This window comes from Chamaea fasciata, unplaced genomic scaffold (genome assembly GCF_029207755.1).
Source record: "Chamaea fasciata isolate MVZ Bird 193981 ecotype frontalis unplaced genomic scaffold, bChaFas1.0.hap1 SCAF_4, whole genome shotgun sequence".
Classification (NCBI taxonomy): domain Eukaryota; kingdom Metazoa; phylum Chordata; class Aves; order Passeriformes; family Sylviidae; genus Chamaea; species Chamaea fasciata.
The window spans coordinates 38,245,845-38,390,023 of record NW_027094089.1 but is presented as its reverse complement, the minus strand read 5'-3'; the positions used below and the strand labels follow the sequence as shown (position 1 = coordinate 38,390,023).

General features: G+C 38.9%; 1 protein-coding gene and 1 long non-coding RNA gene across 4 annotated transcripts; one reads left to right on the top strand and one right to left on the bottom strand.

Moving 5' to 3' along the window:
- The first annotated feature begins 47,151 nt into the window (after window positions 1-47,151).
- On the top strand, window positions 47,152-48,971 carry LOC136288877 (uncharacterized). The gene is made up of 3 exons (XR_010720622.1): window positions 47,152-47,198; window positions 48,053-48,185; window positions 48,886-48,971. It is a non-coding gene; the product is annotated as an uncharacterized lncRNA (long non-coding RNA).
- A 29,879-nt stretch (window positions 48,972-78,850) lies between these two features.
- Window positions 78,851-130,224, bottom strand: CEMIP2 (cell migration inducing hyaluronidase 2). 3 transcript variants are annotated; one of them, XM_066181325.1, is made up of 24 exons: window positions 129,982-130,224; window positions 116,270-116,606; window positions 111,744-111,884; window positions 110,637-111,198; window positions 107,285-107,454; window positions 105,830-106,018; window positions 102,944-103,113; window positions 100,233-100,442; window positions 99,622-99,827; window positions 98,984-99,053; window positions 96,182-96,310; window positions 94,487-94,575; window positions 92,511-92,642; window positions 92,011-92,046; window positions 91,138-91,293; window positions 88,361-88,538; window positions 87,689-87,904; window positions 86,790-87,001; window positions 86,084-86,269; window positions 84,711-84,930; window positions 84,036-84,134; window positions 82,780-82,928; window positions 81,971-82,077; window positions 78,851-81,229 (listed from the first exon to the last, which is right to left on the bottom strand). In XM_066181325.1, exons 2-24 carry the CDS (start codon window positions 116,592-116,594, stop codon window positions 81,033-81,035), a joined length of 4,149 nt encoding a protein of 1,382 aa, XP_066037422.1. In that variant the 5' UTR covers window positions 116,595-116,606; window positions 129,982-130,224; the 3' UTR covers window positions 78,851-81,032. The 3 variants fall into 3 exon arrangements, with proteins under 3 accessions (XP_066037422.1, XP_066037421.1, XP_066037423.1); XM_066181324.1 differs by lacking the exon at window positions 129,982-130,224 and adding an exon at window positions 128,956-129,122; XM_066181326.1 differs by lacking the exons at window positions 116,270-116,606; window positions 129,982-130,224 and adding an exon at window positions 113,315-113,399.
- Between the last annotated feature and the right edge of the window lie 13,955 nt (window positions 130,225-144,179).

The following is a 144,179-nucleotide window of genomic DNA, read 5'->3' as shown; positions in this document are numbered from 1 at the left end:
CCCCCAAAACCCCAAAAAAAAAAACCCCCCAAAACCCAAAAAAAAAAACCCCCCAAAACCCAAAAAAAAAAACCCCCCAAAAACCCAAAAAAAACGCAACACCAACAAAAAGCAACACCAACAAAAAGCAACACCAACAAAAAGCAACACCAACAAAAAGCAACACCAACAAAAAGCAACACCAACAAAAAGCAACACCAACAAAAAGCAACACCAACAAAAAGCAACACCAACAAAAAGCAACACCAACAAAAAGCAACACCAACAAAAAGCAACACCAACAAAAAGCAACACCAACAAAAAGCAACACCAACAAAAAGCAACTGTTTCAGCACTGGCAGTCACATTTTTCAAAGAAAGAATTTTGGAAAGTACCCAGATGACTATCCATGCTAGCCAGCAGAAGAAAGATCATTTGGTACTTCAAAGGGCAAGAGTATATGCTCAACAGCTGTTGAGTGACAAGGGGGATTAGATAATAAGACTATGCCACCAAGTCTTAGGAGGTATCAAGAAATATATCCAGGGGAGACAGTAGTTTTGAAATTCTGTATCAATAAACTGTACTATCTAACCATTTATGAAAAGAAAATGGGGTGGGGAATGGAGAGAGGATTTACTTCTTTTAGAGTAAGAACAAAGAAGGGCTGTTGAGTGAGTAAGATGTCTGAAGAATGGAGATGTAGACAGACCAGTGCAGAGACACCTTCCACAATTTCAACGAATTTTGACCCCTTTTGGTTTCAGGGCAGACAACTGAAAGTAGCTGAGGTTTTGTCTGCATTAAACAAGGTCTCAGCAGGTGATCTCTAGCAGGTCTCAAAAGGGCATCTCTAATTATAATAGACATTTCCTTAAACTGGTCCTCCAAAGAGGTGAAAACATGCTTGTGCAAGTGAGCTCTTGAGCCTAAGATGAATCACAGCGTAGATGTTAAAATGACTAATAGCCATACATTTGCTAAAGCATGATTGCACTGTTAACTGTCAACTGGAAACTGATAAGGAATTTTCTAAGTCCCCTCAAGATTGTTACTGGCTGCATGTAAGAACAAATGAGAGTTAAGACTGTATTTCTTTCATGCATCAGCCCTTGTTTTGGGATATCTAGCACAGCTCCATGTATTCAAGGATTCACATGCTCAACACAATGCCAGCATAGGTATTTATGACAAAGGCAAGTTTTTCACAATGTAGACTATAGAGTCACATAGTGTAACTATATTAGGAGATAAAGTACTGCCAAATTCAGAAACGGCAAATAATTTTTGGATTTCTTTCTTCTGAATACCTATGAAATGACCCTACCACTATTTGCTTGACCACTGACAAACCCATCTTTTGCTTCACTTCCAAGTACTATTCTGGCTTATCAAGAACTACTCAACCCACTTGTTGTAACACACTGAGAATGCTGCTAAAGAGGAATCAAAATTCTCCAAGCACCATAGCAGGAAAACTTTGTGGAGATGGCAGCACACTGAAAATAGCCCATGTTATTCAGGGTAAATCAAGAGTAGCTCTAGTCACACACAGAACTTCATGTAATAGATTATTGCCATCTGAGAAAACCTCTATCACAGAAGAAAACACAGCAAAGCTCTGCAGGGTACCTGTAGTACTGTAGAACACTTTACAGCAGGAAAATCAGAAGCAATGATAGACAAGAGACTTTGAAATCACATTCTGCGCATAGGTTCCTTGAAACTCAGAAGACTAATATTTGTTCTCCCACTCTGCTTAGACAGACTATTTCTGCTCTCTTTCTGAGGACCCTGTTCAAGATTCATTTGCAAGTCAGGAGATGTTTTCCAACAAGGCTGCAACAAAATTATGTATTACTAGGGGCTGTAATCTAATCTTGAATATCTCTGTGTGTGAATCAGTTCTCATGTGATGCTGACAAGTGCAATTACATTTCAATGGAAATTTTTATGTGATATACAAAAATGCACTTTACACTGCACAAACAAGTAAGATTCATTCAAACAGAAAAAGCTCTGATTCAGAATTGAATAACCCAAACATTTGACTTGAAGCACTGAGCTCTTTTTTCATTATAAAAATTTTTGTTTCTAATTCCGCTTGCTGCCATAGGTAGACTGAGGCTTGTACAATTTATGCATGTCTTAACCGTGTGTTTTCCTACAACAGTAATGAAAGATCTCAATTTTTTTTTTGTCAGTGTTCTCCAGGAACATCCCACAATTTCTGGCAAATGGATGACTGTGTTCAACAAAAATTTCAGTTCTCTTTGTGGAGAGAAAAGAAAATACCCATGAGACATGCCCTTCAAAAATATTAATTTTTTGTTGTTGTTTCCCTTCACTCCCAAAAGCTATAGTACGTTTTTTGAAAGGACAGACCTAGCTATATGTTAAGAACAGATTAAAATTGGAATTTTTTTCCCTCTGTTGTTGACATCTGCTTACAGGTTCCAAATTCAATAGAGAATTCCATCAAATATTTCTCAGGCTACAAGTCAAAAACTAATAACTGGTATATATCAAGAGTAACTTTTTCTTCAAGCACTTATTAAGTTATAAGTTGTACATACCTCTGTAACAGGCATACACTTTAAAATTACTGACTTTGAAATACACAAAAATCATCGTTGAATTATTATGTTTTAAAATATATTCTAATTATTATTCCCTTTCCTAATCTCATCTTACCCCTGTGGGGGTAAAAATTCAGCAGTTCAATTGTGAGCTCTCATGCAATGAAATAAGGCAAATAATTAGGCCAGAATTTCTGACCTCTCACATTCCTGGTACCATGCTGAAGAAGACAGGGAAAAAGTATATGGTCATCTACACAAAAGTAACGTGAAAATAATGGTGCTTGCCTTGACCTTTAAACAAACTGAAATTAAGACTATAGCCATTATATGTCAGAGCAAGTCTTCAGGAAATCAAAAGAGCAGGCTGTCTACATTACTGCAACTTGGCATGAAAAAATGTATAAAAAAATTAAGAGACTAAATTTTAAAATTAAGAGATTAAAAAAGGAGACTTTTAAAATGTCCTATTTCTTCCATATTACATCAGCTCCCCCGGAGTTTTAGAGTGACCAATAGGATGCATTCCTAATATATCAAGTCGCTGCTAAAATTCGGGAATGAACAAAAGATTCATCCTTCAGTGTGAACTATAGCTGGCTTGGACTGTGACTTTTCCAAGAATATGGCAGCTGCCATGCTGTGCCACATGTTTCATGTGTATGAAAGCCCAGAGCAGCCTAAGTGGATCAGATGTCAAATGTACCACTCACACACAAGCCACTTTTGAAAACATTTGTTTTCTAGCAGATCTACCATGTATGTGTTAGATTTCTTACTTGCATGTGCACCCCAGATGCACTGGATCTCTGGATGGAAAAATAGGTGTGGGATATCAAGATAATACCATAAAAAATCAAAACATTCCATTGAACAAAGACAGGTGGGGGAAGGTGGAGTACTTCCCAGGTAATACCTTTTAGCTATACTTTTCATATCCACTTCATTATGCACTGAATCAGCTGTATTACCAACCCTTAACATGAATTTTAAGTGTTGCATGAATGAATACACAACAATCACACTAACAGTATATTCCAGCAGAATCAACATTTTAACAGCTGATTTACCTCACAAAACTTAATATTTATCATCTCCTCCCTATCTGCCAGCAGAGCATTGACTTCTATTTAAGGGGTGCATCAAGACCCAGAGGCCTGGCAAGTACAGCAGCTGAAGTTCAGCCATAAATAAAACAAATTAGGAAAACACTTAAGGATTTTAATAGAATGAACCTGAGACCATACTCTCAGTGTTTTAGTCTGATTATGATGGTATGGGGCATTTCATCTACTCAGATTACTTGGAACAATGAAAGTTCCTCAACTTTCCTTAAGTGATCCTTCCTTTAGCATCCACTCTGTACTGAGATAAGCACCTGTTAGTTGAACAGCCATCTCAAGAAACAACCTAGCAATTAACCATGATCTCCCTTGCTGCCTGCAGTAAGCATCGTATGCAGCAGGATCATCAGCACAGCTAATCACAATCAGCTATAGCTTTCTAATCCTACATTATTAAGTGAAGCAAAACACTCTTCAATTGCCCTCAAAATCATGACACTAAATAATATTAACGATGAAACTAGTTCTATCAGAGACTATCTTAGTTTCTGCTCAGAAATGAGAACTACTTACTATTCTATTACAATGCCAAATGAGCATTATGCATGGAAATATATATGGAAATGTCCTTATACAAATATGTCATTACATTCTTTTAACCTTTGCCAGCAGTTAAAAAATAAATTAACAAAAGAGGTTGAAAAGCCAGACAGAAGACGTATTTGGATGGGCATCTTTTTTAAGCCTTGCCTCCAGTTTCAACATTAAATGGCCTGTTTTATGTCGTAAGACCCCCAACTAGGCATAGGAGTACCAGATAGTCTCACTAGCCTTTCCAGTTCTGGCAGGTGGAGTCTAAAAAAACTCTGAGCTCCAGTCCACGCCTCAACTTGCCTGACTCAGAAAGAGCCAGGTACCAGTTTGAGCATCATATGAAATATACTGCTGTTTCTAAGAAAATAAGACACAGGAAAAGGCTGTGAGAACAACAACAACAACCACCACATTAGTGGGTGGGAGATATTGAGTCACTTGTGGTAAAGAGACATTGATTCAGGCATCCTGTACTTGTCTACACATAAGAAACCCAATTAAAAAGTGGGAAGGGCCCATCAATGTTTTTCAGTTTAATAACATTTCTGCTTATTCTTCAAAAATAGCACAATATAACTGTCACTCATCTTTCAAAAATACTTTGTATGGATATCCATATACACACAGTCATACACATATATATGAAACTGGAGTGGAAAGAGAAAAATATGCATAGAGATGGTAATCTCAGTGTTGCAGAAAGTCTGAAGGAAAGAACAGGACAGCTAACTCATGCAAAGAGAACAGTCCAGGGAAGGCAAACGCAGATAAACCACTGATTTCCAAGAAAAATCTGGCATTTTTGAAATACAATTAATTCCTTAAAAGGGAGACTGAACTGTGGGTGGTTCAGACAGTCCTGCAAGTGACAAAAACATGAAATGTAGAAAAAGAGTGAGAAAAGAAAACCTCAAGAACATTTTGGTGGAGTGCAAAAAGCAATCTACAGAAGCTGGATGAGCTGCATTTTTTCTTTACCAAATTAACTCATGCATAGGAATCTGATTTCCTCTTTGAAGTAGAAACCTCTTCAAAAGTATGCAGCAGTGAGGACATTGTTTTTTATCCTCATCCCCTTTCCAAAAAAACAGATTAAACAGCTAAGGCAAACTTCTGATTTAACAGGCATTTTATACAAAGTTGCTACTTTGCTACGGCTCTCTCGCTGAGAGAGGCAATGCCAAGGAAAGGGCAATGCTGTACTCAGTAGGTTACAGAGACACAAGTAAGTGTATATAGGACTTTGAGATATACTATGAGTATATCTCATAGTCATTGTTTATTTGGCATGCAGTGATTACCTTGTGTCTGTAAGGAAAAACAAACAAACAAAAAACTGCTAGCATCTCTGTAGCCTAGAAGCATCTTGTTTGTAAAAATGAGAAAAATCCTTGATAAACCAAAATCACATGTGTGGTTTTTTACTGTCTTAAAATTCAACACTCCTTTGAGAATCTACCAGTGGAAGGATATTCATTGGTTAGGCTTTGAATAACATCCTTCTGTGATGTTTTGTAATTTTGCTAGTTGTATCCTCTGTAAAGCACCACAGAAAACTCATGTTATTAACAGCACTGCGTCCCAGCTAACGAAACCATTTTCTTCTGCACCATTAAGACTGTTGTGCATTGCAACCCACCTCTTGTGTTCTGTATATTCCTAATCAATCAGCTTAAATTTTCAGCAACTGTAGGCAGTTAACTGTTTGTAGTCTGAGTAATGTCACCCTAGCTGGAATATGAAATGGCTCCTATACTGTCACACTCCAACACGGATGGAGGAATAAATCATTACTGCTGCATTTGCATCAAGATGTGCCTGATGCAATAGACAGAAACAGGACATCTCAAAAGTCCTCTCAGTACTCCAGAGAAATAACTGCCTTAACTTTTAGTAAGGTTGCCACATCTACAAACAGAACAATCATAACTAAAGAGCCTGCCTTCTTAATAGCTCATTTTATGAGCCCATAAAAGCTTTACGGTATCCCTAGACTTTTACATTTTTTTACTAAAGTTTTATATGCTCAGCATGAGAGCATATCCCACCAACTTCAAACACATTGCATCAAAAATGAGTCTGAGTCTTCTTAGCTCTTGTCCATGTAGGCTGAAAGCTTGAATTCTGATTAAATTGTATTTTCATACAACACAATATCTGTGTTCTTCCATTGTCAGTGTAAGAGATGTGTTTTAATCCTAGCTTTTAAAATAACTCTAATTCCTAAACATTAGTGAAATACTTTCTTGAAACCAAAAAGCACATCTAAAACCAAGAAAGGTTTGCCATCTTCAAAACAGTTATACTGAATGAAATACAGCTCTCTCACAATTTAGATAACTGAATGGGAAAACAAATAAACTCATGCTGTGAGGTGAATCTCACTGCATCCATCTTCACTACTAAGCTCACTAAAGTCTCACTTGCCTGCCTTGTTTTCTCAAAAACTTTGCACTCGTCTCCAAGCTTCATTCACAACTTCTATTCTACAGCCTTAGTAATTTCCTATGACAACTTTTTGAGGCACAGAGCTTCCTACCAGGCCCTTTGAAACCCTAAGTCATCCAGTGACACGCATTTCCTTTTCTTGTATCCAATTCTCTTGAGAGACCACTAATGAAATTACCTAGGAGCACATCTGACTGCTAAAAACTTCTGGTGTCTGGGAAACCATCAACAGCAAAAGTAGGTTTACACTTCAGAACCAGAGAAATCTGAATAAGTAAAGTTACTACAGATTTGGACTCTCCATGGTAACTATCTGCAAAATAAAAGGAAAAAGAACAAATAGTAAAACATATTCTAACTAATCAGCTTTTCTAATGAGAAAGCAATTACAACATTCCAGGTTAGAGTGACCTTAGTTCTACTTTTAAACTACTTAGCTGGATCCCTACAAATCTATGGGGCCTGATGAGATTCAGCTGACAATACTCAAAGAGCTGGCTGATGCCAACACAAAGGCTTCCTTGATGATTGTGGAGAGGTCTTGGGAACCCAGAGGGGTCTGGGACTGGAAACTTTGTTCTGTTTTCCAAAAAGATCAAGTAGGAAGCCTCAGGAAACTACAGGCTGCCAGTATTACTTCAGTGCCTGGTAAAACCATAGAAAAGATTATTCTGAGAAGTATTGAAGAAACACTGGGAGGGCACCACAGGCATCAGTTACAGCCAGCACATATTCGTGAAGGGGGAACTGATTTCCTTCTACAACCCGATTTCCTTCTACAACATGGTAACCCACTGAGCTGATCTAGGAAAACCAGTAGAGGTAATTTTTTTGGACTTTAGCAAAGCCTTGGAAACTGTCTCTCCTAGACAAAATTATCCAGCAGACAGCTGAATGTTACCTGATGAGTGAGCACTTGGCTCACGGGTTGGGCACAAAGGGTTGTGGTGAATGAGGTGACATCATACCGGAGTCTGCTCATTAGTGGGATTCCACAGGGCTCCATCCTCAGCCCATTTCTCCTCAATGTCTTGGACGTGGGATTCAAAGGAGCACTAAGTTTGCCAGTGATGCTAAACTGGAAGGAGGTGTTCATTCCCTTAAAGGCAGAGAGGCCCTGAAGAGAGACCTCCAGAAATCAGTGAGCTGAGCAATCGTCAACTACATGAAGTTTAACAAGTACTGGATTCTGCACCTGGGACAGGGCAACCCTGGATGTATAGACACACTGGACAATGAGAGGTTGGAGACCAGTGCTGCAGAAAGGGACCTGGGGGTCCTGGTCAAGGGAACGCTGAACATGATCCAGCAGTGCCCTCGCAGCCAGGAGGGCCAACCCTGTCCTGGGGGGCATCAGGCCCAGCATCACCAGCCGGGCAAGGGAGGGGAGTGTCCTGCTCTGCTCTGAGCTGGGGCAGCCTCACCTCAGTGCTGGGGAAAGTTCTGGGTGCCACAACAGAAAACAGACATTGAGCTGTTACAGAGTGTCCAAATGAGGGCCATGAGGATGGCAAAGGGTATGGAAGGGAAGCCATGTGAGGAGTGGCTGAGGTGCCTTGGTTTGTTTAGCCTGGAGGAGACTGAGGGGAGATCTCATAGTGGTCCTCAACATCCTCACAAGGGAAATGGAGGGACAGGCACTGATGTCTTCACTCTTGTGACCAGCCAGAGGACTCAAGGAAACAAACTGAAACTGTGTCAGGGAACATTTAGGCTGGACATCAGGAAAAAGTTTTTTACCCAGAGGGCTGTTGAGCACTGGAACAGGCTCCCCAGGGAAGAGGTCACAGCATCAAGCCTGATCTCCAGAAGTCTATGGACAATGCTCTCAGGCACATGGTGTTATTCTTGGAATGTACTGCACAGGGCCAGGAATTGGACTCCATGATCTTGATCAGTCCCTTCCAAGTTAGTATATTCTATGAATCACTCAGGGGAAATATTAAGAAATAAAGAGAGAATAAATAACTGTAATGAATTAACATATTATCATCAGATGCTTTTCCTTATTACAGTGTTTCTAGAGAGCAAGCACTTAAAATCTGGCAATAATAGGCAGAAGGTTTTCACTTGCTTGTTTATTTAGACAAAATAGTCTATATTTTCTCCTTTCACCTCTGCAGTCATTGATTCACAGGGTTTCATAACAGGTCAGGTTTTTTTTCTGCAATTTACAGCAAACTTTAAAAAATTGCAACAGGAGATTACCTGTTTTGAGTACTCTCCACAAAACACTTCCATTATGTCATTAAAGCAATTACGTTATCTAAAAGCAAAAAGAACAGAATACTGGGGAAAAAAATACATGTACCAGTAAATAATAAAACCCTTTGTCTTTCCACATTCATTTTGAAATGTCACAGGATTGTTGAAATGCTGCTTCATCAGAAGAAATCAACTATGTCTGGAAAGAGTTGCTTTCAGGTATAAACACAGAAAACAGGTTATAACAGGACACATCTATTACTGCCCAGACAGTGTTGGACTGAGTTGTGCAAGTTAAAATGCGCTCCTGCTTTCATAACCAATATTACCATCTCCAATAGATTAAGTACTTCTCTGTATTATGTTGTGATGAATAAAACATCTCATAAGCCTCAGATAAATTCCAAAAGCCTACATACATGCTTCACAGTAGCTGCATCCTATGGCAAAAACAAACCCATAGAGAAGGAAAAAAAAGTTGTGAAAAGTAAAATTGTCTCCTGATCAAGACAGAAGTTTTCATGTTCCTTGTCACAGGTCTAGAGCTTGCTCATCTCCTTACACTGTTTTTTGGTGTTTTTTTCCCTGCTCCTAAGTCTTGTCTGCAATAATTTAAAAATATTTCTCTTTTTAATTAACTCCAGTATTTTCAAGAACCTGAACCAGTGTACAGAAAGATAACAGATAAAGCATCCTACAGGAAAGCAAGCCTTCAGAGACTTTGCCTGTTGTGGATTGGTCACGGTCAACAGCACCTCTACATCAGCAGCTCACAGACCCACAAATTTATCCACATCCAGCATACAGCTGCAAGTGCTCAAGATTTAAAAGACGTCTTTTGATTCTGGTTGTTCTGGAAATCAAACTCTTAACCAAAAGGGAGGTCAGCCACCACTTCAAAATCATCAGGCCCCAAAGAAATAAATGAGATAAAACCAGAAATCCCCAATTACAAATAATTTTTAAATTCTACTTATGGAGTTTGACTCCATCATTCTAATAATTAAACCACCACCTTCGTTTGAAATACTTTCATTTCAGATACAAAATGGGCTATACATTAATAATTAATGATTATTAACTGCATAGGAAAGGAATAAAAAGAGCAAAATAACTTCAGCCTTTGGTATTTTTTTACACAATATGCCTTCAATATAATAATCCCTCATGTCTTTTCAGGAGAGACAAGTAGATGAGAATTATGGAAATCAAACTACTGTTTGATTTTGTTATTTTAATGAGCATTCATTTCCTCTCTTCATTTGTTTGTTTTGGTTTTTTTCCCTGTTTTTCTTATCTTTAGTGCTAAAAATCACATTATAGCTCTGCAGTGACTTGCATCACATACGACTGCACATATTACACTATTCTCTACCAGGTACTCTTGAAAGCTAAAGTCATAGAATAAATAAGCATGAAAGGGACTTCTGAGGGCTGTCTTAATAAGCATTTTCCAGAATTTTTAAAATCCAAAATCTGATTTTTTTTCCTTCAGAACAAAATTTAGCTATTTCAAAGTCACTTCATACTAATAATAGAGATTTATGAATGTTTATCCATCATCAGGCAGTACTAGATCCTTGTCTTAGAGAACACTTTCACAAAAATGTTAACAGGCAAACAAAAACATTTTCATTTCTGAAAAAAACCTGATCCCTAAAATCATAATGAATTATTCTCCTTTAAAAAAATCACACTAAACAGGCTAGTCCACACCTGCACCACAGAAGTAATGCACAGAATATAACTTTTTTCCCACCACCACTAAAGAAATAAACACAAGATCAACTATTCAGACAAGTATTTAGGACTGGTCTATCATAAGAAGTTTCTTGACAGGTTTCCTCACTGGAGGCCAGCTGTAGGGAGACACTAGACAATATATGCAGGAAAGATTAAAAAAAAAGGCAACCTCATGTTTAGGTTCAGGAAACCTCATTTTGAGCAAAGCTTAATAGTCATAATTTCTAGTTTTATTACTAAAGCATCCAAATAAGCCGTCAGGAAAAGTGTTGCTCATCCATGGTACACAAAAACAAATGTAGAAAAAACATGAAAACAGTATGCTATATACTATATAATTTTTTAAACCAATTTATAGTTGCAAAAATTAAGAAGAAAGAAGCATCTGCCTAAAATAAAAGCTAGACAAAATGTACAATTTGTTCACGCACAGGATTAGTTAGGGTCCCTTCTACCACCAAGAACTTAAAAAAATTAACAACAACAAAAAAATATTTCCTTCAAAGACAGTAAAACTGAATCAGTAGTAAACTTTTTTACATCACATCTGATGATGCTAGTCCTACAGCAGCACATCTGACCTGCAACCTGCACAATCACCTCTTGTAAGCTTACTTTGCCCAGGCCCTCTTCTCACCTCCCACTCATACCACTGACAGGGATTCCTGCTTTCCAGTCTTGTTGAACCGTTTATTTATGAGCTTTTTGGACAACAAAGCCACCAGCAGAGTACTGTGTTCAAGTATAATGGACACCTGCTTTTAACTACCTCCTGTAAGCTGAATTCTCTAGCAAGAGTAGGCAGCAAGAATCTGGGGCTGGACAGGCAGGCTGCTGCAGATAGGGGTGATCCTACACCCTTGTAGGAGGGAGATAAGCCAGGGAGTGTGATATTTTCCATCTTACAATATTAACAAATTATTTTACTAGTCCCTGCCCTGAGCTAGAACAACCATTTTTGTTTTCTCTGTGAAGTGTGTTTTCAGCTCTGATAACCAATGGAAGCACACTTCTAAGATTTTTAAGCAAAAAAGGTGTAGGCAACAGTTATTAGGTGTGCTAGTGCATATCTTGAAAATTAATTCTCAAAGGACTTTCTGATGTGGACTTACACAATCCCAAGGTAACTCAGGCTGGCAGGGATTTGAGGAGGTTGCTAGTCCCAGCTGGTGCTGAGAGGGACAGATCAGGCTCTCAGGGCTTCACCAGGTTGGAATGTGAAACCCCCAAGGCTGGAAAAAGCTCAGGCCCTGGCTCCACCACTGCTCCTCCCTCACCAGCACATCATCACTCCCAGACTATAACATCAGAGCCCAGCTACAAAAGCCTGGCTAGAGCAAAGGTAGTTGGTGTTCACTGCTCTCCTCTCATCCCAATTACATCACAGAAGGCATGAGGGCTGGATCCAGCACTACTGACCCTTGGCAAATCCTTGCTGACTGTTTCCTGTCATTGTCAACTCCTTCATATGCCCAGATGTGGGTTCCAGGAGATCTCCTTCCTTGGTTTTACCTTAGACTGATAGCCAACTTCTCTCCTCCTTCAGCCAAGTCACTGAGTGCAAAGGCCTGGCAGATGTGGGTGGCGAGGACGCTCCTCATCCATGTCCTCTGTCACTGCAACACCTTCACCTATAGGAATCCTGATAGGAAGATCATTGCACATCAAGGAGGCAGTGATCTACACACCAGGTAATCTGAGTACACCCTGGCCTGTACTGTGCAGGACTGTATATATGACTTGGCCTTTAAGATGCACTGCATCACACAAATTCCCTGGTTGCAGGACAAACTCATTTTAGGACAGGGACCTGCAGAGACCTCCCCCTCACCACCAGCAATTACAGCACCTGCACCACCTTACCTTCATGTGAGACTGCAGCAATGAATTCTTAAAAGAACATTGTTTCTGCTTGCCAGCAGAAAACACAAATATATTTGCACTATTGTATGGAAAAAAAAATCATACAATAGCTAAAATGAGCAAACAAGTCAGCCTTGTATGGACAGGCTCACGGTGTGCTGCTCAAGCACCATTCAGTAACAAAATGTTTTCCTTAACCTCCAGCAATCTCCTGGATGGCTGGTGTTCTGATGTCCATTTCCCAAAGAGGATGGAGGTCTGTGGCTCAGAGCCACCCTCAGTTTGCTCAGAGAAAGTTCCATCTGCTTCTTTACCCTGGTCAGTGATCTATAACACATCCCAGCACACTCAACAAACCCTACTCTGACCCTAACCTACAAGCTCTACACAGACCTGAGCCCTGCACATCTGAGCTGCCCCTTCACATGAAGGCAGCCCTCTTCCCTGCCTGTCTCTCCTGAAGGGCTTGTCTCCCAGCAATGCTGCAGCTCTGGCCACAGGCTGAGCTCTTGCCCCTACTATTCAAATTCCAATCAGTGTGCAGACAGGTACACACCCTGCACCCTATTTTAACATGCCCAAGCTCTGCCTTGTTCCCCCCACACCCTGTTCTTTTGCTTTATGTCCTTGCTCCGCCATTTTATCATACAACTCAGGGCTGCCTGAGTTGTATGTGCCTGCCGAGTCACTGCTAGTTTAACAGTCTCCTCACCAGACCAGCCAGTCTCATGGCAAAGGTGCTTTTGCTACAACAAATGAGAAAGGGAATATGACATCTCATTTCTTAAATTCACAAATATGAAATTCAGAAGTTGAGGTAAATTTTGCTCAATCTGCTCCCATGAAAAATCTGAAATTCAGCTCTTCACTCGGTGGATTACACCTGTACATATAATGCTCCTCACCCACATACACAGAGTTCTGTTCTGCCATAAAGGGAGCTGATTACCTTTCATCAGACATTTGTACTTGGCCCATCTGATTTTCAGCATCCAAGGCAGGACCAAAGACCTGGTTCACAGCTATAATTTCATTGGCATCTCAGCAAAGTAAAGTTTCATTTCAAGTGTCCGTATGTTTCTCACTTGTCATTTTGTATCTTAGCTACTGTAAACATCCTAGGGGAAATTTCACCTCAAAAGCAATTTAATCTTTGAACAAAACAGAAAAAAAAAATCTGCTGTGATCAGAAACTGATCCCAACTGCTGGCAGAGCAGTCAGTTATCTCAATTTTTATTGAACTAGAACACTGTGCGGCACCTGCTTAAAACGGGTTGGAAAACTCACGTAATTCAGAGGCCGTAAGTACAAATGACTCCCAAGATCTTGGCAGAAAATGTCCAAACAATTCCCTTAATGGGCAGAAATTCAGTGTGATCCAAAATATGATCTGCTGGTTTGCATGGCAAAATTTTTATCGGTTTGAATAGAGGGGTTTTACTCCCTTTTCCCTTTCCAGAGTTACACAAGCAGATGATGGAGAGAGGGGAAAAAGCAGAAAAGTCCTAATTTCTATAGCTATAACCACACTTCAGTCCAATCAGTAATGCCTCTATTCAAAATGAAACTAGAGTTATGCTAAACAAAGATCACAGAGATTGTTTGGAATCAGCCACGTGTATATTCTAGGCAGTGCTGGCTCTTGCAAACCTTTTCTATCTCAAATATCTTTCACTTCCTCAGCTCCTGCCAATGTAGCAATTTCTCTATCACTCAAACCCTAATATTAAAATGAGGTAAATAAAATGTAACACCCCTCCATTCTACCCCCATCCCCAGGTCCCTTCCTGACCATTTTGGTAAAGAAGTAAGATTACCAATTATTCTTCAGGATTTAACAAAGCAATGAAACAGCAGCCAACTCTTACGATTATTCAGTAAAAGTGTAACAAGTAATAGGTGTGAAACATCAGTATCAGCAATTTTTAGTGTGTAAAGAAAAGGAAAGCCAGCAAATATAGATTTCAGGGGAAAACAAACAAACAAACAAAAAACACCAGCCAAAAAGTACACGTGCATGGCATCACTTGTACCAAACCCCTGCTTAAGCACTGACCCCTAAAAATCCTCCTCAGACAAGTGACAAACTTTAAAAAGTAAACTGTATGACAGACAAACAGAAGTTACCACAAGAAAAATACAATCCAGGGGACAATGCAGGGGGGATGAAGCCAAAACACTGATGCTAAAAGGACTGAAAACTTGCACTTTAGTTTCTATTTCCCCTGTGAGATAGTGTGGGTGAAAGTGGGAAGGGAAAAAAAAAAAAAGGTGCTAGTGGGAAATGTCTTAAGAATTAGTATGTTATGGCATTGCTTTGGAAAATGGTTCCAAGTGAATTATTCTTAGTGTTGAAATGTGATTTTAGAATACAACTCCCTCATTGAAATAAAAAGAAGAAAACAAACAAATAGTTACCCATTCTCAACAAAAAAAACATTTGCAAAAAAACCTGACAAAAATTGTAAAAAATCCTAACAAATTACCAATCGAAAAAATTCAGAATCTGGCATTTCCATCTGTCCTGCACTTTATTAAGTTTAGTGGGTTTAATGTAATGAAAATCCAGTAACATAAAAAACACCAATACAGTACTACTTTAGAGAAGAAAATAGGAAAAAGTTGCTCATCTTTCCATAAAGGTTCGGGAAAAGCAAAGATTAATACAATGTTTCATTTCTGGTGAAACACTTGCAACCTGAATCTCATTTAGGGTTCTGGCTGGAATAAGAATTCATCTCAGCTGTAAGCCACAAGAACAACAACTTTGTTTAGAACAACAGAAAACTCAACAAGTACCCAAAAAAAACCCCAAAAACCCAGCCCCGCCCCCCCCCCCCCACCCAACCAACACCAACCCGCATATTTCTGATGAGTTCTGGTCGTATAATTCTTACTGGGTTTAAGCCATCTATGGCAAAGAGAAATTAGCGTATTATTTAAAAACCCCACTCCAACACCTCACCCTAAATTATAGTATTTCAATCTACAGCATGGTACAGATGAATGCAATGCTACTCCTGTTCCCCCTCCACCACATAATATTGTTACTTTGTATGATGCTTTCTTGTTGCCATGACATCCCTTATACTGTACATCTCTTTACCCTTACATTATTTTTTCCCTATTGACATTCAACCCGTGGTCATTTTACCCCCAGGTCAAAAACTTATAAATATGTGTTCATTTTCAAAATTATACATTTGATCTGTTGAATAAGGTGTATCACTCCAGACCTCAGACAGTCTGCTTTAGGTAGGAATACACAATGCTGTTTCTAAGCACATGAGGACTGAGATTGTCCTTGGACAGTGAGCAGTCCTTCCAAAATCTGTCTTGGTGTGTGTTTGTTCAGCACTTACCTATAGGATTCTGACCCCAAGGAGACAGACGGTCAAGCACCCTAATAAACGTCACTCCTGTTTGAACGTTCAATTTGTTCTCTCAATTTCCCTTTATGTCTGGCCAAGATGCTCGTTCTCCTAACTCGTAATCTATGCTGCAGCATTCACCTCCATTAAAATGTTTGTCTACCCACCCCGGAGATTCCCGGCACATACAATCGACCTGGCTGAAGGCAGATACACCAACAAGGGGATACCCATCCAAGAGGAAAACCTCTGGTTCCCAAGAACCTGCTTTTTGCCTACATGCCCTTGGGTCTTTCGCTTATGATTGCTACCACTGCTCCCCTCAGCTGCACCTCAGTTCCCCTCAGCGAGCACGACACTCAGGCAGTTACATCCCACCGTGCCAGCTGCGCTCCGGGCCGAGCGCGGCGAGCCGAGCTGCGGCTCCGCAGGGACGAGCGCACGGAGAGAGCCGAACAGCAGACCCGCAACTGTTAACAACTACAAAGTCAGGCTCAGAGAACGAGAAAGCCGACTCCTCTTCCCAAACAGCAACAGGTTGCTCCTCACCACCCCCGCCCAGCCCCGGCCCCAGCCCCCGGAGCGAGCAGGTGCCCGCCCGGAATGGCGCGGCCGCGGTCACTCACCGCCAGCGCGGGCGAGGAGGGTCCGGTGCGCTTGGAGCCGCGCCGGGAGCTCAGCCGCCGCCAGGACTCGGCCAGGCGCCCTCGGCCGCCGCTCGCCGCGACCTCGGCACCGCTGCCCCGCTCAGCTCTGCCGGGGCTCAGCCGCCACTGCTTCATGCCCGCGGCACGGCTGAGCCCCGCAGCCGTCTCGGGGCCGCCTCAGGCGCTTTATCGGAGCTGTCCGGCGCGGCGGAGGGGCGGGCCGGGGCGGGCCCGGGAGGGCGGCACCTCCTGGGCATCGGCCCCGCGGGACTGCCCCGAGGGACTGCGGGGGCTCCCGGAGGGCCGGAGGCGTATCTAGCAGGAAAAGGAAGTTTTTTAGTCTGCAGCGAGAATTAGGAAACAGGCACAGAAAGACAGGTAGGTGTGCTGTGCTCAGACATAACAAGTTATGACGCGTGTTCATCTCCTGTCTAGATCATGCCAAAATCGTGCCAGGAGGCTTCTTGTAAGTACACTACGTTAATAGTTCTAGGAAAATAAATTAGTAGTTTCCCTACAATGAAATATGTTTATTCTTAATGTCTAGCAACAGACACATGTGCACAGCCTCCGCTCTAAGCCAAGCGTTTTCCCCTCCTGTTTACACTTAGGGGATGAAAACACCAAGCCAATAAAAAGATGGCATCGTACCTGTTGTACTATGACGCACCTTTGGGGGGCCTGCTTTTCTTTCTTAAGATCAAGAAGGAGTACCTCTGAAATTAAGTCTCTTTACTAATACTGAAAGGGTTTCCTGCAGTGTTGGTCAGGGTCCTGATTCGTTATAACCCTACCAGGCACTTAAGAGCAAGCACAGGGGTTCATCGTCTGTGCGGGCTGAGCGCAGGACACTGCTGCAGTGCCACAGAGGAAATCTGCCTCATCCCTGCCCTCCGAGCTCACTGCTAATTTTTCTTCCCAAAGGGAGAGGATGCTCAAGTCCCCACAGCTGAAATAACAAGGCAGCTAATCTCTGTTTTCCAGGCATGATTAAAAACACAGTGTGTGTTTTGCAGATATTAAACCATTGATTTGCATTTATGATTTAACCCTTCTTACAAAGATTTCTTAAAAGACCATTTTACTGAGAAAGTCAGACATATCCCTCCTCCTTTCTCAAGTAGCTTAACCTTCTATTGTAAAAATTATTTTATGACATTATAATGAACTATATTATTCTAGTTATAGCTTATGTGATTTATGAAAACATATCTTTTCCTCACAGTGTATCTATTGTCATAATATTAAACAAGAAAGCTGGGTCAGAGTTTCCAAAGAATATGTTAAACTCCTTATTAAATATATGTTGGAAGCAAATGATTAAGAATTTTGTTGTGACTTTAGGTAGTCTAATGCTCTGCAAACCCCTAATCACACTCAAGACTACCTTTAAGTGAAGACAGACAGGGTCTGTTGGGAGGGTCTGTTCTTCCAATACCTGTGACTATAATAGCAAGTTACTTCATTTGGGTGAATTATTCTCATGAGTGCTTTTATCTTTGTTTATTTCCCTCTGAGGCACAAGAACATTTGGTCAGCTTTGCTGATGGTGTTAATTAGCTATATCATTTTAATTATATAAAAAGATTAATAGATTAATAGATTAATGGATTAATCTACAGATTAATTTCTCTGATGTCTCTATCTCTTAGTAGCAACTATCAAATTTCCCAAATCCAGTGTTTTCCTTTAAACATTCTTTAAAGGAATCTAGTGATTTTCAAATCCCACAAAAATTTGTAAGCGAGTTAAAAAGTCAAATTACATAAAACTCAGAAGACATGCTCTTATGGATTCTTTTTGGGAGAATGGGGAACAAGAATCTCAAGAAATCAAAATAATTAAAGAACAGGATTAAACCATATTTATGCTACTGATTTGTCACTAGTCTTGTTAAGCACTTTGCCAGCTGGAATATGAAGTATATTGCCTTCATCTCTTTAGTTACACAGACAGCACTATACTACTTATTCAGCTCACAGTACCATGTAAGATATAAGAAAAGCAAAAAAGTGTTCATATTTAAAACAAATATAGCAAAGTAAAAAATAAAAAGGCTATTTTAAATAAGATGCAAACTTCAAACTAAAATAGAACAAAATTATAGCCAAAAGCAATTGAGCTTCAGTAAGTCTAATATACAGCACAGGCCATTTAAATAACATCAGAAAGTCAAATTTTGTGAAAAGCAATTCACACATCAATAGACAAGAAAATACTGTTTTTCTCTGATGTTAGGATGAAACTTCTAGCACAGAGAACATCTCCCTTCTTACTTCTGTCCATGATTAGACTGAACCTGACAATCTTAAGTGCCACGCAGCTTTTTATAAAAAAAAAGTTTCAACTTATTGCATGATCTGACAACTCTTAGTGCAATGTGTTTGGTTATTGATCCCTTCACAGGATTGTTTTCCGACACTTATACACATATTTATACACATTGTATGTATTATACAAACCACAAGGCTGTTCCACATACGCTTCTAGATGCTGCTGTTGCGGTCTTTATCAGTATACTGTATGCCTGGCAAGAAAGTATTTTCATTTATTAGCAGAGAAGGGCATGACCGCATGTTATGAGTACAGTTGCCTAATATCCTCATTTCAGCCCTTCTCATTCCATCTACAAACTTGTTCTTCACAGACATTCACGGTATGTTAAAGTATTTATCAAGAACTACCTGAAAGCATATCAATAAGTGGTAACAGCATGGTGGCATTTGCCTGATTTATATCTTCTAGCTGAGCAGAGTCCAAGACCCACTGAAGCGTTTGGAACAGTTTGAGCCACTGAGAGGCTTGGGGGCAGTCCCTCAAGGCTGATGAAAAGCTTTCTTTTCACTTTCCATTAGCAAGACAAAAGTTAGAGGATGATTTATGCTGGAAGGAGCCACTAAAGGTCACCTGGTCCAAGCCTCTCCTTAAAGCAGGTTTGTGTAGATCAGTTTGCTCAGGGCTTTGTTCAGCCAGGTCTTGAAACAACCCAGAACTGAAGATTTCATTGCTTCTCTGGACAATGTTTCAGTGCTTAAGCATGGTCTCAGTCAAAAAGCTTTCCATTACACCTAACTGGAATTTCTCATGTTCCCACCTGTGTGTGTTTCCACTTGTTGCTTCACCATGCAATTTCGTGAACAGCCTGCTTCCATCTTCTCTACACCTTCCCATTCAGCACTCAGAGGCAGCAATTCAGACTCTCTGTAGGTTCTATCCTTGAGACTGGACAACTTAATGCTCCCAGTCTCATCAGTCTTATGGATGAGACTCTCTGCAGAGAGCTGGAAGTAACCTCATATTTTTCAGTCCTGGTGCTCATGGCTGAGGTTCAGCCATCTCAATATTTGCTGGAGGCACACTACATCCAGGCCCAAGCAATTCTTCATGAATCTGCTTTAAAAAGTCCCATAGGACATGCACCTGAAGTTAAAAGGGGTCCAGGAGAGTTGTTTGTTACTCAAGGAAAGGATCACCTCCCCCAGGCTCCAGAGTAGTCCCTCCTGATGAGTAAGGAAGTCAAGCAAAAACACCAGGAGGCCTGCACGAAGATTGGGGCAATGAGATCAGGGCAAAACACAAATGTAAAGAGTGTGCAGAAGGTGAGTGCAGTGACATGAATCCTGGGAGGAATACAGAGATCCTAGCATCTCCTGGCACAAAGGGGTGACATTCTTGTAATTCTGGTATAAGAGATAGAAAAGCAATCATAAGCACCATGTAAATATGTGCTATTCCTTGCTGTGTTTCTGAGAGCAGTTTCTGATGTTCTTTTCCTGTTAGTGAAGAGCTTATTTGTATGTATATCTGCTTTAGGTGTACTCCAATTGCTGTCACAGAAGCATGGTGCTGGCAGAGTTGTTACTGAGGGTCTTCTGTGGGACTGTCATCTTTGCAAGGTTGACATTGCTGTGACATTGTAGGGCACAGACGACTGACTTTTGGGCTTTTTGGGCTTGAAAGTACTTCTTCCTCTAACTCATGATATTCCTTTTCAAAGAGTGGGTCATAATATAAAAATACAAGTTTTTCAAAGGCCAAGTACTCTGCCAAGCTTTGTTTTCTTTTTAGTAAACAAAGTCCTCTCAAAATTTCCTACTAGTATAGGAAAAAACCCCCAAGGGCTGATGTAAATGTTTCACTTCCCTTAAAATGGGAAAAATATTGTAGTTTCTTTCATGTATCTACTGCTAGGAGTGGTCGTACACCTCTGCTTTATAACCTTCATTAATCAAAATCTGGCAGGAGTTGTATTCAAAAGTTCTGTACTAAAGTTGCTGCATACTGTTACTATTTTCTAACACAGGTGTTTTTCTTCTTTTTTTATACCTTGCAATTTTGTGGAGAGACAGATAAGTCCTATACTGATATTTTTTGGTGGATACTAAATAAAACTCTTGTTTAGTTCAACCAAATCATGTTCTGAGAGTGCTAGGACTCCAACAAAATACAGCTTTGATTTTGAAGAGTAACCAGCCATAACTTGCTTACTCAATGAATAAAGGTGATCATATGCTTTTCTGCAAGTGAGACAATAAATTCAACCTTGAAAATCGCTTAGAATTCATAGTCTGAATGTGCCATGAAAATATCTCAAATTCCAGACTTTAGATCATAAAGCTGTTTCTATTGAAATTATTGGAGATTACCACAGTAATATTTGTTTTCTAAAACACAAATCAGCAGCAGTCTTGGGTTTCAAAGGCTATAGGTGAAACCCTTTAAATTAAATATTTTTTGTATAATTGGCAGAAAAAGGTTATAAACTTAATAGGAATAGGCTTCTTGTTACAAAACAGACTAAACATTGGATGAAAAGAGTTGGTTTTTTGAATTTATTTTCTTCTGTTCAATGTGAAAGACGTGGAGGTAGAGCTTTATTCACCAGATCACTAGAAAATGAACTTTGTATTTTATGTTTATCTGAGTCATCATTGTAGGATAATGGACTAAATAGAAAAGCACTCTTGCCAATTTATGTCTGGAAAACAAAGTTCAAGTGACCTCAGTGTGTCACAGTAACTTTAAAACTGAATCAGGTATTATTAATGTCTATTTTTTAAATTGTGTCTAATGTCTTAGCCACTTGATCATTCTTGCCTTGCAATGTTTAGGCACCCTTGACACTGGGAGCAGATAGATTGTTTTCTGGGTCACCACTGGAAGAAGCAGTATAAAACATTGGTGATTAATAACTTCTTTTTCCAAACCATGCCTGGTCACCTCATTGAAGCATGAAAGGACAAACAGTGGGAAAATTTTTATGGTTTCTTAGAAGCCTTTAGTATGGTGCTTGTTCAAGCTGAACTCTCTCTACACAGGGTAGTCATTTTGAGCACAGGCTGCAAGATCAAACTTTCAACATTTATGTTTTAATTACATTCAGTTTCTCTTTCTCCCATCTGTTCACATCAAAAGTTCACAGTCTCCACTACAGCATTGTCAGAAACATTTGCAATACCTTAGAAAGTGAGCAGACACCATGAAAGAATACTCCACAGTATTTTTTCTAGTGCTGTTGTTCATTATGCAAAAAAACAGGCAACAAATTCAGAACAAAACAAAGAATTGCTCAGCTTGGATCTTAGCCTATTTTTTACATAAACATTAAATCAAATATTCATTTCAAGATATATTTGGCACTTGGTAGTACAACATTTGATGACACAACATATTTGTGCTTAGACCATGAAACTTGCTTGTAACCCAAGTGAACAATTTTGTTGTGCTATTACAGATGCTCATTCTGCCCTCAGGATAGGCCTCTTGCCTAAGACAAAATGTGTCAAGATACATCCTGGCTTTTTCACAGTATTTGTGTTTTTGTTTAAAATATGCAATTGTCAATTAGTGGAGACAAGTAAAGAAGTCAATACAGCAAGTCATCAAATCACAGAATGATTTGAGTTGGAAGGTACCTTTAAGATCATGCTGATCTGCATCACAGGTTGGGCCATATTATTAGATACAAATGTCAGTAATTTTTCTTCACCAATATAAAACTTCAAGAGAATAAGGAGAGTTATGGCTTTAAAAATGACACTTCCTTTCAGAACTACAGTTTATCCTTAAACTTTAAACTACAGTTTATCTTTATACAGCCATTATAATAAATCATGCTTTCACTAGCCAGCTGAATGATGTTCCTAGCCTTAAACAATTTTGTGCGAATACAAGTCCACAGTATTTAATCCTTCAGTCAAGTAAGCCACAAAGGTGTAGTGAGATTAATCTCAGAATAATTACTTGGCTTTAAAAACCCAGGTCAGTATTTGAAAACTGAGTGGGTTTCCTAAGCATATACATTAGTAACCCCATAATGCTGCCTGAAAACCCCAGGTATATTTTTTTGCTATGTGACCAACATGGGAAAAAAAAATCTGCATCCGTGAGGAGTAGCTTTCATGCCCCTCCTACATTCTATCTTTGAATTAATTCCTCTCAATTATAAAAAAAATATATAGCAAACTCAGACCGTCCTGTGCAAATTTGTCTCTGTTGCTTTTGTACCCCACTCTTGTAATTATATTTTTGTAAATATATGCAAAGCATTGGGACACAGTAGCCTTAATCGAGTGGTAATGCTGGACTTCAACCTGTGATAGTTTTGGATTGCTGAATTAATTGTGACTCAAATTGTGAGTAAGAGATTTTTGATGACTATATAGTTGGCTGTCAGGGATAAAACACTACCAAGGGGAACAGAAGCCGTGCAAGGTGAGTCTATTCAGCACTGGGTCCTTTCTCTGATTTTGCATTTCCATTTCCCTTTTATACTATTAATGCCCGAAATCAAAACTCATTCACTGTTCTGTTCCCTCTGTAGAAATCTGTCATACAAATACTTGAATAGCAGAGCACTACACAACTCAAAAAAAAGATAGGAAGGAAGCAGCAAGTAAGTAAGAAAGTAAAGTTTAGCAAGTAAGAAAGTAAAGTTTCCAGGAAAAGAGAGAGGGACAGTATATTTTGATTAATTTTTCAGATTTTCCTGTACAGTATACAGAAGTTCCATGGCCCCTGCAATGCTCTTTCAATTTTTTTAAGGACAGCATAGAGACATTCAATTCAAAAGTTCTGGAAATCTTGAAGGTAATCCTAAATTATTTTTTCCTCTCTTTTCTTTATGTCTAAAAGAGAATTCCTAGCAAGGGCCACCTTAAGGCCCTTTTCCACAGAAAACCTTCTAGTGCTGAGAGCTCACAAGCTTGAATGAGGTATATATTTTTCTGATAGACAGAACTGGTTTATCTTACCCAGAAAAGTTATTAATTCACCTTTGTAGATAATCACATCATAATCATTATCCATCACTGTAGGTTTGCCTTCATTCTTCTAGACATTCCGCCAGACTTACTGCAAGCTGGAATGGCAGTGACCTCAGAACTGATTCATCTGGCTACCAAGCATCAGTCTTTGCAGAAGATAAGCCCTGAAGAGGATAACTATTGAAATGATCCAGCCACCATTAGCTCTTTAATCTATATAAGAGGAATTTAACAATCCTTTAATGTAGTTCTTACTTCTGACACCTGGCAGATGGGAGTTTAATAGTTCAGTTATTATTCACATACGTAAAGATTTTGACTTTTATTAAGCTAATCATCATAACATTTTCTTTCTAATAAAATTAAGATCTTAGCCCAAAAAAGCACTGGACTTACACTGAACTTCAAAGTCAGCAGTACTGCGAGTGGTTTTTATTGAAACATGAAGCACTACTGAATATGCAAGTACTGCTACATGGAGTACTAATGTGTCATGCCAGCTATCAATGGTTTGATTTTCATATTACCAGAGTTTTAGGTAAGAAAGCTGGTCCTATACATTGCATTCAGAAAAACTGTTATTAGATACAGACCCTGATGATAAGAATTACTTGCTATGCATGACTAAGTTTACCTCTAGAGCTATATGCATGTTTAAGTAGATTACTACTTGAACCTTTGCAAACTTTTGCAAAATAAACCCTCTAACATTACTCTATTGTATTCTTCCTTTGATTATAGTACTTTGGGGTAATTTAAATGACGAGTAGAAGAAAGAAGTATTTTCTTCAAAGCCAAGAAAGAACCTATTGGGGCTGTTTCTAGTTAATGATCTATCTATAAGCCTTAAACCAGTAAATGTTACACTGCAAGAAAAAGTTGTTGGTTTTTCAATGCAGCTAAAAGTAAAAAGGTTTTTTTAGTCTTAAGCATAAAGACTGAAATTTTTTTGTGACTGGGTTAAAAAAATTTTAAAAATTGATTTCTTGGACTTTATTTCATTAGCCTATACAAGGTATCTCTTCCATAATTAGCGACAGATATCTTTTTAACTCCAATTGTAACTATTGTAACTTGTGAATTCTGGAAAAAATAGTTACCATGGTGCTCATGTTCTTTTGGCAGCTTAAGTCTCTCCCATATTTGGGACTTCTGTGTCCTTTAGTATGATCAGGTGCTCAAAAAGACTGATGAGTTATATTAAGAAGAGAATGTTTGCTGTCACTTAGCCTTCTTTTCTACTGAAGTGACAGTCACTGTGATCTTGGAGCAAAGACACATTGTGTTACATTAAAACACAGGTGAATCACATTTTTTTACCTCTCCTTATGGCATAGACTGTACAGTAGAAAGAAAAGGAGCAGTTTCTAGACCTTTTTTTTCCTAAATACTTCGCCATTTTTAACAGAAATATTAAACTTGGTGTGTGAATGCAGTAGGTATGAATGGAAATACCTGCATGTCCCCTTGGACCACACACATCTTGGTGCTTGCAAGTACATGTTGTGTGTGTGTAAAAGAGTAAGTGCATGAAGACCATGAGAGAGCAAGTGTGAACACATAAAACCAGCTTGCTTAAAGATTTCATAAACAGGTATAACATTTTCTGTCCAAAATATTTCATGCTGTGTTATCTTGTACTACCTTTCCTGCAACATATTTGCATAGATACTGGAGATAGTTTGAAAGTGAGAAAACAGAGCTTGGAGTCTTAAATTCCGTGTAGCTACTTGGTGACCTGGGCTGGAAGAAAAAAGAGGAGACACAATCTGTTCCACAGTCCTCCACTTATAAGTCTACAAAGACGGTCATCTTTATTTTTGCTAAAACTTACCTTGCTCAGCCAAGGAATTTTACTGTTTAAAATGAGCAGTCCATATGAATGTAAGGATGTGGTTCAGTGTAGATAAAAGGAAGGTGGAACAAGAGCTTCTAGTAGAGGGTGGAATAAAAGGAGCAATTCATTGTTTTACAGGTATGGAGCTATAAATGTACAGTGTGAAAGTTTTCCTACAGAGAGTGCCAAAATACAAAAAGCAGAATACAAAATCCATTAGTTAGGTTATTCTTAAAAAAAAAAAAAAAAAAAAAAACAGCACCAGTAGCATCTTAGGAGAAGTTATTTTAAACATTCAGATGTTATAAACAGGTACTGATCATTTAAAGGGATTGCACTGAGGCTGACTTCTTTCAGGTCTAACCTTGTATTATATCTACTGAAATAAGAAGGAAGGGGGGGAGGGGGGACGACTGTGTGACAAAATTCAGGGAGACAGTACTATTTTAGCTTAGTTTATTAAGAAAAGAGTGAGCTTGAGGCCATGAGGAGATGAAAGAAAGGAAGACAAACCACAGAAAAAAAGAAGACAAGACAAAAGAATTTTACATGAGGCAAAGAGAAGAATAGTATGCCAGGGAGGAGCTGTCATAAATACATGGTGCAGAGGAGTGAGGAAAACAACGTTTTTCAGACTTCAAGGAGTCTTGCATGCCCCAGAATTCTCATTCTGTAAAAAAAGGGAAGTAAAATGGATATTTGTTCTTTAAGAGATATTTGGTGTTTCTGAAATTATTCATGATCAAAATGATAGTGTACATACTCCGCAACAGATACAAGTGAAAATTAGAGGAACTGATGGTTAACTCTGCATTGTTGGTAGTGTAATTGCTCTACATGTCCAGAGCATGGCCAGTGCACCTCTCCATGGAAATAATGGAGACTGGGGGGGAATAGTGGAATTGATTCCTGCAAACTCCTGCCAAAATACAGAGGAGAGCTTGTGGCTAAACCATGATTAAGCCATGCCAGCTTGCACTGACATTGGAATCCATATAGCAGAAGTTATTTTTGAAAATCTATTAATCAGAGGTGATAAGGCTGCTTTTAAGTTTACTGAATGAGTCTGCTAAATACAGATAAAAATTTACAAATACAGTTATGCTTTTATTTGACATCAGGCAAAAAATTAACACTGATTTGCATAACTCCCTAACACCTTCTACAGTATTTTTTTAATTAGCTACCTGATCTTGTAATGAATAACATCTATTTATGAGTCTGTAGTTGAGCAGTTTTGGGAAGTAATGGTAGTGTGCAAAGCAAATAATTAATGTCTGACCTCTTCTGATCCCCATCAGTCTACATATAAAAAATTACTATATTGATCTGAGAACTTGCTGAGGCCCTCAAAGGTAAAAAACCCACCAAACACACAAAAACCTAAGCTACTTACTTATTATGAACACATTTTTTCTATATTCTTAAGCAAAACAAAGTCATTCAAATACATTTTTTTTTCCATACTGGTTGTGTTGCTGCAACAGATTCATCCTGCAACATCCTCATGCTGCAACATCCAGAAATGTTAAGCTGTTAAAAGCATATGCATAAGTAGCTTCCAGAAATAATAATTTTGAGATAAAATTTAGGCATATTATATTAATAAGTCAACAACTTTTGACATGCTTCTAGACTAAACTTCAGAAGAATTTATCATAGATTTATTTGAAAACTTGCTTCCTAAGTTCTTTGTTAATGTAGAAAGAACTGCATACTTTGTTTACTGTAAAAAATACAGTCTAGTAGTATTTTCTTAACTTACTGGCTCCCACTATATTTTGTAAGGTAAAGAAAAAAAAATCTAAAATTCTTACACCAAAATTCACATTTATGTTGATCATTTTCTGAAGAAGGAAAGTTTTAAAGAGATTTCTCTTAGAAATCTGTGAAGAGGGAGAGGAGAGGAGAGGAGAGGAGAGGAGAGGAGAGGAGAGGAGAGGAGAGGAGAGGAGAGGAGAGGAGAGGAGAGGAGAGGAGAGGAGAGGAGAGGAGAGGAGAGGAGAGGAGAGGAGAGGAGAGGAGAGGAGAGGAGAGGAGAGGAGAGGAGAGGAGAGGAGAGGAGAGGAGAGGAGAGGAGAGGAGAGGAGAGGAGAGGAGAGGAGAGGAGAGGAGAGGAGAGGAGAGGAGAGGAGAGGAGAGGAGAGGAGAGGAGAGGAGAACATTCTGCAAAACTTCTGCCATACTTTTTAGCACTGAAAGAGTAATGCAAAAAACTCTGTACTCAGCATGTTTTTTGGTACTAGTTGAGGGTGACTTAGTAATACAGAACATTTTCAAAATTTCTGTAAATTTGGTTGAAATTGAAAGACATGCAAAAATATAAGAAATTTAAGCCTTCTATAATTAGATGTTACGGGAGGTTTCTCTGTTACTGATAGTACTGGAGAAATTGATACATACCAGGATGCATCTAAGGCCATGTTTGATGTGCAGGCAAAGATATTTCAAAACTGACAAATGTCCAGATGTCATATACAGATGTTCAGTGAGCAGAAGGTATGTGGAGGTGAAACACCTGCCACTCACAGGAGTCTAAAGATTGGATTTAAGAGGTTTTTTAAATAATTTCAAGATGGTTGTATTCTTCCTTCTTCTACAACAAATGCACCCTTTTTATTTTTATTTGTTAATTCAGAAGAAAATTAATTCTGGTGATAAGGCATGAGTCAGTAAACTGTCTTCAGTCCAAAAAGGAAAAAAAAGTAAGATAGACACGCAAAAGGAAAATAGGAAATGGGAGCTCTGATGTCTTGTGCTGTGTTTCTCCTGCTGAGCCTGTTTACTGGTGCAAAATGAGCAATGTAGCTGCTATGATTAAAAGTAAACGTGAAAACTTTCCACAGCTTTCCCAAAAACTCTTTAGAGGTCAAACACCTCAGTAGAGGGCACCATATTGTGGCTTTTAGTCGGAATAACTTACAGATTCTGTTTTCAGTAAGTTCAGTAAATTTAGTATAAGGAATGATCCCTGCAATCTCCTGCCAAAGCAAAGAGAAGGACATTCCCCTCCCCCACCCCCCCCGCCCCAGTTTGTATCTCTGGAAAGTAGGTCATTACATGTATTTTATTGCTTAAAAGCTCTGGGACTTACTGTGAAATGACATAGAACACACTTTCCCCAAGAACAATTATTGAGATTTCTATGCCTCAGCTCTCCTCTTTTCTCATCTTCCTGTGCCTAAAGGAAGTTTCTCTGCTGCAGGATGTTCATTTCTACATCAGGGCTTGGGTGAAGTTAAAGCCTCTAGTGACAGCACAGAGTATGACTGACATCAGCAAGGGGCATTCACCAGGGTGGTGAGAATAGGCCTTAAATGGAGAACTGTTTAGGCCAGGCCTAAATAGCAGTCAATATGGGAATTGTTTTGAACTGACTGAGCTACTCTAATTTAACACACTTCTCATTTGGAATCCTTCAGCAGAGCTCCAGTACTTTTTTGTTAGTTTGTTTAATTCTTTTCTCAAATACTTTTTACACACACAGAGCATAAAATCTCAATTTCGTATTTATATCCCCCACTACTCAGTATACTTAGTGCTGTCTTCTCATAAGATCTCTGCCCTTACTTCCAAGGACTTAAAGAAAAAAAACAAAAGTGAATTAAATAAATCTATCTATTCTTGATTTAAAGAGGAAAGTAATGTGTCATCAGTTACATGTCATCATACCTCTCATCCCAGTTTAGGAGCTGGAGGACAGCAACCCTTCTTGAAAGGAACTAAGAGCTTTTACCCACTGAGTAACACAAAGGCAAAATTCCATCTTAGCCTGACTAAATGTGACTTACAGTGACCAGGAAGCAGTATCACTAAATTTATCTAAGAAACCCCCTTTGCATTCTCAGGAAAATACATTATGAGAGTGCCAGTTGCCACAGTTCACTTTTAAGGACAAATATCCACTCTGTATGCTTTGATACCTCCTGGTTGAGAGAAACACTTCTCACACGGGTTGCAGACTGTTGCCTGCATTCTTTAGGTCACATCCTGTAGGGGAAATTTACACCTGGATCAGCATTCATATGAATGTATCTCTTTCAGGCTGGTCCCTTTCCAAACCAGTGCTTTTAAAGTTTATCTTTCCATATTAAAGACATTGAATATTCAATGACCTTCTGGTAAACTGTTTTCCTCATGTTTGTGCATAAGACTTGACAGCAAGTATGTTTAAAAAAAAAAGGCTGAAAAAGATGTCTCTGAGCAAACTGAGCAGTGGCTTTACTGAGTTTACTAAGATAATTCCCCCTCATCAACGTAAATTTAAAAAAGGATATTGCAAAATATAGGTTCACTTGTCTCATGATATTAAAACTGATTAGAATACTAAGAACCAAGATAATTGAAGTATCTGAGCAAATCCAAACCTGAGAAATGCATTCATCCAAGCAGATGAACTCTGAATTGATATGACCTCTCTTCCCCCGCCCTCCCCAGTTCCTTTTCATTAGTAAGATCTTTATCATAGCAACTGCATACAATCATATTTTCTTGACCTCCAGCACAGAATAATCTCAGGCACAGAGTAAGTCAGGCCTATCTCAAAACTCATGAAAGACTAAAAAGGAAAATTTTGCAGCTGGTCACTGAACCTTAAATGCAAGCCAAACACGACCACTTTAACAACTAGTGTTAGAGCAAAAGGATGTAGCAAACAGTTTAAAAGGTTTTTGTTTTAACAGGGTAAAAAATTGCAGTTGTATGTGAATCATATGCAACAGCTACCTTAAAAGAGCATTAGAAAGGCATGAGAATTAAGTGGCAGTGAAAACAACAGTCTGGTCCATTGTGACATGCATCCACTGCAGGACTGTGATTTCCTTTCACTCAGAACCAGAGAAGAAGGGGAGGATACGGTTAACTGGCCACTATCAGTGATACAGTACATAAAGAAGGGGAGTCATGGCTAGTGACTTGAGGAAAAAGGCACAATTATTATCCTAGTATACTAGTTACTTCAGTGAACAATGAAAACATTACTTGTACGACCATTCAGGTAGTAGAATAGATGGACGCAATATGCCAATATCTTTATAAAGGTCAGTGCTTTTTTTTTTTTTTTTTTTTTTTTTTTTTTAAAGGATTTTAGTGATTCCATATCTTTTAAAGTGATTGCAGCAGTAGAAACCAGAATTTGCTGTGGAAGAAAATCAAGAAAACAGATCCCAGTTTGCATTCTTGGGGCCCATTCTTAGGCTGAATTTCAGCATGTGGTCTCTTATCCATGGTTCAGGAAGCTGGCCTGCCATGAGTGCCTGTATTTTCAGCTACAGGACATGGTAAATGTACATCAATTTGATTCAGCTTAACCCTCTCAATGCAGGCTAAACCCACAAAGAACACATCCTACTGCCTGTTAGCAATGACTGGCTGGCAATTAACATGGCTCAGATGCTTGGTACCAGTTGTGGAAGCACAGATGACAGGATCAGCTCTCTGACTTAAAGCACTGGAGGGTCATGATGTGTGGTGTATGCAGAGAGGTATTTTGAGCACCAGTGGTGTGTCATAGTGTTAGCAGGACAGGTTATTCTAGAGGGGCACACCAACATTTCTGGGCTCGGATAAGCTGTTTATGTTACAGGACTGACTTTCTTTGTCTCTGTGATTCCTAAAGTATGACAATAAATGGAAACCTCTGTCAACCTGAGACCTGCTTTCATAGACATGTGTTGTTCCCTTTTTTCATGCCAGAGGACTCTCTTTCTCTCCTCACCTCTGCTGGAAAAAGTAGAGGGAACTCTGGTAATTCACTATTTTGATGAACAGGTTAAACTCCATGTGGGAAGTTACGAGAAATATTTGATCTAAGAAACACTACAGCATACGTTTCTTCCTAGGACCACAATATTTATTCCTAAGTAAGGAAGACTAAAAAGTTTTTTCCTAAGCAAAGTTGTGTGGGAAATAAACAATGAGTCAGATCATTAAAAAACAAAAAGAACTGTTGCTAGCAAATAGAATAATGATGCAGGAAATATGTATCGGTGGAAATGTAAATATGTCTCCCCGTTACTTCCAATCAGTGGCAAATAGGCAGTATTCAGAAGAAAGAAATGAAGCATAAAAGGAGTTACATTAATGATATATCATCCTAAGACGTCCAGGAGCAGGGAGCCTGCACAACCTAACCCCCAACACCTAAGTATTACAGAAGTAAATAACATGACATATTTGACAAAAGGGTCATTAGCCACTGGACACTTTTTACAACTTGGCCTACATGATCCTGTGATTATAATGAACTTGTTTCATATATATATTTTTAGCAAGAGGTTCCTGAGAATACCCAGAGTTTACAAAAAACACCTTACAATTATTTCATGAACTGTTTGCTCTTCTCCACTTCATCTTCTTGTACAAAGACTGGGCTCTAAAGAGCAAAGAAGGGAGGGAAGAGAAGGACAGACAGAGCCCCCACAGCATTTTGCCTTCTCATTTCCCATTCTGAGTGTATGAAATTGCAGCAAGGCAGAACCAAGCTTCCCTTACTTTTAGGTGCCTCAAAGGTTTGTCTTCCCAAGGGAGAAAATGATAAAGTCAGGTCTATTATCTGATACTGTGAAGAAGCAGAATGATTTTCTGCTCAGCTCTGTTGCCTCCACCAAGGTGAAGAGTGACCAGGTGATACTCTGCTGCTCCATGCTCTTGGCTGGTGGATCACAGAATCATAGAATATTTTGGGTTGGAAGGGGCCTTCAAAATCCTTCTAGTCCAAGGCCTCTCCAATTAGCAGGAACATCTTTAAATAGATCAGGTTGTTCAGAGCCTTGTTAGACCTGACCTTGAGAGTTTCCAGGGATACAGCACTTACCACCTCTCTAGGCAATATATGCCAGCCTATCACCACCCTCATTGTAGAAAACTTATTCCTTCTAATGGTCCAAATTAACTCTCTTTAAGTTAAAAAACTTGTCCCAGTTCAACAGGTCCTGCTGAAACATTTGTTCTCATCTTTCTTAAAGGCCCTCTAAAAATACTGGAAGGCCACAATAAGGTCTCCCCTGCACTCTCCTTTCTGCAATCTGAACAATTCCAATTCCCTCAGCTTTTCCTCACAGGAGAGATGCTTTCAATTATCTTTGTGGCCCTTCTCTGGACCTGCTCCAACAGGATGAGGCAGCTCTCCTTCAAATTGGGGAATGAGCACTTCCAGGCTGGAAACTCCTCCCAATAACAGCATGCAGCTCAGTTAAGAAAGTGCATTTCGACTTAGTTTCTATCTCTGCCTCAATGCTAGCAGTTGGTATTCCTAACCTCCAATAACCATTATCTGGAAATTTTTTTTTTGTAGTACATTAAACCATCTTAGAAATGACATATAGCAATTTTAACAGTTCTTAGGTGATTTCAAAACAATCCATAGCCGTGTTATATTAAATTGGTACTGATTATCATAATAGCTAATGAAACAGATGCCTCTGTATAAACCCCTATCTACACCAAATTCTGTAGATGTATATACCTGTTGATGAATCCACTCTGACCTCCCTCCCAGCCCTGTAGAACTGCTGTTTCTGTGATACTCACATCCTCTCCACTGCTAGAAATCTCTCAGCAAGCCATGTTCATGCACTAACCCTGAACCAATAACCCATGTAAAACACCATGTGCTTTTGGCTGGGGGCTGAAGACCCCGTAGAATTCAGGTGAGAGAAGGGAGAAAGGTGGAAGAGAAGACCTTTCCCTTTAACATATGCTTCTTCTATTTCAAATGTCAAAATTGAGACTAACATCTCCACCTTTTTCTCTCCATTTCTGATGTAAAAGAATCACCTGCTGCTTCCTTCTGCTACTAAGATGTCAAAAAGTGGAAAATTTGACTACTGAAGCATGTTGCAAGACTGTTGGTCTCATCTGAGCTCTCCAAAAGCAGCAGCAACATTGCTGTATTAACCACTATTGGCAAATTTACTGCTCTTTGTTGGAAGAAAAAGAAGAAAAAAAGAGGAGAAAAAAAAACCAAACCCAAAAGCAAAGGTTGCAGGCAACCTTAACGGATAGTATGAAAGATATGGAAATACTTTTGAAGGACACATATGTCTTAAAGCTAAAAGAAACATAACTGCTCAACTACATTCTCTTTGTGGCTCATCAGCAGGAGCGCAGAAAACCTGAAATATATATTACATGCGCAGTGTTAATTTATAAGAAAACTCTTCATCCCCAAATGCTCAGTTTTGAAAATGTCTGAATTTCTGGGCTGGGAAAAAACCAAAACCCAGCCATACTAGAAAAGCTGCAAGTACTTTTTGTTGCATCAACCAACATAAATTGAGCTTATATGCAACTTCTTTTCGCCAGAATTTGTCTGGTAACACAACTTGGAAAACAATCTGCCTGCAAGACCATTCTTCAGCAGGGAGACTGAGCACTTCGACTAAAATTTTAAAAATCTTATCCAAATTTCACAGAAAGTTATATAGAGAGTCTGAATTCTCTCCCTCTTATATTTAAAAGACAAAGTTAAATAAGCCCTCATGTCATTTAATTTAATATGCATTTATGATGATGATGATGATGATGATGATATAGAGTTATGACACCACAGCTGAAATGTCCCACTTTGAATAGTGAGCTCTAATTAAAGCAAAGAGGAGTGGATAATGTGTTGACCCTCCATATGCTCATTTTTCATCTTCTGTTTTGATTACTATATTTTAGCCTGTTCCAAGGCGACACAAGTGTTATTCCAGCATCTGCCCACTTTGTCGGCAAACAGCTATGCTCACATCATTATGCATTAATATCACATCACAATTTTATGGAATTCACTGAATCCTTAACATTAGTAAAGACAATTATCTTTTCCCAAAATTTACAAACTTAAAAAAATTATGATTTTTAGATCTTCATTGTACCTGAAGAGGAAATAGCTTAGTTTTTTAAAAGTTACTCTATTGCATCTGGGATTTATCTAACAGGTTAATGAGTCACAAAAGGCTTAATGCTCCAAAATCCATTTTAGTGTCTAAATCAGAATGTATGCCAGACCCTCTGTGACAAGGATTTTATGAAGCTAAGTGCACTATTGTGACTGACAGGTTATTTAGTTTATTACAGGTAAGGTAAAGATAACTCAGAGCACATGTATTGGAAAGATCCTGTTTTGCTGCATTGAACATGTTCTGCTTGGAGGCAAATTCTATTCCCTGACTCTAAACCAGTTTGTACCCGAATATTAAAGACAACATGAAAGAAGAAGAAAAAAGAAAAAAGGAAAAAAAAAAAGAATTAAAAAAAAAAGAATGTGCACCTCTACAAGGAGGCAGAGAACAGTGGAATTGTGGATAAAGCATAATCCAGGAGAGCACAGGGATATTTACAACAAAACATTCAAGTAGGAAGTAAGTCCACCTGTGGACATCCTACATTCTATAAAGCCAACTCTGCACACTCTGTAAGAAGGTGAAACTTGCCTCCTGCTCAAACCAGTTTCCTGATCATAGCGCAGGGCTCTGCCAGGGGTTACAGGAGGTACTCAAAACATGTTATCTGGGCAGAGTAAATACTCCAAACATTACTGGTGGTGTTGAGCAGATCAACTCCTTCTCTAGTGATCACATTCCTTAAGAAATTTTGCTCAAAAATGGTGTATTTTGGGAAGGCTCTAATCATGCAAGTGTGTGTGAGAACAACTATGAGGAATGAATAAATGAGACCTGCTGGATCCTTGGGCATCCGTAACACAACTCATAGCCTGCTTTGGCACGAAAGTGAACTTGTAGCTATTCAGATCTGAACAGATCAGGAAGCAACTTGACAATGTAGCCAAAACAGTCAGACAAGCAGCTTCACATACCTCTAGATCTATTTATCAACTCTTTGGTGGAATATTCCTCAGTTACAATTTTGTCCATACTTCAAAGTGACAAAAAATAAAAATCTAGTCTCTGCTACTGCTCTTTGGTTTCAAATGGAAAGTATTGGTTTTAAGAGCATAATATTGACATGAAAAGTAAAATTTTTAAAAACAAAAATAAGAAAAGTTTACAGTATTTAAATTAGGCAGAGTGACTGAGTTCTTTGTCAGCTTTTCCTATATAAGAAAAAAATGAATAGACATTTTATCCCAGAACTGTAAATAATCTTCTCAAAATTATCATCCATGTAGTTTTATGTAGGACTGAAGCTATTTCAAACTGGAATACAGCTAAACTGTTTTTATCAACATACTTATAAGAGGCCTAAGTCTTTTCCAGGTTACTCATGTGACTATTTTGAATTACTAAAATTTCAAGTCAGCAAAAGTATCCTGAATTGTACAAAACACTGATAGTACTTCAAAGATGAGGGGTTTTGTACCCTTTATTAGAGGTAGGGTATAAACTGGAAAGCTGCACAAAATAAGAACCACATGAGGGCAAAGAGATTTACACCTATTAGGATATTTAAGAGGCTGACAATGGCTAAAATCAGATGGTCTGAGAAGGCAGATTTGCATTATATGCTGTATAAATTCCAACCCATAATCTACTTACAATTGTTTGGGGTTAAACAACTGAGCTATAAGATGCTTCTCAAGATTTCAGCAAATTTTTTCAATTGCAGGGAACTTTGACAATTCTTTGGATACTTTGGTAAAACATGCAGGATGATGTCTTAAACTACGATGTGGAAATGATCACTAAGCTTAAGTGACTCTACTAGGGAATTTACTCTTCCTGCATCATTTTGTACACTAACCAGCAGAAATGGAAGAAGAACAGGGCTAAAGAATATGGGAAGGGGTATTACACATAGAAGGTTGTAGGCATTTGCAGTAGAGATAATGAACTTGGCTTTCCAAACCAAATCCCAGTTACCTAAGTATTTGTCTGGGTCTTGAAGGTCTCAGTATTGATCTTGATTTTCTCTCCTCCTCACTGTCTCGCCCACACCTACTCAAGTGTTAGTCATAAGCCATTTTCCTCATTCACAATTTTCACCATATTTTAACCCTTGAAACCCTCCAACAGTGCAGGTACCAAAATGTAAACACCCTAATACCAACTTTAAGTTCAAGTCTTTATTTCATCTCTCCTAATTTTCTTCCTACTCTGCCTTCTCATGGTTTTAGATGCTGTACACTAAACATGGAAAGTCTTTCTTATAAGTATCCATGAGTTATTAGTGTTTTAAAAGACACCTACTAAGAAAACTGAAGTGATATCAATGAGTAATTAGAAGCAGCTTATATTTTTACTTGGAAGTGAATTGCATAAAATTAGCTACCAAAGCTAGTGCCCCCAAAGTACAGAGTATGTGTTATTTGTACCAACTAACTTTAGAAATCCAGAATCATTGCCTGCTCTAACAGCCTATATTCATGCAGTTATTAATAATTTTTTATTTCTTTATCCTTTGAAGGAGAAAAATGCCCGTGTAAACAGATGGAATTTTAAGGGAAAGAAGAAGAATCAGAAGTGCATTGCTTATTTCTCTTCAACAAAAGAAAAAGTACATTTTTAAAGTGAGAAGAATTTGAAATTTATTTCTCTTAAAAAGATAAATGCTGTGTTTTGAACAGACTATTTAAAGAAGTCATTCATGCTTTTGTCCAGAAATTTAGTGTAATAAACTGGCAAATTTTAGCATTTTAAAGCATGCAAGTGATTCTTCCCAAATACACAGATGCTGTCCAGTATAGCAACTATGATGATATGGGTTATATCAATGGTAATTATTTATTTCACGGTTTTGCAGGCATAGTTGTGTTAAGAAGGAACCTTATTTACTAAAAGAGAGTGTCAAAATTTTGAATGCTGAAATCAGAACTGATAGCAGTGGATCCTTTACACTGAGATAAAAGAGAAATACTTTTCCTTTTGTGGCTAAACACTAGCAAAATTGAAGATGAGAGCAGCAAAGATCTCATTTGACATGAAAACATTCACAAATATGTATATTTTAGGTTTTAATTTATTTCTTCTTCTACCATGGGCACAAAATACCTCAAGAACCCTGCTGCAATTAAATGGACAGCATCACTTTGGGTACACAGCGTCTTGAAATTTCTGGTGTAAAAACAACTGCTGATCTGTGTGAGGGGAATGCTTCCTAGAGTTTTTTGGCTTTTGGCTTTTTAATAGTACTATGACACCTTTCCCAGGACACCATTTTCTGACCTCAGTTTCAGGATGGTTTCTGGTTGGTTTCAGGTAATGTGATACTGCCGGAATAACAAAATTGTACTGTACTGTCCATTTCCAGCACAGAGCTTTGCAAAGTTTAAATAATTAAAGTCAGGATCCAGAACACAAAAGAGAAAACAAATTTTTGCAAGAAGGGAGGTATATGTGTTCATGTAGATAATAGGAAGGATTATTTTATTGCTCTTTCTTTGAAAGACCATGATACAGGATATGATAAGTGCAATGTCTCCTATAACCAGGCTGTATCAGAATGTCAACATTTCAGAAAAATATGACAAGATACATAATTTCTGCCACGCCCTAGATTTTATTCTGTTCTTCATTCGTAGCCATTTCCACAAAATTATTGCAGTGGAAAAAACTTGCAGTAGCCCAACACTTGCATATCTCTGTAAGTACATTGATTCTCTTTTTACTGGTAATTTCTGCTTATAAATGCTAAAAAAATAGTTTAAAAAAGGGGGGATCTGTTTTGCTTTTTCATTTGACTTGATATAATAACAACTGTTCCAAACTTTTTCCCTGAGACTAAAAAACCTTTTGTTCAGTGAGAAAAATCCATCCTGTCCCTGAAAGACATTAATCTATTTGTTCCTTAATTTAAAGTAGAAAGAAAAGCAGCAAAAACGTTAAATGAAGCTGCATCTAGACATTCAAACTGTGCACCTTTTTTGGATATTGCCCAAGAGAGTTATTCCCCTCAAACTGCAACATTCTTTATTGTACTTGCTGCTTGACACCTGATTTACACTTCAGTTGTATTCTTGGATAAGTATTTTGCATTTTTTTTTCCTTATAGGCTATAAATAATTGGTAGTTTCTTTTCCAAGAGGAAAAGCAGAAGTTTTATTCATGCACATGCAAAACTGCCAGCACATAAAACACCCAGGTTGTAAAAATAAAAAAACCTGTCTCCTGTCAAAAACACCTGCCAGTTAAATGAAAGGCCACTCCTTGAAAGCCCCTTAGAATTACTCAAAGCTTTCTGAAGGCTGGTGAGATGTCCCTTATTAAAGTTCCCAATTCCCCAAATTTCTCTCCATTACCAAGACACAGAACAGAGTTTTCAGGGCATGTCCTCATAATCAGATAAAGAACTGAGCTTCAATAAGACAATACTTATGAAATTTTCAAGTGTATGTATTTGTCATGTCAAAGGATTCATCAGAGCAGTGAGGAACTGCATGTCAGAAAAACTTCTTCGGCATACCTCGATGAAGGAGCACTGAACTTTGCTGCCTCTGACTTCCTTGCCATTCTCTTTGGCATCCACAGTACTGATGTGTGTGAGACCTTTCCTTCTTTTAGTGTACTTTTACATCCATCAGGCATGCCTGCTGTTTCCCTAGTGCTTTTTCAGGGTCTTCGGAGGCTTTATCTCTCTCGAGCTCAGGGAATCTTTCTCGCGGTACCACCAGAGGGCAAAGCCGGATCAGGAACACCCGAGCACATCCCCGCTCTGTCCTGTGGCCCGGAGTGTGACTGGGCGTCAGGACCAGCCAGTCAGCAGCGCTCACAGTTCACACACTACAGGTCACGATTGCAACTAATTGCAATCACCAGCCAAAATACCCCGTCGTCAGAAAGGTCACAGCATCTCCAGGGTATGAAATTAAAGGCCTGGCAGCGTAATTAAACAACAGCTTTTTTACCTTGTGTTAACCTTTTTCAGTCTTTGTGGCAATCCCCAAAATTTTGCCATAAGGAATTAAGGAGAGCAACATGAGAAAAAGGAGTAATTCACATGTTAGATACTTCAGCCCTTAATTTTGAACTCATTTAAAGACACTCTGGTCTATATATTTATTTAGAGAGAAAAGAGCATTGCAACTTCACCTCTAGAAACATTGGCTCTATATTGGAGTGACCCTCAAGCCTCGATGCAGTCTCCATTTCAACAAGACACTGTCATCCTATTCATATTGCACGTTTAAAGTCATGGAAGGGTAGCCAGCTATCACAAGACAACCCACCCTATTTAAAATTATGATTAGGGGATGCCATTTACTTGAAGCTGATGAGAAAAACCTAGCAAATATGCATTTATTCCATAGAAATTATGCGGTCCCTCAAATGTATTTCAAACCATTCATGCACCTGGTCTTTTAAGAGAAGGCCTCACTTAAGGAAAACCAAAACTTACCTGCACCTTACTGTACTTCGGACAAAACACCTATCCAGATGCTTCGCATAAAGGCTGCTTCCCTTGTCTCTTTCTGATCAGTGTCTTCCTAATATTTTACATTTTCCCCTGAAACTCTGTGTTATTCCTACTGAACAAAACTGGTGATCAGACAAAAACAATTCATGATTAGCACAGTCAATGTAATTCTAGGTGTAATTCTGTGAGTACAGTGTTTCTCAGGCAGCAGTGCCATGAGTAACCAGCCATTAACCAGTAACCAGTAAAGTGAGGAGAGGGTGTTTCATGCCAAGAAAACTTCACATCTGCTTCACAAGACAACCAGCAACTCCCACACCACACTCACATACCCATCCCCACAGCTGGTTTTCAGTCACAACAAACTTCTGCTGACCCAGACACTGGCATATCACCCCTCCAGCTGAGAGGGAGTCAGCTTGTTGGTGGAGCATTTATTTTCCACTGACACAATCTCATATGCCCTGAAGATCTATGAAACATACCTCAGCAGCAATTAGCACTCCAAAGGCAGAAAGGCAATCCTTCATCCAGCAGAGCAGAGTGTCAGAAAGTGGAGCAGATTGATGCTTGGACGTGTGGAAAATGCCAATGTTAGCAACCACTGCCAGCAGATAGGTTGCTATGCCCACAGTCTAGAAAATGAACCACCTGGTACTGGTCACGGATGGCCCATCCATTTAAAATCTGTGGATAGAAAGTGTGGTGGTATCTAATTCACACATGCTTTTGGGCCTGACTATACTGAAAATGTGTTCCTTGAGGTACCTTGCTGGGTGATTTTCTGAGGAAGGACCGCCTGTGAGCTGGTGAGTCCTGGTCAGGACCAGAGCTGGAGGACACCAATAGAAACAGACTCCAAGAGACCAAAGCAGCAGAAATCTACTTTAGAGATACATGACACTGAAAACCTGTCCTTTTCTCTTTTGTGCTAGTCACAAAAGCTTTACCAGAGCCATCTTGGGAAACTTGATCCTCCCTGGACAACCTTGACACTTCAACTTCTTGGAGAAGAGATGTCATGCAACAACTGGAGTTTTTAAATGATATGCTCAGCCAATATAGTTACAACCATCAGGAGGACTTTTTCCAAGGTGCTCCCTTAAAACAAAAATAACAGTTTTCTGTATGTTTTAGGGTATATGTGAATAGGGTCACTACTGTTTATGCTAATATTATACAGTACCACTGAAAGCAAAAAATACAGCAATACAGGCAGGGACTACACCTGCTCTTTTGTAATAAAGATATTTAAGATGGGAAGAATGCCATTGCACAGCTGAACTATCATTTTTAATGTCTACAAAGAAAACCTGCAAAAAATGAATCCTTTAATCTCTATTATAAATTATATGTTCCAAATTACATTCCTACCCATTTTAAAATATACTGCTGTCTTTCTGAAATAACTCTTATCCTTCAGAAGACTTTGGGCTATTGGGCAACACTGGGTTTTAATTTTCTTCTTTTTTAATATTATTTTGTACTCAAGTGAGTTTATGTTTATTGTTTTAGCAATACTGTACTCTATGTATGTATTCCCTTCACCACTTGCGACAAAACAGTCACAGGACTGCTGTGGAGAACACAGAGATCAACAGGAATAGGGTGTTAATATACCTTAAATTTGTGCAATTTTTTGCATTAAAAGAAGAAATATAAAAATAAACAAAAAGTGTATCAGACCTCCACAAGACAACTTCTTGTGAAAGTCAGTGACTTTCAAAGGGTATTTGTACATTTATACTTTCATGAAGAGAGTGAAATTAGAAAAAATATTTTTCTATCAATGAATTTTAAAAAATAAGACCTCCAAAATATTTTTTCTATATCATTTTAACATACTGTAGAATTATATTTGGGATCCAGAAACCACAAATCAAAATGCCAGTCCTAACTTCTCCCTGAGCCCTCTTCCCCTTTCAAGTTTAGTTAGCATAGCTAACAACATAAGCAGCATATATTTTTAAGAATCCTTCAGAAACACTGAGATCTTTCGACCATGCTATTCAGTTGCTGGGGAAATACTCCTGGATGTCTTAATCTCTTTTGCTATGCTTTGAAATATGACAGCCTCTGCATCTCTGCCTCTGGGGCTGCACGCAAGCAAGACAGACCTGCATATTTTGCATCTCAAAATATTTCTCTGTTAAACCTGAATAGTAGTGGAAAAGACCCAGAGAATCCATTTTACATTTCATCTGTCCCTTCTCCCAATAATGAGAATGTTATAATTTCCAGCCATATATAGGCAGGTCTTCGTGCTGTCAATAAATCAACTTGAACCTTTACAGCAAGCCACAAACCTAAAATGCAGGTCCCCATTCTTCTGTGCCAGAGGGCTGTGATGGCTGTTTCACATAATGCTTTTTTTATAAACTTGCTCAGACTCTACTCTGTCCAAAAAAGCTCTTTCTGCCCCCACTCATAACACTGCTGTCAGACGTCATCTCTCAGCACTTACCTCACTTAGAATGCCTCTAAACCAAAGTCATAATATGGAAAGTAGAGGAAGCAAGACATTTCACTTCACAGTTAATCTTCTAGGAAGCAGTAGGATCACTTACCATAGTCAGAACACCTTTTCAAATTAGCCTTCTTCAGGAAAATTTCTTTTATTTGTGCAGTTTTAGTCATAAAAGGATATGTTCTGTGTAAAGTACATTTCACAGTGCAAGCAAATTCTATGTTCTTATCACCCAAATAAGATAAAAAGTTTTACTGCACCTAAATATCCTTGTCTCTTTATTCTAATAAACTGTGAGGTCCAAAGCAATAACTATCAAAACCTTTGATGAAAATATCTCACTCATCCAAAACCAATTCCACTTGGTCGAAGTACTCAACAAAATTAAGGATCAGCCCTTGAAGTGTATTTGCATGTTGGTACCAGAGCAGGGTGCAGAAACAAATTCTCATTTAATCAATTTCCTAGTCCATACAATAAATGGTGCTGAAAAAGTAGACAAATTCTATAGGTAGCAAAGACCAAAACAGTGGCACTCTGTGTATACACTCTGTGTGCAAGAATTAAACATCTAGCAATCAGAGCAGAGAAGTCAAGACACTAGTATTCTTTCATAACTTAAAAAAGCAACTTTTATTTATTTTGTCCTTATTATTTGAAAGCTTCATAAATTAATTAATGAACTTATATTACATTAAACTGGGTGGAAATCTTGAACTTCATCTTTTCCCTTCCATGGCAGTGCCAATTTATTTAAGGCATTTGAAACATTTCTGGATCCATTACTTTGTTTGTGCATTCTGGAACAGCAAAGCTATAAACAGCTAATTGCTGTATAATACAAAGTTTTTAATATCCTGATGCTGCATCAGTCAAGAAGAGAGATATTTTCAGGCATTAGTGGTTTTGGAGTCATTCTACTTAAGCCTGCAGCTGATCTCAGAGGATCAGACAGAGCTATTAAAGTAAATTTCCAGAGTTTCCTACCCATGCCACCCTCTAGAGACTTAGGAAAGGGCAATCCCAACATCTGAAATTAACTTTCAAAACAACTCCCTTACTTCTTTTCAACACATTTAAATAGTACAAGAAACTCACCAAATTCACCTGTTTATTCTTCATTTGGTCAGCCAATGCTCTGCTGATGAGGTGCTATGAATCCAACTGCCTTTCCCTCATTCTAGGAGATGAAGGAGATGTGACAGGCTCAAGTCTATCAGCAGAGTGCAAAGCCGGTGCATTTCTACAGCAGGGAGGCGGAAAAAGCAGGGGTGGAGGGAGAAAAATCAGCCCTCACAGCAGTTTAAGAGTTCTGGCATGTTGTTATTGCCACAGGTTGCTGTGACTGGCTTTAGCTATCTCCCCTCCTCTGACATTGCTGCCTGTAGAGCTGGGGAGTGCAAAGAAGGCTAATCCTTGTGCACCTCGAGCTGTCTCCTGCAGTAAGCCCTGGTAGTTTGTCAATATCTGGGGAGGAAAGAAGTTTTGCCACCTGGCACCTGGGATAGAGTGATCAATTTCCTAATTCTAGTACTAATGTCGGATTCAAAGCCAAGCTCTAATTATCCCAGCTGGTTCTTTAAACAACCTCTGAATGACACGGATCGTTAATATTAAAACTGGTGTGAGAGGCATCGTGGCATATGAGTTCATTTGGTTTATTTATGGATTAATTTTCCTGTGTTTACATTCATGTTGAATTCAGGAAGGGATGGTTTTCACCTGTGAGAAGAGACCTTCCTTATTTCCTAGTTAATATCATTACTTGCTAGATGCATAAATTGGCAAACCTTTCATACTAATGGCAAACTACAATAAAACAGTTGGTGGTTACTTAACAATTCTCTTTATTTATTTATGACTGTATAAATAAAGACTTGAATCAGCTTTGCCAGTGCCACAGGGAGACGGAGGAGATGCTGTTTTCTAACAACGTTGAGGGGCACAAGCTACCAGACAAAGCACCCCTGCAGCCTGAGCTCTGCTCTCAGTCATTGCTTATTGCCCTCAAAATCAACAGACTCATAAAATTGTTTCACCTTTTTGTAAGCAGATGAAGGAGCAGTAACAAATTCCAATTCCATGTTAGAGGAAGAACAAAACCATTTGTTCAAGCTGCAATTTGCCTGACAGTGCCTTTGGAAGGTACCAGAATATTGAAGAATGTACCTGTAAAAGCACAAGTACAAAAAGAAAAAAAATTACCCTGAGCAAAAACAGTAATAATAATGAGACCTTTTCCCCATACGTTGTATGTGACTTTATTTAATTTTACTTTATCAAATATGAAAAAGTTCAGTGACTCAGTAAACCCAGACCTATGGTTTTGTTTCTTTTTTTCTGTCACTCTCCAAAATTTCACAAAGTTCCTTTAATGCCTCCATTTTTATTTTAAGTTTCTAGATGCCTTTAAGAACCTTCTAGATACTAGGAAGCTCTAAGAACCTTGGGTGCAGGTTTTGTACTGTTGGTCTGATTGTGACATTCAGCCAGAAGCATTCTGACCTCTGCTTCCATAGCAATGCCCTCTGTTGGATGACAATAACTCATACTGCGTATAGATACCTTTTAGCAAGAACCTCTGTCTGTTCAGAACACACTGTTCAATTGCCCTCACTTAAAATGATCACTGAGTTCTTGTGAAGAGGAAAATATTTCCATCAGTAAGCCGGGTCACCTGTTATATAACAAAACCAAATTCCTTTCCTCTCTCTGCTTCTACATATTTAAAATTTCTCTCCCATCTCACGGGTGTTACCCTAAGCACTTTCCTGCCATGCATGAGTCAAGATTGATGCAGGACTGAGAGAAACCAAGGATAGTGCTTCAGTGCAGCAGTGAGCTCAGGTGTCCTGGAGCAGATGCAGATTCTCACTGCCATATGAAGTCTTATTACTTATGCCACAACATTTGTTTTCCAGTGGCTACCTTAATCACCAGAAATGTTAGGCATCCTGAAAGTAGGGAGCTGAATTTTCTGCTTGCATAACACTTGCTCTTGCAAACTATCCACTTGTCCCAACAGACCCTGAATGTTCCCTCAGCTGGTTCCCACTGGAATGTCCCTGGGTTGCCACAGGCATCTACCTCTGACCTGCACCCCGCAGCAGGCAGTGTGCATTCATACACATTTTGATTTCTATGTGTGCATCTATACAGCACAGAAAGGAGATGAACCAGTGCTTCCTGTTTTTAAGGAAATTCTAGACAATACATACAATTAGACCCAAACACTACTTTCTACATCTGTAAGTTTGTCTGGGGGTTTTGCCTTGGAAAAGCAGAATACCGGGACCAGGTCCATCCAAGAACTTATTCTGGAGCAGGTGTATGCACCTCTCTGCAGTTTTGAGTGTAGCATTTAAAAGGTCTGATGAAGTTGTATTGGCATTTTCTTCCTGACAAACTTTGGGCAGTGCTGTTCTGGGTTAGTTTGTTCTCTTGGTCAGTTTGCTGTTCTGGGTTAGTTTGCTGTTCTGAGTGAACGGACTTTGAACTGGGGTCTAAGGTGTACCATACATAAAGAGTCTTTATGTAAGGTTGGATTTCAGGTAAGAAAAAAATTCTCCCAGATACAGAAGATCTAGACCCTTTCTGCATTTCAGCTACATTTACTCTCTTTTTCCTTTTTTTCCCAAAGATTGAAGAAAGTCAAAGCCTTAATTTTTTGTCTGTTTTTAGACTTACATTTTTTTACAGTAAAAAGTAAAAATTTCTAAATCACATTATTACTGAAGAATATAGAAAGCAGAGAAAGACATTATCTTGATGACATACATGGGTTTTTATCCTTTTCATCTCACTTATACTATTTTCTTCCAATAAAGGTTTTGACTGCTAAGATAACATGTGGCTGAAACAGCAGGCGTGAGTCAAACCTTACTCCAAATTTCATCCTGGAGACACTAACAAGCACAATCTAGTTTATTTTAAAACAAAAGATAGGAGGATTGGTAGGAAAAATTACATAATGACAATTTTTTTATTAATATGTAAAGCTACAGTACAAACTTTAAAATTTTCAGTACAAAAATATACCTCTCCCACCTCAAATATATCTAAAGTCAATCAATGTTAATAATTTGTCCAGACAAAGTGTGTGCTCTTTACAACTGAAAGTTTCTAGCTTGTAGCAATGGGAGGAAATAACAGTATGATTTATGATGTTCTCTTTCAGTTACACAGCAATGTCTGAGTTTCAAACATGTTATGATTTGAGAAATAGTTTTCAATTTTATGTGTACTTACATATTTATAGTGCAGTGAAAAAAATTGAAGCGTTTTAAGGTGTTTAAAAAGTTGTTTTTAAACTTCAATTTTTTGGTGATCTAGCTTCTAAGTTGTTTGGAATATAGGGCACAAGATAATAATGAGAATGGCTTAACTATAGTGTAGCCACTGGAATTTTAATGTGAAAGAAAATGACATGGTAAGCTCCAGAAACAAAGCACAGACTGCCACTAGCTGTTCTCTGGATTTAAATTGCAATAACATAATGCTAAGAATAATTACTCTTGTGTAGAAGTAAAAATTATATTTACTTTTAAATGAGGGTGGTTCTTTTCCCTACAAGCAGCAGAGTAACCCCACCAGAAATTCCCAAACCTTGCTAAAATCTCACTGCTATTGTGAGTGACATACAGTGGCAGCATAACACAGGAGGAGTAACACACGACAAGGAGACGTCATATGACCCACTCCATTACTTTTTTTTAGTTACACAAAAATCAATTCCCTTTTCAGGCAGACTGTGTTCAGGCATGCACTGTATTTATCTCTGAACTTTGCTAGTGTTCCGAGATCTGTTAGGATTACCACTGGCAGCTTGGGCATATAGAAGTAAGTTACAATCTTCTTCTTACCACCATTTTGTAAACCTCCACTTTTCTCGTGTTGTTCAATGTTGTTTTTTTCAAATATGCTTGGCATGTAAATGTGCGCACAGATGTTCAAGTCTGATACAACATTTTTTTAAGACCTTCACTAGTTGAGAAAACTTTTGATCCGCCAGTGTAATTAGTACAAAACCTTGAAATAATCTTATTAAGTACTCAACTACAGTTAGAAGTATTTGCTTTACAATAATGACATTAAGAAAGATTTTTCCCTCCAAGTCATATATTAGATTTGAAACTGAAAATACATCTCTTTCTTAATCCTCATGTGCTCAAAGAAACATTCATTGCAATCATGTAACTAAATACAATGAGTTGGCTTAGAATGAAAAAAACCCTTAAGAATTTATAAAGTTCAGTCTTCCTTGTCATAGCTTGTACAATTATTGTCAGTGAAAAGCAGCTTTGAAAAAGGTTCCTAGAATATGGTTACTGAACACTGAAAATTGCAATGGAATGTTTCACCTGAAATAAGAATTTGAAAGTAAAAGACACTAATTCTTTTTTGATTGCTTATTCATGTATTTGTCTTACTATTTGTTACCAGGTACTCAGCAACTTTATTAGTTCTCTAATTTCGAACTTCTTTTTTTTCTTCCCAGGAGCAAAACTGGCAATGAGGTTAAATGGATTACTATGTTGAACTGAATAGCTTTTACATAGTATTGAGTACTCTTGCTGAGAGACACCTAAGACCAGTTGCTATAGTAATATTTTTCAAGGGAGCCTGTGTTGATGTTGTTCATATGGGGTAGAAATGCAGAGAGGAAATGAACCACTTTGTTTTTCCATGCACAGGAAGGCCAGCCGGCACAACCGTTAACAAATGAGCAAAAAATGTCACAGATTGGTAGACATTTGGAGGTGGGTGGAGTGGGAGATGAGTGGAGAAGAAACAGGCCAGATCCACAGCACCAAGTTGGGGAAAAGTGTAAGTAATGACTATATATACATGTATTCTAATTATTTCATTAGCTGTCAGGGAAGATACTAAGAAGGGCATTAGAGAAATGTGTTTCAGCTCTCCAGTATGAACAACGCCTCTTGCTTGAACATCTCATCTCCTTGAACCAGCTCTGGCAGCACCTGACAACCTGATTCCAAGCCTTCCCTGCCAAACTTCACATCAGAGATTTTTTGCTTGAGACAAGGAACTGGCAAGCAGGACAAGTTTCCTTGATTGTCTTGCTTTCCCCATTTTCCCTCACATACACTTCCCATACTTGTTGCCCTTACTGGCCAATGAGTGGTGCCACTGTCAACTTTCTGATTGTGAAAGAGAATGAAGTGTGCAGTACCACTAAGGGTATCTTATCAGACTGCTATGAAACTCTCTTTGATGCAGTTGGTCCTTAAGTTTGATTCTGTCAGAACACAAACTTTTCATCTTTAACTTCTCCCACACAATGGCATTCATGCAAGCTGTGATGGTGCAGACTCACGCTTATCTTGAAAATCTCCCACTGAGGTGAAGCTTGTGTAAACAGGACAGGTGGAGTTTCAAGAAAAAGTGTTGTCCAAAATAATATTTGGGGTTTTTTTATGTTAGGCAAAGATTGATATATGACTACTAGTCTTACAAGCCTGGAGGTGATAACGCAGTGAGAAATAAAGGTGTTTTCTTCGTACAGAGCTCTTGTTTAATGGTGTGACTGGCTGTCAAAGGAAAAATACTGGAAATTGAGGGGACAAGAAGAGAAACTACAAGAAGAGACTGCATATTGGCAAGAAATCTCCTTGTAGGCTTGGCGGTCCTGTATTCCTTGAGGAACCCATGGCCAAGAGTTGTGGAGAAATTAAGATAAGTAAAATATTTGTGGGGACATAAATGATTTTGCCAAATATTTTCATTTGTTATGAGCTACTAAGCTTATTTATTGTCTGTGTTTCAGCCTAATCACAGCTCATGCATCTTCATGTGTCTGAGGATCTAATCAGTTGCAAGCTTTGGGCCTACAAAAGGAGCACTAGATACAGGGAGTTCCTATGGAATCAGAACTGATCCTGTGGACTTAACTTTTTGGAAATTCATTCCTCTTTGGCTGTAGCTCACAACATGATGTATTAAGGCAGAAGTAGTAAAATGAATGCTGGTCTGCCTTTATACTATGCTGTTAACTTCAGAGGTTTGAGAACAATTTCACAAACAAGTAAGTCTTCTGAGGTACAGGCTGGAGGATTATAAACTTTGTCAACCTTTCCAATGAGACTTTCCTGCTCATGTCTGAGCCAAGAGACACTGAAATCCATCATGTCTCAGCTGCAGGCACAGCCTAGAGCAGTTCAACAGGGAAGAAAGTTGATTGTGGTCATGACAGGCACAGGGAGAGGAGATGGTGCCAAAAGATTGAATGCTGACAGCTAGGGCAGTAGCAGCAGGGGCTCCTAGCACAGGACAGACAAGGATCTGATTTTAGATTTTGCCATCTTGTTCTTGGATGTGTACTAGGAATAATCCCCTAGACTCTGGAGAAGGCAGGAGTTGCTTGCCCCATTCTGGTCTCCAGAGGTGGGTGGGAGAACATTGCTCTGTTATAGTTAGTCAGCTTTGAGTATCCAGCTGCTGGTATTCCTGTACCATACTTACTAGGAATGTGTGGCTGCCCAAGTGATGTTAGTCTGGCTTCTCTGTCGTGGGGCCATTTTCAAGCTCCTCCCTTAGAAAAGAGGCTCTCAAGAAGACCAAGTGCCTATGACCTTGCTACAACAGTTCAGAGGCACCAGTGAGTATTGTTATAAGAGGCAACTCTGAAGTAACCTGCAGTATTCAGAAAGTATAAGCAGAGAAAATAATTTTTTAAAAAGTAAGACAGTTCTGTGGATTATCTTTTATAAATGTTATAAATCAATTGCTTATTTTTGTCCCTAGTTTGATTCACTTCTTCCAGTTACATCACAGTTTAACTAATGTGTATTAAATGAAGCTGCAAACAGCATGACTAGGCAAGTCACTGAGAAGATGGAAATAGATAATGCAAATCAGGGCTCAGGGCTAAAACTGAGATGTATAAGTGAAATTAGCTGCTTGCTCTACTCTCATCAATGAGTGCAACATCATTTTAGCCATACAGATAATTGTAAATGAGAAGTATTTTAAGCCAGTTTTACTGTCTGGTACTTCATTCAGTGCTACTAAGCTCAGTCTGTTTTCACCAGATGATGCCAGTGATAAGTTAAGGAACACAAAGAACATGAAGAATTATGTGCCGACGCTTTCCAGACTTAGTTTCGTAAGAGTTAGCAAGTGATATTGAAATGCAGGTAAACACAATTTTTATGCTAAGTTATGGACTGTCATTTCTTTGGCAAAGAAGCATTGAAGAAAGCATCAGAAACAGACTGCACTTATTCAGGCTACAGAAGAGCAGATCCAGAACTACTTCCTGGCTATCCTTAGTGAATATGCTTGTTAAGTATTTCTAGCTTTGTCTGGAGATAAATTTTAAAGCTCAGCTTTAAAAGCTTTAAAAGCTTTTTTTTTTTTTTTTTTAGCTCAGCTTGTCTGACAGACACCAAGCTCAGTAGAAAATATGTTGTTTTTTCTGCACACTCAAGTAATTTTGCAATGACATGAAGAAAAGGTAACATTCTAGAGGAAGTTGTGGGTTTGATACATACAAAATAAATAAAACACGAGTGGAATTATCTAAACGAAATTTTCTGGCTGTTTAATATTTCTCTGATTCCATGGGATTGTGGAATCACAGAACAGTCAAGATTGATAAGGGCCTCAAAGGAACACCTGATCCAATATTTGTGGGAAAAGAAAGCTATATGATATTACCTAGCACCCTGTCCAAAGGCGTCGTGAAAGCCTCCAAAAATAGGGACTCCACCTCATACCTGGGGAAGTTGTTCTAGTGATGGGTTGTCCTCACTGTGAACATTTCTTTTTTTATGTCAATATGAAATCTCTCCCAGTGCAAACACCATTGCCTCATGCCTTCTCCCTGTGTCTGCTTATGAAGAGAACTTTTTGTATCTACCCTTTAGGGGCTGAAATACCGTCAAGTGGTCTCCATGAGCAGTCTCTTCTCCAGGAAGAAGAGACAAAACTCCTTCAGCTTGTCCTCAGGGAAGGTTCCTCAGCCCTTTGACCACCTTCATAGCCTTCTTTAACTCTCCAGTTTTTCTGCATCTTTCTTGATCTGTGGGGCCCAGAACTGCATGCAATAGTCTAGGTGCAGCCTGACAAGCATTGAGGAGATAGGGATGACCCCTGTCTCTGTCTCTAGCAATGTCCCAGTGGATGCAGCCCAGGATTTGATATGGCTTCATTGCTGCAGTGGTGCACTGTCAGCCAACACCTGGACAGAAATAGGGCAAGGTTTGATGTCAGTACTGACTGTAGAATGGCTCTTGTCAGATACAAAAGTGTACAAGCACACTTCCACTAATATACTGTATGCACATTAACAACCAGTTACAATACAGGAGAAGTTTAAGCAGGCCAAATCCCATGAGTAAACAGTTAATCCAATTCCAAATTTTGTCTCTCACAGGAAAAGAGATATCAGAAAAGCAGGAGCAATTAAATCTATTTGTCCTTGTAAAGAAGGTCTTTCTAGCAGAAAGATTTTTATTGTTACATTTGAATAAAAAACATATGGTATGTAGGTAGAACGTGATCTTCCTGTCTGTTGTGAACTTTCAAGCCTTTCAATAGAGTCTATCCCAATTTCAGACAAGAGTTTGGTTTCTGGTTGTTAATGGAATGACTAAACAATTGCCCTGATTGTTTGGTCTAGGTTTCAGCAAATTTTATGTAATTAGACTGATATTTGCAAGATGAAAAATTCTCTCAGGGGTTGCCAGTGGATTCTGCTGGTTTCAAAACTCTTTTTTAAAGGATTCTTTCAATGCGAAATTATTCAAATTTTTTTATCTTTGACCACTGATAATTTCCCCGCTATTGATAAACTTTCGTACATCTCCAAATCACAGCCTGAAAAACACAAACTGTGAATTTTACTTATAAGCATTCCAGGGATATAAGGGTATGAAATAAGCATTGAAAATCAGACCAAGAAAACATTTGAATATTTCACATCATTATTGATTCCCTAGGAGAATGTAGGTGTCTGGACTGCTGACATGTTTTAAAGAGGTATTAGTATTTCTAAATAATCTGATTTTTCTGTCTGTAGATAAGAAAGTAGTGCAAAGAGACCTGTAATAACAATTAAATTATTTTGTCACAGCTTTTCTGTGACATTTTGCCTCTTTAATTTTTTTTTTTTGCTTTAGTTGTTTGGTTTAGCTAAAAAAATCTCCCTTCAGGTTTCTATGCTTCCCTGAAACAACACAATATCGTGACCATATCTTGAAAATATCTGATCCTCTTGCTTCTTTGTTTATTCAAAACAAAACCAGAAGCAGTTTCATTAAATTTGAAGGATACATGGACCTTGTGATTCTCTTCTTCAGTTGTTTGTCCGGTTTCTTTTAGTTTAACTTAAGTCTATGAATACGAACTGGAGATCTTCTGATGGTAAAAAAACTTTATTTTGTATCATATCTCTTGTTTCTAAACTGCTTTGCAGTCTGTCTGTTTTATTTCTTGTGCCCACACACAAACACAAAGCATCAGCCGTCTCCAGTGGGAGGGTGACAGCCACACAAGCCCACTGGTAGCCAGCCAATGTGCTGCGTGGCAGTGGCAAATGGAAGTATTGGCCAGGGATGCCACATCAAAGCCTCCTCTGCAGAGTATCCCACAAGATTTTTAATACCCATGATGAGCAGGGGTTTTAATTTCTGGTCATTAAAGAAGAAGGCCATGCCAAGAGCATGACTTAGTGGAAGGAGAGGCAAGACCAACTTGTCAAGAGTCTGGGCTAGCAGTCTTCCAGAAGTAAGACAAGACAAAATAATTGGAACATAAAAGCCTTCACTTTGTTCTTGATGAGCAATCTAAGAAGACCAAATCTATGAGGAAGCCATCACCATAAGGTACAGCAGGAGACAAGATTTGCAGCCTACACATAGGTGCTTCAAAAGCCCCAGAATTCAAAAGCTGCCTCAAAAATCTAACTTTGGCCCAGCCGCAGAAAGGACAGCTGTATGCAACCAATGCTAATGCTTCTCAGGATTGGATTTCATGCTTCTGCATGACTGACATTAAGCAGCTGGCCTACAATGTACACTAACATGCTGGGAGTGTTCCCAGCAGAGGGTCCAATCCTCCATGGTAACACTCTTCAGGGAGCTCTGGAGACGCTTTAATTATTAAAATGAATAATTCCTACCAACACATTTAATTGGAAAATATTACATGTTTAAATGGGAACTAATGGAAGGGCTCTGAAAAATCTAACTATATAATAGAGTATGCTGTTTGAAGTGAATTTTAGCAATATCTTTTCAGTGAATAACATCATGCATTATTTATCCACTCTCTTTTTAATCCTATCTGATAGTTCATATGAAGAAGGAATCACTGGAACCTCAGAAATAAAATGCAAATCTGTGAATTGCCCCCTACGAGCTTAACCTGCCACCACTAGCTCATCCTCCTTCCTTGCTTCCTGTCCCCTAGCTTCCAAAGACAGAGTTCAATAAATTTCTTGCTGCAGGGCCAACTAATCCCCCTGTTTCTGCCTCAGTGCTGGTAGGACTGTGCAGGACTGACCAATTACAGGAACACACGTTACCATAGCCTGGCAGAGATGGAACATAATCAAAGGCAAGAGAACACCAATGTGAGTGCAGACCTGTGGGAGTCACAAAGGAAGAGGGCAGAAAAAAGGGTTTCAGGACATAGATTTCAGCCACACAGAGGAAGCAAGGATAGGTGTGAACAGGAATAACCAGAAGAGTCAGCAAATACCTGAAAAGGTTGCTACTGGAAGCTCTCAAGGCAGGGGTTTGGATCTTCAAGGTGCTTTCTAGCCCTGGTCACTCTATGATTTTATGATTATATGAAATACAAAGCTTCACAGCTGGAATTATCTAAACTGTTGAACTTGCATTCTGTCATGAGATAGGGGGACTCAAAGAAGGATTTGTGCCTCCAGACTAAGTTCTACCAAGTCCAGGGCCCACAGTGAGCCTTTAGAAAGGGAAGGACCCACTGGATATACAGCCTTGTAAAGTAATTGTACTGTCAGACTTTGCCTGATCTAATTTAAAAAAAAAAATCTGTCTTCATATTTCTTGGCTTTTTTTTTTTCTTCCTTGGAGTGTAAATATGTTACCCTCTGGATATAAGCATGATAGAAAAATCAGGAAGCCACTTTTACCTGAAAGTTACCTTCTCTCCCTCAAAGTCTAGTAGGAACAAAAAGAGATGCAGGAAAGGGACATTCAAGAGAAGTATTATCAGAAAAATAATTTTCAACAGAAGAGAGGAAGTCAGAGAATGTTTTCTACTAAATAAAACGTTGGTTTGAAAATGGCATCTATTATTTTAACTGACACTGAGCAGGACCTGTAGACACCAGTGCAAATTTGTTTTGTTTGCTTAGTTTCTGAAATAAGCAAACTCAATACTTTCTGAGCTCTTTCTCCTTATCTCAAACTGGACCATTAGTTCACACATGTTTTCTGCTTATCCTGGCACTAAAACAAAATTATGGGTCCTTTCTTATTTGTGGCAAATACAGCACTTGTCAGACCTGTCTTTTTTCTGTCTTTTTTTCTGTATTTTTTCTGTATTTTTCTATCTTTTTTTTGTTGTTCTCTCTGTGCATATTCATTAGGTGCAGGAATGTGCTGAAAGTAATGAGATTTCCTGTATAGCTGTGGAAGAGTTCACAGATTCCAAAAAGATTCTACAGGTATCTTCTCTGCCCAAAAGATCCGACACAGCATAGCACAGCAAGTGTGAGAGGGGGGCCAGCTACACTCTACTGCACTTTGCAGCACTGACTTTGGGCCTGTTTGCGATTACAATATTCACTGATATCACACTGTTGGCAGTAGTTACCAAGCAGCCTTGCTGCAGCTCACAGAGGAAATTCAAGCATTCCCAGAGCTCTGAGTTTTCCACAACCCCACCAGTTCCCTCAGATTTAACTCTGGTCTAGCCCTGTATCTTGTCTGCAGTTTGGCTATTTTTTTCGATAGCTTCCCTTGAATTTGTGTCTTCTGCCTAACTTTGTTTAATATTTAACATGCTGTGGTTCCTTGAGTAAACAACTTGCACATCAGAAGCTCTTGTGATTGCCTCTGCTGAGTCAGACATCAAAATCCAGCTTCTGGTATGGAGTCCCTGACACATGGATAAAGCTGTGTTCAATCCAACATTTGGGTGTGATTTGAAGCTCTGATTGACTCAGATATAACCAATTTCATCAACTCTCAACACATTTGAAAAGAAAAATGAAACAAGGGGAAAAACTAAGGCCAGGATCTTTTCCAGACGAGAAAAATAAAAGAGGGTTCAGTAATGGCCCCAATACGAAAACACCCAAGTTTCTGCAGGTGCTTGAGTGTTTGCAAGCTCCTGGACCATATTAAAGCAGGAGCTGAACACACAGGTACATATGCCACGAGGAGAGTTTCTGCAGAACCTTTGAGCTTGCTGGAAGATAAATGCAAGTGAAAAGAAGCAAATGAAAGCTGTTGCACCCTGTTTGTTCGTACCAAGTTTCCCTGCCCACATGGTGGCTTGTCTTGCCAATTTGAAAAGCCAGTTTTTCCTTCAGACCTCAAGAGATCCAAAAGACACAAACTTTTGTGCCTGTTGCTCTTGGGAAGTTTCAACATATACATTTCATTTTGTCCACCATCCAGCCAGGTTCTGAAGTGTATCAGATATAGCATGTCCCAAAATACCATATATTGCAATCCTGTTAAGAATGAATTTGATCAAAATAATTTTGTTTAGCAAGCCTAAAACTCGGCAGTAATTCCCACATGACAGATACTGTTCTAATACCACTCATGAATGCTAAAAAATGGCACAAAAAAACCCAAATTAACCTAATGCAGCCAAAATTATTTTGATGCTGCATGAATGTATGATTACGCATAGAGGAAAGTTTTAATGTTTGTTGGGAGCAAAGAACTAAACCTGGAGGATTTAGGGAGGAGGAGGGAGAAGTTTACCTCAAAGTGACCTTGCAGCTGGGAATGCCAAAAATGTCAGTACGAAAAAATGTCATTTATTATGCCTAATGTTGTTCATCCTCTACCTGCAGGGAGCCTGTGACCCCAGGGAGCAGGGAGTCTGTGTCCCTAGGAAACAAGAGCCTGTGTCCCCAGGGAACAGGAGCCTGTATCCCAGAGAGCACGGAGCCTGTGTCCCAAGGCAACAAGAGCCTGTGTACCCGTCCAGCATTGTTAGCGAGGTAATGACATAAATCTACTCTCAGCATTTTGGCTGTGATTTGATGTTGCCCTGGGTTACCTGTATGTGTTGGTTCACACAGTGTTATAGGTTAAGCAGAGTACCTTTCATTTAAGACTGTTTTAAATATGGTGTTCTTACAGAGCTGGAAAGCTAAAACAATACTTTCTGTCCAGAAACATCTATTTTCATATCAAATCTCTGTTTCCAGCACACACAGAGAGCTAAAACTCTGCAACCATCATATAGTTCATATCTCTAATGAAAATCAAAAAGCAAAATCCCTGTAACAGGAGATCACATTTAAATAACATGCCAGTGAAGCAGAAATTAATTTAGATGTGATGAATATCCTTCTCTCTTCTTTTATCTTTGTTGTTCTAGGAGCAGGTAGGTCTTGAAGGCAAATACTGGTCAGGCTCTGGGCCAAAAGATTCTATCTTTTGACATTTAAAACTTGACAAGAAAGGTAAATATAAAGTAATCAAGCTGAAATCCATTTTGTTTCCTAAGTTAAACATATTAGAGTATTTCCAGCTGCCTTGCTCAATATAACTATGCAGAGAAAAACAAGGCTGAGTGTTTATATAAGGTACTGTACTTGCCCTCTGGATATGAGGCAAGACTTTAATGCTTGCTATTTTAAAAAGAAAGTGCTGTCTAGGCCGGCTTTTATGTAGAAGAGGCTGACTAGAGAGCTGAGACCTAAAATTGCCATTAGGTCTGAAGAGGTTCCAAATTAAACAGGGACATCCTCATGTTCAGTCTTGAGTGAATAAAATAAAAATAAAAAAGAATAAAATAATAATTTTTAAAAACCCAACGACAACATTTTGGGGGGGTTTTGTTGTTGTACAGTAATACAGTTTTTTTAAAAGCTATAACATACCACACTTCCTAGTGATTGCAAAGGTGGTGGTGATGTTGTTGACAGAAAAATGAGAAGGATTTTTGAAGGTTTTTTACACTTAGATTGTCCCGGCTTGACAGTTTGATTTCTCAAGTTCAAAGAAAATCATATCAATATTGACATATGCCTTTCCCCATGCCTTTATCTTTGGCTTGAGGCTGTCAATCACACAACCCCTGCCTAGCATTCACTCTGCACCAACAGGGAAAAAGCTCTCTAACACACTCAGAACATTTTAAAATGACATGAAGAAGATGCAAAACAGATGAACTGAAAGATCAGGGCTTCATTATGATTTTAAAAACTGGCGTTGCATTCCTGCTGTTCTTACCAGCTCTGAAATCTGGGGAAGGATTTTTGTATCATCAGTAAATCACGCCAATTTCCTTAGCTATCGAAACAAAAAACCCCTGACATTTGTTCTAGCTTGCAAGCTCTCCTTATTCAAAAATACATAAGTATGGCAAAGAGCAATGCATTTTTGAGTCTTTTTCTGACCTCTGTGGGAGAAACCGATAGATCCATTAATGGTAAGTGCTTCTTCCTCACACGGCCTTAAACTACCTTTTTCCCTCAAAGAGCGCTTGCACTTGTATTAGTTTCAGTGAAAACTCCAGGCTGTGATCCTGTCCCTTCCTTTCTTTAAGGTTAGTGAAAATATTCCAGCTGGGATTTATTTTAAAGGTGTGTCCTTTTTCACAAAAAAAATGCAGCAATCTTAGGCAAACAGAAGAACAGCAGGCAAGAGGAATTCTTTAGCTAGCCAATGTTCCATATTTTATTTTCCAACAGAGAATCTTAACAATCACCCATTGTGTTAGAAAGCCACATGATGATAATATAAATTCACTCATGCAACCCAAAGAGCTACAAAGCTTTCTAAATCAACAAAAACATATCCCCAAATCTGCGTGTAGACCAGTTGACAGGCGTTCCCTCTGTTTTCCTAGGAGCCTTGCCCAAGGCTGGTTGTGCTCAGAGTCATGGGTGAGTGTGAAAGATCAGAGCAGAGCTGGGGTTCACTGCAGCAAGGCACCAGCCACCACCCTCCTCAGCCAGAGAGTTTGGCTTCTTCTTTAGCTGATGGCAGCTGAACAATTTCTCCAACGATACATTCATACTGCCATATGGGAACAGAATGCCATCTGTGCATGTTGTTTGTCCCACAGAGGTTGTAGTGACATTTCAGGAACCTCTAGGCCTCTCCTGAGAACATTATTCTGGTCTATGAGTCTCTATTACTGCAGCATAACTAGACCGGAGGCTCAGGGCAGGGTGTGCTGTTGAAGAGCCCAGGGTCTGGGATGCTCAAGTCCCGTCTCCAGGCTGTGACCAACATACTCTTGTATTCTATGGAGAAAATCATTACACACTTCTCTGCTTTCAGTTTTCCATCAATAAAGTGAAGCATAAAAAATTTATAAATTTACAAAGGGAGGATTAAGAATTAGTTGTTTGTATACAAAAGTGTATATAAGATATGCACTAAAGCTTGCTATGTTTGGTCTACTTATAAACTTGCAGAACAGACCACACATACTGAAGAAACAGAGCCACTCAATATACTTCAAATGAACTTCAGGTACTGAAACATTAAAGGGCACCAATTGCACAAACTCCTACCCATAGAAATAAGAGATCTGAACCAATTATTTAAACTACATGCCTTCCTTTGTAATCCGTATCTCAACACCGTAGATGAATTCCATTTCCTTGTCACCAAGTGTTGTCTGGACAGTGGTTGATTCTAATATGATCAGAGTAAACAATCAAAATAATCAAAGTAATAGATTTGTTAATACAATTATCAACATTGTAGTCTTGTGGGTAGTCCATCATATATAACATAATTGAAACATAATTGAACATAAATCTGAAAATGAGATTGAAGGTGTTAGGTGTCTTGAGCTGTTTGAATAGTGAGGAAAGCTGTGTATTTCCCTTTTTACTAGAATTTTATATTTGATTTACTTTAATCTTATCTATAAGGGAAAAAATAACCTTTTTAATAATAAAAAAATATAAATTGCTCAATGCAGTTTTGAATTTCACTTATGCTAGTATTTTTCCTAATGACAGGACCTTTGTAGATTCTCAGTGCTTTCAGGTGGAAAAGATGAGATGCACAAGGACTAGCTACACCACAGACTCTGCCTCTGAGTATTTTGTGACTTCAGGAAAGAATTTTTTTTTCCAGAATTACCATGGAAGTAGTGTTGCTTTATAAATTAATTTAGAATTATTTAAATAAAATGTGTATATTAAAAGGGTGAAAACAAGATGGCATGTGTTACCCAAAGAAGCCTATCTGGGCTCCTCTCTCATTTGACCCAGGAAAATTAAATTCTGTTTTCCCTTCTGTATGGGTCTAGAGCCTTGTATTGGTCAAACACTTCATTTTTCCAACTACATTATGAGTTGGAAATACAGTCCCTTGGATAGGCAATATCAGTCACTCATGATCTTTCACTTTTTCCATTCTTTTAAATTGAGAAATTCATTTGCAAAGTGCGGAGGATTTCGGCGAGGGAAGAATGCAATCAATCAATATGATTGGTAAAGCATTGTTCAACTTTATTGCTCATAACATCCGTTATTATACTTTTGCCTGAAGCGTTCAGCATACTAGTCAAATTATAATTGGTTAGCATACACTACTCATCTATACTTGATTGGCTATATCAAGCGTGAGAAGGTTCCTCCTCTTGGCATGCTGAAAACTTTGTATACGTGCTTACTGCTACGCTCTCTTGACCACAAGTTCTTTTTATCTTTGGCTGGTAACCGTGCTTACTGCTGTCCCAAGGACAGCTTGTCTTAGCAGCACGTAGGCTGCTAGCACTTGGTATCGGGCCATAAGGCCTCTAATGATCTGTGGCCTTGCTCTGCTAACCATTCTTCAACAGCAAAGCTCATCTCATTTTGTTGTAACATGTGTAGAATTTATCCTTTAAACAGAGAAGAGTCTGGACCAAGATTTAAGGAGTGAGCTAGATGGCATGTTGGTTTTTAATGGCACTCACACACAGACTCTTACATCCAGACCTCCAGAAAGACAGCACAGCATTTTCAAACCCAATGGTTTGCTGTTGGGCAGCAAAAGGAGAATAATGCCCATAGCTGAGACAGGAAAAGCACCCACCATCAGTGTTCAGGAAATCTTCAAGAGGGGCTGACATTATTGGGGATGCATCCTTCAAGAAATCCCAGACTGCACATGTCTCTTCGCTCATCTGTTCTTGTAACAATGTTTCCCTATTATAAGTGAGAGGGCAGACAAAATGTTAATAGAGTTTTTCATTTAAGCTTCAAATTAATAGTTGGAGATTGGTGGAACAACTTACTTGATAAGGGATTCATTAAAAAATTAGGCTACTACTCATCCTGCTATTTAGCAAGATCAGAATAACTTTAAAAAAATATTTAATAACATTTCAACATCATTCTGTACACTAATCACAGGTGTTTGCTTAGTTCTGTAGAGAGTCAGTCAATTTTGTATATTTTTAAAAACCTTCCCTACCACTACTTTATGACTGTGGAGGACCTGGAAAAGTCAGTCATTGAGCAGAAGGTATCTGAATCACCTGACATATATGTAATAAAGGTCATGAGATCACACTTTTATTTAGCAGCATGCCAGAATGTGTGGCTTCTGTGAGTTTCATGCTGTATCTCTCCCTTTTTTCCCGCTATTTGTACTTTGCTAGTGTGATAAGAGATCCACTGTGTCATGACCATGCTATACATATAAGTATTTACATAGTTACTTTTGCATTTTTGGGTTCTGCTGATTAAATGATCAAAGAGAAGTGAAGACTGATAACATATTGGAAATGGGTTGGACTTCTCTAGCTTCTAGTCACATGATTGAGAGTGTTTCTGGCATTGTAGGTAATGTAGAATAAATGTATAATGTAGAATAAAACCCCAAAAGAGAAAACTAGATCATACTGTTGAAAATACAGTTAATTTGCATCAAAAATCGGCTGACAGAAGAGGACAAAGAGTTGGATTCACAGTAAGGATCCCCTAACAGAGTATTCTATATAAAATTGCCATCAATCTGGAAATGCTTTAATGCATAAAGGAGTACGTCAGACATTTGTCTTCAGATGTGTCTATTTTATATTTCATTTATTTTCAAAATGCCACCTTTTTTTCCCCACAACTGTAGATCCCTTCTTCTCCCATCCATAAAATTGCTTAAGATGGCTAATGAAACATCCAGACAGAGATAAAAATTTGGAATAAGCATGCCACGTGGAAAAGCCAGAGTAGGAAGTCAGGAAGTCAGATCAAGCCTCTGGAGCTCTGCAGAAAAAAAGCATTGTTAGAGGGTGTGAGCAAAGTGATGGAAGTGACGCAGTGTGAAGTTGTGCATTCTGCATCACAAGGCCTCTCATCCCCTCCCAAGAAGACATGCATCACATGCTTTTCTATTCAAAGAGTACCTCTGGAGGAAATTTCCATCTCCAGGTAACCAAAGATTTCTGGAAAGATGGCAAACACTTTTCACTCTCACCTTGACTCCCAAGGGGGTTGTGTTCCTCATAGTTTATGTTCTCCCTCCCCCAAAACTATTCACCATTCTCCACGAACTTTGCCTCACTCTTGAACCTAGACTATTATGGGTGCTGCATTTCCATTATTTACTTTCTAGTGGTTGATATCTTCAGGAAACCAAAATATTCTTGTGCATAGGGTGCAGCTGTGATTATCAGTGTACTGTGGTAAGATTAGAACAAGACAGTGGATGCTGATCAGTGAAACAGTACATGCAACTTTCCAGATGATGTTAAATTACTTTAAAAGATACAGAAAAATAATCCAAAACAAAGAAAGTTTCTCCATGGAGGAACTGGACTGCCAATATAATTGTGACTTAATGCTAATGCATGAAACATTTAGGCATGGATTTTTCACCACATACTCAAGGTTTGGGTCCAATAAAAATTAGTGGTACCTAAAAACCTCACGGCTTTAATTAGAGTGAAAAGTTCTAACAGCCATATACAAGGTAGCAATTCCTCGTATTTAAAACTACTAGAAAAAAAATTGGGGAAATTTTGATTTATGCTTCCATCTTTGAGGCCATCCATGTTCCTGCTGCCTGATGTTCTTCCTGAGGTAAAGTTTTAAGGCTACTTTCCAGTCAGACCAAATGGAGATTATCATGTGTATGTTACAATTCTGTCTTCACCCAAAGACTCAAATTATATTATTAGTTTTTAATATACATCTCAGGCTGAGCCAGTAGAGTGTGATGAGGTGTACAGTTTAAGCATTCTGCAATGCAAACATGTTCAGGTTATCTAGAATTATAGTTCAATAATTTCTGACAACATGCCAATTTTTCAATGGGTTTCTCTAGCTGCACTGCAAAAATTTTAAGACATATACTTGTACTTGAGGAAAAAAATCTGAAGAGTCAGACATATATGTGTGTTTCTGTGTGTAACTTTTCATTTACATAAAAACAGGTTGCTACACTGCAACAAATTAAGGTTAACCTACCAAAACTTAAACAAAATCACTCTTTTTATTATTGAATAGCAAAAGTTTTCACTAGCACAGATTAAAGTACTAATTATTAAAGCACTCTAATAGATAGGAAGGAACACATGGGAGTGGATAAGATAGCTGTACCTGATAGGACAAGGAGCAGAAGCATTACTACAAAGCAATCTACAAAACTGTTAAATCTAGCTATTGGGGGCAGCAGCCCAGCATGTAATTTAACTAGATAACAAGTCTGAATGTGACAGATTGCCAATGGATGCACCTTATTTCGCTTCAAAAATCTGTATTTCTTTTGCAGGCACAGCAAAAACATGCCATACAAATATAGTATATTTATAATTCTTATAACATTTAAGTAAAACCTCTCACAAAGTGGTCAAGAAAAACTCTTCATAACAATTCACAATAGTGGGAGAAAGTTGCTTTACAAGATGTCTTCAGACAGATTTTCGTGCACTAAAACATGTTGACAGGGTCTGTAGCTGGCAACATTTAATGACTCTAATGGTCAGTTCCTTTCAGAGGAAAATTAGGAAAAATAAGGAGCCAGGGGGGTGCAGGGAGCAAAAGTGCTGTGGTGTCCTCAGAGTAACATCCTCCCAAGTGTGGGTGTCCTTCCTGCCTTATGCAGCAGGTGATTTACCTCAAAGCTTTTTCCCTTACTAGAACAACAGGTTTTCATCAGGGCCTGTTTGAAGTCTCTGCTGGCTGGTGGTGCTTTTGATGTCCAAATGTTCAAAAGATAAATTATGTTTTGGTAGAATCACTTTGTTAAAGTTTAGGGTTTGATATGCTTCAGTGATCTCAGACCTAGATGGGAGTTAACAAAGCTGAAGAAGAAGGATGCATCAATCATATTGGACACAAAGAATGCAGAATTTATGGCCCACAAGGACATTTGGCAGAGCTCTGTTGAGCTTTGCGCTGGTGTGTTACTGTTACTGAGTCTCCAAATGAAAGCTAGAGCAGCAGATGCAGGATAGGGAGATAGAGGACTGAACCTCATCCCACTGGCAACTACTTCCCAGGAGAATCTGCTGTAACAGCACAGGGCTGGCCACGGGGAAGGCCGTCAGACCTACAGCATAGCAACAGCAGTGTGGCCACAATCCAGGTGAAATACTGCATTGAGGGCCCTGGGAAACACTGTCCCCACAGGCTGGGTCAAAGGGTACAGAGCTGTGAGCAGAAAGCAGCAATGGGGCTGTGGGTGTATCATCCAAGGAGCTGAGCAGCAGCATGACTCTCATGTCAGAAGGAAAAGAAGATGGTTATGGAGTCGCTGCCAGTACAACTCACAGGGCTGCCTGACTGTCATCTATGGAAATCTGTGAGGAGCAAAGGGCAGTCAGCATTTAAACCCCTCTGCCCAGAGCCTCATCATTTCCTTTTTCTTATTCAAATATCAGAGCAGTGGCTTCAAATCTTTCTGCAGCTGACAAGTTAGATTACCTGATTAGAAGAATCCTAGTATGTGAGGGCTGCTGATACTGCTCTTTGCAAGGCTTGTCAATTACCAAATACCAGCACAATTTGCAAACCAATAATTCTGTTGGTAGGCTGGATTTTAGATATAGAATGCACTCTTCTGTATAAGTCTATTTTGTACCACTTTTGCAAACAAGGAGAATGGAAGAACAATAGAAAAATAATGGAAAATTGAGAAACAAGAATGAAAAACAAAGGAGGGAAAAAGTAAAAAATATTTCCTCCAGAAGTTCCCCAGAAATAAATCATAAGAAAAATTCAGTTAGTTATGAAATCCAACATAAACAGAGGCAATGGAATAGTGACATGCATGGTTAACTTGACTAGCTTGAACATAGCTGATGAAAAAAAAATCTTGCTTCAAAATATTTTTTCCCCAAAATCTCCATTCAGGATTTATTTACTTGATGCAGAGTGATTTGACAGAAACATTTCTTTTCAGGAAAGGAATCTTCCCATCAACATTATATGTGATACGTGAGGACTGAGCTGAACAGCCTTCTGCACCAACAAGAGACTGAAATTGGAGTTTGGACACAAAACCTTTCATGTAATTGTCTCCCATGTGCAAGAGAGAATTTCATTAATCCAGTGATACTTAAAATAGAGCAAATGAGACCCCAAAAGAGCCACTGTGGTACATGCTGAATGTGAAGACTGAGAAACAAAGTTACCACCAGGATCCTGACAAGTGTTTGCATATTTATATATCTATCTGTCTGCATCCATTTTTACTCTGTGTTATGGACTGTATGTCAGTATCTGAAATGCAGAAAATGTTTTAAAGTATTTGTATTGTAATAGCTACTTTTCTAACAGTTTTCTCCTGGTAAAAGTAGCCATCAAACTCCTGCTGGAACATAGAAACACCAGTTCCAAAGCAAGAGCAACTAACTGAGAAATAAAGCTGTTACAAAGCAGCCCATGTCAAAATGGATGCCTTTTCCACCAAAAGGTTTTTCAAAATGTAATAATTTCATCAGATCTTGATAGTACTAAACAGGGTCACTGGAACAGGCTCCACAGGGTAGTGGTCCCAGCACTAAGCCTAACAGAGTTCAAGGAGTACCTGGATGTTCTGAATTCCCTGAGGACCAGACAGTGGGGTCCCTTCCAATCAGAGATGTCCAGTGATTCCATGATTCTCTGTGAACATGCCTGGAGATCTTCATGCCATCAGCATTGCAGGGTAGCAAAGCTGGGTCTCAAGGTAAACATAGTCTGCTGCTCTTGGCTCTCAGCTGTGTTTGAGAGCGTTTATAGTACAGTGTTGCCTGCTGGGCTAAACATGTGCTTAGGTTGTAAACTGTTGGGTTTGAATGACACACATTTACAGGCAGCTGCTCTTGGGCTGACTCAAGATTTTACTCTCCTTTCCACACCACTCTTTTCAGGTCAAAGTTTCCAAGCCTAAGAACAAAGACAATTCTTCTCTTCAGCCAGTGTCCATCTCAACAAATTTTCATAAAGACTTGATTGCCTTGTAACCAGCTTAGACCGAGGGAAGCAAAAGTCCTCTTGGAGAATCAAGTCGTACTAAATCAACATCCAGGGCCCGACAACATTTACTAGCACCTCAGCATAAAGAAAACAGGAATGTGACTTTCAGCTGCCTCCCTTTTTATGACACAGTGAAATGTGTATGTGGTCATCCTGAGACTTTCTAACTATTAGACTAGGGGTGTACACAGCAGCAGATGTAACAAAAATTTGCAACAAAAAACCAGTGCTGAGTAGGTTAACAAAAAAATCGGCATCAAAGATTGGAAGATGGGAAAGACCAGAATGAAATCAGCAAAAATTGCTGGACTTGTGCACAAATTAAAAAGAGATACCACAGCCAATGTTAAATGTGAGGCAAGAAATCATCTTCGCAGGTATCAGGTTTAAATTAGGTAAAATTGATTATGAAATGGATAATACAATCTAGTAACATGCTTGTATCACTTTTAAATGAAAACCTAATCAAAACCATGCTCAGAGAGTCAGCAGTATTTCTGAAGGGAAGAACATTAAGCTCAGAATGGAGCCATTTAAAGCATTTGCATGGCAAGAATCAAAAAGGCTTGATGGTTCAAGTTAAGTACTTTATCCAGAGTCATCAGTCTAACTAGCGCGAGGGAGAGAGGCTGCCCCTGCAAGGAGGATTATGGAAGGAAATTAAGGAAATGGGCAGAGGAAAGCACCTGATGGGGAACAAACGATGAGCCAGACAGTATTTCTCTTTCCTGACATCCCCACCTTAGTCTCCCTGCCCTCTCTTCTGCCCTGCAGGGTCTCCTTTGTCTGCCAATGGCCAGGGCAGAATTGTGCCACAAGTGTGTGGATGAGGGTGGCTCTCAGAAATCTGCTTAGTCATGGGGCACTCCTGCCCTGGGGATGCCTGGACATCCTTCTCTGGCTCTGAGAGAACCAGTTCCACTGCCCATGGCCACTGTGAGCAATGCTGTTTCCCCCACTCCTGCTTACGGCCCCAAATTGCTCCTGTGGCTGATGGAGCCACACAGACCTGCATGTGTGCTTCCCATGTCTCCAGTACCTGCTCTTCTTATCTTCAATATTGCCCCCTCTCAGGTCAGCTCATCTTCTAAGTCACACCTCCATGAAATGCAACAATTGCAAACTCCTTCTTTTTTTCTGCAGTCTGCTGCAGCCTGACAGGGCTCAGCTGAAATTTCATGGGGGTGATTTGCAGTTTATCCAAAAGAAGTACAAGGGGGATGATCTTACATGACTGAACTGCTATTTAGAGTTCATTAATTGTCAGACTGGAGTCCTAACTCATTTCTGTTGCAATGGATGTGCTACAAATTAGTTAAATTCAATTAATTTTTTTTTCAGGTTTGGGGTTTTTTTTTCAGGTTTGTTTTTTTGGTTTTGTTTTTGTTTGTTTGGGGGTTTTTGTGGGGTTTTTTGTTTGTTTTGTTTTTGTTTTTCAAATCAATAAATGACAACATGGCTACATAAAGTCCATCTCACATGAAGAGAAATGTTTGAGCCAGTCATGCCGTAGTTTATCCTCATCACTCTGGTCATCACCATCACTGTTTCATTTCAAGCCAGTACAAACATGCAGTGCATCTCTTTTCTTCCCTCTTCTCACATAATGTTAAATCATTAAAAAAAAATTCTGAAAAAGTTAAACATTTAACCTTACTTTCCATGCTACCCATTTTATGCAAGCCTGGGGGTGACAAGTAAAAGGCAGTGTGGCAGTCTTTTTGTATTTTATAAGACAAAACAAATGAATAGTAAGTGGCAGCTACATTGTAAATGTCAGTGTAGAAAGGCATGACTGTTTTCTTAGAGACCTGCACTACCTACAGGCTCACAAGAAGACACCAGAGAGAGGCTTTAAAACATGATGGGAATGGCATCATTTAGAATCACAAATGGAGGTAAGTATATATTTTTAAATTGCTTGGTTTGGCTGTGCAGGGCAGAATGACACAGAGGTTATTTCTGTGGGGCAGTGGGGGACAAATGGAGTCACACAGTAAAACCCATCAATCTTCTGAAAGCAACAAGGCAGGTAACCTGTCAGATGAAAAGTGCAAGTGAAAAACACAGGCATTGTTCTCACATTGTCACTGAGGATACAGTTAGTTTCAGTTGTCATGTTTACCCCCAAATCAAACACATAAAAAATTTCAGACAAATTGTACTACTGCAATTCTTCCTGTGGGTGGAATAGGAATAATAATTAGATAGAGGTCACTGTCATTTGATTTTTACTTTTTTCTTTTGAAGAAAAAAATTTGTCTGATTAGAAGGATCCTGCTGACAGCTCTTTGTTAAGGCAACCTGTCAACAAGGTGGTGGGCAAATATGCCATAAACTTTTGTCTAAAAACTGTTGTATTTGTCAAGTGCATTGCATATCCATGGGGCCAGAAAAAATTCTCAGGAGATATGACTGCAGCAGGGCAGGACTCTACCACACAGCCCCCCTTCTGTATTACCTGTTCCCAGTACTGGCATTAGACACCTGTAAACCACAAAGAGCCTCCCAAGGTCTCCTAAGGTCTCTCCCACCCTTACCAAGGTCTTTTTTTTTGTACAAGTCCTGTATAATGGATCACAACCAGCACCAACACGACAACCATATGGAGTGGATCACGTGCCACAGAAAATAATGGGTGTCCAACACCACAGCACCCTGCAGAACCTAGGATTAAAACCTGATGTCTGAAACACAAGGTGCTCATATTTCTGATTTGCAAAAATATCATGTTTAATCCAGAGAGGAAGGGAAGGAAGAGAGTCATTCTTAAAAAACAAGTTGTTTTTCCTCAGACATATGCTACCATAAAAACCAAATGGAGATATCTTGAATAAGATTTCCTATCTGGAGAGCTCAAAGCAACTCTGCCAAGTAATGCATGATTTGTGATAAATGCAAATATCACTTTTGGATAAAACAGCATTAAATAAAACGTAAGATTTGGACAGAAGCGACTCAATGCAGAAAAAATAAAGGATGGATTTACTAGCCTGTATGAGTTTCTTTATGTTATCCTGACCTAATTTTTTCATGCAAATATACAATCCTGAAAGATTTGACTGACTTATCTCTTAGGGAATATTATCAGCTACCTAAACTGCCTTGTATGAAAGATCTCTATTGCTACCCTTTTATTGGCACTTTCTCTGCAGCACCTGAATGAATAGGATCAGTCAAAGTGCAACTGACAGCACCACCTTTGCTTCCTATTCACATAGGAGCTGCTCAGCTCACAGTGCTTGACAGAGCAGGGGCAGCCTGGCAGCTGGAGATGCTGGAGATGCTGGAGGTGCAGTGGCCAGTGACCTTGGGCTACAGCAGGAGCAAACTGATGGCTTTGGTGGTTTTGCCCTTTGTGTTCATATCCTCTGATAGAGTAGCTTTTGTAAATTCTTTGTTAAAATGCTTACATTGTACTGTTAAAATGCCTACTCAGTACATCGTTGTACTGGGGGAAACTATGGTACCCTAGAAGAAAAATGTCCAAGCCTTTACTTAGCGAATTTTTCCCTACAGAAGAGTGAGGTTATTATTTTATTTTAAAATACATTAAGTCAATAAGCAGTTTTTCTCACTTGCTTCCCGTCTTTTAGCTATGATTAAGAGGCAGTGATTAAACTGGTATATAAGAATAAGTAAATCCTATGTGTCTAGGCCAGTGGTCTAAGGACTGAAGAAAAACAGATTATTATTTTTCAATTTTCACATGATTCAATCAATGGCTTGAATTCTAAGTATGGTCATAGTGCCCTCTGCTGAAATAAAAATCCCTGCAAGAAAAAATTAACAATGTTAAAAAGCACAAGCAGGCATAAGAATAACATAATTCTTATTCAAATATGGATGATAAAAATAGTTTTGAAAAGCTATTTGGGATCCTAGGCTTTCCCTTCACAGGAATGTTGCTGGGAAACCTTTTCTTTCCAACTTTGTTGCTCTGTTATGAAAACTGCAGTATAACCCACAACAAAACCTCAGGGACCTTTCCAGCCTGGCCATTCACGAGGCTCTGACAGTCACACTCCCACCAACAGGGACTGTCACTGCTGGGACCCTTCGTGGTGGCCACTCCAGTGACCTGATGGGCCCCCACCTCACTCCTACACATTCTCATGGAATGAGCCCAGGTTTCCTGGTGGTTTCTTGAGCCTTTTTTCTTAATGGTTGAGGGAAAAAAATGATGGCTAAGACTAGGAGACAGAAAAATATCAAACAGATGTTTAAACTCTGTAACAGGCAAGGAAAAAAGGACTAAGATGCCCCTCTTGATATGGTGTGCTGGGCAATGCATGGTGCCTGACTCCCTGCCACAGTTTTAAAGAAGATATGTAGGCAATGGGTTAAGAACAAACAACTCCACAGGCTCAGCAACAAGCATGTTTGGAGCAGGCTGCTGTTGCAATTATTACCTGGCATCAAATATTCCGATGCAGCTGCTGTCCTCTATCTTCATTTGTACCTTGCAATCTGCTACTGAAAGGCAGAAGCTATCTTTATTGCCATGCATATCTGCTCTTCAGAGCCCACACACTAACATTTGGTGAAATCATAGCTTTAAAAGAAAAAAAAAACCAACAAAAAACCCAAGACGAGAAAAACAGTCTCCTACCTCCCAACCAAGTTCAATTTCTCCTTTCTCCAGCACATGTTTTGTTGCCATGTTTTATACAAGAGGCTTCTGAGGGTTTTGTTGTGCTTTTTAATTACAATGTAAAACGGCATGAGAGCTATTACAGAGCTATCTGAGAACATCTCTGCTGGTTGATTGAACCATGATTCTCAGTCATGCTGATAGTCAGCCTCATATTTTACTCAAAAAGCCTGCTCTCAGGTTTGTGTTTGAAGATGGACACATGTTGGAGATTTTCTGTCAGTAACATCTGCACTTTAATGCTCAGGTTGGAGTGGGAGCTAAGAAGCAACAAAAATCTCTTCTTCAAAAACTTGTATTGTCTCTTTTAATTCTTCCTTCATTTCTCTAGTGCTCCCATCCAAGATACTCTTTAATCTGCTCTCATGGCAATGCACGCTTTATGTTTCTTATTTTGGTGCTCAAATGATAGCTCCAGCTAAGTTCACTTGAAGGTTATTCTAATTCTCTCCATCAAGATTTCAATTTAGAGGCTTACATTGAACCATAAATTAAAGTGACCTTTTTTTTTACTACAGCAAATTGATCTTAACTAGTTAATGTGGTGGCAAGACTTTCTTTGTTGTTTTGCTTGCCAGGAAGATCTCTTGAAATTGCAGTATCTGCTGGACAGGTGCCAAGTGGTAAAGCAACCCACAGTCCCTGCCATTTGGCACTGCCTCTTCTGGCTTCAAGCACGCTGCAGCTGCCAATACCCCAGCAAGGGACCCCTCACCATTACAGTCTGTAGCTGAGACACACCAAAAACACCTTTTGCAAACAATCACAAGCCTCCAGTGTCTGAGATACCATTCACTATCTAACACTCCTGAAAGGCTCAAGAAAAGTTGTGTTTCAAAGAAGCCTCACTCCAAGATGTTTCACTCCAGAAATACTTGGCTACAGATTCTTTTGAATTGAATTACTGAGTCGCTCAGCCATATCCTCCAGCCAGGCAGGTGTGACACCTCTACTTCTCTTCTGTGAGTTTGTCTATGGTTTCTCTGAACATGAGACCACAGTGCATGAAGGGTAATTCTCTGTATCTGATGGCAGTGCTTGTAAAGTCAATAGGAGTCAATATTTTAGTTTTACAGATCATAGCACTTCTTGCTTCACAAGCTTTACCTTGCTGGAGGCACAAAAAAGTAAATTCGACTGGTCAAAGTGGTTCATAACTTGATGCCAATCTTTTCTTGAAAAACTTCCTTCAGAAGAAAACTTTCCTTTTTCTGGTAATATTCCTGGGAAAAATACTTTGGTGGCAAATGCATTCATCTGCCCCCATTTGCTTTTCCATACCTGTTACCTTTTGATCTAAATATCTGTTAGGATGAGAGCATACATTACTCTGTCAGAATCAGATGTGATAACTGTGTTGAAAGCTGGAGCATTTGCTTCTCTGTAGTTCTGCCATGAATTATGCATGACAGAGGAAGGAAATCAGTAGCCACTGTACTTGTTTTGCCTGCTCTGATACTGTCTTGCTCTGTGTCACACTCTGTTCCCTGGCCCCTTTTACGGAAGAGTTGTTTCCTGCACAGGAACCTATTTCTGTTTGAGACATGCTTTGTCTGAAAAAGAAAAATCATTACAACATTTACTGACACTTCTTTCCTAAACTAATTCTCTTCCATGATGTATCGACTCTCTTTCTCTATCCTGTGATCCCCCCACTGTCTGGGATAGTTTCTACACACCCAGTAAAAGAAGCTTTGGGGATGAGCTTTGGTGACTTTGCTGGAAATGAAAATATTTCTGTATACAGTTACTGCACTGGATTTTAAAACCAGACCTGAAGATCTGGTTTTTATATGGAAAGTGGATTTTTATATGGATTTCATATTCTTGGTATCAGCGTAATTGTCTTCCTAACTTCCAAAAAGTTATATACAATTGTATTCCTGTAACTTACCTGTCACATGAAAAATAAGCCATACTACAGCAAATGTATCAATGCCAAGGAAGGGCAGAGAAATCTGTGAAAAGTCAGTGGAAATACACACACACAAACCCACACACACCTTGCTACCCACTGTTACATGGAGAAAGGTGGGGTTTGTTTCCTTTTTTTCCCCAAAATCTCACCCATGGGTCCTCTGGATGCAGTTGGGTTCCTTAATTGTTTATGAAGAAGGCTCATAGGTCCAATATAAGAACTTGGTAATGGACTACAAAACGGAAAGAAAAATTAAACACTCACTTTAGGTACAAATGGCAAAATTACTTCTGCAACAACTATGAACAAAACCCCATGCTTGCATTCAAACACTTGTTCCTATGGCCTTAACCTCACATAGCTTGTTCACAAGTTAAGCATTTGTTGAATGACAGCTTAAAATAATTACAGTGATGGTCAGGGTAATTACTGTCTTTAGAGATAAAGGATTTGCCTGTACCTATATTGTTGCATCTCTGCCTAGTGAGACACTTCATCTCACTTTGTACTTTGATTTTGCAGGTATATTCTAGCAAATGACATGTCTCTACAGCTTCATTACTTTTGCATAACATTTCTGAGAATTCTTTTTGTTTACAGTCAAGATACAGAGTGTTTGAGTCTTTTAAACCCACGGAGCAGAATTTGGTTAACTGTAGATGTAGGTTCACATATTGGTTACAGTGTATGTACAGTCACCTGTGAGAGAGAAAAAGGGATTTTTATTTAAATTTACCATACACTGCACTCCTAACAGAACATTTGCTTCCCTGTTAAGCTCTGTATTGAGACTTTGTGCTCTGGGGTGATCCAACTGTGACCTTCCTTAATAACTTCAGTTCTAGGCAATTTGTTATATCATTTACTCTTTCACAGATCAGACTTTCACAGGCAAACAGGGGAAATGTTTCCGCACAAAAATGTATTTGTAATTTTTAGGATCTTCTTTGGAAAATAGAGTAATAGAGTTGTTTACGCACGTATTAAAGACACATAAATCTATTTTTCACATAAATCTAGAAATTATAATTAACTTGTTTTCTACTTGTATAATCAATAACTGTTAAACATATGTGTATTAGTGTGAACTTTATTTGTTAGCTTCATTTTGGAAACTGAGCTTGTATGCCACGAGTAAGTGTAATGTTATTTGTGTAGGACTGCCCAGGGTGGGAGCATGTGAGGGGTAAGGAGTGCACAGTGACTGAAGTGTGAAAGTAAGGAAGCTGAAAAATAAGAAAAAAAAAACCAACCAATTATCCCTACTAATAAGGGATATCAGCATTTTTAAGCCTCATGTTGGCACTCAAATTCCATAACCTGCACCGCAAAGTGTTCAATCTGGCTCATTCAGTGTGATGCCTATGGAAGAATTCAAACCCACCCTGACTGACAGATTACAAAGGGCCTGTTTGATGCACAGAAAGCAACACAGTTGTGTACTGTGTTGAGTGGAAATCAACATTTTTACACAAGTTCTGTCCTATTAATTCCTTCAGTTTGATGCTTAGAGGTTGTGGAGTCTCCTTAATTTGAGATTCTAGAACTGTGTGGATACAGTGCCATGTGCCCCAGAACAACCTGCCTTGAGCAGAGAGGTTGGACCACATAAGCTGCTGTAGTCCCTTCCAAGGGACAGATTCTGTGATTCTGTGACACAGGCAGTGTCCCCACACCTGATGCCTATTCACCAAAGATATGCATCTCTTTGATTTTGAATATGTTGCTACAATGTGAATGACAAGGAGCAGAAAATTTTAATAAATAAGTATATTTTGAGTGATGACTCTCTTAAGAGAGTCATGAATGAGTGCATTAGGTTGCTCAAGGAATCACTGGCAAAGGTACTGGTAAAGCAGGTTTAACATAGAAGTGAAAGCATAAAAAAGTTTGTTGGCAAACTATGATTTACTGGATAGTTAGAGCACACACAAAAATCAGACTAAAATCAGAATCAATCAGTCTAAAAATAAAATTGATTTAAAATTATATACATAGAAAATAGGGATGGGAAAAGGGTAAGGATGGGAAAGGGTAAGGATTTAAAGAAATAAGGGAAATAATTCTCCTTTTGAATCACGAGGTTTAGAGTGGATGCCCTTGCCAAACTGGGCCTTGGACTTGACCAAAGGTTTAGGCCTAAAGGGTTTAACATCACTTAAATCTAACAGCACTCAACAGCACTCAATCAATAGCCTGACTTAAACAATTTAACAGAAGATTCTATAGAATTTACTGCAAGCACAACAGCAACTCACTTATAGGTCTAACTTAAAGATCTGAAGTACCTAAGTATGTAGGAGAGCAACATTCACAGCACAGTTGCTGTAATGCTATAGCATATTTGCACTTGTACGCACACAGAGCCAGAGGAGTATGTACAAGGTATATAACTGTGAAAAACCGTCCCCACAATCAGTGAAGTACTCACATGGGATGCCTTTGTGCCTTCTCAGTAGGTGAAGGGTTGAGCCTTGAGGATGGGGTCAGCATTTACTGCGATCCCTAAGTATTCTTCACTGGCTCCGAGTGGTGCCCACTCCGAGGGAGATTTCTGGCCACACCCCACAGTGGTCCAGGGGAGTTCAAAGGTTCTCTCACTTGGCATCACTGTTTTCAGGGGTGCAAGCGAATTGTCTTTAGCCACAGTAATTTCCCACATCAAGGCCAAGGCCTAATGAGCATGCCTGAAGTCAGTGTAGCTCGAGGAGGCAGCAGGAGAGATGCGCCACCACAAAGAGTCCAATTGCATGCTGAAACTCAAAAAGGGTGGAGAAACAGGGGAGGTCCAACTCACTCTCTAAGAAACCTTGAAAATAGATTTAATGGAAAAAAAGGATTGACAGTTACTCAGATAAATCTGCAGATGGCAAAATGTTGGAAATATCAGAAATGGAAAATTCTGTGGGAATAAGATACTTAACAGAGCGTAAACTTTACCCTCTGCTCACCAGTAGGGGCTAAAGCTAGCTCAGTTATTAGGAGGCTTTGGAGGGAATTAAACCAAGGATGAGATAAAGATCTCAGAAGAGGCCCTTTCCCCAGGATCTTTGTCCCAGCCATTTATTCTTCCAAATTCCAGGGAGGAAAGAGAGAGAACAAGGAAGGGCGAGGCATTATATAGCCCCCTGGTCAGGGAAAAGATAGTTGGACCATAGCCAATGGGGGCAGAGAAGGAAGGAAGGGCCACTCTATGTGGTAAGGAAACTCCAGGGGGTCAGAAGGGAGAAACCATTCCCCTAGAGAATTACAATAACAGAGCAGCATCCCAGCCCTTAAGGACTAAGAGGAAAGTGGTGAGGGTCCCTACAAAGCAAAAAGAGAAAGTGTGAACAGCTAATAGAGAACAGAGACTGCACACAATTTTTTCTTATAACTTCATTTTCTTCCATGTTCAGTTATTAAAGCCTGACAGTGAGTTCATACTGCATGTTTGTCTGCTGGCTAGCAGAATTAACCCAGTGGCAATTGTGCATGCTGCTGTGATTCACGACATTATAGATACAAATATCTTCTAACATTTTGTATTTCACTGTAGTGAAGGACAGAAAAACCTGATAACAGAAGAATGCTAAAAAGAAGAATGTAACCAAAACATATTACATATGGAAATTTTTATTACACTATTAAAAACAATTAAAAAGCAGAAATGTGCAATATATACTAGTGAATGATGCCCATCATAGAAATAATTTTTCGGAAGTAGAAATGAGACCATAGATAACTATACTGTTGTTTGCTGTTACTAAGAACATATACCAGTCATTTGCACCAGAGCTGAATGAAAACTATTAGATCATGGTTCACACCCTACAGATGGAATAAACCATCTTCTGCTCATGAACTTCACAGATATTAAAAACATGATATCATCTGAGATCCATCCCCCAAAGCTACCAATTACACAAAACACACCCTGAACTGACTTTAGGGTATCTACTGAAAATGTCACTGGAAATGCTGCGTGGAAAGAGACAGTTGTGTTTCCAGCTGCTCATAGCAGTTCTAGCAATGAACTTTTCTACTTAGAATAATTGTCACACCAAAATAATCCTGAAATACCACTTAGTTTTTATTTTCCATTTAGAATAAACTATAAATAAAGTCAGGTCTTTGTATGTTCTATGAACAATTCCTCAAAAAATATTATAAATTAGAATATTCACCTGTCAACCTATTCAACTTGGAAAAAGATGAAACAAAGAATTCATTCTCCAAGCAAGGTAGTTAAATTTGCTTTGTACCTAAATTCATAGAATGGCTTGGGTTGGAAGGGGGACCTAATAATTGTCCAGTTCCAACCGCCCTGCCATGGGCAGGGACACCTCCCTCTAGACCAGGTTGCTCACAGCCCCGTCCAGCCTGGCCTTGAACACTGCCAGGGATGAGGCATCATCCAGAGCAACTTGGCAACCTGTTCCAGTGCCTCACCATCTTCACAGTGAAGAATTTCTTTCTAGTATCTGACCTAAAGCCACACTCTTTCAGTTTGAAGCTATTCCCCCATCACCACATGCCCTTATAAAAAGTCCCCCTGCAGCAATCCTGTACCTTCAGGTACTGGGAGGTAATGGTAGTCTCTTCTCTGTTTAAAATTGTTCCTATTATATCCAAAAACTACTTTCCACCCCCTCCCCTGCCCCCCTCCCCCCAAGAATTTCATCATGGAAAAAAAATAGAAGGGGAATCCTATGACTTGCCAGTCCCACCACTCCCAGTCACTCAAGTCAGTGGCCAGAAAAAGCATTTTTTTTATTTAACAAGTTTCAATTGGTAGTATAAATTTAATCCACAAAATTGCAGTAGTCCCCAGCTATATAATTAAAAAGCTCGTAAATTTTCTTAAGCCAGAGGTGGCCTTATGTACTTCAATACTGATTATTATTTTAGAATTTTAACTAGCCCAAGACACAGGGCAAAGAGAAGGCATTCGGAAAGAAAAATAAGTTTGTGAACTCTAGGAAGGGTCAAAACCTTCCCATAAGTGCTAGAACAAGTATGACCAGAAGACAAAGGAAGATAATGACTGGGTAAAGTTCACATTTTGAAGTAGAAAGGTTACTGCTTTTCACAGACATTCTGGCACCCTAAACAAATACAACCATGACAAACGCTAAGACCTTCACTGACCAGTCCAGCTACGCATCCAGATAGCATCAAACCCAGCTGAGCTTTTCAGTCAGAGCTGGATGACTATCCTTAGATCTACATCCTTCCTATATAAGGTGAAAAAGAGTTGAGGGGAAGCAGAGGAAATTATGGAACTTGCCCTGAACAGGAAACTCATGGCCTAGGTCAGAAGTTATCTGGGGCCTCAGTTGTCACTGCTGTCCCAGAACACAGAAAATTAAGTCTTTTGTCTCATGTCCTTGCCATCATCTTGGCTCTTTGGGGATGGGTCTCTCATCCCTCACATACTGGATTTGCAGTGGTGCCTTTGACCAGAGAGAGGGCCTTATTGCTAGTACACTTTTACTGCTACTGGCTCCAAGGAATTTGTTTCTTGGGTTCTTTCCAATTTCTTTACTGCACAACAACATAATTTGAGCAAGGAATGGAAAACAATCTATTTGTATACAAAGCTAAGCATGAAGAAGCAATTACAATGCCTTTTGGAAGGGGTTTGGGGACTCACTGAGTTTCAGACACAAGAAGTGTCTGGCTCAGCCCTTGCAGACTGTGGCAGCTGGTGCCCTTGAAGAGAGAGGCTTAGGTACACCAGTGGCTTTAACTGCCCACAACTACACCATCACCTGGCTGGCAATCACCACTGGAGAGGGCTCACTTTTTTTTTTTGGGACACTTGCTCTCCCAAAGCAGGGTCAGTTAAAGCTGCTCCTCCATTGAAAAACACTCCACAGGTGCTCTAGCAATCAATTCCAGTGCTCGACCACCTACTCAATAAAACCTTTTCTTCTCTTTTTGTGGAATTGCCTGTATTTCAATGTGCCCACAGCCCTTTTTCCCCTGCCACTGGGCACCGCTGAGAACGGCTGGCTTCACGTTCTTCACTCCCCCACTAGGTAGTTAAAGACATGGACAGGATGCCCCCGAGTCAGCAACAATGCTGCTCCTTGCTCCCATGAGCTGACATGACTGTAGATTCAGCAGCTCGGACAGGCTTTGAGATATCTGGCTTTCAAGACAGGCCCATAACTTCAATCACCATCAGTGTCTCCTTTCCAGTGTTCCTACCTTGTCTCTGAATGAAGAGCAGGATATACTCCACAAACTTCACAAGTAAACTGGTGTTGAAATAGGATAGTTTGTATTATTCACATGGCACACATTATAAAATTACTTGATATAGGAACAGAAGACACCCAAAATTTTATTGCCTTGTCAGATGTAAAAATTTATTTATGCTAATTATCAAGTATTTAAATTTACACAAAAGACAAACAGGTCTTTAACTTCAGGTCCAATTGTTCATCAGTAAGCCCTACATCAGACTACCCTTGACACTTCCAAAGACATTTTTTACAAGACGCTTAGAACAGCACAATATCATAAATAATGGCCAACTTCACAAGCTTGAGGGTCACTACCTCATCACTATTTCTCTGCTGAGCATAACCCACAGAATAGAGGAAGCCTTAATGCCATTTTAATCCCCAAACACTATCACTACTGCACTCAGAGCATTCAAATCACACTGCCCTACATTAATAACACCAAATATTACAGTTAGCCTTAAAGTTTTATCACAGCTTCCACTAACAAAATTACCTTTTGTTTAAACATTACAAGAGAACTGTGCATCAGAACAACTGCAAAATACACAATCATCCATTTGGCTTGGTTTCACAATAAAAATAATATCGGTCATCTATTTGTTAACTGCAACTCTTGTGTCATACTGCTTACCCCCTCCCTCCTCACTTAGGAAACTACAGTAGACCAGGCAGTTTAATTGTAGCACTGAGGTAGCATATTTTAATTAAACAAAGTAACCCATTTGATACTGTGCCTCCTCTCCTTTAAAGCACAAAAAAAAATCCCCACAATTTTTCAATATCTTTGGAGAAGACAGGCATATAGCTAATTTCCAACAGCCACTCTATTTTGAATCCAAAGCACAAAGCATCTCTGAATGGTAGATACATTATACCAGCTTGAATGAATGAGAACATATACAAGAAGGAAATATGTCAGTTTTATTAGAAGTAGGTTTACATTTTAGCCTTATGGCACCTTTTATTCCCTATTATGAAATGCATTTTACAGTCCTTGAAATCTAATTTCAAAGACGTGGATCTTGAAGAAGGGCAGCTGTGCACTACTCTAAATGATTTTCACACTATTGGCAGAACCAAATAATTGCAACAAAACCAGATGAAATCAACAGACCTAATATAAAGTCAATAGGAATTAGCAACATGAGTATACTAAAAGAATCAAAGTTAAGGCAGAAGGTAAGACTTAATGAACTGAGAGCACTTTCCATTCACTTAGAAGTTAAAGCTGAGATTAGCCTTAAAAATAATTAAAGAAAAACCAACACCAAAACCAAACAAAAACAACAAACCAAAACCAACCAAACAACAAAACAAACCCCCAAAACAACAACAAACCAAAAAAACCCCAACAAAACAAAAAAACCTACCACTGCAAGTGTGGAAGCCTAATTTCCAAACAAACTGAGAATAACAGTATCTCAGCTTTGCCCTTCTGGCTAAAAGCTTTAAGAGAATAAGCTGAAGTCAAGCTGTACTTAAGATGCAGTCTTTACTTCTAGACTGTTTATTAAAGTAACTCCTACAGACACACCTGTGTATTTAGAGGGAATAATAAACAGTGATCCTAAAGAACAAGAGTAATTTCCTGCTCTGCATGCCATGCTTGTACAAATAGCCTTGTAAAACTCTGCTGGACAGCACACAATCCTCACCCAGCCCCACGCTGGATCTTTGAATTCCTCCCTCCATCTTTCACACAGGAAAGCAATTTTTACTGCAGTTGAAATCCCTTGAAGTCAGCTGTATGCATGGAGGAAACCGGGTTTTAACATATTGGAAAGCAGACTCAGAACGTAACTGAGCTGACTGATAAATAAATTCCCAAGGAAACACGTAAACAGCTGAGGGAAAAATGCTTAAGTTATAATGACCAATTCAAGCTGTTTATGAAGACATTGATGTTGAACTTTCAAGTAACCCAAAATGCACTCCGACACCTGTTACTAGAAAAACTTAAGGCTTTTATGAATACCCTCTTACATACAAAAGGAGTACTAAACAGAAGGAACTTGTTTACAGTAAATACAAACGTCTGAAAAATCTCTGAAACCTGTTTATACAAATACTAATATATTTTTTAATATTTTGTACAACTAGAAGGTGCACAGATTGGCATTCAAGCAGTCAATGCTGGCGAACATCTCTCAGACAATAACATGATTTACTGGGATAACAATATAGTTTAAAATGCCATAAATTAAAAAATAAGTTAGTTCACATTATTTTTCCCCAGATTTTATGTACATCTTAGACTTTAATGAGATTGTGCAGCCTTCTTCAGAAGCTCGAGGTCTTTCCGACGGCTTTTAGTTGCTCTGGCACAGCCATACTCTTCCAGCTGCAGAGGGATATACTTCTCTATCTGAATGAGCCCATGCCTAGCATGACTGGTAAACAGCTTGATCCAGGATGGCTTAATGTTTCCTCTGAAGCCCAGAAAGGCCAAGCTTCCTGTGACAGAAGAAGCTCAGTATTACCAAACCAGTCAAGCTCACTGCAGCACAATACATGACTGGTTAGGTAGGAAAAGGCATGCTCCCCAAAAATTCCTTCCCCCATATTATTCAGGACATTAATCCGCTCTTAGCTTTATATGCACCTCACAAGGAAATAATGATTTGCAACTTCCTTTCTCAATACTTAGTATTAAATACCCTGAAATCTTAACTTGAAAACATAGCTAATTGGACAGTTATAAAACCTGCCTTCCCGACCACAACTTGTGCCATCCCTCTGAACAGACGAGAGTTACCCCATGTAGCCCCTCATCATCCCTCAAAACACCAATAGCTTCTCATTTCTAGCTTCAAGTTACTTAAGAACAGGAAATACTAGGCAGGCACAGGAGATTGCTTAAAGGTAGATTTGCTGGGTGAGGCACAAAATACAGGCTTTACGAAAAAAGCCTGGAACTCTTTTTGTGTGATCCACAGGCACAAAGAACAGCTAGTTACTTTTCTTTTTGCAACAAGCTTCACACAATGGGACAAAGGGGTTTTCTGCCCCATCTGCTGAAGAGCTGCCCACCTTCCCTCTCAACAAGAGCTGACACACAGCAGCCACAGCAGTGCAAACTGGCAACCACCCTCCACCAGCTGCATCCTTCTCACACACCCCATGAGAAACCCACCATGCCAACATAAACACAAAGACCAAGGTGGTGTCAAAGAAATGTGCAACATTTCCACCAACCGTTGCTTTGAAGATAAGGTGGTTTCGCTGTCCCCAGGGACATTAAGGCTTCAGCTAAATTATTAGGAATTGCTACATCACCTCTTGTGCTCAGCAGAACAATAGACCTGCAACAGGAACAGCACAGACACAGCAGCTGTTATAAACACATTTTTTAAATATTCTGCTACACGCCTTTAGAGCTAGGTCCCCTCAGAGTCCAATTCCTTATGAGTACCTCTGATATGGAAATAGTCAACCCTTTCTGAAAGCAGTACTTAGAATTTCTTGGTTTTAAACTGATTTTAACTTCAAAATCATTGTACAGTGTTATTTAAACACAGTTTAGTATTTTGCATCAAAAAAATCAAGTTTAGATATTGGTCCAAAATTAGAAAAGTAAAATGCTGATTATTTTCTGACACTAACTCTTTATCTTTACTTAGTGATAAAGAATTTTCTCCCTATAGGGAGAGAACAGTACGATACCTTTCACATAGTCCTTGCCACTGTCCTTATTAAACAAAAAGTTATTCTTGTTTTAAGCAAAGCAGTGTTATTACATGATGTTGAGTTAAAGAAAATTATTTTTGAGGAAAAAAGCAACACCAGAAAAATTTTCAGTGTTCAAAATCTGCTTAGTTTTCTTAAATAAGGCTACACGGTCCAATAAATGGCTCCTATGTTTCTCCTTTTGCCTGAACTTAGACACATTTTGTTCACTTTCAGTGCTCTTCTATCATTATCTATTCATCACTATTTAAAACCTTGTCAGAGAGCAGAGCTACAGCTTGCAGGACATACTGGAAATTAGTGGTCATTGCACATACCTTTGTGGAATTCCAGATTTTAAATAACCATGTACATGCCTAATGTCTACTCCAGAAAATAATTTGTTTCCCAACACAGTGCCAGTGCAGGCATCTACTACAACAGTAAGTATCCCATTATCCTTGAAGGAAAACATGGCATCATTGACCTGAATGGGAAGAAAAAGAAAAAGAAAAGGAAGTTAAGATGAATCAAACAGCAATTCTACTGCACTCAGTGTTAACCCATTTTACTCTAGTTTAGACACAGTAATTTCCTTACAAATACGTGCTTCTCCCTAGCATCTCTTCAGTTTTCCCTTTGAAAGGACACTGCTTAATGGGACTTCTGAAACTACACGGGAGTCTTAAGTCTGTAGCTTCTATAGGAATATTGCACATTCCGGGTGACTTACTACCTGCCTCAGTCATTGCTCCTGCTTTGGGAAGCTAAAATTCCAATAATGAACCCCCTGGACATCTTGACAGTAATATAGTTAATTGAGCCCTGCAGCAGGCTAGTTCCAGCCCAGTTTTTTTCCTACTGAGTGCTCTTACTGTTCTGGATATGGGACACACATTCCTGGAGAAGTTTGCAGCTGCAAAGGTTAAGCTGCTTTTGTGCCATTTGTCCACCTGGATAACTGAAGGTTCAGCCAGGCCAACAATGACACTGCGGAATGTAAGGCATGTGCAGACTAAGCTCTGTGGTGGGAGAGTGTCTGCATCTTACTTCAGCATCTGACTGGAAAAGTCAAACTAAACCGTTTCTTATACAGTATCACATTACTGGGCTTATATGGGCCACATCAGAACAAAACCAGAAATCTATTGATGCTTTAGCAGTTGCCATTTAGAGGACTTTAGCAAAGCTTAATGGCTTGTGTGACCCATCCTACTAACTTATTAATCTGCTTGCACAAGGACAATTTTGACAAAACGGATTTAACTAAAAAATTGTTAGGTTATGTGTTCTTTTTATTTCCAAAACCAGCCATAAATGTATACCCATGCTGACTTAAACATAAAGCTGAACATTTTAAACTTTAAAGGGAACATTTTTCTCTTCAGCAGCTAGGATTCAAATATAAAATGGAGCTTTGAAGCCTCACTTTCTGATGTTTAAACATAAGCTTTACGACTTTTTTTTAAAATAACGAACCAATCTTTTCATTCAAGTGAAGAAAACTGAGGTCTGCATTATATAGAGCTGTACAATTGTTATAATACAAACTGCTATAGTGATACTTAAGAAGAAACCCATAAAGAATATTTACATATATAAACGCTTGCTGGCCTCTGCTTGACTCTCTTTCATCAGATGAATTAATCTGCACAAGGAGGTAGTTTCTCTGAGGGTCACTGGTGAATACCATCTGGATATCAAACAAAACAGTTAAGTATACATATTAATGTTTCTTCAACACTTTATCATGCCAGTTTACAACAGAGCGCCCATGCTACAAAGCAAATGTATCCCTTTGTCAGTGGCATTATTTATGGGACTAGTAATCCTAATAAATAAAGTGATACATAGTGTAACCTATTTTATCTCCTAATTTCAATATTTTTCTCAGTCTGTATAGCTGAGACAATTTCAAGTTTATGCTAATAAGCAAAGATCCAAACAGAGAGAAGGTTTGCCATGCAGATCTCTGCAGCAAAGCTCTCCATGTAGCACAGACAATACTGCAGTGCAAGACATCCATTCACCTCTTCTGTAGCACTTGAAGCAAGAGTTGCACAAAAGAAGAAAAAAGGCCCTGAAACCTTTGTGCTACAGAAAGGATTCCAAACCTTCAAGAACTCCAAGAAGATTAACAAACTGACCACTGTAATTTGATATGTGGAGTATTCCATGTTGAGAGACTGAAATTTGGACTTAAATTGAGTAGAGAGCATCACCAATTCTACAGTTCATGGAAGTTTTTGTTTATTTTGTTTTATTTTACCTGATTTGTGCCACATTTTGTACATGGTACAGTAGTTTTTTCTGGCATCTTCTTTATGACAGTTGGTACTTGGTAGTACTTTGGGTAAGTTTTTGCCATGCAATTACTTATCCCTTTTGATGAATCTTTGGTCACAATCTTGATCCTTTCACATCCCTGAGATGAGCAATAACTGTGACCATCCCTATCATATTTGGCTTGAAGAAACAGAAACAATAATCTACACAAAAAGGGGAAAAACAATCTAAATTACCTGGTGAAATAGAGGTATTTATATTCAATCTTAATAGCTATATTTCATGATCTTCAGAAGCAAACAAACTACAGTATTCAATTCTGCACCACTATCCAAAGGTTTCAAAGTATTTACAGTTCACTAGAGTTAAAAAATCTCTTAAAAACTTCTCTAAAATTCCCCACAATTAAAGGAGACATCAATATAAATGTAGATGCTTTGCAAAGAAGAATCAGTCTTCAGATCAGTGGCTTGCAGGAAACAAAAACCGAATTGCAGAGCATGAATTTTTTCCCTGCTCATCGATCTCTGCAGAAATATTCAGTTTCACTCACCAGCACTGAACAATATAGATTCACTACTTCAAATGCCTGGAAATGCAATTTAGGGTGTAGTGGTCAATAATGTTCACAGAAGACTGGAAATACCTCTATTACATTTTAGACTGTTATAAGAGCAGCTCTTACACAAAACAACATAACTGTCTGTTCAAAAACTACATTCATTTGTGCATTTATTACAGACAGGCACAGTAGCAGGTAATGGAACAAAACAAATAAGAGAACAACTTATAAATTTAGAATCAACTTTTGCAAAACTCACAACTGATGTACATAGGACTTAATTTATTGGAAGTTGACCATATTTAAAATCTCTCAGAAGGATCTTAGTGGCCTCTGGAGAAGTACTTTTGAAAGAATTTAGGATTTTAAATTCTTTTGAGACAGCTGAAAACAGCTAAGAATTTTCAAAAATAAAATTTTTAAATGTTGGAAGAGAAAGTTTCTTGGAAATTTCTAGAATTTTCAGTTTAACAAGAAAACAGTTAATTTCTCTGAAGACTAAGAAATTAAATCCTAAAAGGCATTGTGCTGCACTACACCAGATACCGTATTTTCCCCAGACCTACGGGGTAGGGAATATCTTTGGCGACTGTGGTGCTCTTGAAAAGTATTTCCATGACAACCATGGCAGTTTGGAGATTTAAAGACGTACACACATTCCAAAGGGTTTTGGGAGTCCTTCTCAACAGCTTTCCTATTATGCAGGTGTCTCAACCAGTTGCTTTTAACACCATCAAACTGCACATTTCAAGGTTAAACAACATCTTTTAGTAGAGCCAAATGCCAAGAGTTACCCAGTACTGTTGTCAAAGTAAAACCTCTTGTCTGATCGACTCTTTTCAAGCTCCATCATTGAAGACACAGGCACGTAGCGCTCCACCTTGCTGGACAGAGCAGATGACCGCCTTTGAAAGGTTTCCAATACTATAAGAAAATCTGTCTTTTGTTGGTAACAAAGACCAACACGAATCCAGTCATTCCTAAAACCAAAACAAAACGTATGAGTCCCCGCAGGAACAGTTTAGGTGTCAATACAGCGCAAACAGATCACTCCAAAACAGGAATACAAAAAGCTCAAAAACCCTCAACCAGATGATCAAATATGAGATTTGATCACAGTCTTTCATTAAACATTTTACTAACTCTGATTCTCTCAGGATGTATTTAGTTAAACTTCAGAGATATTTAATAAGTTTATCTGCCAAAAGTATCAAGTGTGATAAGCTATTCAACTGCAATCCTGCTCAACTTCACTGTTGGCACATTTTCTTCTCCAAAGGTTTTCCCTTAAAGATACTGTACTGGACAAGGGTATAACTTCAGGCACAGGTCTGTTGTTTAATCCCTTACTTTTCATACTTTAGAATTTTTAACTATGAAAAAAACCCCAAATCCAAGCTCTGGTCTTCCAGATGGTTGCAAGCTCATGGTCAGTAATTTTGCAGGACATCACTTCAGTATTGCCTTATGGATCAAAGTCACGATGGAAAGTAAACATACTTGTTGAAGTTAATGAGATACAGATAGGTGACATTTGGAGCTTTTCCATTCCAGTGTATTGTATAGCCCTTTTGGAGCATCACCACTGGCTGGTATTGCTGAAAGGCAGCTGCTCTCTGATTAATACCTCGAAGAATCATGGGATTGGCTGGATACTCATCTCGGACAATAGTCATGGAAAGATTCTGTCCATTCCAGGTTTGGACATAAACCTGTATGATATTTAAGAGGGTGAAAATAGGAATATTTGGCCTCTTTGCAAAAGAAAATGAAATAGCGAAGCACAATCAGTATATGTTACTAACCAAAATGTTGCAATTGGATGTTCTGGGTTATGTAATACACAAATCTTTCCTGAATAAAAGTTCTATTTAAAAAAAAAGTGTTACAGATTTTTCCTATTTTACAGACTAAATTGTAAGGAAGAGAAAAAAAAAATCTGCTATAACACCTGGCCCCAGAGTTAGCAAAGCAGGAGCCAGAATGGGAACCAAACCTGTAAGACTTGTATTCAGAAGGTGGTATTTAACAACTCCAGAAAATAAACCAACAAAACAACCCCTTAAAATCCACTCTGTGAAAAAAAAAGCAGACAGAACTCGTGTGGAAGAAGACATCTTCAATGCAAAAATGTTTTAGCAGATACAGCTGCAATACAGAACTCTTGGCAAACACATTTAGTTTTATTTTAGAGCATCTGATACTATACCCTCAGTCTGCTGAGAGGAAGTATGATATATACACAACTGGCTGAAAAGTGTGACATGAATGAAAGTATTTTTAGAAGTAAAAAAATTTGGAACTCCAAAGACAGGTAATTTTGTAATTCTTACACTACCTGACTCCAAAAGTAGTTCATATTATAGGTATACTCCAAACAGAAAGCCAGAAGTACTAGCCTGTGCATAGTTCCCACTGCAAATTACTCCACTCCATTCTGTGATGTTAATGCATTTCGGGTGTTGAATCAAGTAATTATCCATTCGGCCCACATAGGTATCCCTGTAGTCAGTCACTGAACCATCTAGATCATGAAATATTGAGTTCTTGTCACCATCCAGATCTCCTTCTTCAAACCAGGGACCAGGCTTTCCAAAGAAGGCTTTCAAAGAAACCTGACAACAACAATAACAGGGTTTTTTTTTACTGAGTTAAAACACAGACTAACATTTGCACATGTGCGGAAATACAGGATAAAGCTGATTAAAAACTTTACAGCTTTGATAGCAAACCAGACATCCTGGGTTTTAGTAATAGGCTCAGGCCAGCTCTTGCTTCTGAACAGTATCAATATCTGCTACAGAAAATTTGTTGCTAAGGATATACCAAACCTCACAAAATCTTTAAAAATTTCTTTTCAGTTTTACCATAAGCCATGAATCATTTAGAGTAACACATCCTACGTCTTTGTTGGTATTGGTTTTTTGGCTCAGGAGATGAAGGATACACTCTGTGTGACCTCCAGCCAGGCGATAAACTCTGAAGTAGGTATGCGCAGAAAGGATGACCTACAGATGTTGTCTGCACATGTTAAATTTGCAAGATTTAAAGAAAACTTGTCATTAACTTACATTTGGACCAAACTTCACAAGAGAAATATTATTTTTTGGAGTCATCTGCCATGGATTTTTCATCAAGAATCCAACTGCACTGGTAAATCTGTCTGGAGTTGGCACAAAGTTTTTAAATGTGCATTTGGTAAGGTGAATAGGTCCATCGTAAATCTGAAAGCCTCTGATTGGAAACGTTCTGTTGATGAAAGCAAGTATTTATCCCATCCTGTAACAAAACTCATGATACACTTGAATCTGTGTCAAATACATTTCCTCTCACAGAAATCAATAAAGCAACAATTAAAGAATGACTCACAAGATAGATTTTAGTAAAGGAAATAAGGTTTCTATGCTTGTCTAATGAGCCAAAAAATACCCTACTCCTAAATTTTCCTGTTAGCAGAGCTATCACTGTCCATTTACAAATATGCCCCTTTTTCAATATGAGAAATACAGCAGAAAACTAATACCACCTGCTCTTTGATTGATCATGGCAGCTAGAAGTGACTCCAGACTGGAGGAAAGCAAATATCACTTCTAACTTGGTGAAGGAACACCCAGAGAATGGCTGGTAAGGCTTAATTTGACCCCCAGGAAGATGATGCAGCAGCTAATCCTAGAAACAATTTCCAGGTCCCTGACAGACTGGAAAGTCATCAGGAATAATCAGCATGGATTCACCAAGGAGAAGCTGATAAACTTCTACGACGAAATGACTGGCCAGGTAGAGCAGTGGGAGAGGAGTGGACATGGTCTATCAAAACTGCAGTAAGACACTGTGTCCCATGCGATCCTCATGAAGAATGGGCAAGACAAGAGGACAAATAGCTGGGCCCAGAAAGTGATGGCACAAAGTTTACTTGGAGACCAGTAACTGGCGATGTATCTCAGGGGTCAATACCGAGTCCAGCCTTATTCATTATCTTCATTAGTGATCTGGATGATTAGGCCAAGAATAGTCTATGGCCAAGATTGCAGAGGGCACAACACAGAGGGAAGCAGCTGCTGCAGCAGAGAGTTGTGCCACCACGCAGACAGACCCTGACAGCCTGGAGAAATGGGCAGATGGGAAACTCATGAAGTTTAACATGAGGAAATGCAAGGTCTTGCACATTGGGAGCAACAACCCTTTGTGCAAGTGAGAAGGACCTATGGGTCCTAGTGGAAGCCAAATTAACCATAAGCTAAACAGTGTGCCCTTGTCACAAAGAGGCAAAAGGTATCCAGGGCTGCACTGTGAGAAGTGTTACCAGTAAACGGAGGGAAGTGATACTTCCCATTTTTTCAGCACTGGTGAAACGACACATAGAGTGCTTGTCCCCAGTACAAGACAGATAGGGAGGATACTGGAAAGTGCAGCAAAGGGCCACAAAATTAAGTCCGTGGAGCACCTCTCATGGGATGGAACACTGGGAGACATGTTCAGCCTGGAGCAGAAAAGCCTCAGGCAGAAATCTCAATGTGTACCTCAAGGGAGGGTGCAAAAAAGATGGAGCCAGGCTAATCCCGGTGACAAGACCAGGAGCAATGTGCACAAGATGAAAAATAGGAGGTCCCTGCTAAACAATAGGAGAAAGTTTTTCACTGAGAGAGTGACTGGGCACTGGCACAGGCCGCCCAGGAAAGTTGTGGAGAATCCACCCCTGGAGACATAGTAAAGACACCTGAATGTCGTCCTCGAACATGAGCCTGAGGTGATAGTTCTTGAGCAGGGGAGTTGGACAAGAAGACCTCCAGAGGCCCCTTTCAGCCTCAGTTGTTATGTGGTTCCACTCAACAAGACTGAATACCTCATATTACCACCACATTAACTTCTCCCCTTTAAACAGCAAAAAACTAGGGTAGCCAGGGCCCACTTCATCCTTTGTCATACTTGGCCAAGGATGTGTGGGGACAGAACCTGGAGCCATGTGGGCAAGGCTAAGGAATTGTGCTACTTGATACCATCTTATATCATGACTAGGAGTTGGGGGAAAGGGACTCTCTCTCATTTCCTGAAGGGAGAGTGCTCGTTTTTCAGGGAAGCAGTGGGGTAACACTGGTCCTAATCAGAGGATTTGTCCACCAGGAGAACACTTTGGGGTGCTGATGGACTCTTGGCCATCTTGTTCTTCATCTTGGGGACCACCCAGTGGCAGATTGAGTGGTGGGGATTTTTTTTGTGCAAAAATCACCTTTGTTTTGTATATTTTTGTTATTAATATTGTTTCTATTACTGTTAATATTCTTAATCACATTGTTTCCAGTACACTGTTCTTGTCTCAGCTCAAGACCTCTGTCTTTTGTCTTTCTCACCAGAGGCGGTGGGGAAAGAGGAGTGTCTACATAGGACTCAATTTCCAGTTGGGCTTAAACCAAAACAGTCTTCTTTCCTATTCTGTGGCAAGGGTAGGCCTTGGTACTATGTTAAACAAGCATCAGTGCAAGTCAAAGAGAAAAGAGATGGATCATGGTCACAGATTGTGATTTGTCACAGACAGACTGCAGTCTCTAGTCCCAAACTGACCTTTGAAATTCTTTTACCTGAAAGCTCTCTTCTAGACCAAAATAGCTTTTAAAGTTTAATATAAGTAGGATAAGTTAAATTGCTACAGAATAGTAACCTGTAGCAGCATCAGATGAACTTGCTTCAGCAAAAAGGTGAGTGACACAGCTGCACACATAGCATTAAAAAGAAAAAGAGAGCATCACTTTCAATGGAGTCTTAATCTCTGACAGCTCAACCAAGAAGGGTCTTTACATCTGAAACAGAATTTTCCTTGTATTTCTACTTCTTTCATTCATGACATACTTACCGATTTCTAGGCAGAGTGCGTGTCTTGTTGTCTATTCCTCCAGTTCCCACATATTTATTTTGTCCACCTTGAAACCCATAATTCTTGCTCTCACCTATGAACAGTGACTCTGATACCTCCTGGCTGGCACCTTCATCATTTGGGAAGCTCCCATCACTATCAAAGCACATCAGAGATAAGTCTTTAGCCAAGACTCTCCAGCACATGATTACACCAAGGATACCAAGATTACTTTTACTTCTGTAACAGTCCTCCTCAAGCAAAGCGGTATAGACTTCATGTACAATACACAAAAAGATAGATTTAATTATTAACATTAATAGAGGCTAACTCACTGAAATGTTCAGCAGAGCCAAACATTAAAGTTTCTAACTCCCTTTAGTGCAGCACCTTTTTACTAACAGCTCACTTTTCCAATCCTAGAACCAGTTTGTCATAATCTAAATAGCAGTAATTTTAGCTCACTACCTAAGTTACTGGATATTTTTCATTACAAAGAGATTCTATCCCTGCTAAATGCTCACCCTCTTTCTTTTCCATTAGTCCCTTTTAGCTGTTCAGGAGGAAAATAAAATATTGCCTAAGGAATCATACACTACCAAGAATACCTGCATAAATATAACCTTTCTGGTAAAGAGGCAGCAAGCTGTGGTATAAACCAAGCACAGGCTGAAGCTTTAGTTTCAAACTAAAGTGGAAACTTCGGCAGCAGTGCCAGTTTACAGCCCCTGTAACATCATTTGCACAACTAGAAATACAACCAGGCCTGAAACTGCAGCTTTCTGAAATCATACCTATTAATTTTAATAGATGCATGTAAATTTTCTAAGCTTCTATGCAAGGAAACACAGAAATTATTAACAAAGTACTCACCTAGCAAATGTCAAACCTATTCCATTGTCTGCAAACCTACAAGAAAATCAAAAACATCAACTGTTTTTTACTGAATTATCCTGCAATTGGCTAATTCAAGAGCACTGAAAAAAGCTTGAATTTTTCTACTAATGGAACTTAGAACCACCACACAGTTAACTTTTCTAAAAGTAGTAAAATAATTTTCTACACATTTAATGCAGGACTTGAGAGCTTCAGGGAGACAACAGAAATCCCAGCCTGACTTTACTGTCTCCACCAACTCTTAGGTTTCTTTTTACTACAGTTGGGTTTTCTGCTGTTTAAGGCAGGTTCTCATCTAATCACATATAAACTTGCATGTTTGAATTAGTGGGATGGTATGAAAGCTGGTCATACTGAGGAGTTCCTGAAATTAACCATCAATCCTCTCCTATAACCCTGTTGTAATGCACGTTCATAAACAAAGTTTCAGGGAAAACTTCTTAACAGCACGGCGCTGTTTGCTTCCAAATACCTACCCAGAGTTCTGAATGAGGATATCTCCTCCCCTGACCCAGGCTCCATGATCATTGTTTTTGAAAGAGATTAATCTATCAATCAGGGCAGCAACTCGGGGCTTTTCAGGGTTTGCATCTTGATGAGGTCGAAACCTGGGAGAGATAAACACTCAGTACAAGAAAACTTTAATTTTACATGTGCCATATATGTTGCACTGAGTAAAGCTGAAAGATAAACACTCATCTGAAGGGCAAATTCCTCTCTGCTTCTTGTTTGGAATGAAAGAAGCTAAAAGCAGGTACATCTCTGGCTCTCTAGTACTAGAAAAGTGTCTTTAGGGTATAATGAAGCAGGAATGTGAAATGCCTGTTTCCCACAGGCTTTTCTCACAGGATTTTGCTTAGTCTCCCTAAGCTTCTTTAGCTGCCTTTAGCCACCCTTTATCCCCTTTTTCTTTTTGCCCTCCTCACTTGCAGTGAAGCATTAATGTGAAAGTTTGATGAAGGGAATCATAAGCTCTTTCGAAGGACACACAGGGCTGACATTAGTTATGCAAGAACAGTCTGGAACTTTCCCTAACTGGTCCTTCAAATATTTCAAATTCTTCTGACATACAGCAGTGCTGCTGCTTTGGGCATGCCAGAGATTTTTTTTTATTGTATTGCTACCAAGATGGTCTTGCACAGTAAATTATGACTGGAATCTAGTTTAAATAGTAGGAAGAAACAGTCTGATTAAGAACTGGTGACACTTTCACTTGATTACCCCAGACAAAAAGTAATATATTTTAAAAAATTTCAAACAGGCACTTTGAGCATGTAAAGATACCTATGTCTGTTATCCCAATCACCTAACACTCATTTGTTCACATTTGGATCTGCCCCTTCCTCATCCAAGGGAGAAAGAGGAAGACATGTAAATATTAGCTTTTGATAGCCTCAGTCTTCTCAATTAACATTTAAATCCCTCCAGTCTGGTTCCATGTACAATGATTAGGGACCTCACATCATGCCTCAATGCAGTGCCACATTCCTTTTCTTTCTAAACACGACCCAAATTTATGCACTGAGTTTCTTGCATCCTCAACGCACTACAGGCTCTCAGAGGGCATCTTACTCCTCTCAAGTTCCTCTTGATTGCTAGTTTTGACTGAGGTAAACCACAAGGGTTATATGGGCTTTCATGTCAAAACATGCAACTAGCAGGTTCATTTCCAAATTATGAAGTACTGAGTATCATCAAAATTTGGAACTTTCCTCTTTGCATCCCCAGCAGTCACTCAGCTGTCCTTGTCTTAAACACAGGTCAATTGACAATAAAGATAATCTATGAACCATTATTTTCAGTGCTAATACTTAGCTGACACAATGTTGACAGATAGAGTTATCCAGTATTTATTTAACCACTATCCCAGGCTATTTTATTTGAAGTTTAGAACAAGACTAACCAGGCACAGTATAAGCTGGAACTTTCCTAGACTCTCCATTAGTTTCTCTCATTTTGTAAACTGAAGAAAATGTGGTTGATTGTACCACCTCTGCAAAGTGCCTTCAGTAGAATTGTACTACCGAGCTATGACTTCCAAGTCTAGAAGGAACAGCAGAAACATTCAGCAAGTAGGAAAGGTGAGTGGACGCACTACTGAAGCCTTTTTCTAACAATTAGTTAAAACTCTATTATAAATCAGAAAATAAGATTTTAAAGGAACATTTTCCTATTAGCAGCAATTCCAGACAACACTTTAAGCATGACAGAAGAGCATGTTTAAAACAATGTCTTCTAAGACAGAAACTATCCTGAGCAAAAGCTCAGAAGAAACCCAAATCCTTTAAGAGACGCCATCTCTGTTGTTCCCAAAACTGATGAATAAATGAGGGAAATTATTTATAATTTATAAATTATTTTATTGTTTTAAAAGGATTTTTCCCCATGTGAATGTAAGAGCAGTCTCAAAACTTCGCCGTTTTTCACTCACTTGAAAGAAAATATCCTTTACCTTGCATTGTTGTCCAAACAAAGATATTCTCTGGGATCATCAGCACTAGCATTAGTTGTTTTAACACCCTTATCAATGAACAAACCAGCCTGAAATAAGCAAGGAAAGAAAATTCATACTACCCAAAATTAAAGATAAAGGAAAAAACGAAATTTAAAAAATTTAAGCATTCCATACACATATTAGAAACTCTTAGATACTTCAGTTTGGCTTCAATTGGCCTATTGTCTAAGAGAAAACTAGCTAATTAATATAAAAACCAGTCTGTGCTAAAATGAAAGGAATTATCTGTGATTAAAAAAAGTAATGGAAAATGATCAAAGTTCACTTCAGATTTCTTTCACAACATCTATTTGAGGTTTTCCATTTATTACCAGATGCTGTTCCAGAAAACCTGGAAGTGAATCTTGTGGCAAGTTCAAATTATTCTTATAAATGGAAAAGAAAAGAAAACACAAAACCCACTGTGAAAAATCCTCTGTGCATCACTTTAAAAGTAAACCACCTTTACCACTAAAGATTATTTTGGTTCAAGCAGTAATAAGCTTGAAACTCAATAATCCAGTATGAAATAAATTACTTAAGAACATTAAAGCATGAAGAAGCATGCAAAAACTGTGCTCTCTTACCTGAAATACATACAAATACCTGTAACTATTTTCACCTCTGATCCAAATTATGATTACAACTGAGTCTTATACACAAGCAGATTCTCAGACCTGCTAGTGAAGCTCTCTTTCAACATGGAATTTTAGCACACAAATTATTACCCTTGTTTAGAAATTATAATAGCTATACAGGTGAAACTGTTTTCTCCACACTGCACTTCTGTATTCAGTATGTTCTAATTCCAATCTGAACAAAATGCCCTTCAGTCCCAAACACACTGTTAACACAAGTTCCACCAAACATTGCATCATTTCTTGGTGTCCCAGGCAACCATCTGTCAGGCAAAATCAGTTTCACTTGGAAAAAAAAAAAAAATTCCAATAATGATTCCATGAGGTTTCAATGGTTAAACTGTGAGAATCTCCTGCAGCAACCAAACACAAATAATTATTTATTTAGAGTTAGGTGGCTTTTTAAATGTCACTATATTTATAAATACATAGAGCAACTAGATTCCAAATGAAATACTTTAAGGACTTTAGCTGAGATGTGGAAAAGGTTTGAAAGTCACACTATCAAAACACTCCTCAATGACTGTAGGAGGAGAACTCCTTAAGAAAACTGCTGCAAATAAGTGAGCTGCTGAAGGCAACATTAAAGCCTAATCTCCAGCCAGAGACTGTGTCACCATGTGCAAACACCTGAGACTCAGAAAAATAAGTTGTAGCTACTGCAGCAAGCTATTAGATGAATGACTGCCATAACAAACTTTGATTCTTCAAGGGTCAGCTTTGAGTAGGAAGCAAAGCTGTAAAGAGTAGCATCTGAAATGCTATTTCTGAAAAAGTATTTTATTAGAAGTATTAATTGATTTTTGTTTGTGTCTTATGAAGATCCGAAACAGTGAATACTCAAAATGCAACTAGAAAATACACCCATGCTCATTATACATTGCTCTACAGTACAGTTCAAACACAGCATAAAATCTATCTCCTACCCAGCCTAAAATGTGAACAAGCAAGTTCTAATATAGAATACTGAGAAATAAAAACTTCACTTTTTTTTTTAAATAACATACTACATTACCTTAAAATTAGAATGAACCCTGTTGTTATAGAAGATTCCTAGGGGTGTAAGCTCTGATTTGGTTTCAATGGCTAAACTATGAGAATCTCCTGTCGCAACTCTGTGGAATAAATACCATATTCCAGCATCCTGCAAGTAATAAGAGAATGTTACTTATAAGTGATTCTGATACTATCATTGTTGCTGATATATATTTTAAAATACAGTCTCCAAACAAGAATTTAACCAGTGAAAAAAGGGGATTTTGCAAATAAGGCTATATTCTAGTGGACAATATCAACTAAAAAGTGTTTTGCTTCTCAATGAAGCCATTCAACACCACATATTTAAGATGTTCTAATATTTCAAAAATATTTAAAAATATTTAAAAATGTCCAAGTTAATGTAACTTCTGCATTTCAATTATGTCATTCCACACACTAGATTTCTCTTTACTAGTAGATAACACTAATTATAGTAAGATACCCAAAATCATTCCTCTTATCCTTACTGTTCCAGCCTGTTAAGGTTGGTTCATCTCTGCTCCCATCAAAATTTAAATGGCACAGCCAAAAAAACCCTCAAGAGCTTTCAGAACACAGGAAAAAAAGCACATCACGAAATCTGGCCAGTTCGGGGCACTGTGCCAATGACACGCAGTAATAATTTTAATATCTGTTCATTTTCTATACTTCTTTAATATCTCTGCTCTTAAAGAAGCTGGATAAATCTGCTAAATGACACCTACAAAATTTCCCTTTCAACTACATCTGTGTTCGCAAGAGGCGGCATCATGACAGCAGCTGCATTGCAGACACCTACTGACATCAAAACTTTTGTCTGACCATAGGCTGTGTGCCCTTAAAAAAATTTAAAAATCAACCTACAAAGCACATTAAAGGATTAAACAGTGGCTAAAGAAACACTGAGTGCTCCATCTCACAAAACATAGTCATCAACTTTTTCAAGAAACATGGATAAAGCCAATTCACCCCGGCTTAAAAGATTTCATGCATTTCACGCCAAGAATATACTAATTTTCCAATGAGTGCTGGAAATTCTACTTTACAGTAATGTTCCCATCCCAGTATGTAATGATGATGCACTGACATGTGATTAACCATTACAAAGCAAATATAGATTAATGTTCCATTAATAAAAATACCAAAATCTTACCTCACATATAATTAAGTAGAGCTCTGTGCTTGGCAGACCAAAGTAAATTTTATCCAAAACACCCCCTGATGCTTGAAAAATAGACTTAGATAAACTTAAAAGCTTGTTAAGTATGTGCAAGCATTAAGAACTATGAAAAAGGTTGGGGTTTTTTTCTCTTCTCTCTCACTCACACCACAAAACCAAAGAAACATCTACTGCCTATGCAGCCTTACAATAGGCTTCACTGCATAATTAAGGACCTGGGGGAGGAATGGAATTGTTTGGCTGTGAATTGCTCCAGTTCATACCATCAAAAGCTCCATAGTGCAGAGTCTGTATGAACACAGTTGAATTATTCTATTTCTGAAACAATAAGCTGTGGTCCCTTTATAATAATGTGTTTACATCCATGCAAGGGACATAATACGAGACTGGCTAAACTTTGTAACAAACAAAATGCTTACTCCAGTCAGGCACATTCTGCTAACAAAAGGAAGTAACATCTACTGGGATGAATTACACAGGCAGAAAAAGACCTTGCAGGACTTAAGTACCAGATCAAAGAAGCAAAGAAGCTGTTTAACTTAGCCTGCAATGCCTAAACTAGGTATATTATATAAAGCAGACAAAATGGAAACACATTTTGTTGGACAGAAAAGAACTGGTTTAATTTGGGAGATGAGTCCAGATCCCTCCCAGTGGTAGACAGTCAAGTAGAAAACTCACAAACAGAAACAAAACCACCACAAATAAAGCAACAAGAATCAGACCACACAAAAAACAGAACAAAATTTTCTGATTTTTTTCTAATACTCCAGATATTTCAATTCAGCTAAGTATTTTTAATCCTATTCTATTTATTAATAACTGTTACCTGTTTGTTAATAAATAAATTATTTACTTATAAATGTTATCAGTTACAGATAAATGTTAATCTGTGGCTAAAAATACACAGGCTCATATTCTTCCAACACCAGAGCCTTTGCAACAATAATCTACGACCTTTCCTGTTTTCCATTCTCATTGATTTCTTCACAAAAACCCAGTTAAAAACCTTACATATCTCAGCCTCTCATCCAATATAGAACAGACTCCAGTCCCTTCCTCCACAGTATTTATAGATCTTTATATCACAGGCAGCTATGACGAGATATTTGCAATAATACAAGGTTCAGAACAAGCAAAACCACATCAGCAGACACTGGCTGGAAACAAGTGACTAACCGCTGACAGAAAAGTGTTTTAGCTGTTTCTTACAAAGTGAACACCTTTTGTACTCATTTTTCATTCCAGTAACTACAGCTCTGGTAGACCTGTTACTGAAACTCATGACAACCTATACAAAAAACAGAAGACTTAATATGAAATGCATCAATTCTGTGAAAATAAAAGTATTTATCCATAGATACTACTACCACTGCCAGGTTTATTAAATATAAGGAAAAAGAGATCTCCCCTGTTGCAGCCACAACAAAGATTTTTGGCATCACTTAAATGCACACCTAGACATACCCTGCACTTTCAATGCCAATATGCTGTCAAACATAAAAAGATTAATATATTAAAAAAGAAAAAAAAATATATATATGGCAGTGTAAATGTCACAGATTTTACAAATGCCAGTGACATAAACCTTTTGTCATGAATTACACCCATATGCCTTACCTGTGAGCCTGCTGCTGCATTATTTATAAGATGATTGTTGGGATGAGAAATCCAGAATGTTGAAACGGCCCTGAAATAATATTCAGAAACAAGTTACTACAGAAAACCTCTAGCTCCAACAGAAGTATGGAGCCTTTTTAACATGTACATCAGAAAAAGCTAAACTGATGAAGTAACTACTTCACATTCAGAATACAAATGACAAAACATTCCACATCTAGAAGTCAAAAATGCCTTTTTTTTTTTAGTTCAGTGTACAGCATTGTATTTAATGGTGTGCAGATATCCCATGCAATGATATAACTGTTTTAAGAAGCTTTCACAAGAAACAAGTAGTATTCAGAAAAAGTAGTGGTGACAACTTGAGAATATGCATACATTTATGCAGTAGTGAAGATGTTCAACAGACTTTTAAGGTCCCAAGTAACACAAGGAACAACAATATTCCTATAAACCATTTATTTTCTTTAATATAAGACTAAATGTTAATTTTTATTCCTATTTTTTAAATACCAGTACTATGTGAACTACATTCATTATATTATAGATAAAAATGTTTCCATTGGTATTTTGTCAAGAGATCATCAGCAGTTTGACTCCTACAGCTGGTTGGATTTTACTTTTTCAGCACGACTCACATGCAGTCTGTGGCTGGCACTGGGACATAACTTCCATACACCTTATCCCTAATCCCAGTACACATGCTGCTGTTTCTGTCTGTAGGTAGAAGAGTGCCTGGTTTTGTGACTAGCCCAAGGTTGTGGAATAAAGTATTCCTCTGCTCAATGCCATCTTCTATGAAGAAACAGTGACCTAGTGTGTCGTAGCCAATGGTGTCCTTTATCTGTAGAAATACAAGTCATTATGTCAGTAGTAACAGCATTTACTGAGATTTATTTGACAAGTACCATCTAGTTTTACTATCTTGGCACAGCTGCAAAGTAAAGTGTCAGTATCAGCAGGTCAGAAGATTCAAGCACATAGTTTTATTCATCCCTTACAAACACACTGCTGTGTCTGGAGAGCTTAGTTGCCTTACAGCTGTCTTAACAGCTAGCTGCTGTAAGAATCTGAAAAAACAGAATGTGAGAACTGTTAAACTACTGTTTGCAGTAATTTATTTATCCACTGAAATAAGGAAACCATAGCTGAGCATTGGATTTGCAGAAGGGATGGGATTATTTTGGCATCTAAATGCTCTTTATAATATTTATTCCAACATAATATGTTTTACTCTCTGTGTACCTACCAGCAAACCATTAGTCGCATGAACAGTCACACATCTGGAAAAACAGTGATGAATGGAAAGACCTTCCAGATAAGTTTTAAAAGTATATCCTCCTTTTTCATCCACATCCCCACACAGGTGAAAGTGAACAGGATAACTTCCAATCTGCTGCTGGCCCATTTGCTTCAATTCCACATAGGAAAGGTGAACAGATGTAAAATTCTTCAAAATCTAAAAAAAAAAAAAAATATCCAGAGTGTATAACTAATTATTTGCTTTTTAACCAATGGAAATTTTAAGTTAATACATCATCTACCCCAGACGTACAGAAACTAGATGTACACTGTTGCCACAGGCCAACAAAATAAAAGCTAGAACAAATGTTACTGTCTTACTCTACAAGATGCCTTACAAAACTGTATCCTTCATATATAAATTCAAAATTTGTATCTCCATGTGGCTACAACAGAGGAATTTTCACCAGACATATTGCCACACTTTACTGTTTGGTCTTTACCAGGTGGGACATTAAATATACTTACATGTACTGTCCAACCAAACAGAAGTCGCCCACATCTGGTTGTGTCTGTAATGAAGCTGCACCAGCACGGTCCACCTGGGGCAGGCTTAGCTAAATAAAAACCACAGAATAATGCAGGTTCAAAGGAACCTGTTGAGATACCTAATCCAGTTGAGAGCTCGGTGCTGGGTCAGCTTCATAAGACAGCTGCTCTGCATATTGCTCAGAGAATACCTCCAGTCACAGAGAATGTGACATCTCATGATGTCAATTGGTTCTACCCTTTCATTTTACCAGTATGTGAACATTATTTGCCTTCTTTAAGCCTGGTCCCATTGTCTCTTATCCTATTTCTGTGCACCTCCAAGAACTGCTGTGGCTACTCTGAACCCTCACCAGTACCTGAAGACAGCAACAAGATCCCTCCCCTCAGCTCCCTGTCACTCATCATTACAAACTGCCACACCACCTTTCCTGGCCACACCCCCGTGCATCTACGTTTTCATTGCAATGAGAACACAAAACTGGACACTGCACTCCAAGGAAATGTCTCTACTAAGGAATATATGAAATTATCCTCACAATCATTCAACCTCGAAGTAAAGTTACTGTGTATGAAGTAAATTCATAACAGGACTGTACCAGTAACACAGGAAAGAGAAAATATTTTCTTCCACCTAACCTGTTATGAAAGCATAAACAAGTGCAACAGCTAAACTGCAAGGAGCTAATCTGAGTTAAAAAACAACCAAAAGAAAATCAAAAACTAAACAAACAAACAAAACCTTTTTTTTTTTTTTTTTTTTTTTTTTGGTAACTTCATTTCATTAACTTACCTGTACTGACTATTTATCAAATATACCAATTTTCATAGGGAAATCAATAACATTTTTTTTCCTCCTCCTCTAATTGAACTCTTAGGGTTTGCATACCTAACATATAGAGGGATGGTCAAAACGTGATCTTTTAGGCATCACTAATCTCTAGCACTTACTACTGAAAAGCCCAAAACCTCAAACCAATGCCTCTCCTCACTACCACTAAGCTCCCTTCAGGCTACTGAACTAGCGACCAGTAGGAAACTCAGGATGTTCAAAAGCTATTACATTTCTTAACATCTAGGATCCCTCTGCTTGAGCATGTAAGATTAGCACAAGCCAGAAATACCTTCAGTGCTGAAGTCTAGGTTTAGCAGCAGACACCACTACTCAGTCTCCTGGGAACAATTTAACTTTGATGAGTCAAAACGTTTATCTTCTACCTTCCAGACAAGGGAAGGTCTGCTTATTTACACTTTTGTGGCAATCAAGGTCACACTTAGCAAGATTCACAGCTTGTCATTATCTTATTTCATTACATTATCTTAAGTCCTTGACATCTTGAGTCCACCTACCTTCTTCCACAAAACAAAAGTTGCCACATAGTAAATAGGGCTTGTTTTCTTTCCCACTATTATGGCCACCACTATGAAATTAAAATCTGTATCCAAATATATTAGAAAGATATTTAAATTGTGATGACCACATAAGGAGCACAAAAACATTTGCAATTAAATTCTGAGCCTCAAACTTCTCTAGCATCACTGAAGCACTGCTGTTCAAATCCTTCATCTAAAAATATAAATGAACACAAGTTTAAATACTAGTTTCTAGAACACTCCATTCTCTCAGCTTTATGTTCATAATACAAGAAGTTTGAAGCATTTTCCTTTATATAAACTTAGTACTTTCAGATTTTTAAGAAACTAAATATAAAACCCAATAGTACAAGTCAGTTTCTTCTCGCTTCATGCCTCTCTAGTGCTCAAGTCCAGATGGGAAATCTGAATTAGGATTCAATGCTCATCACCTAGGGAGGTACAAAGGCAGTTAAAGAAAGGAAGAAAAATACAAGAGAGATCGAGCTTTATTCTGTAATGTTATAGGATGCACATGCATGGACATCACTGGTTTAAACCCTGCCACACATTGTTACAATACCTGCTGGATGTTTCTAGGACAGTTTGTGCATTACATCCCTTCCTTCAATTCCGCAAAGTCTTGAGGAGTTAAATCTAATCTGGGTAAAGCTGAGAACGAAGTCATTTCCACACAAAGCAACTGAATGAATGAATGTTCTTTAAATTTCTGAATACTTTGAAGTTAAACATTAACCTTTTTGTCCTTAATATGCCTTTATATGACATAAAGGGGATTTAAAATGTTTTTCAAACCTTGATATGTCCACCAAATGTATCATAACTGAAGAACTGACACTCCTTGTCAAGATAGCAGGTATTTTCTGTCTCCCCCTTTATTAGGATGTTTCTTGTAAGAACTCCAACTTCTGCTCTCATGTCCACTCCATCAATTACTTCTCCTACATGAGGAAACTGAGGGTTTTCTGTCCAACAACAAGTTTTGAAGCAGGAGGAAAAAAAAAAGAAAAAAAAAAAGTCACCATTGATTAAAACCAGAATCAACTTAGACAAATAAGAAAGATAACTGCAGCAACAAAACCTGTGTGTTCCTCTTCCTTAACATGCAGGTCTCTCCTAGCTCTTCTTATGGTAGATGTATTTTTCATTTTAATAAGAAAGTAATCCTCAAAAAATATCAACATTTTATTTGCAAGTGCGCCTTAAAGTTTTGACCCAATAGTTTGTGAACAGAATGGGGAAAACCCCAGAGTTTAAGTTAAGCCAATGTATCAAACTTTTAGTGAAACATAGATACAGACCTGCTTTAAAAGAAAAAACATGCTGGCTTCTTTATCTGTTTCAGAGACAAATTAAGAACTGAAAGTGAAGCCAAAACACTGTTTGAAAATGCTGTATTGATCTCCTCCTAAAAGAAAAAAGGACTTTCTTCCCTAACTAAAAAATTTCTCTCTTTCTTAGGTAGCTATTCTGAAGATGCATAAACTCATTAAGGAAGATAGTCTGGTTTTACACCCTTCGTCAAAAACCCAATCAATTTCTCATTGAAACTGAGAAAATTATCTGGTTCTGTAAACCTTAAAAAATGCATTTATGCATTTATGATACCCTGAATACAGACTATTATTAATCCAAGCCTTAAAAAAAGGATATAAGCCTAAACTATCACAACATGAAGTAGAACTAAGAGCCATACCAACAGTGTATCTTCTCCTGAGGATTTAAAAAGACAAGAGATGTCTGTAAATGGGACTGCATTCCTCTCCCTAAAGGCTTGACTATTGTTTTTCCCTATATTTGACTAGCAACTCAAGAAATTAAATGCAGAAAGAGCAACCAGAGCTTCTACAACACAATACTTTCTTGTTTTCCTACTACAGAAAGGTGAAATCAGCAAAAAAACCTAGCAAAACAATGCAAGAAATAATTTCAAAAGATGGTACATTCTTCAGCATGTCAAGTTTACCATTACACAGAAAATTCATTCTTTCTGAACAAATGTGTAGGTGGCATAGAGATTTCTTAAAACTGCATACATTACCATGACAAAGAAAACTATATTAAAGGGGGCAAAGAACCCCAACTGGGAATGTTGACTGTAAGTTCAGCTCCTTTAATAGCTTTTCAATAGTTTAGCTAGGACTTCCTTAAAAACAAAAACAAACAAACAAAACAAAAACAAACAAACAAAACAAACAAAAACAAACGAAAAAACCCCAGGATTTTGTATTTTATGTCATATTGTAAATCTTGTGAAAATGTTTTTTGTAAACCTTTAAAAGCAACTGCTTTTTCACAGCACATGATTTCCAAGATGAAATAGAGTCTACACACACACTATTTAGTGGTGACAAGAAACTTCTTAAACTTCATACTGCAACCTTCCAGTTAAGTTTGCTCTTTAAAACACTATGCCCAATAAAACATAACATTAGGAACAAAGCCCAGGAAATGTCATGTTCAAGAGCATTAAGTTAGCCCTGCAGCTTCACTCAAACTGGTATTCCCTGATGGTATAAGGTAAACATGGGTGTGCTTTCTTCATACTTGAGATTTCCCAATGCAGTAAAACATACATGACCCATGCTAACAAACGCATGAGAAGCAAATTTCACCACCAAAGAGACAGACAGACTGGCAGTCCCTTAAGGCACAGGTGGACAGGGAAATCGGAGGGTGTTGACAGTAAACTTCCAAAAATGAAGAAGGAGGAGTTTGAAAAAGAGGAAGTTGCACTGTGCAGAAATTAATGAGACAAAACTGGACTGAGAAGAGCACCCATGAGCTGCTGCAAACTAACGCTGCAGAACAACACTTGTTAGCTGGTGCTATGGAGTGCTGCAGCCCACCAGGAGTGAGAAGGGAAGCTCCAGAACAGAAGCTGGAGGACACCAAGGGGGAGGGCAGCACCATGGAGCAGGTGTGGAGCAGCAAAAGAAAAACAGAGACACCAGCATAGCTGGCAAGCCAGTCCCCTGAGAGGCTCCTGTGATATCCAGGCAGAATGACTCACATAATGAAAAGGAAATGGTCAACAACGTACATGCCCATTTACTTGTGCATCACACCCAAAGGAAAAACAGATGCAACTACTCAGGGATATCCTGTGAGAGCAGACTCTTGGAAGGGCCACTTATTTTATAACCATTCTGTTGGGGAGGTAGTATAAAGGAGACTGAGGCAAAGGAGAAAAAAAGAGAAAAAGGTACAGGTTCAAAGACTGCAATTTTTTTTCCTTGCTGTTTTTATTTCTACTTTTTTTAAAAACAAAAGAAACAGAAAAAAATACAATGATAACGGTTCAAAAGATGAAAATGACACTAAAGGCAAGGGAAAAAAGCAATGACCACAACAGCTATACAAACATGTATAGAGAACTTGTCAAAAGACAGAAAGGAGCCAGGAAGGGAAAACAATCCTTACCCTATTGAGAAAAAAAAAAAAAAGGCATTCAATGAGCTTGGGAAGAAATGATAAAGAAAAGTTAGCATAGTGAGCTGTGAGGCAGACCTGTCCTACAGAGTCATTTTATAGCAAGAAGAATTACACATCCATGTACGTGGCAACAAAGCCACACAGCAATTAGAGAAAAGGCTGCTCTTCACTGCTTCCACTGCAAAGGCCTGTCCAGCAGCAAGCACATGTTTCACAGAGATCTTCAAGTGGTGAATGCTGTCATACCTTTGACTTTAACCTGATGGTTGGTACACTCTGGGCAGGGAAGGAGAGTGAATTCCTCTGTCTGATACATCGAATAGTCTGTGCTCGCAACCACAATCCTGTCTCCAGGCTCCCAACTACTAACATCATCCAGAAGATTCAGTATCAATCCATCCACCGCTTCCACCTGGAAGCCTGATATTGGGACACCTAATTTAAAAAAAAAAAAAAAAAAGAAAAAAAGATTACATTCACCCTTATATGAAACAATTACCAAGAAGGTGCTAATAAAATACACGTGAGATTTCACAGGTCCCAAAGCCCTGTAAAGTACAACTCTGACCTCAAATGTACCAGTGTGAGATGCCTTTACAGCCTGTTTACTTATTGGATCTCAAACAAAGCAAAGGGGAAACACAGAACTAATGGTGACTGGAATAATCTAAGTTTTTTGGGTTTTTTTCTTCAAAAAACTCTAATATCATATGGCAGTAATTTGTAGGTCCAGTCACCTCTGCTTGTTTCAAAAGTGACATCTTTTGCCATTTTAAAAGGTACAGATGTAATCAAGGACGTGGCAAACAAAGTAGAGGACTTTTTTAAGCACATCTAATAAAACAGTTTGGCAGACTAAATTGCACACACATAGAATTTCATTGGCTTATGATGAATTTGCATAAGTTCAGCTGCTTTTGCTAACTCTTGAACCTAACTCTACAGCACCAGTAAGTAAAAGATATATTTTGATGGATATTTTTTAAATGTAAGTCTATACATTCTAATGGGGCTGTAATGAACAGTAAAAGGATAGTACCAAATAGTTCAACTACCCAAAAAATAAATTTATGACTACCATAAAAAATTTTTGAGGAAAACACAATACCTTTTAGTAATTCTAAAAAGAAGAAATAGATGATTACCCATAAAAACCCGGATCAAAGATATCTTAAATTTTAAAAAAAATACTAAAAGATAAAAGCAAGCAAGTGGCAAGTCCTTTAGCTTTTTATTCAGCTTTGTATCAGAACAGCTGCCAACAGCACTCTAACAGCAACTGAAAATTCTAACATTTCTTTTAGCTTCTGTAGTTTTTTTCTTTTAGTACCATAATCAACATCTCAGAACCTTAGATTTAAAATACCCATGACTGCCAAATTACTAAAATAAATTTTAAAAGTGCCAGAACTTGTAAGACTCCTATCTTCACCTAAATACACTGGAATTTAAGAGTCAATATTATGCTGCTCTCACACTGTTTACAAAATGAGAAAAGTGGTAGTAAAGTGAGAAAATAGGTAAGTGAGAAGATAGGTAGTACTGAAGAACTGTGTCCTCCTATTTCATCCATAGCAAGGAAAAACAACTTAAAGCAGCACTCAAAAATTAAAATTGCAACCAGAATTTCTAGTGAAAAAAAGCATATAAAGTATTTTTTCTTTTTCCCCAACTGTAGGATTTTACAAAACACTTTCCTACCATCATTCCATTCGCTGTAGGCTCTCACAACAAACTTCTGACCATCCACTGTGAAAAACTCTTTTTGAGCAAGAGCTTTCCCCCCAGTGCTGTGGTTTTCATAGTTTCTCACTGATTCATTACAGGAAGAATTTCCACCACCTATGACACCAACTAAAGCCCAGGCTTGCCTGTGAAAATCGAAAGTAAATGTTTAAATATAATGTCTCTTTAAAAATTCTTTACAAAACCAGGGAAAGACAAGGAGCATAGAAGACATAAAAAACCCTTCTGTATGCTCTTCCAAATTAATTTTAAAATGCAGCTTCAAAATGTAGAAGGAAATGGGCAGAGGTAACAGCAGAGAAAAGTAGTTTAAAATAACGGGGTGTCCTATACACAAATTGGCAAATACAAGAGCTCTTACCGGGGAAGACTTTCATTTACATTTAAACATATACATTTAAACACAAACATTTAAACATATTTATATATATATAAACATTCAACAAGATACACATTTTTCCAGATGCTAATTTCTAGAGATGTGTGAAAAAAGCCACGCAGGATCCTACTCCAGCTTTAGCAGGGCCCAGGAGGAGCAGGAGTCAGTGCTGATGCTCCTGCCATAGCCCCCTGCCATTTGCCAGCAACACCCCAAAGGCGCAGTCAGTACTCCAGGGAACCACATGTTCCCCAAGCCAGGAGGGATAGACACAGCCACCAATAGCCACTGGTGCTCACTCCTGTGCCGGACAGGCAGTAGCTTTTGAATCTTTCAGAATGCTCAGACTCAGAAAAGGAAATTAATGCTGTTACACAACCTTTGTACAATATACCACTGATGTGTGAGTGTTTGAAAATTAAAAGCAAACCATGTGGCATGGAAAGCTGCCACCAAGTTCAAAAAACAAGTTTATTTTCCTGTCCTTTACTGCTCTGTAATGCCATAACCATGTGCACAAAGGAAGCAGTCGAGATCATCCATTAAAAAGCCAGACAATTTTGCATCATTAAAGTTGAATCATTCACCCCAACTGACAACAGTGCCAGCCAGCTGGATTGCAGAGTGTTGCTAATGTTTGATTCAAAGGCAGATATTAAATCCACCTTCAATCCAGTTGCCTTTAGTTTAACCTTTCTTGATGTTTTTGTTGATTGGGGTCAAAAAACCAAACAATACTTTAGCATTAACATGTTCACAGGAATAGTACATACTGGACCAGCTTTTTAGTAGCAGCAGCAAACAAGCTGAACATTTGACATACCGACATTTGAAATAAAGTTATTATGATGCACGCTTTGCATTCCACATGTTGCAGGAAGAAGTAGAAGGGGAGAGGGCTGTAACAGATTATTCACCTCCATGCTGACATCTTTTTTACTAGCTTTAGCGGTTTAAGAAAATGACCCTGTTTTTCCTGAGCAAGCCATCAGGGAGAGCTTCTTGCCTGTCTTCCACTGCAGAACAAAAACATTTTATGTGCTTACAGAGCCTTTACCAACTAACTAAGCAGACAAGAAGCAGTTCAGCAAAGAGGGGAAAAAAGGCTGTTTCTTCCCAGTTACAGGCTGAAGAAGCTCCTAATTTCAGACAAACTGGTGTGGAGGTCATGGGCAGAGACAAATGCCAGAAACCTACACCTCTCAGGACAGGCTGGGCTGATTGCATCACAGCCTGAACAATCTGAAGCCACACAGGCCTTTCTGCTTTCAGGAAGTGGTATTCTACTATAGGACACCCAGGCCTCGGCACTTTTGGCCAAACTGCTTCAGAGGCAAGAGCATTCCATCCCACACCCCTGCGCTTACACAGCCAGTGACACAAATGTACCCCGACAGGAACTGAGGTCAGAACATGCCATCCTGACTGACACGCCACCCTGGCTCTGCCAAAGCACAGGGAGGAAACTAACTGGAATCCAGATGTCAGGGGATAGTGAGGGATAAGAATAGAATGGAAAAATCAAATGACCAATTTCCTGGAAAACACTGGACAATACAAAGAAGCTATATAACACCACCCCAATAAAAGCAGAACAATAGACCAACAGGCAGTTAGGAGACTGGGTATACTTTTCACTTGTATTGCCAACACAGAATCACAGAGTCATTTAGGCTGGAAAATATCTCTAAGATCATACAGTCTCGCCTTTGACCGATGGCCACCTTGTCAATTAGACCATCCTACCAAGCACCACATCCAGTCATTTCTTGAACACCTCCAGGGATGATGACTCCACCATCTCCCTTGAACAGTCTGTTCCAATGCTTACTATTCCTTTCCACTCAGAAATTCCTCCTATGTTCAACTGTAAACCTCCCCTGATGTAGCTTGAAGCGACATCCTCTTATTCTGTCAGTGGTTGCTTAGGAGAATAGGCTGACCTCCACCTGGCTGGTAGAGAGCAATAAAATCCCTCTGAACCTCTTTTAGTTCAGGCTAAACATTCCCAGCTCCCTCAGCAGCTCTTATGACTTACATTCTAGACCCTTTCTCAAGCTCCAGTGCCCTTCTCCAGACACACTCCAGCACATCAGTCTTTATAGTAGTAAAGGGCCCAGAATTGGACATAGGACTCAAGGTGTGGCCTCACCAGTGCCCAGTACAGCACTGCCGTGGTACTGCTGGCCACATTATTGCTGATACTAGCCAGGACCTTCTCAGCCACCTGGACACAATTCCTTGTGCTGCCCAGAGTGGTGCGGACAACCCTCTGTGGCACAAAGCCAAATTCAGACCACGCACTGCAAAAAGCCATGCAACAACTAAAAGAAGAGCAATGAAAAGCAGTGTAAGTTTCCTGCTTTAATAACTCCTGTTAAATCTCTCCTATTGTCTCACCATGCAAATCCTGACCAACTGAAAAGAATGCCCATAAGATAGAAACACCTTTTAACTGCATTTCAATCACAAAATAATTTTACAGGTCAGGTCCTTTGAGAACTCAATGGAGAGGTAATGTACTTTTATCTCAACACAGGAGTATGAATAGGATGTTTGATACCTGGGATTAGTATCCCTTAGAAACAATGTTTTGGGTTGGAAGGAGCCTTAGAGATCACGTAGTTCCCCTCCTTGCTCTCCTAAAATCATACAAATTAAAAGCTTCACCTAGAAACAGTTATCTGCCCATGTCTTAGTTTAAGTTCTAGAAAGAACAGTGAAAGCAAGCAATTACGAGTAAGTAAAAAAGTCTTTCACACAGACACCAGTCTCTGCACTGTACTGCTAACTGAATACTATTACTGCAGCATTATGAACAACACCAAGAATTCTCTGAAAACTTTATGAACTGTCAAAGTTTAACAAATCCACCACAGCAGAATCTGCATGTCATACTTAGCACAAAAGGGAAAATAAATTACTTACCTGTAACTTAATCCTCTAACAAACTTACTTCCGAGAAGATTTTGAATAGTCACTCTGGTTTCCTCCAGAAGATTTTTAGCAGCTGAATCTCCTACAGCAATAGCAATAATGCGACCAGGATGCCCATTTCTCAGTAAGTTCTGGAGCTTTAAGCTTTCCTCTGCAAATTCATGTGTATCAAACTTCAGCACTTCCAAAACTTCTGCTGTATCCTGATCGATCACTCTCACATTTAGTCCTCGGGAAAAATTCTTTTTAAATGTGTAATGACCATAGGTCAGCCCTGAGAAATATATAGTCTTTGACAGAAGAGTCCATGATACCTTCTGGTGCCCGTGCAACTCCAGTGTTCCTTCAGGGCCCACGCCAATAAATTTTTTGCCAAATTCTGGCACATCAGCACCTTCATTTGACTTCCCATACAAAATAATAGTTGCTTTGGATTTATAGCGGCATTTCTCTGCTCCAACATGAAGCATTCCACCATCCTTTATCAGGATAAATCGAGTTCTCAAAGTAATATTTTTAGAACCTTCTTTATCATCACCAAAAACAAGTAAACCTAAAGGAAAAAAAGTATTTCTGTATTTCAAAGCAAAATTCAGAGACTCAACAAAGTTCTGCAGTAAGCACAACAAAAAAATTACAGATCTATTTTTCACACTCATGAATTAAGCTATTATGTTGTAACATATATTTAAGAATATTTGGGAAAGTAACTGTTACCAATTGTGATTTATCTTTCTAAGAATTTGCTTAGAAAAAAGAATATTCTTTTTTCTGCCTGTTTGTTAGGATTAGTAATATAAAACAGTTACCATTGGAGGACAAACAGATTTAGTACCATACAGGCTACTAAACAACCTTGTTTTCCAATACTGCACAGGAAACTACATCAGTGCTGCACTGAAAAGATGCACTAGAGCATCATTATAGAGAATTTATCTATTGAATGATAGACCTGACCTGGCAGCAGGCTGAAAAGTAAAAAACCATGGGAACTGGTCAATAGGCTGCAAGATAAAGTTTCAACATATTTTTATGCAATCACAGAAGTAAAAAGTATGCAGAACACTGAAGCAAGGAGTTCATCTTGCTATTTCATACCTCCTTCCTGTATAACTATAGAGTGTACTGTAGCATCTGAGTTCAGACGAAACAAATCCCCTTTTTTGATAATAACTCGTTTTTCAGGATCTTTTCCAGGGCTCCAGTTTTTAAGGCGAGGATTCTGATCAGGACAATTCTCTGCAATTCAATGTGAAATTCAACTTTTAAAAAACAAACATCATCACATCAATCAAGATGGCACTAGAATGAACACAAGTAAGAAAGGGTCAGTCACCCACAAAGGACTCCCACATCCTTCTGTGCTTTCAATACTGCAGTCATTGTATTTGTATAGCCAAAAACACACCTGAAAAATACCTAAAGTCTCAGGGGTAGGAAGACATTATTTTACTGAATTAAACTACTGTTGACCACACATTGCTGACCATAGTTACTTTTGAGTACCATCTGATTTTTCTCTTATTTGCTAGATCACCTGTAGTAGATGAGAAAAGGTAAGCAGAATGCAGTCAGACAGAGAGCAATCACACTGAGCACTGGAAGCCTTAGGCCAGCTAACTAGGCTAACATAGTTGTAAAGCATCTAAGTATCCCACCTCCTCTAAGTATCAACTCTGTCAGAAAGGCTGACCCCTTCTTACTTTTAAGCATTCAAATCATTCTTTCTGTGAAAATTTGCAGCAGGGACAAGACACCCTTAACATATTTAGTATAAAACCTAACTAGCTAGAGCAGTTTCCAGGGATATGAGACATTTGGCTCTAACTTAAACATTTGTATCCCTTAGGAAGTCAGCTTAAATACCAGGCTACAAACTGCACAAGAGCAGAGACATACTCAGTCCTTGCTGAAAGCCATGGCACTCCACAGGCTATAAACTGAGCCACATGGCCAGAGAAGGAGAGGCAACAGCAAGAAGTGAAAGGCTTGTATGATTTCAGACAAAGTTACAGCAACGTAGTATTTATACCACACACCTCTTTAGCATATTAAGCTTCTGAGTAATGTGGAAGCATAGACACTATAAAAATTGAAAAGTATATTCCTTGGATTATCTAACCAAAATTAAAAATAAATATTAAAAATTAAATATTAAAAATATTTTTCCTATGCAAAATACAATTAAAAAGTTGCCAAAATAAACATGTTAGTGGGCCAACTGAGTTTAACAGCCAAAATAGCCTTTTCACACGCAGTCTTCTGAAGAAATACACCCACACTTCTGAAGTGTTGCTTTGGAGGCAAAAAGCTATTAGAAACAGTACACTCTCACAATATCTAAAGAAACCAAAACCTATCCATAAGTTTAATAAAAGCCAGCCTTAGTTTTGCTAACAGAAAAGTTTTTTCCTTTGGTTTTAACTCTCCACATTTCAAATCCCTCCCAACTTAGGAAAGCCACATAAACCAAGATTTGACTACCAGTGGGGAAAAATTAGCAACCTGCAGAAAGGGCAGAAGGGACACAAGTAGTATTATGAAAGTAAAAACAAAATAAAATCTTTCATGAGGATCCTAAGAAGACAGCTTTCGGAAAATGCAATTCAACACAAGGGAAAGCCGAAATGCAAAGAGAACTGCAATCAGCAAGACAGCTGAGCACTCACCAGATAAAGGCAAGACTAGTGCCTGACTCATGCAGAGTCCCTAACCCCTTTTCCCCAGACACCACACACACAAGCACTGTGAAGAAACACTTATTTCCTGGCTGGTAGCAAAGGGCAGTGTGAGGAAACCATGAGTCAGCAACCGGATGACTTCTGCTTAGTGTGATTCACAGAAGAGCAGATCTAGTGACCATATATTTTTCTGTTGAATCAGAAAGAAGACATATAAAACAGTAACTAAAAAAAATTATAATTTTAAAATCTATTGTACATTACAATCCAGCAAGCCATCAGAGACAGGTGCTCCTATAACACAAACATGCTTTTGGGCACAGTGGGTCAACATTTTGGCAAGCAGATCAGATGTGTTTAGCAAAAAGTATTTTGAAATTCTCCCTTAGCAATTGCAGTGGGCTGTATGAAAACATCAAATACTTAGAACTTCACCATATGGTGATCTCCAAAATTACCAAGTAGATTTTACAGATAACAGTTACTGCCTTTAGAGTTAAAGTTAAATAAAAACAGAAGTACGGACCAGAAACCGTTGAGTAGTGATGACCTTGCTAAATTTAGCCACTCATGTTCAAAATTTTTCAAGTCAAGCCTCTGCTTCAAAACATTTCTGTAAAAATGGCCAGCATTCTTTCAGGTTTAGTGGCTTCTATTAGAGCTGAGGGGAGAAGTAAAATTTCTGCAAGTGGTGGAGGAAAAGTACACCATCCCACCCAGCAGAAAGCATACTGACCAAAAAAGACCCCAATTCTAGAACCTTTAATGGATCAAACATATGAAATCTGGCAGGAGAAAAAGACAGGCAGGGAACAGTTCTCAAGATATATAGTCACTTTCTACTTGTTTAGACGCCATGTCTGGAAAAGTTATCAGTGCTATATTATGCTCAGCAGAAGTTTATCAGACTATGGCAGCTAAATTTTCTGAGGATCCTGTTCACCCTGTGCAAGGTGCAGCTGAGAGCAGCAAGAGTGAAGAACTTTTCCCTGTCTCTCCAGCTTGTCATTCTGACCCCGCATCAGAAGCCTGGGGAAATGGGGAAGCAAATTGTATTTCCACTGCTCTCCCTGATCTCCAGTGTTTAGGACTCCTTACATGAGTCAGGAGTGGATGCCAGGAATACAGAAGCAAGGAGGAAAAAGAAACCAGTTGACAAGCAGGAACAGAAATGCTGACAAGCAGCATCTTCTCTTTGGGGAAAGTACAGTGGAGGTTTAGAATTTAAGTGCATTTACTACCAAGTGTCACATTCCTTCCACTACCTTTTAAACCGCCATCTAAAGTTCTGAAAATATGAATTTCCAACTAGCCCTGAAGAAAAGCACACCTAACTGGAACTGGTACTGTTTGCTGCAGTACCACATGTGCTTTGGTCGGAGCTGTTATGCACATGTTAATTCACATTAACATTTCAAGCTGTTGGGGAATTTTTGGGGAGTTTCTGCGACAACCATACTGCAAGATTAAACATCAGCCAGGCTCTCCTTAGCACCTGTAGGAGTTTCTCTTGTGTCAGTTTCACAGTATCACAGAATAAATACAGTCGGAAGGGACCACAGTGGGACATTTGATCCAGCCTCCCTGGTTAAGCAGGCTCATCCCAGAGCACATTGCACAGAATTGTGACCAGACTGTTGTGGAGTTATCTCCAGTGAGGGATACGCCACAGCCTCTCTGGGCAATCTCTTCCAGTGCATGGTCATTCATACTGTAAAGAAGTTCTTCCTCATTTAAGGTGGAGCTTCTTATTAACTCTTGTCTTATTGCACAAGAGCACCAAGAAGAACCCAGCTGCACCCCGAACTATTTCAGAATGTTAACAGGGTAACTCACCCTCCAGTCTCCTCTGGAATTTGTCTGTAATGAAAGTACTTACTGCATATGTACACATTACCAGCAATCTGCATCATAACAGAGGAATAATCTTCCATTTACTAGTCCCTAAGGTTTTGTTATTTTCCTTCATAATTATTAGGAAAGCTCAGTAATTTCACCCAAGGAGATATCTCAGCAAGCTACCACCAAGAGCACTTAAATTGGATATGTGCATTTATTTTGTACTGTCATCTGAAATCTTCATTTGGTTATCTGATTTGTTCAGCCTGTGTTGCACTGACTCTGGAAACAGCATCTTTTTAATTACTGTCAAAAGCCACTGAGAAGTTTGTTACTGCAGTAGCCAACAGTTTCAATTCAAAATCCTGTTTATCTTTTAGAAACCAGACTACTGCCTTAAAAACAGCCAAAAACTCCAAACAAACTCACCGAAACAACCCACACTCCAAACTGTACTACCAATATTTAGCAACTGCACCTCATAGCATCCTCTAGGAGTAACTGGCTGGAGGGATGTACACTTTGTGATCACATCACCAGCTGATATTTTATAACTGCTGACACATTTCAGTAATTCTCCAAATTTCAAAAAAGTTGCCCAGTCTTTTAAAATGAGCTGAAAACAAAAAATCAGGGCTAATAGATCAAAAATGGTCCCTGCTCAATTTGCATATAAACAAAACAAATGCATATCATTAGCATTGGTTCTCAAAGATTTTTAAATTATTTTACTTTAACATATTTTACTTAGTTACTGCTGAAACAGATAGGATTTAGGTTTGTCTATAATTTGTGAACCTGTAAGACAGCTACTGCAGATAAAAATAATTATGCTTATAAAGCATTCATGCATCTTTCTCCCGTCATCAGTCATCTCTATTTACTGTTATGCCTTTCTGTTTCATGTAAGTAAATCAAAACATATGCAACAAAATCAACACTGATAAAAAAAAAAAGCTGATCTTTTCCCCCAACTTCTACCTCCTTTGATCTTAAAATCACAGTGAGTGTCCTATTAACTTTCAACATTAATCCTGATGCTGAATTATTGAGTCATGTTCACAGGCAGCATAACTTCTAGGATGATTTCCTTAATGAACTTACCATCTGGAGCATATTTTGAAGCTATTCCCAAAAAAATCCCCAGTGCAACAAAAAGTGAAAGGCTAGAAATGGCAGAGCAAATAAGAGTATTTTTATGCCTGCTGGCTTCTGCCTGTTGGCGGTGCTGCTCCACTGGCAAGGACGGGAGTCTTGTCTGGGCCTCTTGTCTGGATGAGGTAAATTCTGCCGTAGCATGGCCCTGCGAAGGCCGTGGGGGACGGAGAGGGGCAATCCTCCCCGGGACGTAGCCCGAAGACCTGTGACTGCTCCCATTCTGAGGACGGAGGAATGCAGGGGAGCTCCCCCTGGTATCAGCGCCTTGCATGATATAAAGTCACTGGAACACACACACAGAGGGGAAAGAATAAGAGACAGGCTTTCAGAATACAGATCAAAATGCATAAAACAAAAAAAGAAACAACAACAAAAGGCAATTTTAAGCCGCATGTGTCAAGAACAGCCATTGAAGCTGTGACTATTTACAAAGTATCTGTTACTCAGTTGCTACTGGTTACTTGCCATGGAATAACTGCAAGGAACAATGGCATATGTGTCTTCAACAAAATTAGACTCAAAAGAATGTGATGTGGGAACAGCACAGATTTCTTCGTAGTTCCAGTGGGTATTTTTCACAGAGTATTTCTACGGTTAACTTGTATTATGAGATTAACATATCAGATGAACAATGAGAAGGCTAGCAACCCCTCCTTCTCCAGTTACGCAAAGAATGTCTAAATGTATTTTTTCTGTACACAGAAGCTGAACAAACTCCTCACTTTACTTTATGGAAAAGAAGCTGAAAAAGACAAGCCTGACTTATACACTGAAAGCCCTAAAAGCTGTTTAAATTAAAATACCAAATACTATTTTATTTCTAGTCATGCTGATGCAACTTAGTCAACACTTTTAATAAGCTGAGGTGCATTGAGCCAGCAAATTCCTAATTTACTCACAGCAAGATTCAATTGCTAGTAAAGCTGCATCAGGAATGGTTCTGTATGAAAGTCATCTACATGTTATTCAGCAAATCTTGGGATTTTTCTCTGCTGAGATGACTGGATGTGGACACAAAGTCTGGAAGCAACATGACTGCTCCAGATCTCTGTACCTATCACACAGAGTGAGTGTTGCTTTTATTTCAGTTACTAGCATTGTTTCCATCTTTCTTCTGAAGCACACCAAGAGGAAAACGTACCAGTGCCATCACTGCCTGGCCCATCCTCAGCAGCAGTTCTAACTCACGACACTTGTCCAGTTCAAGAGACAAACTTGCATTTGTCTGTTTTCTCTGGTTTTTCAGTCAACAGTTTTGTACAGAGTATTCACAAAGTCAGCTTTTTTTTTTCCTCATAACGATTAACATTTCTTAGAGATGAAATCTTTTTGAGAAGGATGCTCAAGTTTCAGTTAACTGAAACCTAACTTTTGAAACTAAATCCTAAAGGGGATTTAGGCATAAGTCATGTGCATTAAACCAACAAGTGTAGGAAAAACAACTACTGAAAATGGAAGAGTATAAAGATCTTCTTTCTTTTCCATTAACAAAGGGAAGTCTGAGCCATACTCAGAAGTGTCAGGCACACTGATGAAGGAGAAACGTGACAACTGCAATTTTATTCTGAGAAGTAGCAAAGGAGCCTTTTGTTTCACATGCTGAAAAATCTGATACTTCACTGACTCAAGGAAAAAGAGCTGTTACTATTGAACAGGCTGGATTACCTTTTCATGGGAGACAATGCATCTCCAGATGTATGCACAGTGACAATGAAGGCACTGAAACATTAACTGAAGTAGCCGTCCCAGACTGCAAAAATTATTCCAAGTCCTCGAGAAGTGCTTCTTGCACCTGCTCATTATAACAAATTAATTTTCAGCATTCTTCTTTCTGTTCTCTTTGACAAACCTAATCCTCTGCTCTCAAACTTAACTGCTCAACCTGTTATGTGCACTGTGGAAAATTTTGCTTTAACCTCATGTGCTTTTACACTCAACTTATTATCTCTCAGCAGTGAAAGTAATTTCTGAAATTTAGATGTGGTATCAAAAGCTGGGCAGAGATGGAGCTTTTCAGCTAATTCAAAGATAGTATTTACATATAGCTTAACAAATGCTGTACTAGCTTCTTAATTAAACATTTTAAGAAATCTGATCCAGCACTGAGATTTTTTTTTTAATGGTTTGAAACCCCAACTCCCTAAACTTGGTTAATTTTTCAGTTAGGAGACTTCTCTGTTACACCAAGGAAATTACTACAGTAGTATCAACAGTTAAAAAGTTTTTCAACTACTCAGCTATACCAACTGAACCCAGACTGGCTATGCAAGACTTGAAATAGTTTTACAAAATAATTTTCCCACAATTCTTCCCACCAAAGCCTCCTAAAGTACTGCCAGACCTCTAAAGAAATAGTAATTTAAAAACCAAAAAAAACCATTCATTACAGCAGCTATTGAAAACACTTGTGTCATATTTCAAGCATATTCTGTGCTGTACAAAGCATACTGTTTTGTTCACAAACCTCACTTTGGCAATTGTAAAAGGTTTTCAACTATCCCACTTAAGTGAAAACACAGGTCACCCGAAGGATGGATGGAAAAGAGCAGAATTGCTGTCTTACCCACTACAAAATAGAAATAATTAAACTGAGCAAATTAGGAGATACTCAGCACATTCTAAAGACTCACCATACAATTTTCCATTACAACAGGAGTAACCATTGCAATACTTCCTTCCCTCTTCACGTGTTACTTGAAATTCTCTAGCTGAAAATATATCTCTTTTATCCTGTAGAGCAGCTACTAGCTCTTTTGAAAGACAGACTGATAATCTGATTCAAATTATTGGCTTGTTTATTCCCACTCTGTGGAAGCCTTCAGAGAGCACGACACAAAAGCATGTACAGTAACTGCCTGTATGGTCAGTTATGCTCCAGAAAATGCAATTATTTGACTGCACAAATACAGTTTGTGTGTCACAAATACAGCACAAATTCTACTCTGCAAATGCATTTACAAAGTAAAATGAAGGACAACAAACTGTTGAACCACATTTGCTTGGAAGTTCCTATGCACCTGAATTTTCCTATGTTTCCCTTTGACCTGTGCCTATGCTGTGGTCTCCTAAAGGAACTCTTGATCTAAAGGAACTCATGATCTGGGCATCTCTTCCTGATGGTCAGTCCCAGACAAAAACATCTCCCACTTTTGCAATTGCACATATGGCACACAGAATGGTGCAATATTTTACTTGGCAGCTTGCTTCAGAGTGCTTCCAATAACAATCAAGTTCTCACACTACATACAGCCAAGAGCTCTATCTGTACAAATGCGTTATTTGTCATGCCATTTTACGAATGCTGGTGTCTCACTATTCCCAAACTTCTTGCATGTCAGTTTCAAGAGTATTATGCAAGATTTTAAATCCATTATTCAACACAGCTTTTAGTCAGAGCCACACTTAAGCATGTGCTTCCAGCCCATCAGTAAGAGGGAAGCTCCCAATGCACAGACTTGGCTGGAGTATCTCAGATGCTTCGGCCCACGACATATCTGGCATATCTCAGATATTTCACTGCCACCTATCTGCTGGATGACGGCACCATTTGCATACTGCTCTTTTGCAAGAGTAGTGCAACTCCACACAATCCAGATTACTCAGGCACCCCTTCCTACAGCATGAGCAAGCAAACAACTACTTCTCATACTGGTCACATCAGCCAACCCAGCCTAAAGCACCTTAAATTATAAAAAAAAATTTAAAAGGTTTATTTTGCTCAGCTTCCAAGTGAAAACAGTGAATACCTGCAAGCCTGGTTATGTCTACAGCGCAACTGAGCAAACAGATGTGGACAGCAAACCCCAGCAAGCAGACAACAGTGAGCTGCTGAACAGGCTGCAACATTTCCCATCTCCTCAAGTATTCCTTCACTGCTTTTAACTTGTGCCACTACCATGCTCTCACACAATCCCACATTGTCCCACATGGTCAGAAACTGGAAACATATGCACTGCACAACCAGGGGATAACATATGACATCTCTTTCCTGAGAGACAACTGTGTACTGATTTCCTAGAGAGACATTGGCTTATTTTACCAGACAATTCAAAATGTTACATGACACCACCCAAAAAGTGAGAAAAATACCAAGGTATTTTACACTTCTGTGTTGTCAAATGCTAAGTGTAATAAAACATGTCAAACAGGCTAAAAATCTCCCAAACCTGCATCATCTGAAAACGTTGTAAAGAAAGTTTGCTTACTTCATACAGTGCAAAGAAACTAATGCTTCTCTTTAAGCATATTTTAAGTATCAAAAGTCTTAAAAATAAAATAAAAGAGAAACCAGAAGAAATTACACACTTCTGTTGATCTGGGCCATCAAACACCACCAGCTCTAGTGCTGACCTATTACCACACTGTCTAGTCTCAGAGTATATAATTCCCACTAAGGAAAAGACTGAGCAAAGGGTGGAGGAAAACAACACATACACAAATATTTCCCCATGGAACACAGTATTAAATTTGCAGACAACACTAAGCTAGGAGTATGTGTCGATCTGTTGGAAGGTAGGAGGGCTCTGCAGAGAGACCTGGAATGGTTGGACGGATGGGCAGAGTCTAACAAGATGTAATTTAATAAATCCAAGTGCTGAGTCCTGCATTTGGCCACAATAACCCCCTGCAGCGTTATAGACTGGGCACAGTGTGGCTGGACAATGTCCAGGTGGAAAGGGACCTGGGGCTTCTGGTGACAGCAGCTGAACATGAGCCAGCAATGTGCCCTGGTGGCCAAGAAGGCCAAAGGCATCCTGGCCTGGATCAGGAATGGCGTGGCCAGCAGGAGCAGGGAGGCCATTCTTCCCCTGTACTGGGCACCGGTGAGGCCACACCTTGAGTGCTGTGTCCAGTTCTGGCCCCTCAGTTTAGGAAGGATGTTGAGATGCTTGAGCACATCCAGAGGAGGCAACGAGGTGGGTGAGGGGCCTGGAACACAAATCCTGTGAGGAACGGCTGAGGGAGCTGGGGTTGTTTAGCCTGGAGAAAAGAAGACTCAGAGGTGACCTTACCACTCTACAACTTCCTGAAGGGTGGTTGTAGCCAGGTGGGGGTTGGTCTCCTTCTCCAGGCAGCAACTGACAGAACAAGAGGACACAGTCTTAAGCTGCACCAAGGGAAATATTGGCTGGATATCAGGAAAAAGTTTTTTACAGAATAGGTGATAAAGTACTGGAATCTACCTGGGGAGGTGGTGGAGTAACCATCCCTGGATGTATTTACAGAAAGACTGGACATGGCAGTCATTGCCATGGTTTAGTAGAGGTTAGGGCTGGGTTGGACTCAAAGATCTTGAAGGTCTCTTCCAACCTAGTGATTCTGTGATTCTATACCACAAAAGTTATTACTGCTTTCCTGGTAGAGACACTTGTCTGGTATGAAACCAAAGGGCAGTGAGAAACACATGAAAAGGGAAAGGGACAAGAACTCAGTTAAAAAAGCTCCTACGTAGAAACAACTACTGAACATAATGTGACGTCAGGCAAGCTCCTAAAGCATGACATGCACACCTTTACAGACCTTCAAGCTGGTCAACTACAACAAAAATACAAATTTCAATGCTTCAAGTACTTTGGAAGTCCCCAGTTCAACAAATCTCAACCTCACCAGTAAGAATGATTCTAAACAGGGTGTCCACGTGCTTTCCTTTCTGTTTCCATATTTTCTCCCTCTTCCTCATTCCGAAATTATCTATTCACTAAGACAACAGACAGCATATTGGAAGGAACCTAATTTTCCACCCATGTACAAAAGCTGGAAAGAATATGTGCACAGTAAGATGCAGAGCTACAGTTAAGTAACTGTTGGAAATCACAGTATTTGGAACACCCTGAAAAAACTCAGCTGAGTTACAAAAAAAAACCCTGTAAAAACTCTACTGACATCTAGACACATATGCTGTTTTCATCATGCTTCCACCAAGTTTTCTCCCATGCTCAGCACTTTCAGAAGAAAATCAGAGAAAAACATCAGCAAGAAACAGAGATATAAGAATGGTAAGAGATACAAATCTTAAAATATAAGCTCTATTGCATTCAATTTTCTGAATTTCCTGTGTAGCAACTAATAATTTTTAGTGAAATTCTTGGCATGTAGAAAACATGTAAAACTGCATGATACACAACCAACGGAAACCACCTGAGCCAAGGTCTGTATTTCCTAAACCAAATCTTTCAAAGTACAGAATCACAGAACCACTTCAGTACCACACATCAAGAGACAGAAGTCAAAGCATGCATTATATTTACAGTATAAGAGAAGGCCTACAGAGAGAAATAATCTTCATCAACTGGTCTAATGAAATCTTGGAGAACACAAGCCTCTCTACAGTTCAGAAGAAATTTCAAACTTATTTACAGGTAGAGAAAGTTGGACTACAATTGTTTAGGTGATATACAAAACAATTAAGCTATTATCAGTGGATTAGAAAGGATGATGAGGTGAGGGGGAGAGGATGGTGAGAAGATTGCATTTCAAGAGAAAGAGGTAAATAGACACTTTGTAACAGAATTTGTCTGTGGGAATAAGTACAAAATTATGGCCAAGTAAAACCACTCTCATGTCCATGGCTGACAGCATACAGGAGAGCCATGAATTTCATTTCTACCCTCTTGTGTAGGTGTTTGGCAGATCACCATTACAGATGAGACCAAGACCAGAGGGTATTTGTACAAGAAAAATGGCTCCCCCCTCAAATGACAACTGGGCTTTTGTTCTTCACATGCAGTTTATGTGAAAAAGCTCTGCAGCACTCACCTGGTTTCACTTACAGAGCATTTGGTGCAGCAGATGAAGTATCTGACCTTGCAGAAAGTTTACGTACAAAGCTTAGGGATTTTTGCAGTGCTGCAGAGATGCATCTTAATGCAGAAACCGCAGAGCCTTTTTTTTTCCAGTTCCCAGACACCAAACATCAGCCTGTAAGCTCTCAAGAATTTTAAATTGACCAGAAGACACTGCTATTCAGTTTGCTCAAATAGGACTGTAGTAGCTTCAGATTTTGCTAATTGAAACAAAGAAACATAAGCCAGCAGCCACAGCAAACTGTAGTCAGTGTATCTAAAATGGTATCTAAAATGGTATTTCCAGTGAATTCTACTTTTCTATCCATTGTTTTTAACACAGTTTATCTTTATCTTTATAAATTATGTGAAAATTGGGGAGGTCTATACTGGTTTTCATTCACTGTTTAAAAAATAGCACATTCTGCTGGAAGAAACCATGCAGAAACAAGTGAATTATTGACAACTTAAATACAGCACACCCAAGAGTACACTCGGAAATATGGCATGTGCTGAAATAGGCAAAATGAATGGAATCGTTTCTACTGCTCCACTTTCAGAAATGAAATGTTTAATAATTTGTATAAGAGATCAAGAGTGGAAACTTGCATTTTAGTCACCCATCTGCCATTAGCTTACTGCATGAGTCACAGATTATTTGGGTCCCAAGCCTGTAACATGAGAAAAAAAGTGGTCACTAGCTTCACAGGGACATTGTGAGGGTTAGTTTAGAGAACGCTTTGGCCTCAGCTCAGTGATGCATCTGCATACAAGCCTACTTTTAAGTAAATAAATAGCTACACTTAAGTCAACAACTTTCACATGTAAGTGACGGATTCGCCACATTAACCTTAGGGAACCTGAATAAGATGGTAGGGAAAAATCCAAATAAAAATCAGGGAAAAGCATTTAAACTGCTTCTCATACAGACAATAAGAAGTGGTATACAGGTATCTTCAGTCTCTAGAAAAACACAAATCCCAACCAAACAGTAACAGTTTAGGATTTCAAAGCAGAAAATTTTCTTTGTAATGGTAATACACTTCAGAAAGGTAAAGTTGAGTTCTGGCACTACCTTGAACCACTGGGCCTACAATCCTCCTCCAAAGAGAAGGATCATAAGATTAGATACCTATTATTAAATTACAGAATATAATGTTATATCCATATAAGATAGAATATAAATGAAAAGCTCTTAAAGATAGATTATAAGCATATATGAAAGTACAGAATATCACAGGAAGTGGGGTAAAGAATTAGCTCCAATACTTAGCTTTGGTAAACTGATCAATGCAAAATTACTCCTGAGTGTACTCATATAATCACTTAATCATCAAAGTGTTGTCATGTTTAAGTTATATTTAAAACGCAAATTGGTATAACAACACACTGTCTTCCATTTCAGCATGTGGATTTCTTTCTCAGGCAAAGCTGTTAAGTTCTTAGAATTTTTTTCTTCAGGCCAACTCAAGCTTCAGAAAATGATATGTCACCCTTTATTATGCATTTTTGAAGTACTGTCTCTGCAGATTTTAACTGTGCATCAACCAGAAAAAAAATGCTGCTTGAAAAACTGAGTTGTTGCAGCTGCACACCCACATTCTTTCTTCTTGCCTTTGTATAAGCCAAGTTAAATGAGACAGCATTAAAAAATATTTAAGAGTTGTAAATCACATCCAGTCACATCCAGTAAGAACACAGCCGTGACATCAGCACCTCTTAGCTCTTTGAACTCCAAAAGGACTCTTAATACTGGTGATGGATGAGTACGAGAGAGGCTATATGACAGAGGTCCACAGAATCAGAAGTAGCTGGTAGAATGCAAACAACATTTTATACCTCTTTCCAAGGAGGAAAAAAAAAAAAAAGCTGACACAGAAGCCTCTGAACCTGACTCAGTACTACGTGCTTCGGACTTCAAGAATTTAGGTAGGTTCAGAAAGCAACAAGGTTGCAGAATAAAAGTCAGTTGAGGATTATTGGATAAATACCACTGCCCAATTTAGTTTAGGAAGTCCTTGCAACACAAGCTGGAAGCAGTAGCATCGCAATGCAGTAGCTTCACCAGATGGCTATTACTCACCACAGTCAGACACTGGGTAATTGCCTGGATGGAAACATTGCCTGATGTGATGTGGTCACTTTTCTACTATGCGTTAAGACCTCATTAAACTGTCTTTCACCTTCACTTTTCCAAAATCATCTCTCCTCCTCCATGGAGCAAATCCCCCTCAACTCAGCCGTTGCAATTGACTGCTGAGATCAGCAACACAAAATACACCTCTACCTGATCACTGACATTATCATGCCAAACTGATACACAGTAGTTGAAACATAGTACAGTTTTCATTTTGCTGTACAAAAGGTGGCAATCTAGCAGAAGGGCACAGCACATACCAGCTAACACGTGAGGGCACAAAGTCTTGTGAAAAGAGTTTCTACTGATGAACTAAAGAAGAATAACTTGACTGTATATCTGAATGTCAACAAAACTCATGGCTCTAAAGTAACTCAGAAATCACAGAACTACATGAATTGAGAGCCTGGTGAGAAAGGAAGAGTGACTTGACTTATGCAACATCATATGTTTGTACGATTCCATAAAAGAAAAAAACATGCTATAATTTTCCTTTTATAAAAAACACAAGCAGCATATTTGGGATATCTTCAAACAGCAAAACAAAGCCCTGTAATCTACCATTAGGTATGCATTCTGCTGAGCTGGTGGGTACACTTGTATTGGGCTTACTACAGTGAATTCCATTCTAGGAAACTTCGAGAACTCTGCACCCTACTGCCAAGTACTGCAACATCCTGCCAGGTATAGCTAGTCATCTTGCATGACTGCACTACCCTTTTTTACATGTTCTTATTAATCCTATGTGCCAAAAAGATAGAAGAGCAACTAGGACATACCATTCCCTTAACCTACTTAACAACAAAGCAATTAAAATCCACTACAAGCTTTAAAGTATGCTTTCTTTAATATTCAATATTTTCTTTCCATATTGGCAAATGCATCACTTTTCTCCCTCACATCTTTGCTCAACTTTTCTACTCCTTTCCCACCTTCTTTCTCAGCATTACTATTCCAAGAAAATATTTCTGTGGATTTCTACACCCATATCTACGAATAATTCACTCCCATTTGTCTTGCCAAAAATACCTCCACTAAATCAATAGTGAAATCCCTTCTGCTAAAAATAAGCAGAGAATGTCTAATCAAGTCTAATCACAATTTGTCTCCAAACAAGAAACTACAATTTACAACGCAGACTTTAATCATGTTTTGATGCATACCGTAGGTGATTCTTTGGAACAGCCTTACTAATGCAAAGCATGAACCTTACTGATAGACGTCAGATTATACTCCCATGATTTAATTCTCTAATATACAGAAAGCAAGATTTATTAGGTGACAATTTTCCCACTAATTTCTGTCTGAAGTTTTTAAAATCACTGGTGCATGCATACCGAAGGTGAAGAACAGTCCATGGCAAGCACTGTGGGACAAGTTTCCTTGCAGTCATGCATGATGTGGCCCATCAGCCACGGAGCTCCTTCAGCTGCAGGGCAGACGTAGCAGGCTGTGCCCTTACAGCTGTAGGGTCTGCAGCATCAGCCTCCAGCAGACAGTGGGAACCAGGTTCCCTCTCCTCCGTCTCCCCCAGCTCTGGTACAAGACAGAATCAAAAGGAGATAGAGTTCCAATCCTAGCACAGAAAGAAATCAGAGCCTTCCAATAGGTAAAGAAGGAAACAGCTCCCTCCTATTCAGCAGGTAAGATAAACAAAATTGAGTCACTGCTCACTTTCTAAAAACAAGACTTCCACAGCAAGAAGCTGAACTGACTTATCTCAAAACACACAAAACCAGTATGCTTAAACTGCTTAATAAAACTTTTCTGAAATGCACTGGACATATAATAAAGGACATTAAGGACTGTGCTTTGTATTTAAAGCACATTAAAAGTTATCCATAATTAAAAAACATTCCTAGTCCCGACTGTCCAAGGTATGCAGACATTTCTCCACAGCCTTGGTGGTAAGAATGCTGTTTTGAAGTATTTAAATAGGGCTGAAAAGCACCTGTCCCACTGCATGCTGTCATTACTTAAGGAAATAAAACCTCCTAAATTCCTTTGAAGTACAAGCTACTCAAATATGTATCAACTTAAATTATAAAAAAAGGAAAGCTGCAAAATAACCAAGGTAGTCCCACAGCTCGTGTTCTGCCTGGTTTTATATTCATGTTTTAGAAGAGAAACAACCTGCTTTGGTCGCCTGGTCTGGCAACTTGGAAGGAAAGTGAACTGTACCACCAAAAGGTAACTTCCAGTCACAGGACGTGGAACAGCTAGGAAACCTTCAGTGGATTTCACAGGGCCTTCTGAAAGCCATGGTTTCTACACACAGGGGACACCATCTTCTATTAGTGTCCCTAACAATTAGCAACAAGTCGGATGAACTGGATAAAAGCTTCCAGCCAACCCTCAACACCACTTTCACCACAAAATATTGTGGGGGTAATGTGTTAATATTTGTAATTAAAAAACCCAGTGTGCCACTGGAAAACATCTATCCCCATCTCAAAAAAAACACATTCCACAGCTCCTGTTGAGATCATATGCTGAACTCCAGAACGCACTCTCATTTTAGCATGGACCTCGCAAAACCCCTTGTCTTTGTCCTCTTCCCTTCTACACTCCCTTTCTTCTTCCTGAATCCCTTTGTATTTAGGGGCATTTCTTGTGATTTACATAGAACTTATTTCTCTGACCTCTTTGCTCAAGTCCCCTGCATACACTCTGCTGGATGCTGTATTAGCAGAGAGAGTGCAGGAGGAACAGGCCGAACAAACTTGATCTGGCAGAAGGCTTCACATTTGTGTGGGCAGTGTGCAGGATCCATGTACACAAAGCATCTCGAAGAGCTGTAGACTCCTAAGAACAAAGATGAATTTCCCTTCTCCTTATTGCTACCCATGGGCCATTTCACATCAGTAGCTAAGCTGCTGCAATTTTTTTTCTGTGATTCATGAAAACAGACTAATGCCACACAAAAAATACAAAGTATTACTTTATCCTCCTTATTACACTGTCTTTGTCGAGCTACAGCTGTTACTTTGTTTTCAGAACTATAATAGAAATATAAAATCTCTTCCCTGTTAAGGAAACCATACCACTAAATACACACGTAAAATACAAAAAAGGGTAGCGTCTTCAGCACACGGTCCTCATCTAAACTGTGATGTAGCACAAATGCACAGCATTAATCGCTGCACACCCTCTTTTCTTAAAGGGGCTGTGATGATGTACAACTGTCACTGTTCTTCCATGCCTCCGGGCAAGTAAAGCAGCTGTTGGTTATCAGTCACGAGGACGGCATTCCACAACAGCCCAAGCACTCAGGGATGCCTATGACAAGTCCCAACGCAGTCACGCCGCGATGCGGACCTGAGCCCGGTCGCTCTCCACCGCGATCCGAGCAGCATCCGACCAGACGCGCCAACAAAGCCGCGGCTCCGGGAGCGCGCCCCCGCCGCCGCACCTGCCGCGGCCCCGCGGAGCGGCGCGAGGCCCACACCTGCCGGGCACGCGAGGCGCCGGGCGGCTCCTCAGGGCGGCCGCGCCCGCCGCCGCCCGGCCCTCCTCGCCCCGCCGCCGGCTGCTGCCGTCCCCGCTCCCTCCCTCCGCTCCCTCCTTCCCTCCCCTCCCGCCGGCTCCGGGAACAAAAGAAGCCAGTGCGGCGGAGGCCAGCCGGTCGGGGCGCAGCGGCCCTGCCCGCGCCCCGGCCGCCCCGGCGCGGCCCGGACCCGCGCCGGCCCTGACCGGGCCGGGCGCGCTCTCACCTGGGCCCGGCGCGGCGGCGCGCTCGGGGCGGCGGCAGCGCGCTCAGGGCGCCGGCATAGCGCTCCCCGCCCCGGACACGGTGAGAGGCCGCCGACTGCTCGCCAGCTCCGCCGCTCCCCGCCTCGGCTGCCGCCCTTACGCTAATGGCAGCGGCTACAACCCCCGCGGGGCGACCCAGATCTCGGGCCCCGAGCGGAGGCGGCTGCGCCCCGCAGCCGCGGCCCCGCCTCCCGCGCTCCCGCCACCTCCCCGCCGGGGGAGGAGCGGGACCGCCCTCCGCAGCCCGCCCGCCCGCCCCGGCCGCACCTCCGCACCTTCGCTCTGCCCTCCGCCGGGCGCCGCGCTGACCGGGCCGGACGCGCTGCGCCGCGGAGCTGCGTCCTCCCGGCCCGCCCGCGCTGCGCCGCGGAGCTGCGTCCTCCCGGCCCGCCCGCTGCTGCCGGGGGACCGGGTGCCGCCTCCTGCAGCACCCGGGCCCGGGAGCAAGAGGAGATAGCGGGGTACTTAGCTCTCTTCGGCTTTGTACATACGGTTCTCCTCTCGGCAGCGCGGAGAACAGCTGATTTGCAGCTCGAATACTGGATACAGCCGATATCCGTGTTAAAGTATTTGTAACAACAGTAGTAGTAGTAGTAGTAGTAGTAGTAGTAGTAGTAGTAGTAGTAGTAGTAGTAGTAGTAATAGTAGTAGTAATGTAGTAATAATAATAATAAGTAGTAATAATGATGATGATGGTAACAGTAACAACCGCAATACCAATAATAATAATAATAATAATAATAATAATAATAATAATAATAATAATTCCACAGTATAAACGCGCAGGCAGCCCTGGGCGGTGTGAAATGTGCGACGTATAGGAGTAGTCGAAGAGCCGGGCAGCAGCGAGGGAAGACACAGCGTGCTGTCTCCGAAGGGACAGCGGGGAGGAAAGGAGGGACCCCCGGGGCGCATCAGAGGCGACAGTAGCAGATCCGAGACACGTGGTGGCTGTCGGAACGTGCAAACTGAACAAAGTTACTTACCGGGGGTTGTAGTCCGGGCAGTCTGACCAGGGGGAAGACCCGATCGGAGAACCTGATTCAGCTTCCTGATTTGTTTTTTTGGTCTTAATTTTGTTTCGGCTTCTAATGCTTTTTAAGAATCAAAAATCAAACTAAACTCCAAAATGTTCTGAATTTCAGAGAACCCTTGCCTGTAGCTGTTACAGAGCAAAGAGCATCAATTGGTATAGACATTTAAGAGGGACTGTGAAGCCCCTGGGCACTTCAGCCTCTCAGACTATCAGCTTTGATGTAAATCTGACAACAGGCTTCTCTTAAGTTTGGGACCTCCCACCATTTCCGTGCAGCAAGGTTGAGCCACACTCATTACTAATGAGCTCAAAAAAAAAAAAAAAAAAAAAAAAAAAAAAAAAAAAAGGTGCCCTGATCCAATTCAAGATGCTTCAATGAAATGCTTGAAATGCTTCGGGATATTCGGGATATACAAGCATTTCCCAACATAGTTATTTCCTTGGGAATATTCCAAACAGATGAAGTCAAAGTGGTAACTCACTTGTATGTCTATGAACACTGCCTTACTAACTTTGCCTCTAGCGATTTCCTCTTTGTTTAAAGCATAGTACGCATGTGTGGTGTGCTTATAGCACATGGAGACATCTAGCGCCTAAATAATAGACTGCAAATTAGCTTCATTAATCTGAAATCTTGGGGATCACAGTTGGATCCATTGCTTGCAATGTTTCACTCCAGGACTGCAGGGTGCACTGCGGTTTTACTGCAAACCATTGCACCACTGAATAGCAGCTGCCCGGGGGCAGGGACCACGGTGGAATGAGCAGCTGCAGTAGCTCAGGAGGGGACTGTAACTGCAGCTCTGCTCCACAGCTTGAGCTTCAGGCCTGAGATTCACCGTAATAATTGACTTAAAACAGAGTTTTGCCTGTATAGACATAAAAGGGGTTGAGACAGTTCCTAGCTTGCTTTTGTCACTAAATCACAGAGAGGAAAGACCTTAGGTGTACGAATAAGAAAATTTCATCTTGGCTTTGACAATGTGTCTCTACTCTTTCTTTGAGGGTGTTCTATTCTTTCTTTGTTACCCCAGGAGAACAATCATTATAACACGTTGTAATTGTAAAACTTTGCCTCTTTTTAACAAACATTTGCAAACTGAATACTTGCATTTGCCAATTACTTTGGCTGAAATTAAATTGAAAGTAAGAACTGCTTATCTACTGGAAAGATATTAGTCCAGGAACAGAAAGTATTTACTTGTTTATATACTTGTGTAAAGAAAGAAGAAATACAGATCAACATTCTCAGCCAGAAGCCTGGAAAAAAGCTCTTTTCAGTGATACTCAAGTGCAGACATTTTTGCCAGTACTACTGTATAGGGCCATAAAGTAAAACATTTCTACATACTTAAATAGTCTGAAACTAAATATATTGCATTAGGTATATGTGTGGGTAGGAGTGCACATGTATATATATACACACATGTGTGTGTATATTTTAGACAACCCACATAATACATTCTTTTCAATCTCAGGCAGGTCACAAACACCTTTGAGCTGTAAAAGCACTGGATCATAGGACCATAGAAAAATTAAGGATGGAAAAGGCCTTTTAGATCATTAAGTCACACTGTCAATCAATCAGTACAACCATGTTCACCATTAAACCATGTCCTCAGCTGCCATATCCACTGGTTTTCTTAACACTTTCAGGGATAGTGACTCTACCATGCCTTACAACCCTTTCTGTAAAAAAGAAAATCCAAAAATTTAATCTAAACCTCCTCTGGTACAACTTGAGGCCATTTCTTCTCATCCTGCCACTTGCTACTCAGGAGAAAAAACTGACACCCGCCTCATTATGATGTCCTTTGTAGATCTCTTACCTCTACAAGGTAGTTGTAGATCTCTTACAGAATGGAATTATCACCAAACAACTATAATACTTTTAAATGATGGATACATTTGAATTAAATCCTAAATCCTGTAAGTATGCAAAATACTGGACTTTGAAATTTCCTGAGTATTTGAAATCTCTATCAAACCCAAATGGTGCACTAAAACATTAGTGCATCTCCATTTGGTATCACTTGTTTCTTCATGCTGCTATGGGTTTGCTTTGGTATAAACCGAAGTTTAAAAATGACAGAAGATGGACTTGAAAGAGATGATTGATGCTATCACTGTGGTCTAATGACTTCAAAATAAACAAGAAAGAAGCAGCTTTTCTCCTTCTGAATAAAAAGAGGTACTAGGAGAGGGGAAGGAGCAAGCTAGGAAGCAACAGGTGGAACTAAGTAAGTGTAGACAGTTACCAGTTAATATTATGTCCCATTCTCTCAATTCCCATGCAGATCTTTAGAAAATATTGCTGTTGGTCTATTGAGACAAGAGAGCAAATATACCTATTTCTTTCCTTACTTAAGCCTTTCTGGCATATGTCCCAGGTACTCTACAGTAATACCTTTTCCATACAGTAGCCATGTTTTAAATTATCATAAAAACCACACAGATTCTTAATTAACTCTCTGGGAGTGTAGCACATGTGACACAATAAAAATTAAACTATTAACATAATGCAAACACTTCCTAGCTAGGCTGGGGGAAGGTTTGCTCTTGGCTCATCTTACTTTGATGTACTGTGCTTCAACCAAAGGTAACAGTGGTTAACAAAATGTAACAACAGTTTAAGGGAGAAAACGAGAGTGGAAAATGCATATTGGGGAAATGTAGAGCTAATTTTGTACCAAATTTAGTCGGGAGCAGATTCAGTGCATCGTCTTCCCCTGCTTACTGAGGAGACAATGCTTTTTTTTTTTTTCTTCTTTTTTTTTTTTCTTTTTTTTTCTTTTTTTTTTTTTTTTTTTCTGTATGTCAAGACATATGCAACTCATTTACTTTTTGCAGGTTTACAAAAAAGTGCGACTTATTTCTGAGTTCTGCTAAATCCTACCTGTCATTCTCCTGTGTCACTTTGTATGTTCTCAAAATTTTTACAGTAGAGAAACCGGTCAGAATTTCAAGATTCTGGGTGATCTAAAGATGAAAAACTGTTGAAAACTGACAACAAAGCTTGATATATTTTTAGTGCCTTTCAGATTTCCTCCTCAGTAATCAAACATTGATAGCAAATCAGAAAAATACTTTAAAAAACTTGTGTTAATGAAAGGATGCACTGAAGGGTGAAAGGAGAATTAATAAATTGGGTTTTTAAAAGAATAGTTGAAAATAAATATTAAGAGCAAATAAGATTGGGAGGGGGAAACAGACATGCATAGATGGAACACATGAAGAGAGAGAATTGAGAGAAAAGAAAAAAAGAAAAAAACTCAGCAAAATCACAAAACAGATATGAGTACCAGAAAGCTGTATTTTGCCTTTTACACTTCTAAAGTGCAGTCTGATGAAAGACATAATGCAACAAAGCCATATTGCATTAATTCTAAATACTGTCAGAATAAGAGTCACAATTCCCTACCAAATCAATTCATCCATTCACACTAAGAAACACAGATACTACTTTCTCATTGTGTTTATATTTTAGTTCAACATTATTAAAAAAATTTGATCATGATTTTCTCCTGTATTTAATTTTTTTTTCCTTGGGAAAGCTTCTCATGGCAGATGTCCATGTTCCAAGTCACTTCAATATTTATTTTAATATGAATTGGTTGACATTTATGTCGATTTTAGAAGCTAAGTGCAACAGTAAATTTGCCTTGCATTTAGGGTAAATATTGATGGAAACTGTAAATGAGTGACCAGAAACTCAGCCATAAGGACCGTTGGCTCTAGTTGCTTGTTTGGTCAATAAACATAAACAATATATAAGCAGATACACTGTTAGGCTAGTCAGATCCACCAGAGCTGAATTTGGAGTGCTGTGTCCACAAGACAAGCCACAGGCTACAGACCTTTTAACATCTGTCAGAAATCTTTGATTATGAGGCATTGCATAATCCATAAGGCAGACTAAAAATTGTTAAATGCATAATTTCCTACAAATTGCCTGCTAGACTTTGGTTGAGACTATTTGAAGTGTCTATGAACATTTGCTTTTCATCTCATGTGCCTGGTGTAATTGCTTTTAAATTCTGCACATAATGTTACTATGTGATAAATTTAAGTCCTGATTTATTTTTTTTTTTTTATCTTAACAGAGAATGATTTTGGTAAAAACTCTGTGGAGTATACAAGAAGAAGAGCAGAGCTTAAAACACAGGTTTTGGATTTACATTCACATACTAGTAAGCCAGAAATACGACAAAATTGTGTTCTTTTAATTTTTGAGAAAGACGGAGATTTCCACTGTAGAGAAATGCATTTTAAGTGAACTGCTCTTATGGTTATTTATTATGTATCTGATTGAAGAGAAATATGAATAATTTCACAAGGTGAAATGCTCAGGAATATTACTTATTTAAAAAGAATTAAAACATTTGGAAAATAATGAAGTTGTAATACTTCTAAATTAGTACCAAAAGCAGATAAGGAAAATTCTAAAAACCTGTATTCACTGGTATCTCATTTCATCCTAGAAGAAAGGTATCTAGGTAGGAATAATTTGTGTATTTGAAAATATAAATGGCAAACTGCAACATTAGGACACTAAGATAGCATTGTTTTCCACAGCATTAAAACCAAGTTCAAAACAGAATTCCCAATCAAACACAACAAAATACATTTCCTGCACATGATGATTTGCTAATGCAAATCTTCTTACAAAGCTTTGGGCTCATCAATTCACATTTAGACCATAATCTCAAAATTTCATTATTTTATAAAAACTTCTGTAAAATTCAGCAGAAACACCTTTGATACCTGTTTAAGTAATATAGAATAAAGCATTTTTGTTAACCTTGTTTGTAGGAAAGCAAAAACATGTGTACTTAAAATCGGGGGCAGGGGGGGTGGGAGGGTGGGGGGTGGTTCCAGTAAATTTTCAGGTTTCTGCACACTTTTTTCACAGTATGTCACCAAATGATGGACTGAACATTTTTCCTTTTTAAAAGAACAAATACAAATATGAATCACAGTTACAGGAAAAGTTATCTGTTGGATGCCATGCATAGGATGTCATCCTGACCTTTTGGGTTTTTTTTACGAAAGAGCTCCAGGAACTGAAGTGTCTAATATGAGTGACAGCTGAATGTAAAAACAAGAAGAATTTGTTTGCCCAATAGAAATGATTACTTTGATTCTCCAAGATACACTTGCAGTCCTGCAGAAGATGGTCCTGAAACATTTGGTTCAGGTTGAGACATTCAATAATCCTAAAAATCACACTACTTTTTAAAAATCAAATTTTTAAACAAGAGCTGGAGGTGAAAGCACCATGATCATTACTGGTTTTGCATATCTGTTTCTTTACAAAAAAACATAAATTAACATTAAAACAGGACTCTCTGTACTAAAGCAGATACTCGCCTAGCAAAGTAGCCTCTTTACAACATCTCTTGACAAAACATCACAATAATATATTTTAAAAAGTTAAGTAAACATACATCAAAACTTGATAGACTATTTCCCCTTCTTCAAGTGACTTGCAACTCTGTGTCACCATTGATAAGCTTCTTTTTACCAGCTTCTATTAAAGAATCTGTTGCTTTGTAACAACAAAGTATCTGATGTAAGTTCCCAACATCCATGATGTCCTGTGACAAAAAACCTCTCTAGCAACTACACCAGGCATATGAGTTACAAGAAGCATATCTTGTAACAAGAAATATCTCTTTCAGAAGTTACATTTATCTCATATGATACCCCATAGTTCTTACATCGAAAGAAAGTCCTTATTCACCTTATTCACCTTTTCCGTGACACTCCATCAAGTTCTCTCATGCTCATCTATTTTGAGATAATAATAAATGTATTAACAGAACATATTTCTTTGTCCCTTTCATGGAAACTGTTTCATATTTCAGCATCTTTATTTTCCTTTTCCCAATTTTGCTGACCATTTATTTAAAGACAGAAAGAGAATAGCAGTATTCTCCCAAATACGGGTACCTTACATTTAAAAAAAAAAAAAAAAAAAATCTTCTTTTCATTGAAGAAAAGCTTTCTTTTCATTGTGTTTTCTCCCTAAATCATACCTAAAATATTTTTGTTTGTTGGTCACCTTGAATATTGACTTGGTGTTTCCTCAGTAGTATTTTTGAACACTAACTCTTTAGAGCTGGTAATTGTTTACATTAACTTTCTTTTAGATTTCTCAAAAACCTGTAAGTACCATGTGCTGTCACAACCACATCAGCAGCTTTTAGGAAGGAGCTGCATTTCAGATTGTTCATGCTCTGTTCTGAACAGCAAGTTCCTGTTCTGTGTCAATTGCAAAATAGGAGCCACCCAAAAATGATAACCTTTGCCATGAACTAGCCTTTGAAAAAAATAGGCCATCAGTTCCCTGTTGTCTCCTCAAATACAGTCATTTGATTTTAGGTAAGCAATGAGGGGAAAAAAGACAGGAAAAAAATACCTAACAAAGTATATAACATGCTGAAGGCAAGAAAATGTCCTCAGTGCAAGCTTGCCATTCTTTGTACACATAAAGCTACTCAGTCAGGGAAGTTCTTTTCTGCTGACCCTTTAATTTTCCTTCAAGTTCTCTTGCTACCAATCTTATCTTTCTCTCTTGTTTTTTGGTTCCACTCCCCTAGCCTATTTTTTTTTTTAATTTTTTTTTTTTTTTTTTTTTTTTTATTAATTAGAAGCATATTTACCAAGCCAGGCAGATGTACATGTTGGACAGACACCAACATGCAGAATTCCGTGGAGCAAGCTGCATGGAAAAGAGAGCACAGGAAAAAAGAAAGAAAAAGACTACAGATAGAAACATATGTCATGTTTGTACAACAAACTCAGACAGGAAAGGTAACTTAAACAATAATTTCTCAGATGAAATTTCAAGCTGAGCACAGTGAAAGTATGATATCTGTCCAAGTAATTTTCTCCATTCTGAATTAGACAGAGCAGAGATTTAATAGAGATTAAAAACTTAACTGAAGTCAACTCCTGTTGAAAAAACAATGCCAGTGACACCAGGGAGTCTGCAAGACAAAAATCAGAACCAAGCCTCTAGAGACTCAGAGGTAATGACTGCACAGAAAAGGTCTTGTTGGCTTTATGTACGATAGAGGCTGTCTAAAAGACTTACTTGAACAATATTTTCCATAAAACCTGGTGTTTCCCTCCATAAATTTACATATATTTTTTACAAGCAAAAGGAACCACCAATTGTGCTGAGTTATACAGTGAGGAGGCCTTTTCATGGGTTCAGGCTACAGCTCATTTGAGGTCAAAACAATGCAGGAGATTTCATCAGTCCCTGCTGCAGGCTTTGGACTAAACATCCACCTGTACATGGACCAGATTCATGCTGGACATACTGGTCAGAACAAAAAGCTGTATGAGACTGGGAAAATTTGTGTCCTCTCCTTGAAGCACTCAGCAACTGGACATAAATCCTTAGACGTTTATATTCTGGCTAACCAAAAAGACAAAGAGTGAGATACCGTCATTTTCCAAACTTATTGATGCCTTAAGTCAAATTTCTTGCTGTGCAGAAAGGACTATTATATGGTTATAGATTGTTATTTTACTTCATTTTTATGTAATTAACACTTTTTACATTACTGCTTTAAATCATACACCCTTCAGGAGACAAAAGTCAAATCATGTATGTAAATTATAGCATTGGGGAAGAGTGAGGATCCCTGAGATCAACAGACCTGCAGAACGAGGGCCATGAGGTGCTCCGGGTGCTGGGGCAGAGATTCCTCTGCAGCCCCTGGTGCAGCCCATGGTGAGGCAGCTGTGCCCCTGCAGCCCTTGAATAACTCCAACAGAGCAAAGATCCACCTGTAGCTTATGAAGGAGCCCCAGCCTGGAGCAGAGGGATGCCTGAAGGATGCTATAATCCCATGGGAAGCCTATGCTGGAACAGGTTTCTGTAAGTCGAAAAGGGGTGTGATGGAATGGCTGGGTGGACACCTGACTTCCAGCCACGGTCAACCCACCAGAATTAGATATTAACTTAATCTTCGTGGTGTGTCATTTTAACAGAAAGGCTTTAAAAGGGGCTTCTGCCTGTTTAATTTGCTCTTTTGACAACAGTTTACCTGTGGTCAGCTTCATAAGTCTCTCACTCAAAACCAGGGAAAGAAGACACTTTTTTGGAATCAGAGAAATGTGACAATAAATAATTATCAGTTTTATGAAAGCCAGGGTGTACAGAAATCACATTAATTTTTAAAACTTATTCCTCAGTGCAAAATACAGACTTTATGTACAGATAATGAATTAAAATCAGACACAAATATTTTGCATGCTGTTATTTTGAACCTCTTCTCAGAATATTTTTGAATTCGAGGCAGTACTACCTGATCCATCTATCTTGTGTAGTAAATACTCAGGAATATGTTGCTATATATATATATATATCTAAAGAATTATTCAGTAGTAATGACTCTACTTTTTAAAAATGCATAGCTTTATTTGGTCTTCAGAGTTTAAATTTCGGTTTACTATTAATCTCTCACCCCCCCCCCCCTCCCCCAAGGGAATCCTATTTTATCTGATGTATTTAAGATCCAGTGTCTAAATTTCTTGCAAGATACTATACAAATTTATTCAAACAACCTCAATATCTGCCTGGGAATGCCTGCAGCTCTACAATTAAGTTTTAAAATATGCATATCAGCTTAATATCAGAGGTTGCCGACTGGTATAACGAACGACATGAGATGTGAATGGCTCCCGTATGCCTCATGGGTGCTAGTCCTGAAACAGAGTAACCACATTTTAAAGGGAAATATCAGTAAACACGTTATTACTGACTGGGGGAAAAAAAAGTCAGTGTCACTGATATCTCCTCACCACTATTGGTTAATGTCATATTCCATTTCAAACCTGGAGTGGAACACATACTTACTTGCTAACAAGAATTTCTTGACAGTGGAATGGAATCTTTTTCCTCCCTATAAAGGAATTTAATTTTTATCCTGGTGCACATGCTGTCATTTTCCCTAGACATATTTTCAAGTGTTCCCTCAATGAGGAAGGCAAGCAGCTACAACTTTTCTCTTCCTTTTTTTTTTTTTTGTGAATAAAATGCTGATTTTTCATATGTAGTTGACAACATCCAAAACGTCACAGGAGGCTTGGTCCTTTCTCTGGACTAGTCTTGAGCTAGAACTCAAGTTAGAGAAGTATTCAAGATCTGAATAGAACTGTCTGGTGAATGCAGCCTTCTTGGATATGAACATGGCTATGGAATAAGATAGCATTGAAAAAAACCATTCCTAGACTTTCCACAGGAACTGGAAGATACAATATTTAGTACAAAGTTCTCTGTGGCTTAAGGCTCTTTTGAGCATTTAGATAACACTAGCAATGAAAAAGCTGCATCTTGCCATGGACTGGGTAAATCTAAAGCAGCAGACTGCTTTGATGTCTGGCTGACACAAACATATTTAATCTTCCTTTAATCTCCTCTGAAATACAAATGGGTTAAACTCAAGGGAAGTTGTGGATAGAGGCCAAAGCTGTGATCTCCCATGTTATGTACACCAAGGTACCCACTGGGTTACAACCTCAGGCAGCTGTCCTTGACAGCCTCAAGACCCAGCTCGCAGACTCTCAAATCGGTCATGCAAGGAACAGAACCGTAAATAAATGTGGAAACTCAAGCTTATTTTGTGTTGTCAGCTCTCACGACTCTTTCATTAACTTGAAGTTTAATAATATCGGCTTTACAGTCTCGATACCTTTTTATTCTCTTTAGAATGCTATGGTTGCATCAGAATCTAAGCTTTCTTTTAAAAAATAAGTACTTTAGCTTCTGTTTTGAAGCTGGAGTTTGGAAATATAACTTCTGTGTCCAATGAAGTTCAAAACACAGGAGGTAAATGAAAAGGACCAGGGGTGTGTTAGTTTGTGTTGTGGGAGAGGGATAAATATTTGTGGTCCAGCATATGTTTTCAATATATTGTATTGATATAATAAAAAGTTTACTGGCCCTTTCTTGTTGAAAAGGCTCATAAACATCCTCTGTAAAACAGATTTTGCACAAAACTTTATAGAATGCATTCTATTTTCAACTTAATCTAAAAACCAGCTCTGCAGGCCTCTTTTTCAAGTTTATCTGATTGATAATGATCTAGGTCACAATGCAGTAGGGTCTTCCTATGACTCTGCCAGTATTGTCTTACAAACAGTACAGTCATTAAATACTACTTAAAGGATAGCAGAGACTCAACACAGGATATAGACCCTTTTATGGTTTGAGTCAACTTCAACCAGCACTCCAGCAGATTACAAGAATGATGGATTTGTGTTTATAAAGTGAGTTGAAAACAAAGTACAGAGGAATAGCCTGATGTCACCATGGGGAAGCATACTGAAGACAAGCAATCTTCTCAGTCCAAGTTAATGCAAACTGGTGTCTGTTTTGTGACCATTACTGTCTTTTCTAATATTCCCAGCAGAAAAGTCAGGCCCAGGAAGATTAAACACACCTTTTTGGGATCTATCCATTCTGGTCCTTAAGCCATTAACATGACCGGTCGATAGCACTGATGGACTCTTACAAGGAAACGTATAAAGTCAGCAACCTCCCCCCAAACACTAAAGTTCAATTACATATATGAAGTACAAGTATAAGTTTGACTAAAGGGGTTAATATAATTTGCTGGTTTTTGTGTTGGCATCAATTCCTGTTTCTAGAGCACTCAAACACAACCTTTCCACTGAACTGCAGATTGCATTAGATTATCTGCTGGTAACAAAGATTTATTAGGCTAGGATGTTAAAAGTAATAATATCTGGTAATTCAGGTATGTGTCGGCAGAGGGCATAAAGAAGGTCAGAAAGCATTCAAATGTAAATTAACCTGAAAATGCCTAGAAATAATCCACAGTTTTATCAAAGTTTTATTTCACTTTCAGCATTTGCCTTTTGCTACTGTCTCAAATTGCTGCTTCTATACATAAGAAAATTAATTATACAAACATTAAGTATAAATGTTGTTAAACAGCTGTAAAGAAATATTCCTTAAATACAAGTCTATGCTTATATTCTTACAGTTCTTACCTTCCCAAAACCTTTGTTATACAAATTTCCACAGGAAAGCACATGGGAAAACAGTAAAACAAAGGGGTTTTTCGTGGGCTTACCCTTCTCAAGAAAATCCAGAACAATTTATTATTGAAGTTTTGAATGTCACACTACTTTCAAATGTGTTATGTTAAGCACGTTTCAAAACCAAGAGTCGACATATAAAAATAAAATTATGCCTGAAGAAGCGGGTCTAATCTTAATCATGCAACTGAAAGCATGATTGCAGGTCTAATTCAAAGGATGTGCACAACTCAATTTGCTGACCCTACTTTGAGAAGAAACTTAGGAAACTATAAAAGACTAAATTGAATTCTCAATGTTTTTTTCAAACAGCTGTAGGTCTACTTTGGCTGTAACTGGATTAGAAATTTCTAAAGTCATGGCCACTGCTTTCAGTAAGTTGTGCTTCTGTTTTTGGAAACCATAATTTTTTTCCCTGTAGCTGGTAAATATAAGAAAACAGAATGTAGAAAATTCAAGTGTTTAGGTTGAATGATTATTTTTATCAATGATTTTGACTGGTCCCAACCAGCTATTTCTCAATTTGTTTCTGTGCAGTACTGTAAAAGAATTATGAAGGCAGCTCTGCATCTTGTGATAAGAAAGCCACCTCCTTATCCTGCTCACCAAGACCATCAGAAATGTAAGCAATAGCTTTGGAGAGAGCTCATCACAAAGCTTTAGACTTTGCATTGGGGTGTAGTCCAGCGCTCTCCGAAGTATATGTGGGCATGCAAATGTACAGCCTAAGATGTGTGCCAGACAATCCACTGGAGTGAAGAAATATGGATTCTAGCATTAACAAATAAAACCAAACCAAATTAAATTAAATTAGGTTAAATTAAATTAAATTAAATTTTAAAAAATAGTGTTTGTTTCTTCTTCATCTCACATTTCCTATTTTTTAATTACTATTTTGGTAAATGTTTTATAATGTACATAATACATAAATAGAATTGTACTTGTATACAGTTTATAAACAAATATATATGCCTCTATTATGGGTGCATGCTCAAAAAGGCCTTACTGATAGAGGTGCATGATCAAAAACTTTTGGAGGTCACTGGTCTAGCCCTAGTACAGTAACAGTATCAGAGAGTAAAAGCAGAGGACATGCAACTCTTAGACATAAATTCTTTTATCACAGTAAACTGTTTTCCCAAGGACATATAATAAAATACAGGAACTGGAAAAATAGAAGTAATGTAGGGTGTTCTCCCTTCCCCTTTCTACTTCCTTTCATTTTTACATTTTCCTTCTTCCTCTCTATTTTTCATTATATCTGGCACTTCCTCATCTACTAATTGTTCCATTCCCCTTTGGATTAGTTACATTTTGCTTTCAAAAAATGTTTTATTTTGAAAAGACAAAAGCTTTAAGCTCCTTTTGTATTTTTCTTTTCATTTTCCCCTTTCCTCATTTTGCCCAGTTCTGTCAAAATCTCTCGCTTCTCCCAGCATCTCCCCCTTCTGTGTCTAACCACAAATTCCTTTCATCTGATCTGCAGATCCATCTTTAGGCCTTCACCAGGGAAACATTTACCTTAACCCTTTTTCTTTTTCCCCGGTGGAACGTCCAATTTTCCACATCCTCCCTTTCCTGTATTTTCTTTCCCACAACTAGATGGAAGACAAATACTTAGGAGCAGACACATGCTTTTGTAGTGTTATATTTCCTCTGGCCATCTGGCTACTTGGCTCCCCTAATGAAAGCAGGAATAGCTGAATATTTGCTGCAGGAAATATTCTTCTCATCTGCACTCTGCTGTGCCACTGAAATGCAGAATGCGGGAAGGAGTCCATGCAGCCTCATCCACTTCTGGCTGCAGGTTGGAAGATTTCTGAGATGGGCTTGGGAAGCACTGAGACTAGAACAGGGGCAGCTAGACAAGAATGCAAGAGACAACAAAGAGCCTGCAGGAAGAAATGGTTGTGTGAAGCTAAGGAGCAATCTGAACTCAAGGGAAGACTGGCCACATCAGTAAGTGGCAATAGCTGCAATTCCAGTACTGTTACAGCTGCAAACACCATAATAAGCAATCTGGCAATATGTGACTTAACGATCCAGAACCTTTGAAGCATTATTAACTTAATTGCTTCTTTGCTGCTGCACTTTTCAAAAAATCATTAACCTAGGTGTTTCAAGACACACGGCAGCAAAAGAAATATCAGTGACATTGAAGGGTAATAAAAAAAAAATGTAGATACCTATGACACTTAATGTTTTTTTTTCTAGAAATTTACTAGAGTTAAAAGAAAGGATCAGTAGAGGAATTATCAAGGTATAAGTACTTTTTTTGGGTCAAAAATATCACATCAAAGTATTATAGTACATGTCAGAAAACATTTCCAACAAGTTAAAGATGGCCATTTAAATTAGTTTTTGAAGTATTTGCTGGTACCTGGTTTTACTGCTTTAACCATGCTAAAAAAAAATCTAACTTTGGAGACATGGTTTCTTGTAAAAACATATTTTTTAAAATATTCTATCACAGAAACAGCATCAGCACCTCCATCCCATGTTCTATTCTACACTAATGGTGTCAAAAGTCAAGAAAAGTATCTACAGAAATACTGCTCCATAAAATACAGCAATGCCTAGACAGTATATTTATACACTATATTTTTCTATAGATAATACATGTTCTGTCTCTTTTTATCAGATTATTTGAAAGCATGAGCATATATTTTCAGTAATGTGTTTCTCAGTTCATCCAAAAGCATGAGAAAGTGTGCAGCACTTCTCATACAAGACATATCATAGGACTACTAAATGACTAAGGAGAGGGAGCACATCCTTTATCAAGAAAAATAATGAAATCTACTAGAGAACAGTTAGGCAAGATGACAGAACTGTTCACCAAATCATGCAAACACAAAATGGAGGACATTCATTTAGGAGTGAAAATTTAAGGAGATGGATTTTAAAACAGAGAAAAGAAAGTACTTCTTTTAGGGTGATGAAATTATTGAGTTTGTAGCCATAGAACAACAGTATCAAGAAGTTCAAAAAGGCAATGAACACAATCATACACTACAGATTTTAAAGGGCATATGTTTGAATGTAGTCTTTAATATTTCTAGCTCT

Coding starts and splice junctions, on each gene's coding strand:
- CEMIP2 (XM_066181325.1), bottom strand. CDS start 116,594: ATGCAAGGCGCTGATACCAGGGGGAGCTCCCCTGCATTCCTCCGTCCT. Junction 103,114..105,829: donor CCATCAGGTTAAAGTCAAAG/GTATGACAGCAT, acceptor GTTGTTGGACAG/AAAACCCTCAGTTTCCTCAT. Junction 82,078..82,779: donor AAATCTGGAATTCCACAAAG/GTATGTGCAATG, acceptor TTCCTGTTGCAG/GTCTATTGTTCTGCTGAGCA.